Genomic DNA, 144179 nt, shown 5'->3' with positions numbered 1-144179 from the left:
TTTTAGATTTACCAAAATGTTGCAAAGATAGTAAAGAGAGTTCCCGTATATCTGTCACCCAGCTTCCTCTAATGTTAGCATCTTGCTTAACCACAGTACCTTGGTCAAAACTAAGAAGCTGACATCAGTGCAATACCATTAACTCAAGTCCACAGCTGATTCAGTGTCACCGGTTTCCCCACCGTCCTTCTTCTGTCCCAGGATCCCATCCAGGATACCACATTGCGTTCAATCACCGTGTCTCCTCAGTCTCCTTTGACCCATGTCAGTTTGTCAGTCTCTTCTTGTTTTTCTAATGACCTTGACAGTTTGAAAGGGTGATGGTCAGGTATTTTGTAGAATGGCTCTCAATTTGGGTTTATCTGATGTTTTCTCATGATTAGACTGAGGTTATGGCTTTGGGGAAAGAACTTTGAAAGTGAAGTGCCCTTCTCACTGCATCATATCGGGGGATACACGCTATCGACGTGACTTATCACTGTGATATTGACCTTGATCACCAGATTAAGGGGGTGTCTTCCTATAGACTTATTATTTGTATGTAGCGTTGTTATTTCTCTTTCTATATTCTGTTCTTTGGAAGCAAGTCACTAAGTCTAGCCCACACTCAAGAGGAGGGGAATTAAGCTCTACTTCCAGGAGAGGGGATGATCTACACAAATTATTTGAAATTCTTCTGTAAGGGAGATTTGTCCCTTCTCCCCGCTTTATTTAGTCAATGATTTACTTATATTAGTGTATTAGTTTCTTAGGGCTGCTGTAACAAATTACCACAAACCGAGTGGCTTAACAGAACAGAAATTTGTTCTTTCACAATTTAGGAGGGCAGATGTCTGAAACCAAGGTGTCAGCAGGGTTGATTCCTTCTGGAGGCTCTGAGGGAGAGCCCATCCCATGCCTCTCTCCCTGCCTCTGGTGCTTGCTGGCAATGCTTGATGTTCCTTGTCTTGCAAGTGCATCACTCCAATCTCTGCCTCCATTTTCATATCACCATCTTCTCCGCATGTATCTCTGTGTCCTCTCCTCTTCTTATAAGGACGCCAGTCATTGGATTTAGGGTCCACCCTAAATCCAGGATGATTTCATCTCAAGTTCCTTAACTAATTACTTCTGCAAAGATCTTATTTCCAAATAAGGTCATATTGTGACATGAATTTTGAGGGTACACAATTCAACCCAATACAATCAGTGATGTACATGAATATTTACTTTATTCTTTGTGTTTAAATCTATTTATTTGTTTGTTTGTTTCCTCAAATTGTTCCAGCTTTTGCCATTGAGAGCTCTTTGAGGTTAGCGTTGTATCCTTTTGACATGTCCCCATCCTTCTTTTTCTTTTCTTCTCTTTTATTTTCTTTCCTTTTTTCTGTCTCTGTCTCTGTGTGAGTGTGTGTGTGTGTGTTCTAGTACTTCCTTACTTCCTGACACTAAAAGATGCTCCAGGATCATCTTGTATTTTCCCTCTTTCAGCTCTGGAATCAGCCATTACTCCCTAGAGCCCTGATTCCTTTTGTTGGAGAATGTTATTTAGAAACAAGGGTCCAAGTACTGGGTGTGTTTCTTGTTGCTAGGGTGTCGCTGCTTCTGGGCCCTTTCTGCAGAAAGAGTTAGAAAATATAAGCATGCGTGCTAACCCCTGTATACGCACACACACATATATATATATATTTCTGTATCTATACCTGCGTACATGTAAGTGAGTTCTTACTGATAGCTCCAACTCTAGTCCAGCACCCTGGATTCTAGCCTTCTCCCCAGGTAAATTGTAACGTCTTTGTCTCTCAGCGAGAAATTTGGCTCCCATTATCCACAACTTATTTACTTATTTATTCAGCCCTAGTATACACATAAAGTAGTTTCAGAATTGCTAACTTGTACCTCTGTGAGAAACAAATTTTCCAACAAGAATACAGTGTTTTTGTACAGTTCTCTTTGTCTTTAGCCTCACAGTTTCCAATTAAAACACCATGTCCCAAAGTGACTTAGGTCAGCTTACTTTCTCCTTACTCTCCTTCAGTGAGCTTATGTCATACATTTGCAATACAGTTCGATTCATTTGTCAAAGTCTGGATTCCTTTCTAGGATCCCCCCATGTCAAAAAATGGTTGATTTTTTTTTAATAAACTTTATTTTTTGGAGCAGTTTTAGATTCACGGCAAAATTGAGCAGAACATATTTCCCACGCCCCCCACTGCCCCCACATTTGCACAGCCTCACCATTATCAACATCTCTCACCAGAGTGGTGTGTTTGTTACAATTGGTGACCCTACTTTGGCACATCATGATTACCCAAAGTCCATAGTTTACGTTAAGTTTCACTTTTGGTGTTCTACGTTCTGTGAGTTTGGACAAATGTATAATGACATTTATCCATCATTATAGTGTCATACAGAGTATTTTTACTGTCCTAAAAGCCCTCTGTGTTCTGCCTGTTCATCTTTTCTCCTCCTCCCCCAGCCTTGGCAACCACTGATCTTTTTACTGTCCCCGTAATTTTGCCTTTTCCAGAGCGTCATATAGTTGAAGTCATACAGTATGTAGCCTTCTCAGTTTGGCTAAGTTTCCTCTATGTCTTTTCATGTTTGATAGCTCATTTCTTCTTAGTGCTGAATGATATTCCATTGTCTGGGTGTACCAGACAATTTCTCCATTAACCTACTGAAGGGCATCTTGGTTGCTTCATAGTTTTGGCAATTAGGAATAAAGCTACTATTAACATTTGTGCACAGAGTTTAGTCTGGGCATAAGTTTTCGACTCTTTTGGGTAAATGCCAAACAGTGTGACTGCTGAATCATATGGTAGAGTATGTGTAGTTGTGCCAAGCTGCCTTCCAAAGTTGCTGTACCATTTTGCATTCCCACCGGCAACGAATGAGAGTTTCTATTGCTCCACCTCCTCATCAGCATTTGATGTTGTCAGTGTTTGGGATTTTGGCCATTCTAATGGTGTGTAGTGGTATCTCATTGTTCAAATTTAGATTACCCTGATGACATCTGATGTGGAACATCATTTCATGTGTTTATTTGCCATCTGAATGCCCTCTTTGGTGAGGTGTCTGTTTAGGTCTTTGGCTCATTTTTGAATCAAGTTGTTTGTTTTCTTATTGTTGAGTTTTAAGAGTTCTCTTTATATATTTTAGATAGTAGTCTTATCAAATGTGTCTTTTGCAAATATTTTCTTCCAGCCTGTGGTTTGTCTTTTCATTCTCTTGACAGTCTACCTCACAGAACAGAAATTTTTTATTTTAATGAAGTTCAGCTTATCAATTATTTCTTTTGTGGATTATGCCTATGGTGTTGTATCTAAAATGTAATCACCAAACCCAAGGTCATCTAGATTCTCTCTTGTATTATCTTCTAGGAGTTTTATAGTTTTGCATTTTACATTTAGCTTTGTAATACATTTTGAGTTTTGATTTTTTTTGAAAGGTGTAGGTCTGTGCCTAGATTCACTTTTTTTTGCATGTGGATGTCCTGTTGTTCCAACACCATTTATTGAAAAGACTCTTTTCTCCATCATGCAGTCACGTGCTGCCTAACGACATTTCTGTCAATGATGGACCACGTAGATGACAGTGGTCCCATAAGACTAGTATCATACGGCCTCTGTGTGTAGTGGGCTATACCATTTAGGTTTGTGTAAGTACTGTAGGGGAGGAAGAAATTTTCCTTACTCTTTTAAATTCTTCTGGCTGGTCTAAGAATTAAATTGACATTAGACAGATTAACAGAAGAAAAACAAACAAAAATTTAATAACATGTATTCATGGGAGAAACCCAGGAAAATTGAGTATATCACCAAAATGGCCAAAGCTCTCACCTTAAATATTATCATCAGTTAAAGACCAAAGAAGATGTTGGAGGTGAGGAGAGATGGGGACTTCAAAGGGAAGGAAGGCAATTCACAGGTAGGTGAAAAGGAGCAAATATTTGGAGAACAAGTCTTTGGTTGGCTACACAGAAACAGAAGAACACAAAGGGGAGCCCAACAAACAGGCTTTCCTAAGTTCCTCCCTGTCCACCACCCAGTTCATTTGATGCTAAGGTGATAGCTTGCTTCCTGAGTCAGGTTTTTTTTACCTGAATTCTTTTAGGCAGTTAAGGGGGGAGGTGACAAGAAAAACTTTCTGAGTCTTTTGTTTCTTAAAAATACTCAGCCTGAAATAATCCTCATGTTAAAGAGACACATTTTGGGGTGGCAAATTTTATTTCCCTTCAGTACACTCTATGATGCTCACACGACAAAATTGCCTAACAAGGCGCATCTCAGAACATATCCCCATTGTTAAGCGACACGTGACTGTATTGCCTTTGCTGCTTTGTCAAAGATCGATCGATTGTATTTACGTGGGCCTATTTCTGGGCTCTCTACTCTATTCCATTAATGTATTTGTCTATTCTTTTGCAAATAACACACTCTCTTGATTACCATAGCTTTATATGGTATACATACCATAGCTTTATATGGACTTGAAGTGGGGAGCTGTCTGTCCTCCAGCTATGTTCTTGTACTTCAATATTGTGTTGGCTATTCTGGGTCCTTGGACTCTCCGTATAAACTTTAGAATCAGTTTGTTGATATCCACAAAATAATTTGCTGCAATCTTTATTGAGATTGCATTGAATCTATAGATCAAGTTGGGAAAAATTGACATCTTGGCAATATTGAATCTTCCTATCTGTGAACATGAAATATCTTCCCATTTATTTAGTTCTTTGATTTCTTGCTACAGAGTTTTGTAGTTTTCCTCATACAGATCTTGTACATATTTTGTTAGATTTATACCTAAGTATTTCATTTTTGGGGAGGGTGCTAATGTAAATGGTATATTATTTTTAATTTCAAATTCCACTAGTTCATTGCTACTATATAGGAAAGGGATTGACTTTTGTATATTAACCTGTAACCTTTAGCCTTGCTATAATCGTTTATTGGTTCCAGGATTTTTTTGTAGATTCTTTTCTCCATTTTCTACATAGATGATCGTGTTATCTGCAAACAAAGATAGTTTTATTTGTTCCTTCCCAATCCATATACATTTATTTTCTTTTCTTGTTTTATTGCATTAGCTAGAACTTCTAGTATGATCTTGAAAAGAAGTGATGAGAAGAGACATCCTTGCCTTGTTCCCGATCTTTGTGGGAAGGCTTCAAGTTGCTCACCATTAAGTATGATATTAGCCATAAGTTTTTTGTAGATATTCTTTATCAAGTTAAGGGAGTTCTCCTCTATCCCTAGTTTACTGAGAATTTTTATCACAAATGAGCATTGGATTCTGTCAAATGTGGTTTCTGTATATATTGATATGATCATGTGAATTTTCTTCTTTAGCCTGTTGATGTGATGGATTACATTACTGGTTATAGAATGCTGAACCAGCCTTGCCTACCTGGGATAAATCCCACTTGGTCATAGTGAATAAATCTTATACATTGTTGGATTTGATTTGCTGATATTTCATTGAGGACTTTTGCATCTGTGTTTATGAGAGATATTGGTCTCTAGTTTTCTTTTCTTATAATATCTTTGTCTGGATTTGGTATTAAGATAATGCTGGCCTCATAGAATGAGTTAGGAAGTATTCCCTCTACTTGTATCTTCTGAAAGAGATTACAGAGAATTGGTATAATTTCTTCTTTAAATGTTTGCTGGAATTCACCAGTGAATCCATCTGGGCCTGATGCTTTCTATTTTAAAAGGTTATTAATTATTGATTCAATTTCTTTAATAGACATAAACCCATGCAGATTGTCCTTTTCTTGGTGTGAGTTTTGGCAGATTGTGTCTTTTAAGGAATTGGTCTATTTCATCTAGGTTATCAAATTTTGGGGCATAGAGTTTTTCATAATATTTCTTTATTATCCTTTAATGTCCACGGGATCTATAGCGATGTCTTCTCTTTAATTTCTGATGTTAGTAATTTGAGTCCTCTCTCTATTTTTATTAGTTAGCCAGGCTAGAGGCTTATCAATTTTATTAATCTTTTCGAAGAACCAACTTTTGGTTTTGTTGATTTTCTCTGTTGATTTCTTCTTTTCAGTTTCATTTATTTCTATTCTAATTTTTATTATTTCTTGTGTTTATTTTTGGATTTAATTTGCTCTCTTTTTCTGGTTTCCTAAAGTGGAAGCTTAGATTATTGATTTTAAATCTTGCTTCTTCTCTAATATATGCACTCAATGCTATAAATTTTCCTCTAAGCACTGTTTTCACTGCATCCCACAAATTTTGATAAGTTGTCTTCTCATCTTCATTTAGTTCAAAATATTTTTAACTTTCTCTTGAGATTTCTTCTTTGACCCATGTGTTATTTAGAAATATGTTGTTTAATCTCCACATATTTGGGAATTTTCAACCTATCTTTCTGTTATTGATTTCTAGTTTAATTCCATTGTGATCTGAGAGCAGACATTGTGTGATTTCTATTTTTTTAATTTTTAAGGTGTGTTTTATGGCCAAGAATGTGGTCTATCTTGGTGAATGTCCATGTGAACTTGAGAAGAGTGTATATTCAGTTGTTGTTGGATGAAGTAGTCTATAGATGTCCACTATATCCAGTTGATTCATGGTATTGTTGAGTTGAACTATGTCTTTACTGATTTTCTGTCTTCTAGATCTATCCATTTCTGATAGAGGGGTACTGAAGTCTCCAAGTCTGATAGTAAATTCATCTATTTCTCCGTGCATTCTATCAGTTTTTGCTTCGTGCATTTTGATGCTCTGTTGTTAGGCATAGACACATTAAGAACTGTTGCTTTCTTGGAGAATTGACCCCTTTATCATTATGTAATACCCCTCTTTACCCCAGATAACTTTCCTTGCTCTGAAGTCTGCTCTGTCTGAAATTAATATAGCTACTCCTGCTTTCTTTTGGTTAGTGTTAGCATGAAATATCTTTCCCCATCTATTTACTTTTAATCCATATGTGTTTTTATATTTAAGAGGGATTTCTTGTAGACAACATATATTTGCGTCTTGTTTTTTGATTTATTCTGACGATCTCTATCTTTTAATTGGTACAATTAGCCCATTGACATTCGACATGATTACTGATATAGTTGGATTAATATCTACCATATTTGTTACTGTTTTCTATTTGTTGCCCTTGTTCTTTGTCCCTATTTTTTCTTTTACTCTTTTTCTGCTTTTGTGGTTTAAATTGAGCATTTTATGTGATTCCATTTTCTCTCCATTCTTAGCATGTGTTATACAACTGTTTGACTTTTTTTAGTGGTTGCCCTAGAGTTTGCAATATACATTTACAACTAATCCCAATCCACTTTCAAATAATACTATACCTCTTCATAAGCAATGCAAGTACCTTATGATAATAAAATAATTCTAATTCTTCCCTCTCATTCCTTGTATATTTGCTATCATTCATTTCACTTATACATAATCTGACATATGCATAGATGTACATAAGCATACATAATCAAATATGTTGTTGCTCTTATTTTGTTGTTGTTATTATTTTGAACAAAGTTTTATTTTCGATAAATTAAGAATAAAAACAAATAAAACTTTTGATTTTACCTGCACATATTCCTTCTCTGATGCTCTTCCTTTCTTTACATAGATCTGAGTTTCTAACCCATGTAATTTTCCTTCTCTCTAAAGAACTTCTAACATTTCTTGCAAGGCAGGTCTACTGGCACCAAATCCCTTCAATTCTTGTTTCTCTGAGGAAGTCTTTATTTTTCCCTCACTTTTGAAGGATAATTTTGCAGGATACAGAATTCTAGGCTGGCAGGTTTTTTACGTCAACACTTTAAATATTTAATTCCACTCTCTTCTTGTTTGCATGGTTTCTGTGGAGAAGTTGGATGTAATTCTTATCTTTGCTCCTCCATAGGTAAAGTGTTTTGTTTTTTCCTCTGACTTCTTTCCAGTGTTTTTTCCTTTATCTTTGATTTTCTGTAGTTTGCATATGATATGCCTAGTTATTTTGGCATTTATCCTGCTTAATGTTCTCTGAGCATCCTGGGTCTATTATTTGATGTCTGACATTAATTTGGGGGAAATCCTTAGTCATTATTGTTTTGAATACTTCTTCTGTTTCTTTCTCTCTTTCTTTTCCTGCTTGTATTCTCACTACACGTATTTTATACCTTTTGTACTGTCCCGCAGTTCTTGGATATTCTGCTCTGTTTTTTCTTTTTTTTTCAGTCTTTTTTCTCTTTGCTTTTCAGTTTGGGAGGTTTATACTGAGATATCCTTAATCTCAGAGATTCTTGCCTCAGCCATGTCTAGTCTACTAATAAGCCCATCAAAGGCATTCTTCATTCCTGTTACAGTGTTTTTGATCTCTAGCATTTCTTTTTGGTTCTTTCTTAGAATTTCTATCTTTCTGCTTGCATTGCCCATCTGTTCTTGCATGCTGTCTCTTTTATCCATTTGAGCCCTTAGCATGTTAATCATAGTTGTTTTAATTCTCAGTATGATAATTCCAACATCCCTGCCATATCGCAGTCTGGTTGTGATACTTACTTTGTCTCTTCAAACTTTATTTTTTTTGCCTTTTAGTAAGTATACTTTTTTTCTTGATAGCAGGCATGAGGTACTGGGTGAGAGGAGCTGCAGTAAACAGGCTTTAGTGATGTGGTGAGCTGTGTGGACAGGGGAAGTCCTGTGCTCAGGACTCAATCTCTGAGTGAGGCTTTGCCTCAGGACTGTGAACGTCACCAGAGTTTCTCAGGTTTTTCCCCTCTTTGGGGGAGACAGGATGGCTAAAATGGGCTGGAGTTGGGTATTTCTCTCCCCCCACCTCAGGCTCTGATAAAACTCCAACAGGCTCTGGTTAAATAGTTTCACCCAAGGATAGATCTTGTAAGAACAGAATGCTCTGGTATATTTCAAAATGGTTCCTTTGACCCTCTCCCTGCTGGAAGCATGAGGGGATTTTTCTCCTTTATTCATTGTGAGAACCTGGTGGAGCACAAGAGGTAAAATTCACAAAAATGTGGGCACCCCCGATGACTGGGTTCCCCTGGAGTTTTCATCTCTCAGACTTGTCCACATGGGCCTCCAGCAATACATCAGCTACAGTTCAGCTTTTCCTAGCTGGGCACTGGTTCTCACAGAGGTTTCTGCTCGTGGATTTCTGCTCTGGTAGGTTATGATTCTCTGTATTCGCCGGTCTTTTGCTCAAATTTTGGGTGTAGCAATTTGCCCCATGACCTCATTTCTCTTATGGATCTAAGAAGAGTTGTTGGTTTTTTAGTTTTTTCAGCTTTTTACTCTCGTTAGGACAGAATGGTGACTTCCAAGCTTCTTTCATGCTGGACCAGAAACTGGAAATCTTGATTTTTTTTTTTTAAATTTGCATACAGTAAAGTTTACTCTTTGCGGTGTACAGGTCTAGAGGTTATGACAAATGCACACAGTTAGGTAACCACCACCCAAACACCATACAGAACAGTTTCATCACCCCCAAAATTCCCCTAGCACAACCATATTTTAGTCAATGAGATGCACTAATTATTTCCTAAAGAGCCTACTCTGAGTAGGTAACCTTCACAAAGAGCAGCTTCCCACCTACTACTGAAGACCTTGTCTGCTATGAGGTGCACAATAATTTCATTACTTACAGTACAACATGTGGGGTGGCACTTCAAGAGGAAGCAGAAAAGGAATGAAGTTATAGGAGGCCGAATAATATTTTATGGCAAAGTAGAGCTTTCTGAAAGCTGTTTATAACTCTAATGATTTATTAATTTAATGTAACAATAAAAAATATTAATTTTTGACTCGTATACTCATCTGGTGCTAGGCAATTTGAGAAAGACAGGAAACATACTGGGATGAGACGGGTGGGGTTGATAGGAGGCAGTTCTAGTTAAATGTGTTGGATTGAGCACATCAACATTTGTGGCCACCTTCCCAAACCCCGCTAATGTACTAGAACAGAATAAAAAAATATACTCTACAAGGATGAAAAGAGGGGCCCCTCACAGACAGAAATCTTCCACGAAATGGAGCTGTCCCTAGATACATCCACATGTCTAACTCCCTCCTTCCTTCAGATCTTTGCTCAAATGTCACCTTTTGTATGGCCCACCCTGTTCATTCTATTTAAGATTCCCACTTGACACACTCCCCGCCTTCTGATTACCTTTTCCTGCTCAAATATCATATAGAACGTACTTGTTTATTATGCCTGCTGACTGTTTTCTTCACTGACATATCCCAAGCACCTAGAATAATATTTATCACATCACAGGTACTCAATAAATTATTTGTCAAATGAATAAATGATGACTGTGGTCAATGGAAAGTTGGTGGGTAAATGGGAACTGACTTAGCAGAGCAGACAAATCCATAGATGCCTATGGTAGAGAGACTAATAGGAAACCTGTCCAGAAAACCCAGGAGCTGGAGGCACCAAGTACCTCTGGAGGTGGAGCTATAAACCAAGTGTTGTTAACAAATTATATGAGAATACTTTCCCCACTCAGGCAACCAGGCAACTGCTCCTTTCCCTTCCTTTTCCCCATTCTAGCAGAGGATCAGAGAGGAAGATCGCTCTCTTGGGAAATTAACTGGCTCAAGATAAAGATTCACAGACATTGACATTTGAAGATCAATAAGCAATGTCTAAAAGTGAAAAATCAAGAAATAGCAGGATAATTATTATAAGTTTATAGTACTGTATGACTTTAAATGATGCACACATATTACCTTGACTAAAATAAAATTAGACTGAAAAAAGAAACTACCTGGGGACACCTATTTTGTTTGGCATCATCAAACAATGAAGTTGATGTCCCAAATAACTGAAGTTTTTCTCTGAAAGCCATAACTTTTTTTCACTTTTTATTATGGAAATATTTAAATGTACATAAAAGTAAAAAGAACAGTATAGAGAATCCTCATTTACCCATCATCTAGTTTTAACAGTTATTTAAAAATTTTCCAATACTGTTTCATTTATTTAATTTGTCTATTTATTTATTTTACTAGAAAATTTTAAAACAAATTCCAGATGTACAGTTTCTCCCCAAAATGCTTCATATATATCTTAACAAATAAAAAAATTAGATCATTTGTCTTATAAAATTTCTCTTTGTATTTGTCTGATTCTTTTCTTGTGCTGTTATATAAAGTTTTTCTCTTTCTTTTTATTTGCTGTAAATTTGTAGAACTAGGATCCCAAGTAGATTCGAGTACATTGTGTTGCGTCAGGGGGCACATCACACCTAGCTGTCCCATTCTTAGTGATGTGAAATTTGATTGGTAGGTTCAGAGATTGTCGGCCCAACCCATCCATTAGGAAGTTCCCCATCAGCCTTCCACTTAATGGTTTCACCATCCATTGATATCACATTAGTTCATTTTACATTGCAAAATGCCATTCCTCTATATATATTAATTGGCATTTTTCTATAAAGTAGAACTTTCAACTATTTGGATATCCTGGGAAAAGCAGTATAAATGCTTAATACTTTCTCTTTATCAATTTTCAGAATAATGAATTGGCACCCTAGCAATTTCCAAAGGCATCCAATAAGAGTTGTTTGTTGCTTTGTTTTAAAGAATCATTATGGAGTCAGGTTTTAAAGTCAACTTTATTGAAGCATAATTTACTTAAAGCATACTGCACCCATTTTGACAAATGTATAACCTACCATGTAACCACCACTCCAATCAAGATACAGAACGTTTCTATCACCCCCCCAATGTTTTCTTGTGCCTCTTTCCAGTCAGTCATCCCCTCCATTTCCACCTCCAGGCAACCACAGATCTGCTTTCTTTCACTATTAAATAGTTTTGCCTGTTCTAGACTTCAGTCTAAATGGAATTATACAGTGTATGCTCTGTGTGGCTTCTTTCACATAGCATAATGTTTTTGAGATTCATCCATGTTGTTACACGTATCAATAGTTTGTTTCTTTTTTACTACTAAGTAGCATTTCTTTTTATCAATATACCACAATTTTTTTAATCTATTCATCTGTTGATGGACATTTTGGGTGTTTCTAATTTTTGGCTATTACAAATAGAGCTGCTATGAACATTGGTGTATGAGTCTTTGTGGAAAAATGCTTTCGTTTCTCTTGGGTAAATATCTAGTAGTAGAATTGCTGAGTTGTAGGGTAGGTGAATATTTACCTTTATAAGAAACTGCCAAACTGTTCCTCAGGTGATTGTACTCTTGCATTCCCACTAGCAATGTATGAGAGTTCCAGTTGTTCCACATCTTTGTCAACACTTGGTTTTGTCAGTCTTTTTAGCCATTCTAGGAGGTGTGAAATGATATCTCTTTGAGGTTTTAATTTGCACTTCCTGATGACAAATGAAGTTTTGAGCATCCTTTCATGGACTTATTGGCTATTCATTTATCATCTTTCGTGAAGTGTCTGTTCAAACCTTTTGCTCATTTTTTCACTGGGTTGTTTGTCTTATTATGGAGCTGTATGTGCTGGATATAATTAAGTCCCTTGTCTGATATATGGATTGCAAATTTGTTCTCAAAACTCATAGGTTTTTATATATTGGATGTAATTTAGTCCATTACAGTCATTATTCTTTTTAATGTTCAAAGTGTCCTATCCTTAAGACAAAGCTTTTTAAAAAAGAACACATATTTGAACCATTTTGTATGGAAATATGCCAGAAATGCATCCCTGTAGTTTTAAACAAAATCTACTGAGCCCACAGTTTAGTTTTTTTGATAAATCATGAGTGTCATAAATCATCAAAATCATGTATGATTTTGATAAATCATGACTCCTTTTGGGTCTGATGAGAGAGAATGCTGACCACCTCTTTAATAAATGATGCCATGTTGCCACTGGATATGATTCTAAGGAAATAAAATTGGTGTTGTAACAAACATGCCAGAACTTCTTAAACAAAATGTGACTTGTTCTTCACGAAACTTAAGAGACTATAAACCTACTCCGAAGAGTTTGATTGACGCAACTCAGCACACTTTTTAACTCCTCTTTGGATGGCCTTCAGATTCCATTTAAAAGTCTCACAAGAAAATCCACTTCTGCCCTTCAACTATATTTAAAAGCTCTTTAAATATGAGACTTGACTCTGGGCCAGGCACAGGACTAGATGCTTCCATTATCACACTTAATCTTACACAAATCATGGGAGATGGGCATAATTAGCTCTATTCTACAGATTATGAGACCGACATTAATAAAGATTAAGTTACATGCCTAAGGCCACACAGTCACCAAGTGTCAGACAGTGCACATAGACATGGTTCTCACTGCCCCCCAAGGCTGTGCTCATCATAATAGACCATCATGTCTCTCATCACTTTTACTGGTTTTAGAAAAATAAAATTCACTTGAGATGGCAGATTTCTGAAGTGTAGATTTTTATACACTGTGGACTCCAAGGTGTGTTTGGACGAGATTTTGAAACTGTTGTTAGCAGTGGCAGCCCCCAACATAAGTGACCAGTCTCCCAGAGTGAGTGCTTCGGGGAGGACAAGAACAAGTGTCTCTCAGTGCCACCACCTTATCATTTTCACACCCTCTTTTCCTCTTCCTTCCTTGTCTATTGCCTGTCAGTTTTCACTCCAGCGAATATTTTCAATCTAATGTTTCTATTCCCATTTTTGCAGGGAGAGGACTCGAGCAGCACCAGATCTTCAGACCTCTGTGATCCCTGTTAAACTGTTTATTCTGAAATAATTGTAGACTCACATATAGTTGTAAAATAACACAGAGAGAGGCTATGTACTTTTTACCCAGTTTCCCCTAGTGGTAACTCCTTTCAACATCATAGTACAATATCACAACCAGGATTCTGGCAATGATACAGTCAAGATACAGAACATTTCCACTGCCACAGGGATTCTTCGTGTTGCCCTTTTAGAGCCACACCCTCTTCCCTCCCTCAACCACCCATCGTTAATCCCTGGCAACCACTAATCTCTTCTACATTTCTATAATTTTGTCATTTCAAAATGTTATTATAAGTGGAATCATATGTACAGTATGTAACCCTTTCGGATTAGCTTTTTCACTCAACGTAATCCTCTGGAGATTGATCCAGGGGTTGTTACATTCACAGGAGTTTATTCGTTTTTATGGATGAGTGATATTCCACGGTATGGATGTACCACAGTGTGTTTAACCACTCACACAATGAAGGGCTCTGGGTTGTTTCCAGTTGGGAGCTGTTACAAATAACGCCTCTGTAAACATTCCCACACAGGTTTCTGTGTGAACGTAAGTTTTCATTTCTCGGGCGTAAATATCCAGGAGCGCAATTGCTGGGTCATGTAGCAGCGGCGTGTTCAGTTTGTTAGGAAAATGCCACACTGCCTTCCAGAGTGGCTGTGCCATTTCATGTGCCCACCAGCCGCGTATGAGGGATCCGCTTTCTCTGCATCTTCACCAGCATTTGGTGCTGTCACTTTACACATTATTGTGTAATAAACTTTTAATGTTAGAATCAGTTTAGGTAGACAGAAAAGTTGCAAAGATAGTACAGAGTTCCATGAAGGAAGTTGAGAAATGAGTGAGGAATTGAGTTCTTCACTCAGTTTCCCCTGTTGTTAACTTCTCAGATTTGTGTGGTATCCTTATCACAGCTGAAGGACCAACACTGACATGGTACTTTTAACTAAACTCCACAGTTTATCCAGATTCCACTAGTTTGTCCCCGTTTCCTTTTCCTGTTCAAGGACCCCATGCAGGGTCCCACATTACTTCTCTAGTCCTGTCTCCTTAGCTTTTTCTGGTCTCTAACAGTTTCTCAGACTTTCCCTGTTTTGGTTGACCTTAACAATTTTGAGGCGTGCTGGCCAAGCATTTTGTAGAATATCCCTCAATTTGGGTTTGTTTTGTTTTTCTCAGGTTAGACTGGGGTAATGGATTTTGGGGAGGATTACCACAAAGGTGAAGTGCCGTTCCCATCACATCATAGCAAAGCTACATGCAGTCAACACGACTGATGATGTTAACCTTGACCACTGGGTGAGGGCGTGTCTGCCAGGTTTCTCCGCTGCAGGTGACCTTCCTCCCTCCTCCTCCGTACTTCACTCTTTGAAAGCTAGTCCTTAGCACAGTCCGCACTCATAGGGTTGGGAGTTTAGCTCCACATCTTTGAGGAGGAAGTGCCTACATAAATTATGTGGGACTCTTCTATACTATTTTTTATTTTAGCCATTCTGATAGGTACATAATGATACCTCATTGTGATTTTAATTTGCATTTCCCTAATGGCTAATGACATTGAACACCTTTCCACATGCTTAGTTAACATCTATAATCGTCTTCAGTGAAACGTCTCATCCCGTCTTTTCCCCATTTTCTAATTGGATTGTTTTTGTTTTGGCTTCTTAAAAATTTTTTTATTTTTACTGTTGAGTTCAGAGAAATTGTTTTTATACATTCTAGATACTAGTCTTTTTTCAGATATGAAGTTTGCAAACATTTTCTCCCAGTCTATAGCTTATCTTTTCATCCTCTTAACAGGGTCTTTCACAGATCAAAAGTTTTTAATTTTGATGAAGTCGGATTTATCAATTTTCCTTTTTGTAGATCATACTTTTGGGGTCAAGTCTAAGAACTCTTTGTCTAACCCTAGATTGTGAAGATTTTCTCCTGTTTTTATCTAAAAGTTTTGTAAAAGACTTACATTTACGTCTGTGACCCATTTTGAGTTAATTTTTTGGATAAAGTGTGAGACTTAGGTCGAGGCTCATTTTTATGGCTGTGCTTCAGCACCTTTTGTTGAAAAGACTATCTTTCCTCCAAGTGAATGGCTTTTGCACCTTTGTCAAAAAGGATGGGACATACTTCAGGTCTAATTCTTGGTCCTCCACTCCGTCCCGTCGTTCTCTGTGTCTATCTTTCTGCCAATAACACAGTTTTGATTACTCTAGCTATATAATAAGTCTTAAAATTGGGTAGACTGATTCCTCCCATTTTATTCTTCTTTTTCAAAATGTTTTGATTATTCTAGTTCCTCTGTTTTTCCATATAAGTTTTAGAATAACCTGTGTCTATCTATCAAAAATTTTGCTGGGATTTTGACAGGAATTGTGTTACATATGCATATCGATTTGAGAAGAACTGACATCTTTACTGTGTAGAATCTTCTAATCCATAAACATGGTATGTCTCTCCATTTATTTTGATCTTTGATTTCTTTCATCAGCATTCTATAGTTTTCAGCATAGAATCCTGTACATATTTTGTTAGACTTACACCTAAGTATTTAATTTTTTTAGTAAGTATGAATGGTATTGTATTATTAATTTTGGTGTCCACATGTTCACTGCTATTATGTAGAAATACAATTGATTTCTCTGTATTTATCTCGTATCCTGCAACTTTGCTGGACTAACTCATTAGTTTAGAAATTTTGTGTTTCTTGGGATTTTCTCTGTAGACAGACCATCATGTCATCAGCAAATAGGGGCAGGTTTATTTCTTTCTTGGTAATCCACATGCCCTTTATTTCCTTTTCTTGCCTCATTGCACTGGCTCGAACTTCCAGTACTATGCTGAAGAACAGTGTTGAGAGTGAACATTCTTGCCTTGTTCCTGATCTTTGGGGGAAAGCATTCAGTCTTTCATCATTACTTATAATGTTAGCTGTAAGTGTTTTGTAGATACTTTTTATCAAGTTGAGGAAGTTTCATTCTCTTCTTTTTTTTTTTTTTCCCGAGAGTTTTTAACATGAATGGGTATTGAATTTTGTCAAATACTTTCCTACATTAGTCAATATGACCATGTCATTTTTTTCTTCTTTTGCCTGTTAATGAGGTGGATTGACTGATTTTCAAATATTGAACCAGCATTGCATCCCTAGAATAAACCCCACTTGGTCATGGAGTATATTTCCTTTTATGTATTGCTGAATTTCTGTTGCTAATATTTTGTTAAGGATTATGTGTTGGAATATTGGTCAATGGTTCTTCTCTTTTTTTGTAGTGTAGTTTGTCTAGTTTTCTGATCAGAGTAACACTAGCTTTATAAAATGGGTTGTGAAGCGTTTCTTCCTCTTTTATTTTCTGGAAGAGATCATGTAGAATTAGTGTTAATTCTTCTTTAAATGTTTTGTAGAATTCTCCAGTGAAAGCATCTGGCTCTGGAGATTTCTTTTTTGGGAGTTTAAAAGTTATGAATTCAATTATCTTAGTAGTTATGGGGCTATTCAAATTTTGAATTTCATACTGAGTTGTGGTGGTTTGTATTTTGAAGGAAGCTGTCCATTTCATCTAAGTTTTCAAACTGACACATGTAGAGTTGTTGGTAGTATTCCTTGATTATCCTTTTGATGTTTGTAGGATCTGTAGTGATATCCCCTGTTTTATTCCTGGTGCCTTGTTATAGCCTGGCAAGAATGGAAGTCTAGGCTCCTTACTTGGCCTTTCCTGGACTCGGGGGAGATGGGGCCACAGTTTTTCTGTGGCTTTGGCTGGAGTAGAGCAGTTGTTGTCTAAAAGTTTTCTGTATTATTAGACTGCCCCATTCCTCGTCCTGTGGCTAGAGGGAGTAGGTTTTGTTGGGGCTTTGTCTGTGTCCATTGGTGTCTCCAGGTTGCCAGCTTCTTCAGTTCCAAGTCTGGGATATATGAGGCAAATAATAATAATAATATTAATAATAACAATAATAATAATGATGACAACAACCTAGGAAGCTCACTACTGTGCTGTTCCTTGGGTCTGAGATCCTGAGCAGTCTGCCTTCTTCTCTCCACCTTTCAGAGTCTTCTTTTTGTTTGTTTTTTGTATAATGTCCAAGGCTTTTCACTGTACTTTTTGGGAGAACTAGAGAAAAGTACATCTCCTCCATCTTTCTGCAAGCAGAAGTCAAGACTTTTCACTTTTAAATAACCTGATTGATGTTTCATAGGGTCTCTTGCATTTAAGAAGATTACAGTTAAGTTGAGGGGACACAACACACATGAACTAGGGATGGGTATAAGACAAAGTTTAATTTAGGGCTAACTTGTGCAGTGTCAGAACATCAGGACAGTAAGGATTCAAAGAAGAAAGGGAACAGAATAAAGACAGAGCAAACATCTGTATGTTCATGTATATTATGAGAAGACATTTTGTTTGGATAGCCGAAGAGTACTCTTGCTTCAACACCTGGAAGTTTGAAAATTAACTGATCATTATATGAGCTATTTAGTTCTTTTTATTTGCATAGACAGGGCTTATTTCCATGATGTCACCACAGTACTCAATTCTATCAATTCATTTAGTAGGTTTGTTCAGAGATTAATATCCCAGTGAGTCATATTACATAAACGATGCCTTGCATGGTCCAGTATCCCTATGTGGACAGAGGCTCTAAGGATGCGATGCCAAACTCCAGATGTGTAAAGATATCTATTTTAAGAAAGAAAAATTCACCAGTCTTCCAGGTGTTTCCAAAGAGATATTAGATCTGCTCTGGACGTACAGAGGTCTAGGTTTTTCCATTTTTATTCAGATGTGTTGGCATTGTGTTAAATATGGCCTCAGTCTCACATAGCTTTGAGGGCTAGAGGGATGGGTGCACGGTTGGTGTAATGTGGGGTGTGGCTTTAATCAGGGTGTATGAAAGGGTGTGTGCCTGGCAGATGTGCTCCCCTGGGGCTCCTTGGCTTCATTTTTGCCTTTCTGCTGCCTCCATCTCTGCTGCTGAATGAAAAGGGTAGAAATTTTGAATACCTTCTGATCGTCAGGCGCCTCTCTGGATGTGTTCATTGTAAAAGTGCAAAATCTTCATCTGGAAATTTAGCCTTTCTGATTTACTGTTTCAAACTGCAAAATGGTAACTTTGAAACAAAATAATAATGCCTTGAAACCTTCCACCAGTCAAAAAATAGTCCTAGGAAGATTTAGGAAGATAGACACTTAGGTTGAGAAAGATACAGCTGTCCCAGAAATTGAAGCACATGCTTTCTCATGACTTTCTTCAGCTAATGCTACTCCTTAGGTCTCAACCTACCTACCTACCTATAAATCTTATGTTCTAGGAACTGTCTTGCAGGAATAAGAGAGACATTATTGGTAAAGTGTATTTAGCTCCTAATAATAATCATGTGGACCTACCATATAAAGATCATGGTATAGGATAAGATTGTATTCAGTTGGGAATTGCATTCAGTTATAACAGAAACTTTGAGGAAAAAAAGCAGCTTAAATAAATAGGTTTATTTTTCCTTACATAAAAGAGGTCCAGAGGTAGCTCACCTAAGGCCAGAATGGCAGTTCAATGATGTCATTAATATAACAGGCTCCTTGTTATCGCGTTAATATATTGCCTCTATCTTTAAGATAGCCTCCTGGTCACAAAATGGCTATTAGAACTCCAGCCACCACTTCTACATTCCAGACATTAAGAAAGTGAAGAGAAGAAGCAAAAGGCATATGTCAGCTCAGTTAGTCCCTGCTTTGTAGGACTCTCCTTAAGCCTCACCAAGAACTTCTGCTTATATCTCATTGGCCCAGACTTAGCCACATGGTTGCCCTATTTGCAGGGGGGGATAGGAAATGGCATGTGCTTTGCCTGAGCACCTGCGACTCCCCGCACTCAAACAGGGTTGTTAATAAGGAAGAAGGGAGAGAGGGCTATTTGGTAGACAATTACAACCGCTACAACAAAAATGCTACATATTAACTTATACCTTTTTGCTATAATTAGGGATTTCAAATATTCACAAATCTGAAAGTAAGTGTTCATATCCATGGTCAAATTATTTCATTCTAAGCAAGAATGTTCTCAAGTTCCCAGGACACCGGGAAAGTCCAGGGATTCAACTGGCTGAATTAAAGGGCTGAAAATATTGGTGCTTCTTCACAAGTTCCCGTTGGTCCTCTGAGATGGTTCAGCCCTAAATATAATTTCTAACAATATTAACCCATATACTTTATACAGTAGTTTACCGTACAAAGCACTTTCATATCCATGAGCCCACTTACTCCTCTTCGTACCCCAGTGAGATAGCGTGAATAGTATTATCCCCACTTTTCAGGTGAAGAAGATAAGTCAGATTTAATATAACTGGCCCATGTCACACTGTGGAAGGCGGGGACTCTGGATCTGCTGACTCCAAACCCCAAGCTCCTTCTTTTACATGCCTGTTCTTTAGTGTCATAAACACACATTTGTCTCTACAGTCTCATCTGATCCCCATAGTAACGCTGCGAGGACACGGAATGGTCCCTCTCATTGCCATTCTACGGCTGTGGAAACCGAGAGCTAACAGTGATGAAGCAGGGCGACTAGGACTGGAGCCCAGCCCAGCAATCCCGTAACAAGGCCCTTTGTATTGGGATGACCCCCTCAAAAGAACGCGTGTCCCTCGTGAGGAGGCTTGTCTCACATGTCCACACCCTGACTGTCGAGCTCCCAGGCACTCTGTATAGACAGGGGACCGAGGCCGGCTCAGCTCCGTGACAGTCTGGGGGGTGAGGGGTGCGGGTTGTTTCTCTACCCTCCCTGCCTCCTCCTCCCACAGGGCCCAGAGCCCCTCACACTCCCCGGTGGGACTGCAGAGTGCCCCCAGCAGCCTCAACGTAAATCACATGAAGGAGGAAAGAATGTTCCTGAGGGATCGGCCTGAGAAATGTTGTCTTTTCCCAGGAGATATATTTGACACCAGATAAAGGGGCGTGTGGAAAACAAACTTTCCAGTGTTGTGCTCGGTGTTATTGCTTGCTTTTCCCCTCTCTGCCCACCCCACACGCACACACACGCTCATGCATTCAAAGACGCTACACTGTAAAACTAACTCCGCGCCATGGGGATTTGCTTTCCAGAAGGCATTTCTCTCTGGACCCGCTGTCCTGGTTACCTTCTTGGTTCGGTATCCCCAGGCCCTGCTGCCCCTCCAAATGGACAAAAGCGCCAAACTTCTCTTACAAGTATTTTCAGGGAAGAACGTATCTTGAGATGAGCTTGCTTTGGAGACTTCTTGGTAATAGTGACCCAGATGCCTGAGAACTTGGTAAAAATCCTTAACTTCTGGCCCAATTGCCGCCAGTGCCAATGGCAGCAGATTTGGTTTGCTCCACCTCCTCCTGGCCCTGGTGGAATGAGCTCACCCAGCAGGACTCCCAGAGCCCCAGGATTCCAGCAGAGTTTGAGCAGAGGCCCCCTCTAGCCTGCCCCTTCCCACCCCAAAGATCTGTGCAAGTGTCAGAAGATAAACATGTTTCTAGAAGAGTTCAACACTATCCATGCTTAGTTGGGTCACTCAATAACCAACTTGAGTTTTCTGTGGCAAATAGGACAAGGAAGTCCATTTCTGCTTCTTCCAAGAAGCCCTCCTTGAATTGCCCAATCCACAGTGAAATCTCCTCTTTAAATTTGGAATACTTGTCGCCTGTGTCACTCCTACACGAGCTGCTTTGTTTTGTTAGTTAAGGTCTCCTGCCAGCATAGTGTTAGTCAAGTCTTCCCACACCTTCTGCCCTAATCCTTCAACTCCCCTGTAAGCTCCCTGCAGGCACCAGAGATGCCTCAGACCCCTCGCATCCTCCACGGTGCCCAACACAATGTTTCACCATCCTAGGCCTTGAAACTTTTGCGTGTTGATACATATTATCATAATTCAATAAACTACCATTTGCCTGGCAACGTGCTGACTATTTTGTATATATGCTTTTATTTTCATATTCTCAACATTCCAAGAAAGAGGTGTTATTATCCCCATTTCGAAAATGAGCCAAGTTAAGTTTCATGATAATTTGGTAATTTCCCAGCGTGGCACAGAACCAAGATTTGAGCCCAAATCGGTGAGGCAAGCTTTGTGGGAACATCCCCTGGAGCAGTCGGTCTACCTCCAGTGCTTGCTCTGCAGTGCCACACCTTCAGTGACTCCCTTCTGATGCCTCAGTTTCCCAGATCTGCAGTGGTCCCTCTGCTGAGCAGGTGGCACAAGGATAAGAATGACTGTTATCCGTAAGTCTCGCTGTAAGAAGAACGCTCAGCGAGCAGAGGGAAGTGTAAAGAGCCCCATCCTCGCTCAGTGACAGAGACCACCCTTCCCTCTGCCCCCTTTTCTACTTCCTCCAGGCAGTCCCTTCCACCTCCGAGCTGAGACAGCTGGTAAAATATAACTTCCTTCAATTAAAGAAAAGGGCCTCCGTTGATTCCTAACAAAGACCCAGAATGGTCATCCAAGAGGGCTTACAAAACACTCTCTGGATCCCTTATGTGCTGAGAAATCCAGACCAGCTGGATGACATTTTCCTCCCAAAGCTCGTAAAGCTACAGCGATTAAGAGGAAAGGGCTTGGCACCACGGGGTTGGGGTGGAGTTCAGCTCAGAGCTCTGGAGAAGCTGCCCAGGGCCCTGGGTGACCTCCTCCCTCTGCCCCCAGTGCCCCCTTGCCCCGGATGTCCGTGCCTGCCCTGCTTCCCGGTACAGTGCCAAAATGCTGTGGGTCAGTGCTCAGGGCCCTGTTTGGTTTCAGTTTCTTTTCCTGCAAAGGAGGCAGTAGAACTAGATGGGAAAACTTGGGGATGGAGAGACACAGATTTAAGCCCAGGCTGAGGAACGGTTTCTCCGGTTTCAGAGTCTCTGACTGCCTCAATTTCCTTATCTATCAAATAAGGAGAAAAGCCCAGCGTCTCTGACCTCACAGCACGTTGTGGGGCACAGTGAATGATAGGGTAATGGCGATGCTTCCTTGAATTCCCTGTGAACCCTTGCAAGCCAGCATGTACATCACTCGGAACAGCCCCCGTCCCACAGACTCCTGGGCTTCGTCCCCACTCCGTCCGTGGGAGTGTGCTTGGAACTGGAATTATAAAGTTACCCTGAGTAAACCATAATTAGGAAGATAAATCTGCTGTGAAGACATATACCATAGAATTTCAGTGCTGAAAGAAACTCTAAAGTTCATTTATTATAATGACACCAAAACTAAATGGAAATCACGTTCGGGTCATCTGTTGTTTGGGGTTTTCCATTCCTGTACAGAAGGACTCGGGAAGTGATCCGGCGGAGGCATCATCCTCTCTCTGAAGACCACTATCTACCTTCATCGGGATAATTAATATTGTCCCACAAAGACACCAGTGGAGTAGAAGGAAGGCAAGGATCGTTATCCTAATTTTTGCAGACTTGGAAACTGGGACCCAAAGACGGTAAGCAGCTTCACAGAGCGAACTGAAGGTGGAACTGGGTCACAACCCAGGTCTCTCTACCCCGATGTGGGCCACATGGTTAAAGCACAGTGAACTCGGGATTGTAACAGTCCCCATCTCTACATAAAACACAGGAGCTTCTTGTCACAAAGCGTAATTAGAACAGGAAAAGGGCCGCTAAAAATAGATCCTGGGATTTTATAGTAAATAGTCAGAAAACATGAAAAATTATACTACAGGTTATGAAAATATGCACTGAAGAAAATAAAATGTGGGTTGTAGTTGCTGCTACATGCGAAATCTTAGAATAAATAATTAATCAAGAATTGATTTGTTTGGGCATAATTTTTATTGCATAATGTTATGGTGGCACCATAAGCATCTTTCAATTAATTTTTGCCCTTCAAAGTGCAATTGTACAGAGAATTCCTTCATCAATTATCTCAAGGGCTCTTCCTTAATCCTTTGATACTAAAACCTTTCTCTTTGGAAGCCCAACACCCTCTTTGCCGGTTTCCCCCTTGGGCCCGTTCACTGGCTATCTCAGCCAGGTCCTCTCCCATTGGTGGCTCTACCTATGATTTGAGTAGTTCTCCAACATCACTTTAGTCAGTTTGATCAGATTCAATATCTTTTGCAAGGTTTACACTTTTATTTTGTCAAGATACACTTGTATTAAGAAGGAATATTTGAAGGACTAATTTTAAAAGAGATCAGTTCATTCATGAGTATTTTTGCTTGAGATGACTTTTTCGCCCTGGTGTATCCCATAACTTAATGGTAGGGACAATGAATTTTCAGTGACAAGGGCTGTTCCTCCACAAGCCTCCTTATTCCTAGCCAACCCCAGGGAGGTCCAGTCAGGTTGGATTATTTTTTAAGTGAGGCATCTGAGCTTGTACCTACAGTCCTCATCCATACGTGATCCTCTTTGGAGCCTGAATAATTGGGGTAGACTATGCAGGAGGAGATGGTCTCAGAACCCCTTCCTTTCTTTGTCTAGGACATGGTTCCCGGACTGAGAGTCTGTGTTCCCTTAGTACCGTTGCTATTTTCAATAGCCATCTCCTGTGGGCCATCAGGCAAGGCCAGGACTAGTGCCACACAGGTAGAGAGAGGGAGGTCAGAGTCTTGTAATTCCAGGCCAGATAGTGGTGCTTCCTCTCCACCACTTCATTCATTCATTCACTCAACAAATATTGATTGAGTGAGCTGAAAGAAAGCAGTTTCCCTCACAGGTCAGGTAGCACTTCATCCATTCACCTGTTCATTTATTCAAGTAGTTATCTACTCAAGAGACATTTATTGAATGGCTTATAAGCAATAGGCATAATTTTAAGTGGCATGAAGGTAGAAATGGGTATGACATAGTCATTATCTCCAAGGAACTTAAAATGAGGTTGAAGAGACAAGGTATATACATGAGACATTGATTAATAGTTACTATTAGTAGTTTCAAAGAGTTATATTTGGGAAATGTATTATTATTTATGTATGTCTCCTTTTATCTCTCACTCATTCTGCAAGGTGAATTGGGTTAGTATTACTACTATTTAATTTATAAATGAGAAAACTGAGGTTAAGAGTCATTAACTGGTACTTGGTAGAGCCAGGTTTCTCCTTATTGAGCCCAGTGCTCTTTCTAGAACATCCGTTTGTTAACCTTTATAAAAATGCCAGAGTTATTATTCAGCCATAAAACAGAATGAAGTATTGATACATGCTACAACGTGCATGAACCTCGAAAACGTTATGCCAAGTGAAAGAAGCCAGACACGAAAGGTCACATATTGTATGATTCCATGTGTGTAGAGTATCCAGAACAGGCAATTCCGTAGAAACACACAGTGGATTGGTGGTTGCCAGAAGCTGGGGCCAGGGAGGAATGGGAGTAACTGCTGAATGGTATGGGGTTTCTTTTGGGGTGATGAAAATGTTTTGGAACTAGGTAGAGGTGATGGTTGCATAACATCGTGAATGTTCTAAATGCCACTGCATTGTTCACTTGAAAATCCTGAAGTTTATGTTATGTGAATTTCACTTCAATTAAAAAAAAGAGTGTAAAAGATACCAGAGTTGAATAACTGCGGAAGAGACGACAGGAACCCGGGTACGATTAGGGCGGGGCCGAGGGCCCAGTACACTGTCACACTGATTTTGCTCTCCTAACTGGCTTCCTCCGTGCCTGAGGACTTGGAGGTCATGCGTGCCACAGTGCCTTTCCATGCGCTCAGAGTCCCCGTGCTTCTCCTTTGCAACACTCCCTGGCTGTGGGATGTCTGTCTGCCCCATTTGCCTCCACGCCTCAGGAGGGCAGGACCATCTTTTGCACACCCGCCACCACAGTGCCCGGTTCAGAGCGGGGCTCAGTAAACCACAACAGCTCCGGCTCGAGTCCTCTCCCCCCCTCACCTGCCGCTTTTTGAACCTCTCTGCGCCTCAGTTCCTGGGCTTCAGCTCTTCACTCAACTGTCCTCCTCGGCTCTGCAGACAGTGCGAACGGGAGGGGTACCCCCGGCTCAGGCTCGTCCCTGCTGAGGTCTTCTCTAATGTTGTTGTTGTTGCTCTAATAACAACACCTCTGGGTAGTCCAGCCCTGTCAGAGGACTCCATTTGTTCTGGGCAAATGATACCAATACGCTATTTTTGTGGAGCCAGTGGGAATTTCTTTCTCTTAGGGAATACTGCCACCTCTCATTGTATTCTACAAGGAAAGAAAGCACAGTGAGGATAAACTATTATTTTGATAAGCTCTAGAAGATTTTTTAAACCTCTTCAAAGAGCTGACAATGGAATGCTGTCAGGCCTTTTACATACTGGCCCCTTCGTGGGCACAAAGCTTTTTTCCGTTTTGTATTAGGATTTAATCTCCAAGCAGCAAGGCAGTCCCAACTTCCCTCATTTTATAGACCAGAAAACTGAGGTCCAAGACTAATGACTCTTTCAAGCCTCACAGTGAGTCAGTGACCGGGCGGAGATTAGACCGACGGTCTGTGCACTCAGCCCTCCTCTGGAATGAGCTGCCGAGTCAGGCTTCGAGGGTCGCTCCTGGCGGTCTTCAGCAGACGGGGACAGCCGCCATCTGGAATGGGTTAGTTTCACTCCTGCCTGGAGGCTGGAGGATGGACTAAATGACCCCTGCAGGTCCCTTTCTTCCCTAGGCCTCTCCAATTACCTTCTCTAATTTCCAGCAAACATGCTTTCTCTAGGGAAAAATGAATCCGGGGCTCTGGCTTCCCTCGGGAGTCTGTAAACGATTTCACTTTCCAGTTTGGGGAATATGAGCTCCATGAGAGAGAATGCTCAGCGGGCTGTCAGAAGGAAACATTTCAACAACAACATGCTATATATTTAGATTCTTCCTAGCAACTAATGCTCCTAGTGGGTGCAGCACAAACTGGGAGGCAAACTTGAGTCCTCTTGCTGGGGCCCCTGGCCTCCCTCCCCAGGGCTCTTAATTGGTCCACTTCTCTGCTTGATGCCTGAGCCTCCCCCGCAGATGTTGGGCCTAAGAATGCTGCCCCCTCCCTAGCTGGCATGGGTGCTTGAGGTTAACGAGGCTGCCGCCCGCCCGGAGAGAGAGCTTTATCCTTGGAGAGTTCAGAGTCTTCTACAGCTCCGAGAGTGTGGGCCACAAGTTTTTTTCCTGATTCTTACTTCTCTGAATTTCTATTTCCTGAACCCAACCTAGGACACATGGTCTGACAATGGATTTCTCTGATGCCTTTGGGTTTAAGATTAATGATGATAATGGCTTCTGTCTAATCTACTAAATATCTATATTGCGGAGCACTTGACGTGCATTATTTCATTTACTCCCATAGCAGCCACATAAGGAAATGAGGTTCAGAGACATTTAGTGAGTTGTCTCAGATCAGTCACCCAGCTGGTAAGTGGCAAAGTGAGGTTTGCAATCTTGTCCCGTCTGACTCCACAGCTCATGGTCTCCACCATAACACTCAACACACAGACGTAATTATGGGCTTTGCAAAGTCACATATCATTTTGACACCAAAACACTGGCATTTCCCAGACCTTTTTTTCTGTAAGTTTTTTATACTAAAAGTTTTTAATCATACAGAAAAGTCACAGAATAGGAAATGAACTCCCATCCCCCAGATTCAACCATCACCAACATTTGCCATACTTACTTCATCTATCCATTTCTTCTTTCTCTTTTTTTGCATAGTACTTTAAAGAAAATTCCTGACATTGTGTCATTTTGCCCCTAAATGCTTCCATATGTAGCTCTAAAAAGGGGAAGGAGGGATTTCTTACAGAATCACAAAACCAAATACTTAACACAGATAAAAATTTCTTAATATCGCCTAAGACCCATTTCAACTCTAATTTCTCCTTGTGTCTCAAAAAATGCCTTTTTACACTGGCTTGTTTAAATAAGGATCCAAACAAGATCCACGTACTGCATTTGGTTTTATGTCTCCTAAGTCTCTTAGTTTAGAATTTTATCCTCTTTTTTTCTTTTCTGTGTCATTGATTGTGAAAGAAACCGTGTCCATTGTCCTGCAGAATGTCTCACAGTCGAGATTTGTCAGATTGCTTCCTTGTGGTGTACTTAACTTGTTCTTCCATCTCCTGTATTTCCTGAAAAGGTCTAGATCTAAAGGTTTGATGAGGTTCATTTTTCAGCAAGAACACCACATAGATGGTGCAGTGTATTTCCTATTGCATCACTTCAGGAGGCACATAGTGTCTGGGTGTCCCAACTTTAGTGCTGAGAAATGTGTTAATGTGATTAGATGGTTCCCAGATATTTTGATGACCAATAGAGACAAAACATAGAATATTTAAATTCCACATTATCTTAGACTATCTGCTGTATTCTCTTGAGTGCCAGGTCTGAAGACTAATCCTAGTTACGTGGGAAAACCACAGTTTTTCCACTTCACTAGGGATGCAGCCTTTGGGGTCCTAAAGCCTCCTTTGTAGAGGAGAGAAGTCGCTCCTAAGGTGTGGGGTAAGAACTCTTGCCCGTTTCTAGACGTGAGCAACTTTTCCCTTGAATGCTATCCCGCGGGTGTGGTGCACATTCATGAGCTAATGATCCAGGAATTCGAAGGTGCCCGGCTGACTCTGGCACTAGAGTGGCATCCCAGAGACGGGAAGTATGAACCAAGTCATGAAAGAACCAGGCCAGATCCTGTGTGCTGAGGGAGCAGCTCAAGGAAGAGAGGAGATAAGAACATGGAGAAATGCTGATATTCTCAGAGACAGTAAGCAGGAGGAGGCAATAAGTTGGCAGAAGTTGGACTAAGGAAGAGGTGAATTAAAAAGACTCAGCAAGGAATTTAATTCAGAGTGAAGAACTCCAGCAAATCACAAGAAGAGTGCTTGGGACTTGAGGATTGTATGTGGAACCTGGCCAGAATATGCGTAGAATCATAGATCCTCAGACTGAAGGGCCCTTATAAATCATCTAGTCCAACACCGTCCTTTTGCAGATGAAGACACTGGGGCTCAGGAAAGAAGAGTCACTTCCTTAAGGTGACTCAGGGTTACGGTTGGGACGAGAGCCTGGCCCCCTGGTTCCCACCAAGTCCTTCCCGCTCCACCGCGCTGCACTGTCTTTCTTCCTTAAGGAGCAGTGGCTGGATGGGGAGAAGTCCGTCTGGCCTGAGGTGGAGGAGGTCTGAACTGAGAAGCCAGACTTCGTTTGTGGTAAACCAGCTCAAGCTGAACTTCTGTGACTACACTGTGTGCCTGTAATTTGCTTAAGTCCTTATAGATTCCGCCCTGTTATTTCTCTCACTGTGTGAACTAATTAGTACAGACGATGATGTGCTGTGGATGGGAGTAAGTATAGAAGGTGCAAGGTGGGGCTATATAGTTCCATGGTCTAGGTTTAAACAATGATACCCCTGCACACCCTCATCCATTGTCCCATTATAGCAATTAAGGCTGGAGGACACGGACCGACCCAGACATTCCACTAAATGGTGGTGTTTCTTGGTAGTGGTGCTCTACTTGAGGGCTGGGACCTTGAATCTGTCACCTATATCTTCCTAGCACTTAGCAGAGGAAGTAACACATAATAATAAATGGTACTTAATAAATAGGGCTAGTTGAATGAATGGATAATACCCAAAAAGGTACTTCATCTTAATCACATGCTTATCTTAATCCATACCTTCTCACTGATCTCGGCATTGTGTTCCAGAATGGTGGTCTTCAGATGTTGTTTGCTTACTCAACTCCCCCCACAACACATACAAAAGTTTACATCAAAAGTTTAAATATGTAGTTAAAATGCATGTAATTTCCAGAGTATTATAAATATTGGTATTTTAAAATAAAATTCTTAAATCACACTTTTACATGTATCCAATGGAAAATAGTTACCACAATTATTTGATATGCAACACCACACGTTTAAAAATTTTTGAATAGGGGCCGGCCCCGTGGCATAGTGGTTAAGTGCGTGTGCTCCGCTGCTGGCGGCCCGGGTTCGGATCCCGGCTGTGCACCGAGGCACTGCTTCTCAGGCCGTGCTGTGGCGATGTCCCATATAAAGTGGAGGAAGATAGGCACAGATGTTAGCCCAGGGCCAGTCTTCCTCAGCAAAAAGAGGAGGATTGGCATGGAAGTTAGCTCAGGGCTGATCTTCCTCACAAAAAAAAAAAAAAATTTTTTTTTTAATAAATTCTTCTTTATGGTTGGAAATTGTATATTGTTTCCTTTTCTCTTTGAAATTATATTTCTACTTCATGTCACCTATCGTAATTTTCTTCAACAAAAATACGTTCAGAAGCGTAATTTTTAAAAGTTCCTATAACTTATGTTCCAATTGTCAAAATTATTATTCTGTTAGGTTATAATAACAATTATTATAGCACACAACTAATCAAAACAATATAAAATATTACACATTTTTATAAGAAAATCTTAAACATAAAAAGTACCAATATAGGGGCCCGCCTGGTGGTGTAGTGGTTAAGATCATGCGCTCTGCTTTGGCAGCCTGGGCTTCGCAGTTTCAGATCCTGGGTGCAGACCCACATACTACTCATCAAGCCACGCTGTGGCAGCATCCCCTATACAAAATAGAGGAAGATTGCCTCAGATGTTAGCTCAGGGCTAATCTTCCTCACCAAAAAAAAAAAAAAAAGTACCAATATAGACCATACCTTGGGTCATAAAACAAACCTCAACAAATTTAAAAGAACTGACATAATAGAGTGTGTTTTCCAAACACAGTGAACTCAAACTAGAAAGAAATAACAGAAAAATAACAGGAAAATACCACAACACTTCTACATAATCCATGGGAAGACAGGAAGTCTCAAGGGAAATCCAAAAATACATTAAACCGAAAGAAAATCAAAATACAGCATATCAAAAGTTATGGGGCACAGCTAAGCAGTATTGAGAGGAAAAATATGTAGCACTAAGTGCTTACATTAGAAAAAGAAAAAGTCTCGTGAATAACCAAATCTCCCACCTCAAGAACCTAGAAAATGAAAAGCAAATAAACCCAAGGCAAGAAGAAGGAAGGAAATACTAAAGATAAGAGCAGAAATCAATGAAATTTAAAAAAAAGAAAAGCAATAGAGAAAGACTGTGAAATAAAGAGCTGTTTTTTTGGAATGATCAATAAAACTGACAAACCTCCAGCAAAACTGACAAAGGAAAAAAAAAGAGAGTGAGAAGACATAAATGACCAATATCAGGAATGAAATTAGTGATATCACTACAAAGCCTGAAGACATCAAAATGATAATAAAGGAATTCTACAAATAGCTCTACTCTCGTAATCTTGACAACTTAGATGAAATGGACCAATTCCTCAAAAAACACAAACTTACAAATAATTACAAAAAATTACAGCTCACCCAGTATGAAATAGATAATCTGAATAACCCGACAACAATCAAGAAAATTGAATTCGTAATTTTAAAACTCCCTCCCCCCCAAAAAATCTCCAGACCCAGTTGATTTCACTGGAGAATTCTACCAAACATTTAAGGAAGAATTAGCGCCAATTCTACACAATCTCTTCCAGAAAAGAGAATAGGAAGAAACACATTCCAATTCATTTTTTAAGCTAGTATCATCATGATTTCAAAACCAGACAAAGACAGAAGACAGAAAGAAAGAGAGAGAGAAAGAAAGAAAGAGAGAAAGAAAAAGAAAGAAAGGAAGGAAGGAAGGAAGGAAAAAAACTACAGACTAATAAATCTCATAGATATAGACAAAAATTCTTAATAAAATATTAGCAAATAGAATTCAACAACATATAAAAAGAATTATACACCATGACCAAATGGGGTTTATTCCAGTGATGCAAGGCTGGTTCAATATCTTAAAATCCATCAATGTAATCAGCCATATTAACAAGCTAAAGAAGAAAAATTATATGATCATATTAACCAGTGCAGAAAAAGCATTTGACAAAATTCAACATCCATTCATGTTAAAAACTCCGAAAACAAAACAAAACAAAACAAGAATAGAGTGGAAGTTCCTCAACTTGATGAAGGACATCTATAAAAAACCTACAGCTAACACTACACCTAAAAGTGAAAGACTAAATGCTCTCCCCCTAAGATTGGGAACAAGGCAAGGATGTCTGCATTCATGGCTCTTATTCAATATAGTACAGAAGTTCTTGCCAGGGCAAAAGGCAAGAGAAGGAAATAAAAAGCATATAGATCAGAAAAAATAAATAAAACTATTCCTATTTTCAGATGACATGATTGTCTATGAGGAAAATCCCAAGGAATCTACAAAACACACCTAGAACAAATAAGTGAATTTTACAAGGTCACAGAATGTGTGATAAATATACAAAAATCAATCAATTTTATTCCCATATACTGGCAATAAGCAAGTAGACACCAAAATAAAAAATATAATATCATGTTACAATTGCTCAAAAAACTGAAATACTTATGTATAAATCTAACAAAACATGTACAAGACTTGTACACCTAAAATTATTAATGCTTATGAAAGAAATCAATAAGATCTAAATGGAGAGACATGCTGTGTTTCTGTTTTGGAAGACTCAACATAGTAAATATGTCAATTCTTCCTAAATTGATATACATATACAGCACACTTATCAAAATCCCAGCAAGAGTTTTGGTAAATATTCACAAGATTATTTTAAAATTTATATGAAAAGGCAAAGGAACTAGAATAGCCAGAATAATTTTGAAAAAGAAATTGGGAAAAATCAGTCCACCTGATTTTGAGACATTTTATAGCTACAGTAAATCAATAATCGAGACTGTGTATTATTTGTGGAAGAACAGATGTAGAGATGCATGGAACATGGAACTTCTGTACTATATTGACCCACAAATGTGTCAAACTTCTTTTTGACAGAGGTACAAAAGCAACACAAGGGAGGCAAGAGAGCCTTTTCAGCAAATGGTGCGGAAGCAGTTGGATAGCCATAGACATAGAAAAAAAAAGAAAAGAGAAAATTCTCAACTTAAGTCTCACACCTTATACAAAAATTAATTCAAAATGGATCATGGACTTAAATGTAAATTGTAAATCTGTAAAATATTTAGAAAAAAACAAAACAAAACAAGAGAAAATCATTGGGATCTAGGGTTAAGCAAAGAGTTCTTAGACTTGACACTAAAAGTGTGATCTATACGAGGAAAATCTGATAAATTAGACTTCATCAAAATTTAAAACTTTTGCTCTGCAAAAGACCCCGTTAAGAGGATAAAAGTCAAGCCACAGACAGGAAGAAAATACTTGCAAACTGACAAAGTACTAGTATCTAGATTGTATAAAGAACCCTCAAAACTTAAGAGTAAAAAAGCAAACAATCCAATGAGAAAATGGACAAAAGACATTTCACCAAAGAAGGTAAACAGACAGCAATAAGTACATGAAAAGATATTCATTATCATTAGCCATTACGGAAATACAAATAAAATCATGAGATATCTTTACATACCCATCAGAATAGTTAAAATAAAATATATTTGAATCAATAAGGCAAAGATATCCTCTCTCACCATTCTAATTCAACATCATACTGGAAGTCCTAGCTTATACAATAAGACAAGAAAGGAAATAAAAAGTATACACATTAAGAAGGAAGAAATAGGGGCTGGCCCGGTGGTGCAAGCGGTTAAGTGCGTGCGCTCTGCTGCGGCGGCCCGGGGTTCGCTGGTTCGGATCCCGGGCGCGCACCAATGCACCGCTTGTTAAGCCATGCTGTGGCGGTGTCCCATATAAAGTAGAGGAAGATGGGCACAGATGTTAGCCCGGGGCCACTCTTCCTCAGCAAAAAAGAGGAGGAGTGGCATTGGATGTTAGCTCAGGGCTGGTCCTCCTCACGAAAAAAAAAAAAGAAGGAAGAAATAAAACTTTGTTTGCAGATGACGTGATTGTCTATGTAGAAAATCCCAAAGAATGAACAAAAAAACTCTTCCGGAATTAATAAATTATTATAGCAATTGCTTTCTTACACACTAGCAATGAATATTTGGAATGTAAAAATTAAAAACCCACCACCATTTACATTAGCACCCCCCAAAATGAAATACTTAGGTATAAATCTAACAAAATGTATGAGAGATCTATCTGAGGAAAACTACAAAACTCTGATAAGAAATCAAACAAGATCTAAATAAGTGGAGAGATACTCCATGTTCATAGATAGGAAGACAATACTGTTCAGATGTCAAAGTTCTTCCCAAATCGTCCATAGATTCAACACAATCCCACTCAAAATCCCAGCAAGTTATTTTGTGGATATCAACAAACTGATTCTAAAGTTTGTATAGAAAGGCAAAAGACCCAGGGTAGCCAACACAATACTGAAGAACAAAGTCAGAAGATGGACACTACTTGACTTCAAGACTTAACTAAAAAGCTACAGTAATCAAGACAGTGTGGTATTGGTGAAAGTAGAGACAAATAGATCAATGGAACAGAAGAGAGAGTTCAGAAATAGACCCACACAAATATAATTAACTGATCTGCGACAAAGGAGCAATGGCAATTCAATGGAGAAGTGAGAGTATTTTCAACAAATAGTGCTGACAGCATCGGGCATCCATACGCAAAAAAATTTAATCTAGACACAGACCTTCTACTTTTCACAAAAATTAACTCAAAATGGACCATGAACCTAAATGAAAAATGCAAAACTATAGAACTTCCAGAAGATAATGTGAAGAAAATCTACATGACATCAGATTTGGCCATCACTTTTAGATATAACACCATAAGCGCAATCCATGAAAGAAAAACTTGATAAGTTGCACTTAATTAATATTAAAAACCTCTATGAAAAATGCTCTTAAGAGAATGAAAAGATAAGTCAGAGACTGGGAGAAAATCTTTGCCAAACACACATCTGATAAAGGACTGTTATCTAGAATATACAAAGAACTCTTAAAACTCATCAATAAGAAAACAAACAAGCCAATTAAAAAGTGGGCAAAAGGTCTGACAGACACCTCACCAGAGAAGACATACAAATTGCAAATAGGTGTTTGAAAAAATGTTCAATATCGTATGTAGTTAGGGAATTGTAAATTTAAAAAAGAAAACAAGTACTACATATCTATTAGAAAGGTTAAAACCCAAAACACTGACACCAAAAACTGACCAAGAGAGAACAACAGCAACTCTCATTCATTGCTGGTGGGAATGAAAAATGGTACAGCTATTTTGTAAGACAATCTGGCAGCTTCTTGCAAAGCTAAACGCAGTTTTACCATACAATCCAGCAATAGTGCCCCTTGGTATTTACCCAAATGAGTTGAAAACTTATGTCCACAAAAAACTCTGTGCAGAAATGGTTAGAGCATCTTTATTCATAATTGCCAAATAATGAATGTTCTTCAATGGGTAAATGGATAAACAAACGATGGTCCATCGAGACAGTAGAATATTATTCAGCGCTAAAAGGAGATGAATTATCAAGCCATGAAAAGACACGGAGGAAATTTAAAAGCATATTGCTGAGTGAAAGAAGCCAATCTGAAAAGGCTATACACTGTATGATTCCAACTATATGGCATTCTGGAAAAGGCAAAACTATGGAGACAGTAAAAAGATCTGTGGTTGCCAGGGATTTGGGGGGAGGAAGGGATGGTGCACAGGGATTTTTAGGGCAATGAAACTATTTGTGTACTGTATTTTGATACTGTAACAGGGGATGCATGACATTATGCATTTGTGAAAACGCGTAGAACTGTACAACACAAAGAGGGAATCCTAACGTAGACTATGGACTTTAGTTAGTAATAATATACCAATATTTGTTCATCAGTTGTAGCAAATGTACCACATTAATGCAAGATGTTAATAAGAGGGGAAGCTGTGTGCTGGAGTGGGAGGAGGAGGATATGGAAACTTTCTGGAATCTTCAATTTTTCTGAAACCCTAAAACGGTTCTAAAAAATAATGTCTCAATTTTAAAAAACAGTTAAATCTCCCATAAAGAAGTCCAAAAAATTTACGTAGTTACCTCCCCTTCAAAGAGGTGAAGCTTAACACCTAACCCCTTGAGGGTGGTCTGCCCTTGGTAGCTTGCTTCGGAAGAGTGAAGTACGGAGGAGGAGGGAGGAAGGTCACCTGCAGCGGAGAAACCTGGCAGACACGCCCTCACCCAGTGGTCAAGATTAACATCATTAGTCGTGTTGACTGCATGTAGCTTTGCTATGATGTGATGGGAACGGCACTTCACCTTTGTGGTAATCCTCCCCAAAATCCATTACCCCAGTCTAACCTGAGAAAAACAAAACAAACCCAAATTGAGGGATATTCTACAAAATGCTTGGCCAGCACGCCTCAAAATTGTTAAGGTCAACCAAAACAGGGAAAGTCTGAGAAACTGTTACAGACCAGAAAAGGCCATGGAGACACGACAATAGAAGTAATGTAGGACCCTCACAGGAAAAGGACATGGAGACAAACTAGTGAAATCCAAATAAACTGTGGGGTTTAAAGTAACATGTCAGTGTTGCTCCCTCAGTTGTGATAAGGATACCACACAAATCTGAGAAGTTAACAACAGGGGAAACTTGAGTGAAGAACTCAATTCCTCACTCATTTCTCAACTTCCTTCATGGAACTCTGTACTATCTTTGCAACTTTTCTGTCTACCTAAACTGATTCTAACATTAAAAGTTTATTACACAATAATGTGTAAAAAAAGTGACAGCACCAAATGCTGGTGAAGATGCAGAGAAAGCGGATCCCTCATACACGGCTGGTGGGCACGTGAAATGACACAGCCACTCTGGAAGGCAGTGTGGCATTTTCCTAACAAACTGAACACGCCGCTGCTACATGACCCAGCAATTGCGCTCCTGGATATTTACGCCCGAGAAATGAAAACTTACGTTCACACAGAAACCTGTGTGGGAATGTTTACAGAGGCGTTATTTCTAACAGCTCCCAACTGGAAACAACCTAGAGCCCTTCACTGTTGAGTGGTTAAATACACTGTGGTGCATCCATACCATGGAATATTACTCAATAAGAAAAAGGAACAAACTACATACAATAACCTGAATAAATCCCCAGAGAATATTGCTGAGTGAAAAAGGCCAATCCCAAAAGGTTACAGAGCGTCTGATTCTATTATATAACATTCTTGAAGTGACAAAATTATAGAAATGGAGAAGAGATTAGTGGTTAAGGAGGGGCAGGATGGAAAGGAAGTCGGTGTGATTATAAAAGGGCAACATGAAGAATCCCCATGGTGATGGAAATACTCTATATCTTGACTGTATCAATATCCATGTCCTGGTTATGATATTGTACTCTAGTGTTGCAAGATGTTACCACTGGGTAAAGTGTACACAGGATATCTATGTATTATTTCTTGCATCTGCTTATGAATCTATTTCCTCAAAATAAGGTCAATTAAGAATTTTTTATTAGAAAATTCTCTCTTAATGAAATGGATAAGGCTTTTATTTTTAACTACTTTATGTATCCATACATGACATTACTTGTTATTAGAATTAGACAGGGGGCCGTATGCATTCTATTCCTGCCTTTCGTTTTTATGGAAGTAATGCTGGGAAACTTAGTTCACATAAATAAGTTTGGAAGGAGTTTTATTACAGCAATGTGATTTAACTCTCTGAACTCTTTTCAAGTTCTATGCCAAAAATAACATACTGCTCTATATCATCAAGAATTATTTTTAATAATCTATCAGCTGACAACTCTATTAGCTCCTCCTCTGATATCTTTGAAAGCAAAAAATTGGGAAACATCTGACTTGCAAATATCTATTATTCAGTCTTTGCAGTCATTAACTTTCTCTGTTTCTGAGAAATCACCTAAAATGCTTTACCAAGACTTATCAAATGATTACTAATTATCCTTGTTATTCTTTTTCTTGGAGGCACGTTCTAATTTGATATCCTTAGAAAGAGTTAGATAAATTGAAATGCTATTCATTTCAATGCACATTTGCCAAAATTTTTTTGTAAAATTATATTATCATGTGCTTTATTTTTATTGTTGTCAAACTTTTAAAAGTTGCAGATTTAACACATTCAATTTATGAATAACATCACAATTTAGCCTAATCATGGAAGGCAGACATCATTGTAAAATTAATCACCCAGAGTAGATTTATTTTCCATCCAAAAAGAAGACCCACTTGGTCTTTATTTTTCAATCCAAATCAACGTGTTACTATATGTCCCCATGACAAACGTTGTACTTTCTAATCCTAAGATAGATAGATAGATAGATAGATAGATAGATAGATAGATAGATAGATAGATAGAGGTTGATAGAGAAATAGAAAGGACCTTACTATGCATTTATCACTTGGATGAAATAAGGCACCACGACCTTTAATATTTTCTACCTTCACTCCCTTTACTTTATTTTCATGGCAACATGTGCTTTGACAATCATTAGGGGATGGATGGGGAGATACATTGAACAAAAATTATAACTTTTACTGCCTTACTATACAATATATCTGAATTCAAAATATCCCTTAAATGGGCCAAAGTGCCTTGTTTCTAATGCCATGCTTTGCCCTTAACAAAAATACGTACAAGACAGGGAGAGACACAAAGCTTCAGAGATTTATGTTGTCTTCGTTAATATTTTTAATTGTCCTTCGATGCCATGGAGGTTTTACACTTGGCCTAATGCACCATAGTAAGTTTGGGGATGGGTGAGAGTTAATAATTTTTTTCTTTTTTGTAAAGTGGGTAAAGGGCTATTGAGAAAGAGCATGCAAGACCCAAGAAACAGCCTGACCCCACGTGCTGGTGTATTGTCAAGCAGATCAGTTTTAGGGAAGGGTAGAAATGGAACCGAAATTCCATACATGAAATGTGCACAAGAATATGGCAAAAAGATTTACATTTCTTACTGGAAGGGAGGGAGGAGACTGCTAGAGTGGTTGAAAGAACTGGAAATATGGGACCTTGAAGATTGAGGAGATTTCAAGAGGAGTTGCATCCGTTTCAGAGATTCTGAAATGGGCACTAATGAGATTTGATAGAGTAAGTAAGGCTAGTGGACAAATACCTTTTAAAAACATCCATAGCTATCTCTCGGTAAATGAAAATGTTTTACCATCCTTTCCTATCCACAAGTAGGATTTTGTTTTTGAGCCAGACTCGTGTATTCAATGATAGGAGAGAGAGATGGGGGAGAAAGAGAAAGAGAGAGAGAAGGGAGAGAGAGAGAGGGAAGGAGAGAGAAAGAAAGAAAAGAAGAGAGAGTGAGAAGAAGGAAGGAAGGAAGGAAGAAGGAAAGAAGATAACTGATTTGTCATCTTCTTGGAATTTCAGCTCAATTTCTGGACTGCTGGAGGTCAAACTGGGTTAATTTATACTAAAGTGTTAATGGCTTACAGCAACCATACCCTCCAAAGATCCCTTCCAGCTCAAAGGCTCTGTGAAATGTTGTTTATCTTAAGGAATCGAAGTTTAAAAAGGAAGATTAGAGAAAAGGAATGGGGAAGATGACTGGTTCTCTTCACTCAGGCAGTCCAATCAGAAAACTCCATGCAGTAGCAATAACTTATCACGCACACCAATAGGGTCAATAGATACCATCTGCCAGTAGATGGCGGTCTTCATATTAACTGACTATTAACTGGAATCGCCCTCCTTTCTACCAGATGATATTTGTAGGGTAGTTTGGCTTAATGCACAGGTGGAATAGGAAGCTACCTGGAGAGCAGATGAGATGTCCACCTGCTCAAAGTTAACTCCTTCTCAGACCCTACCATTTATGTCTAAAATTCAAATTTATTTAATCCTTTTGTGTTGGGGGTGGGGGGGCAGATGGCAGGCAGGAAGGGGGACTGAGGTTAGTCATTAACACTTTAGCAGGAAATAATCTGGTATATTAACTCAGGAAAGAAAGGACCTTGAAAAAGTGTAACACAAGACTGTAAGTTGTAAAAAGAGGATCTGCACTGCTTTGGCGGTTGTTTAGGTTGGACATTCTGTATGTAAGCTGGAGTGGCATGTAGGCCTTGGGCACCTGAGTTATAGCCTTTAAAAAAAAACAAGAAAACAGGAAGTAGAAGAAAAGAAATGGTAGATTGAAATAGACTGATTTTGCCTGAGGTCAGACCTGAACTCCCCACATTGTTTCCTTCAGCTCCCATCTCACAACAGAGGACTGAAACCCCGAAGGTCTGCTGAATAGCTCCTAAAGCTCCTTACACCTTGGCTGGGTTCAGAGGCAAGATAATTCCTTGTCACTCTCTACTCTGATGTCCATGACCCTAGATCTGTTTGGACCAGCACCTCTTCGTCTCTAGGATGGCCTGAGAAGTGAGGGGACATAGACAAAGAGAAATTGCTCAGAAAAGGGCTGAGATGGTGAGAAGCTTGACTGCACAGTATCTGTCCCATGGTAAACCGGAGAAGAAAAGACTCGTGTTCAACAAGACACTGTCTTCAAAGACTCCAATGGCTGTCATGTGGGACGTGTCAGACACATTCTGTGTAAGCCCAAAGGTAGAAACAGATTTGTAGAGAAATCAATCACAATGCAATGTAAGGAAAACTTCACCTTCTGTGATGATGATTATGGTAATAATAATGACAATAACTCACACATATGAGCCATCACTTGGTGTCAGACGTTGCACATGCCTGATCTCATTTAAGAATTACAACATTCCTGCAAAGTTGGTATTATTATTGTCAACATTTACAGAGGAAGGAACAGAGGTTTAGAGGAGTTCAACAACATACTCAAGGTGAACCTGAGCAATTAACCACTGGCGAGGAGGCTGCCTCCTTAGACTGAGCAGCTGCCCTGAGAGTCAAGCTCCGCTACACAGAGGTGTGGAAGCAGACATGGGCGGCCTCTGGCAGAAATGCTGTAAAGGAGACTCATTGGATTCAATGATCTGAAATGTCCTCCCAACCCTTAGGGCATGTGGGTTCCTTCGATCATTCAACAAATATGTATGGAGTGCCAGGCAGTGTCCTTGGGAGTAGGAGGTCATGTTACCAAAAGGTGGGGGGTGGGGAGGGGAGGAGAAGAACTACTAAACAATTAAACAATTAGTTTTTTTTTATAACAAATTGTGGTAGGTACCATCTTAAAGAAGTGAAAGAGTGCTATGAGAAAATATAATGGGGCATATAATCTAGTCTGAGGGATCAAGGATGTGACATTTAAACTGAGACCTGAAAGCTGAGGAAGAGGTACTCAGGCAAAGAAGTAGGGGGAAGGGAGGGGAGAGTGTTCCAGGGGAGAGAAGAGCCTATGCAAAAGCCTGCCAGAAAGACCTTGGCTCTACTGAGGTTCAGAAAGGCCAGTGTGGTTGGAGTCAGCGAGTGGGAAAGGGTTGCTGAGCTGAAATAATGCTGGCGAAGGAAGCAGGAGGAACCATATCATGCCAGCAGTTATAAGCCATGTGGAGACTTCATTCTTAGAGCAAGAAGGGGGTTTTTGAAGGGTTTCAAGCAGAGGAGAGAAATGATGAGCTCTATGTTTTCAAAGACTACTGTGATTGCTATATGGACACTGGAATGGAGGAGATCGAGAGTAGATGCTAGGAGACCAGTGAGCAGGTTGGTATAGGAAGAGGAAATTGCCCTCTTTCCAAGTGGTTCATAAGGCACCACCCACCCACACCAGCTGGTGTGCATCTCTCTGAAGGGGAAGGAAAGCCAGAGGGGAAGATGGAAGGTGGGCTTGGGACCTGGCGTCGGTCTCCAGCAGCCTGACCCAGCAGCGGCTATCCTTTCTGGTCAACGCTGGCTGAGCGCTCAAATCTGCATTGAGCAATTCGGGAACAGGGTCGAACAGTGTGTGCTTGGGGGCTGTTGGGCACCCTTCCATAATCAAGGACAGCTGTAGTGAGCTGTAGCCCCGAGTGTCCACCTCCCGCACTGCCCGTAGCCATGAGTTCCTTCCCCACCACCCAAGAGGAAGGTGTGGGAAGCTGGAGCTGAAGACAAAGGATGCTAGGCAGCGCCTAGGGAGCCAAAGAGAAGGGAAGTTCATTCTTCAGAGAAAATCTCAAGTCAGATCGTTATTCTAAATGCACAAAAGAATTAAGAATGGATGCATATTTCATGCAGATCTGGCAAATTCTGGTACTGACAAGCCGTGTGGTGGGAAGAACAAAGGACTGAATTAGGAGAACTCCATCTATTCCTGGTTTCTCCCTCAACTTACTGCGTGGCCTTGGATAAGATTTTTGACCTTTCTGTCTCAGTTCCCTCACTTTCAAACAGAGTTAATGGTATTTGCAGAAAGTCGTCACTTTTACAGAATCTTGCAAGAACGCTGTAAACCTTGAGCTTAAAAGAAAAGTGTTCTGAAAGTTGAAATCTTGACAGAGAAGCGAGGCAGTGGTGTTGTTATGACTTATAATCAGATGGCAGGGCTGGGACAGAGCCAGGCCCTGCTCCAGCTGTCCGTAATCTCACTGAGTGCTTTGCACTGGAAATCAAGCCTTCATGTTCTATTACTTCTTTCAAGTCTCGTCCCACAGTGCCGACCCCCCGCAACAAAAGCTCCTTTCCACTGAGGGCCCCTCACCTGCCCCTGCTCCCACAAGCCCCCAGATTCTTAAGACCTTTGTATCTAAGACGCTGCAGAATATCTTCAATCAAGTTCAACAGCAGTTTTCCCTACTCTCTGCTAAAGCCAGTTAAGAAAGCTCTCCCATACAGCGGGTGGCTCCCGCGATGTTTGAACAGGAGAGGTCTTCAACAGTAAAAAGGAGGAAAGGGAGTGACACAGACAGTGAGTGCAGTGGAAGTTCTCGATGCATTTGTGTTCTCTAGAAATCATTGAAACCTGACCTCTTTGGTGGAAGCAGCACCCTCTCCCCTTCCCCTTCACACGGGCACATGCCCCTGTTTCATTTTCTTCAAACATTGACCATGTCTAAACCTTTTTATCCGTTTGTTCATTGTCTGTCTCTCCACTAAGAGGAAAGATCCTTAAGTTGAGAAACCATGTTCACCTTATTCAACACTCAATCTCTGGTACCGAGAACCATGCCTGACTCACAGCAGGTGCCCCATAAATATCTGATGGACTGACTGAATGAATGTTGTCTCTCTTTTTTTTTTATTGGTAAACTATCTGTTATCTGTCTCTGCCCAGCGGAATACAAAACCTGTAAGGGCAGGGACCTTGATTCTGTTGCTCGCCATGGTATCCTCAACACCTAGAACCCCAAGCACTTGAAAAGTATTTGCTGAGTGAATGAATGAATGAATGAATGCCAGAGATGCATACAGGCTGAGGCGTCCAGGAAGCATTCTTGAAGGAAAGGGAATCTGAGTGGTCTTGGAAGGATTAATAGAGTTTGAATATCATCATCATTTTAATTTCATTATTCTGTGAGATCTGACATTAATAATGATGAGGTAACATTTGCTGAGTCCTTGCTATGTGTGAGGCATCATTTGGGCACTTTATGACCATGTTTTATATTCCAGAGAACATATTTGTACTAGCTTGAACGTCAACCTGAAATAATTTTCTGCATTAAATATAATCAGTTTTGACACATTCTTGTCGTGGAAATCAACCATTGTTCCAGTGGTGCTCTGAACAGCTGCAGTCCAGAGGAAGCCAGAGGAAGCTCCTCCCGCCTGCTGTTTAAGCAGCTGGCGGGTTAACAGAGACCACCCCAGTCTCTGCAGCTATCAGCAGCTGCTTGAGCGGATGGAAATTTTGCTGCCCGTGGAGTCCAACAGATGAGAACAGAGGGAGTGGACTTGGCCACTGGTATGACCTGGGTATGTCAACCCTAACGTAGAGGAAGTTTTTTAATCCCTAAAGGTGAACCAGTTAGCATGTGCAGACGAGAAGTCTTCAAGAGTTGTAGCAAGACCTCTCTGTATTGTCCCTGCAGCCAGGTACTATGAGGGACCCCAATAGCTGGGGTGGAGGGGATCTACTGGCATGACTTCTTTATAACCCTCAGTTTCCAAACTTCTTCAGCCCCTTGCAAGGCTACAAAGCCAAACTCCTAGCTTTGTAGAATGTTGGAGCTGGAAGAAGCCATAGAGATGATTTAGACTGAGCCCTTCAGAGGAGGGAGGAGCCCAGGGGGACATCGTCTTGCCCCGGGCCACATAGCTAGCCTATGGTAGATGAAGAGGTAAGCCTCTTAACCCAATGGCCAGGGTTCGAGTGTCAGTTTTGTTCTAAATGGGGTTTTGCAGTATTTTTATCAGCAGTTCTCTTGTTTTTATTTTTTTCAAACTGTAATGATAAGTATGTTATTAATTAACAATACTTTCATTAATATTATCATCAATAGAGCAATTCTATGTCAGACTTAGTGCTCAAGGTTTTGTTTAACACTTTTATGATAATATGTTTTCATTTATTCAGAATAATGGAAGTTTCAGGTTGAAAAGAACCTCTACTGAGTGGAATACCTTGTAGAAAATATAATTTTTCCATGATTTAAAATGTAATTAATTACTGACAACACAAAAACCAAACCAAACACAATTAACTTTTTTGTGGGAGGTAGCATGGTGTAGTAGAACATTCTCAGGCTTTGGAGACAGATGACTTGTGTTCTAATCTAGATTCTAGATTCCACTGTCTTCTAAATGTGTGACCTCAGGCAAGTTGCTTAACCTTTCTGAGCTCAGGTCCCTCATCTTTAAATCAAGGATAACAAAACTGAATTGGCCACAAGAGCTTAGACCAGGGATGGGCCCCTGCAATCCTCTACAGAATGCCAGCTGCTGAAAGTTAGGCTGGTGACACTGGCCAATGGTAGTCTCTAGATTGGAGAGGCCTTAGCCCATTGGAGCCTCTGGCAGACATGTGACTGTGAGATACTCTGAGAGGACACAGAGAGTGAGGTGGTCCTGAAGCTCAGAGACATAGAGAGAGGGAGCCATGGAAGCCATTAGCAAACAGAAACATCATGGCACAGGAGAGAAGAGCAGAGAGAAGACCAGTCATCTGGTAGCAGCACTAATGAGAAATAGTTGAGGAGGTGCAGAGGCCTTCACAGAGAGAGAGATACAGTAATCCAGGCCGTGAGACAGGAAAAGCTACCAACAGGCAGACCATAAGGATGATGGGAAAGGAATGAAAGGAAGCAGTGACTAGCAGCAGGGAAGCAGTCAGCAGACACAGAAGAGGTGACTCTACAGAAGGGACAAGTTCCGAAGTTGTTCTGGTGTCCCTCCAGCTGCTGTGGCCTCCGTACCCTCCACAGGCGCCTGTGGCCCCACCATCTCAGCATGTTCTGGCAGCTGCTTTTTAAAACCAGTTCCGGGTATCTTGTAGAGATAAATAGAGAAAAAAGAAAACATGGCCTTTCCCCCCAGGGAGTGCTTAATCTCTCATTCTCATAAAAGTAGAACTAATAAAGAACACAAAGTAGAGCCTGGGAGCTCAACCCACATGCTTTGTAATTGAGCAGAAATGGACTTAATTCCTAGCTCTGCCGTTTGCTAACTATGTAACCTGGGAAGAATTTCTTGATCTCTCTCAGGATCCTCGTCTTTATCTGTCCAGAGGGCACAATGACAGTGCCTGTGCACAGGGCGGGCTCTGAGAATTAAATGAGATGGAGCGACTATCATCAGGGCTCCTTAAATCAATGGGCATTTCTCCTATCACAGCCGTATTCCCATCCTCCTCATTCCCATTCCTCCCATCCTGCTGTCCTGCTGGGATTCAGCTCTCCTTTGCTCTGGGAGAGGCGGGGGAAGCAGAGAAGGGAGAGAAGACCAGGAAAACAGGTAAAGAAAGCTGCCTCCAGTTATCACAGGGGAGGAGGACCCGGAGCCCAGCTTCATAAAGGAGAATCACACCAGTCCCTCCTGGGGTCCCCTGGCATGGGTCCTCCGTGAGCTGCACTTTCCCTCCCTAGCACTGCCTCTGTGCTAGAGAGAGGACCGAGGGACAGGGACGCTCCAGCTGCAGGCAAGTTCCTAGAAAGCCCAATGGAATGGGTGTCATTCCTTTGCTGTGAGTAATCGGCCCCAACAAAGCCCGCTGGTATTTCCGAGTCCATTCCCAGTGCCCAGAGCTGGGCCCAGCAGCACAGCAGCTGCAAGGAGTGGAATGCAGCTCGCCAGCACTTTGCCCTGGATTTAGCCTGCGGGAAAGACTCCTGGCCCGGAAGTGGGGAGGTACTCTGAAGGTCATCTCATCCATGCCCCTGCCTCCAGGCCCAAATGTTATAAGACATGGGTGTTTGGGGACCCCCTATAGCCTATTCAAGTGTGGGGACCAGGGGAGCCAGGTTGGGGACAGGAAAATGATATCCCTTTCTTCATCATCTCCTTGATCTTCCACAGAAGGGGCTGAAGGAGAGGGGGAAGAAATAAAGAACAGCTCAGCCCCCCATTGTGTCTCTGCCCACCCCCGTTTCTCCTCTCCTCCTTTGGTGTCCAGGCCAGGCCAGCCCTGCGTCTCTCCCCCTCTAGGCCGCTGACCACAAGTCTGCCACAGCCACCACTCCTGGAAGTTCAGAGCTCCAGAGCCATTCCTTCTCCTTCCAACAGTGATAGCAGGGGTTCCCCAACGGAGAGTGCCCACGGCCCAGGAGGCTGCACTAGGGAGCCGTGCCTTCTGCCTTAGCTCATGTCATTGTCACAGCAACTCTGCTGGGAGCTGGTATCACCCTATCTTTACCAACGGGGAAACTGAGGCACAATAAAATTAAATGACTTGCTCAAGATCCTGCCTGGACAAAGCCTCTGGAACCTCCAGACCGAAGTTCAAGGGACAGCAGCTTCAGTTACTCCCTGTTTCTCAACTTACTCCCATCCAAAGCCAACGAACGGCACCCTCTGAGGCCATAAGCCACAGCTCCCCACCCCGCAGCCCCAGCGGAAGAACTCTGGAGTGTCCTGTCCAAAGTGGTCTCCCAGCGTAGCTGTAAGGCAGGCACAACGCTGCCCTCCCGCCTGCAGCTCCCGGGCAGGAGCATTTCCTCTGCATGCACTGCCCGCCCGCGGTCATTTCTGAGCTTCCAGGCTGTGAGCAAGCGCCCTGGGGGGAGCTTTGGTGGAGGGCCCCTCAGACCCGGTGTCCTGTGAACACCCTGAGCATTTGGGATTTACCAGCTCAGGAAAGAAGACTCCTGTAAGCACACAGTTGCCTGTGGTCAGGGGTGATCTCAAACTGCTCCCAGTTCCCGGGCCGGCAGCCAGCTGCCTTGGATGGTCAGAAGGTGAAACTGGACGCTGGTGAATGGAGAGCGGAAGTTCAGCAAGGCTCAGTTAAGCCCATTCATGAAAAAGATCCCGTCTCACTTCCTTATTGCCAGGAGGTGTGTGTGTAGGGCTGTGCGTGTGCGTGTGTCACACACACCCCATTGCTTTCTGTCTCACTTCTTCCCCATTCCAATTATTATTGTTCTTTTTTCTTCCCCTCTCTCCACAAAATCTAAAGTTCATCCTCAGGAAACTGCCAAAGAATGTGTAGCTGGCCTGTGGTTTCCTGAAAAAAAGAAAGAAAGAAAGAGATAGATTCATACAAAGGGGCAATACTCTCTCCCTCCCTGAAAATCTTCTCTCTCACTCTCTCTCTCACGCACACAAGTATTCAATATGACGATTATGAGAGGATGAAAGTATGGTTTCCAGTCTGCCTTCCAGATCCCCGGGCCTGCTGTACCCCTCACCCACTGTGCTCCTTCCCAGGCCCCTGGATGGGGTGGGGGAGGCAGCCCTGGATGGGCGATCAGCCCGGTCAGAGGTGGAGCAGGAGGGCGGTCAAGTCTGACCCCTGGGGAGCTTTTCTGAGGTTTAACTCAAGGTTTGCCCTTTGGGGAGGAATTCACTTCTGTCCAGTTAGGTCCCATTGGGCCCTCAGTGGGCCACATGGTACCCTTGGCAGGCCACGCTTATCACTAGTGGCATAATTTCCCAGCTTTTAGAAGGCCACTGTGTGGCTGTGAAACCTGAGGCGAGTTAACCTCCCAGAGCCTCAGTCTCCTTATCTGTAAAATGGGGATGATAATGACAGTACCCTTCTCAGAGGGTTGTTGCAGGGATTAAGATAATATACACAAAGGGCTTACTCAGTACAGTGTGTAGTAATGGGAAATGTTGTGTTGTTGCTGTTGTTGAATACCTCCAAGACAGGGAACTCACTACATCTGGAGGCAATCTGTTTCATTTTCAGCAGCACCATCAAGACCTCACCAACTTGGCTGGGCTTTTGAGTCTCAGGAGGGATGGAGGCAGCTCTTGCCTTTAGAAATAGAAACTGGGATGAGGACCAAGAAAAAATACATGCCCAGCTCAGCTGGACCCACTTTCTGGTTCACTGGGGCCTCGCAGTCATTCGCATGAGAAAGAAGACGTATCTCAGGGAAGGGGATTAAACCAAAATCCCCGAAATGATTAATTGGTGCAGGAGATTTTAAGTCCCCAGCGGCTTTTAGTTGTTTCTCTCAGATTCTAGCCAAGAAGTGCTTACTGGGCACCCACAATGATTTCAGAGTAACCTGGGAGGAGGCGCACCTGGCCCCCAGCTGAGGCCCCCTCCGGGGTACTGCAGATGGAAGGGCACTTAGGGACTTTCCCCGCCTGTGAACGACAGCCCGGTGCTGCTGATGCCCCGTGAGGGCTCATTCTCGCTGAGCCTGCACATCTGTAAGGCACAGTCGCGACAATGATGACTCATAAAGTCCTCCCGATGGAGGAGCCAAGTCATCGGGACAGGTCTTGTTCTCCCCATTTTATAGACGGGAAAACTGATGCCCAGAGAGATCCGGGGGTGGAGTTTGAAGCTGCTGGAATTTTCCAGGCTGCTGCCCCTGCCCTCGCGGGTCATTTCTCAAGTGGTGCATATGACACAAAGAGCCACTCTTATCCTCTCCCGCCCCCAGTTGTTCTTCACTGAGCTGGGCAGAAGCTTCTAACCACCCTCACGTTCCCTCCCAAGGGGCTCCTCCAGGAAATGGGGTCCCACACGCCCGCCCATGGTTTGACTTGACCTTAGGTGTGGCCATGCAATCAACCTTCGTCGGGCGCTTCCTAGAACCTCAGGGGGCAAACACTCCGAGCCTCAGACCCCAGGTGGGGAAGAGGGGTTCCCAACTAAGAAATCTCTCTCCCTGCTTTCATTTCCTTCCCCCTCCCTTCCCACGTGTCCCCAAGCCATCCATCGGTAGTGAAAGAGAGGAAACATCTGGTCCGGGTTCAGCTTCTCCACCCTCGTGTCAGGCGGGCTTGTAGGAAGAGATGGTTGGAGCTCTCGCAACCTTGAAATAAACCAACGGTTCCGTTGCAGTGCTCCACCACCCGCTCGCTATCCTCTCCTCCGCCCCCCACCTGAACACTATCCACCCTCCCGGCAACAAGCCCACCACCACCAGCCACCACTCAACAGACAGCTGTCGCTGCCGCTTCCAGAAACCAGAGAGATCCACGGCCAAAGTGGGGGCCCCAGGGCATCTCTGCCAAGACAATGAAGATACTGATGATCACAGGGCCAGGGTGGGATGACACCAGACACACTTCCAAGGTCCCTAAATGTGGTCTTCCTCCAAACCTCTTCTTCGTTCCCCTCTCCCGCTCTAATCATAATGATCTGTCTTTTATGGAACATTCACTCTGCACCAGGCATTTACACAAATTATTTTATTTAATCGTCATAATGGCCCTGGAAGGAGGTGTTCTTCTTCTTCTTGATGATGATAGTAAAAGCACAGAGAGGTTAAGTAGCTTGGCCAAGGTCACACAGCTGTGAAGTGGCAGAGCTCAGATTCAAACCCTAGCAGACTCTGAAGCTTATGTTTTCAGCGTCTACATCAAGCTCTCTCTCTGAATACCCCCGATTCCTCTTTTTTCTCCCTCTAGACCTGCCAGTATTCAGGCACCAACCAGCATCTTGTAACAACTGGTGTTATTCAGCCGTCCTCTTCCCTGTCTGTTGGGAGCTCTTTGTTCATTTCAATCATTCACTCATATTCTCAATGTCGACCACGTGGTCAGGACGTACTACACATGGAGGAAGGATGAGGTATTTTACACGCCATCCCTGACTGCCACTAGACGTGTGGTCATTGGGAAGCACGATGGAGGGAGTGGCTCAGAGTGAGTATTCCCCAACCTCAGGGGAGAGGAGACCCCGGGTGAGCTTCGGCCTGGTCTCCCCTTCCTGCCTCCTTGTTCTTTCTGTGGCTTTGAAAAATAAATACACGCTAAGCACAGAGGGTGAGTGGTGTGATGTGTGATTGTTCAGAGAAAAGACCAGCCCCAGGGGCTGTTTGGTGAGCTGCGGCCTTGCTGCAGGGTGGGACTCTGGCAGGCCTTCGAATGATGGCTGGTGACTATCTTGAGCCAAACGAAGAATAGGAGCAAATGTTTGGGGCCAGTTAAGGGGGCAGTAAATCCAAGAGACACTGAGGAAGCCAGATTGTATGCAGCAGAAGTGGTGGTTTATAGGTAGAGAGGTTACAAAGGGATGTTGGGGCTTCATTGGGGAGGGCCCTGAGAGACTGATGAGGGACTAGCCTTGATCCTGTAGGCCATGGAGAGGTCACGACTCATAGTGTGTCATGAGGTCATATCTGGAAAAGCAGAGGGAGGAGGCGTGGGCTTGGTGGCTATCTTGTGGCTGCAGCGTTCCTGGGGCTGTTAGTGCCCCGGTTTCTGGATGTGGTAGAGAGCAGAGATGAAGAAGAGATGAAGAAATCTGGGTTTGAACCCCAGCTTCACTCTTACTAGCAGTGTGAGCCTGGGCAAGTGGTTTTAACCCCTCTGAGCCTTGGTTGTGTTATCTATAAAATGGGCACAGTAATACCTACTCCAAAGCGTTGTTGGAAGAAGTCCATGAAACACATGTGTGAAGAATTGAACACAGGGCCTCAGATTGGCAGCTATTTATTTCCTCCTGTCCTGGAGTCTGGGTGATAGTGCCAGTTCATTATTCGGTTGGGAAATGTGAAAATGTGATCTTACAGACTCTCTCTCCATTCTTAAGAGAACGCCTCCAGAAAAAGCCTCCGTGCTCGGCGATATCGTACCAGGGATGAGGTGGTCTTCTCTCCACTGACAGAAAACCCTCAGGCAGCATAACTGATCATCAGCCTTGTGCTAGGACCCTGCACGATGCTGACACACATGCACTCGCACGCACACACTCGCACACACAAAGATCCTCAATAAATAACTTACATGAGGAACGAATGAATCTCTTATAAATGCAGATAGAGAACATTTATCAAGAACTTACTATGGGTAGATGGTACATACATTGAACATTGGGATGCATCCTTTTCCCATCTACTCTGCCCCCCGGGAATTTGGAAACGAGGGGAACAAAGCTGCTGTCAGAGAATAAAACCATGAAATGTACACACAGTGCCTCAGAGCAGAGCTTGCAATTACCTTAAAGAGACAATGAATCTCTAGGCATCCAGCCTCCATTGGAACTTACTTGAATGGCTATCTACAGAAAAGATGGTCATTTCAAAGGGGGAGATAGGCCAGCCACAGAAACACAGAAAAAGGAGTCCTAGAGAAAATCCAGAGCACTGGCCTGGAGAAAGAATATCTTGGTCCTAAAGGCAGCTGTGTCTTTCTTGTAGAGATGGACATATCGGATTATCATCACATGATACCGTTACACACTTTCATTTTACAACTAACTCCTGTGTTTTCTTTCTGTGCTCACCAAGCAGCCACATGTCTGTAATCCGACTTCCCGAGTACTTTATCCTCAAGAACAGAATGATTGTTAGTGCCAGCAGTTCCATTCGGACATCCACGGCTGTCTGTTGCAGTGAGTCGGTCCTGTCCACCCTGGGCCCCTGCTGAGAGCCAGTGTTGGGGCAGTAGGATGGAGGGCCAGATGCAGACCAAAGTCACACACAATTAGCTGCTCCTCCCCGAAGCCCCCGCCTTCCCTGCCCCTTCCTATCGGGCTTTCAGACTGTACCTCTCTATTTCAGCACACATCAGAATATATCAAAGCCCTGCAAGTTTGGTAGGTATTTGCCTATTTTATAAGCAAGGAAATAAGGACTCTTAAAAAATCAGGATAGATGAAGTATAAGTTACATGCAGTAAAATTTACCCCTTTTAGGTTTAAGGTTCTATGAACTCTGACAAACCCGATCACATATCCACCACCACGATCCAGATGTAGAACATTTCCATCACCCCAAAAGTTCCTTGTGCCCTTTTGTGGACAATTGCCTCCCCACCACCTAGGTCTTGGCAACTGCTGATTTGTTTTCCAGCCCTATAGTTTTGCCTTTTCCGGAATGTCATATAAATGGAATCGTACAGGATGTAGCCTTTGAGCCTGGCTTCTTTCACTTGGCATAACACTTTTGAAATTCATTCCCGTTGTTATGCCCATCAATAGTTCATGGCTTTTTATCGCTGAGTAGTATTCCAGGATCACAGTTCATTTATGTATTTACCATTGGTCATTTGGGTTGTTTCCAGTTTTTGACAATTATGAATAAAGTCACTACAACATTTGTGCCCAAGTTTTTGTGTGAACATACCTTTTCTATTCTCTTAGGTAACAGCCTACAGGTGGGATTGCTTGGTCAGATGGCAAATATATGTTTAATTTTTTAAGAAACAGCCAAACCATCTCCTAAAGTTGCTGTACCCACTTTGCATTCCTACCAACAATGTATAAGAGTTCTAGTTGTTCCACGTCCTTATCAATGTTTCTTATTGTCAGTTTTTATGTTAAGCATTCTCATAGGTATACAGTGGCATCTTGTTGTGGTTGAATTTGCATATTCCTAATGATTTTGAACATCTTTTCATGTGGTTTTTTGCAATTTGTATCTCTCCTTTAGGAAAGTATATTTTGGAATCTTTTGCGCCTACTTTTTTATTGGGTTGTTCATTTTTTTTAATAAGCAATTCCTGTTTTTTTTGTGTGTGAGGAAGATCAGCCCTGAGCTAACATCCATGCTAATCCTCCTCGTTTTGCTGAGGAAGACTGGCTCTGAGCTAACATCTATTGCCAATCCTCCTCTTTTTTTTCCCCCAAAGCCCCAGTAGATAGTTGTATGTCATAGTTGCACATCCTTCTCGTTGCTGTATGTGGGATGCATGGCCGGAGAAGCGATGCATCGGTGCGCGCCCTGGATCCGAACCCGAGTCGCCAGTAGCGGAGTGCGCGCACTTAACCACTAAGTCGCGGGGCGGCCCCGGGTTGTTCGTTTTCTTATTATTGTGTTGTGAGCATTTTTCTATATTCTGATTACCAATACTTTATCAAATATATATTTTGCAAATATTTTCTCTCAGTCTGTGGCTTGTCTTTTTATTCTCCTCACAGTATCTTTCAAAGAACAGAAGTTTTTAGTTTTGATCAAGTCCCTTTTTGTCAATCTTTTCTTTATGGTTAATGCTTTTCATGTTCTCTCTGGGAAATCTTTGCAGAAGCTGAAGTCACAAAGACTGTGTCCTGTTTTCTTTTAGAAGTTTTAGGTTTTACGTTTAGCTCTAGGATTCATTTTGAGGTAGTTTTTATTTATGATATGGGGTATGAATCAAGGTTTGTTATTTTTTTTGACATACATGCTGAATGTTCCCATGCCATTTACCGAAAAGTCTATACTTTCTCACTGAATTGCCTTGGTACTTTTGTCAAAAATGAGCTGACAAAATATGAGTTGACTACATATGTGTGGGTCTGTATCTGGACTGTCTATTCTGTTCCATTGATCTATGTCTCTGTTTTATCTTAGGCCAATACCACAATGTCTTGAATGTTATAACTTTATAGTAATCCTTGAAATTATGATGTTGTTCATTGTTTGATATTTATATAAATGAACTCATACTGTATGTATTATTCATTTACTTTTTTCACTACAATAATTTTGAGATCCATCAATATTGATGTGTATACCTCTAGTCCCTTCATTTTCACCACTGTACAGTATTCCTTTGTGTGTCTATATCACAGTTTTTTATCATTTTACTCTTGGTTAACATACAGATTGTTTATAGGTTTCAGCTATCCCAAACTATGTTTCTATGACCTTTCTTGTACCTGTTGAATAGTGTACACGTGCCAGAGTTTCTCCAGGGTTTGAACCTGTGTATGGAATTGCTGAGTCCCTGAGCATATGAATCTTCATCTCTACTAGATCAGACCAAGCTGTTATCTAAAGTGATTGGACCAATTTTCACCCTGAGCAGCAGTGCACGAGAGTTTTCAGTGTTCCACATTATCTACAACATGAGGTATTATCAGACTTTTTAACTTAAAATTGTACCTTTTATGGTTTTAATTTGTACATCCCTGGATATTAGAGAGGTTGGACATTCTTTCTTATGCTCTTTGACCATTCAACTTTCCTTTTCTGTAAAATGCTTGTTTGTGTCTATTGCTCATTTTTCTATTAAGTTGTGTTTTTCTTAATAATTTGATGAATTCCTTATATATTCTGAATACTTATATTTTCTGAATACCTTTTTGGTTGCATAGGTATCTTTTCTCACAGTGTGCATTACCCTTTTTCCTTTTATTGGTGATATTTGATAACCAGAAATTCTTGATTTTAGCATAGTCAAAATTATCAGTCCATTCCTTTCTATCATTTTGCTTCTTGTGCTTTGTTTATAAAATCCTGCCATGTCCTGAATTCATAAAGATACTTGCTAACATTTTCTTCTAAAAGATTTAATGTTTTGACTTTCATATTTAAATTTTTAAATCATCTGAAATGTATGTGTATATATGGTGTAAAGTTCAGATACAATTTCATATGGATAACCAGTTATCCCAATACTACTTATTGTATAATCTATACTTACCCCACTGATTTTCAGTGGCAGTTCTGTCATACATCAAGTTTCTAAATAAGTATGAATTGGTTTCTGGACTTTATCCTGTTCCACTGATCTATTTGTCCATCCCTTCATCAGTACCAATTATCTTAATTACCATCACTTTTCGTAAGTCTTAATATCTAACAGGATAATTTCCTCACTTTGACTTCTTCAGGAGTTTCTCAGCTATTCTTGGTCTTTTGTGCTTCAAATACCTTTTGGAATCAGGTTGCCACATCCCACCAAAAGGAAAAGTCCCCACCTGTTGGGATTTTTATTGCAATTTCATTGAATCTAAAAATAAACCAAAATGAGAAGAATCTATACTGGTACACTATTATGTCTTCCTATCCAGAATCATGGCTGTCTCTTCATTTTATTTAAGTATTCTAAATGAAGTTTGATGACATTTTATATTTTTTCTCATAAAAGTCTTGCACATCTGCTAAATATATTTCTGGGTAACTTATTTTTGGTTGCCCTTGCATTATCTTCTTTAAAATTAAACTTTCTGGGTTTTGATGGTGCATAAAAACCAACTTTTGTATAGTGATCTTTTATCTGACAACTTTGATAAACTTTCCTATTCATGCTAGTAATTTGTCTGAAAAACGGTTTAGGTTATCTATGTAGACAGTCATATAATCTGCAAATATGACACTTTTGTTTCTTTCCTTTCTATTCTTTATAACTTTTTCTTTCATATTGTACTGGCTAGAACTTCCAGCAACATCGAATGAAAGCAATGAGAGCAAATAGCCTTAGCTTGTTACTGATCCCAAAGGAAAAATGTTAATATTTTACTTTGAGTATGTGATCACTATAATTCTGTGTGCACACACACGAGCTCACACATCCTCAAATGCATACTAAAAACCCTTATCAAGTCAAGGAAGTCACCTTTGATTCCCAGTTGGGCAAGGACTAGGGCTTTTTATCGTAAAGCAAATATTGAATGCTATCAAACACTTTCTGTCTCTGTTGAGATGATCATATGGCTTTTCTTCTTTTAATGAACTGTTACATAGTGAACCATATTTAGAAATTTTCTAATGCTGCAGCAGCTTTGCATTCATGGAATGAATCCAACTTGGCCAGAATTTATTATCTTTTTGCTCTGTGGCTAATGTCAATATGTTAATGTTGTGTTGAGGATTTTTTTGCGTCTATGTTCATTAATGAAATGGTTCTGTGATTCTTTTTCTCTGACGACTATGTCTGATCTTAGCATCAAGATTATATTGGCCTCATAGAATGTCTCAAGAAACGTTCCCTTTTCTTCTACTCTATAGAAGAATTAAAATTATATTAGAATTATCTTTTTCTTTAATGTTTGGCATACTCACTTATAAAATCATCTGGGATTGATATTTTCTATGTAGTGAGATTAACTACTCATTATCCAAATTTAATGGTTTTCCATTCCCTTTAAGTCCATTGGCAATTAGTATTTTTCTGGCAATTTGTCCTTTCCATTTAAGAAGTTTTCAAATTTATTGGCAATAAATGACTTATAATAGTCTCTCATATTTTTATTCCTGCTACATCAGTAGTATACTAGTTTCCAAGGACTGCTATAACAAAGTACCATAAAATGAGTGGCTTAAAATAACAGAAATTTATTGTCTCACAGTTCCAGAGGCTAGAAATCTATAATCAAGGTGTCAACAGTGTTGATTCCTTCTGAGGGCTCTGCAGGAGGATCGGTTCCATGCCTCTCTCCTAGTTGCTGATGATGGTTGGCAATCTTTGTGTTCTTTGGCTTGTGGACACATCACTCAATTTCTGCCTTCATCTGTACATGCTGTTCTACCTGTGTCTATGTCTGTGGCTTTTCCTTTCTTATAAGGACACCTGTCATACTGGATTAAAGCCTACTCTAATGATCCCAGCTTAACTTGATTACAGGCAGAAAGACCCTATTTCCTAATAAGGTTCCATTCACAGGTGCTAGGGGTTAACAATATCTTTGGGAGAGACACAATTCAACCCATAAAAAGTATTAAATCCTCTTTCTCATTTCTAACGTTGTTTGTGCCTTTTTTCCTTATTTCTTAGTCATTCTCTCTGGCAGTTCTCAATTTTTTTGTTAATCCTCTATATTTTATCTTTTTTTTGTTTTACTAAGTCTGCTCTTTATTAATTTATCCCTCTACTTTTCAAACAAGTTATTCTTTTATTCTAATTTCTTAATTTGAATGCTTACCTTGCTACTATTCAGATATCCTTCTTTCATAGCATATAAGCGTATAAACTATGTCTTTTCCTCTAACCATCTCTACCTACCTATAACCATTGTTTTAAATTTATTCTCTACATTTTATATAGAATGTTATCCTCATCAATCAGTATTAAGTATTTTCTAATTTCCATTACAATTTCTTCTTTGACCCTGGAGTTATTTAGAAGTGTGTCTTTAAATTTCCAAACATAGGATTATTTTTTTTAGCCACCTTTTTGCTTTTGACTTCTTACTTAATTTCTTTGTAGTCATGGTGTATAATCTATAAGATACTGATTCTTTGAAACTTCTTGAGACTTGGTTTATGGCATAACATGTAGACAATTTGCTTAAATGTTCTCAGTATGCTTGAAAAATGTCTCTTTTCCATTTCTTAGATATACGATTCTATATACATGCATTAGATCAAGCTTGTTAATTGCATTGCCCGACTATTCCATATTCTTCTATGTTTCTGTTGCTTGATCTATCAGATATTGAGAGAGAATATTAAAGCTTCCCACTATAATGTAGATTTGTCAGTTTCTCCTTGTGGTTCTTACAATTTGTTTTATATAGTTTGAAGCTATGTTACTGGTTACAAGTTTAAGACTGTTATATCTTTCTCGTGACTTGAACTTTTTACCATTATGTAATGTCTCTCTTTATGTCTCATAAAGTTTTTTTCCTTAGGCCGGCCCCTAAACTAGAATTTTAAATCCAGTCTAACCATATTTACCCTTTCTCAAAAGAATTTAGTCTAATAATTATTTCACTCCTTTAAATAGGAGAGTTTAGTTCATTTACATTTATAGTGATTACTGATATAGTTGGATTTAGTTCTACCATATTGTTGTTTGCTTCTTCTTCCTCTTTTTTGCCTTGTTTTGTTTAAAAAATTTTTATTCCATTTTTCCTTCTACTAGTTTTGAAGTTACACTCTTCCATTTCTATTCTTTAAGTGGTTATTTGACTTAAAATGAAAAGTTAATATTTTTACTCATATTTTGATCAATGCAAGGACCTTAGCATGTTTCAGCTCTAAACCTCGCTCCAGTTTAGTTAGCTATATCTCATTCCAACTTTTGTGCTTTTTTTGGCCTGTTTTGGTTCTATCTGTTTTTTAAACCTCACAAACTACTCATTATTATTATTGCTTTGTTCAGTGTTTAGATTTACCCATTTGTTTATCCCTTTCTTCAGTCACCATTCCTACTTGCATCTCAATTCTTCCTTCTGGAATCATTCTTTCTTCCCGAAATACATCCTAGTCTAGAAGTTTCTTTAGTGAGCATCTGTTGGTAGTAAACTCACTAGTTTTTGTTTGTTGAAAATATCTTTATTTTTATCCCCATTTTTGAAAGATTGCTTTGCTGGGTTTATATACATCTAGATCGAGAGCAATTTTCTCTCAGCACATGGAAGCTTTCTTAGCTTCCTTTGTTGCTGCTAAAAAGTCATCCTTTGTAGATAAACAGTCTTTCCCTCTAGCTATTAAGATCTTTTCTTTGTCTTTGGTGTTTTGTGGTTTTACTATGAATATGTCAAGATTTATTCTGCTTGGGATCCTTGTAGCTTCCTGACTCTGAAAAGCTATGTCATTTAGCAATTTATAAAGACTCTCAGTCATTCTCTCTTCTAATACTCCTTTTCTCTTCATCCTCTTTCTTTTCTTTCCATCCATAACTAAACCATATTAAAACTTTTCACTCTGCCTCCATGTCTCTTTACCTCTCTCATATTTTCCATCTTTATCTCTCCTCATCATATTCTATGTGATTTCTTTAGGTACATCTTTCAATTTACAAATTCTCTCCTTAGTTAAGTCTAACCTACTGTTTAATCCATCCATTGAATGTTAATTTCAATCATTTTTACATTTTTCTACAATTTCTATTTGGTTCTTTTTCAAATGTGTCTGGTCAATGCTGATAGACACTTGTTCCTCCATCATATTTTAAATACCCTCTTTATTTTTTAAGCATAGAAATTAATTTATATTACATATCTATCTGATCATTAAAATATTTGTAGTCTTTGCATGTCTGAATCTGCAATTTGTTTATTTTCAGCTCATGGATTTCTGATTTCCTTGTTTTGTTAAAAATAAAATTTGTACTTGTGAGCTCGTATTCATTCTTTAGAGGTAAATCTCTGAGGCCAAGGTTTAAAGTGTATTTCTTCAGAGAGTAGATTTCTGTTGGTTTTTGCCAGGTGTTTAGGGGAGCTATCATTTTAGCTGGAAGATTTTTGAATGTCAGGTCAAAACCCACATGGGAATGAGCATGCAATTACAGATTACAAGGGGAGACTTTTTCCTTTATTCTGTTCTATGTGATATGAGGGTAGACATCCTACTATTTTCTTCTAGGAGGTGAGTTTTTTTTTTTGGTTTGCCCACTGAAAGTGTCCCAGCTTTCTGAGTGGATTTGCAATTCAGACTTCTTACCTTGGATGGATCCTGGGCTTTGTCTTCTGCCCTCAGCACAAGGCCTGTTAGAACCTATGCTAGATCACCACTACAGCAAATGCAAGTACCACTACTTACTCAATCTTCTGTATTCTAGGTTATCCTCATTTCTGGCCTCTGAGGTCTTCCCTTGTTGTCCCACCTGCTAAGAAGTACATTTTAAAAGTATTGTTAAAATATTGTCCCCAAAATTAGTGGGCAAACATATGATGAGAAACACGATATTTGCATCTTCTCAACATATCTCATCACAAGATATTTATTCATTACAAAGAAAAAATTAGTGACTTTCTAGAGATGACTCCTGGAAAACACCACTTTAACCACGTGATCAAAGTCAACATCACCACTAATGAAACATCGTGGGGTCCCTCAGATGGGGCACTGAGAAAGGTACAACATCACCACCGTGGTCTTCTTCCCCCAAAAGGCATTAATTATGTGGAACATCAGTCAAATCCGAATTGAGGGTCTTTCTAAAAAAATTAGCCAATATTCTTTAAAGTGTCAGGGTCATGAAAGACAAAGAAAGACTGAAGAACCAAACTAGATTGAAGGATAATAGAAGAACCTTGACAACTAAATGCATTGTGTCATTCAGGACTGGAGCCTGGTCCAGAAAGGGGACATTGGTAGCACAATTGATAATATTTAAATAAGATCTACAAATTAATTAATAGTATTAGTTAATAGATCATTGTATATGATGTTAATTTCCTGACTTTAATCATTATACTGTGGTTACGTAAATTAACACACACAGAACAAGCTGAGCGAAGGATAAATGGAAATTCATTGTGTTATTTTTGCCAGTCTGAAATTATTTCTGTCAAGAACTGTGAAGGATCTAAGATTTTACCCTGCTTATAAGCTAACAACTTACCTACTATAATTTCATTAATGCTGGCAGAAGACATGATACTCTTGGGTCAGAGACAAAGAACTTCATTACTTTTGGCACATGGAGCAACATGACCTTCACAGTCACACTGGCTCCACCTGTCCCCCCACATCCCACGGGGGTGACATAGGTGGGCCCAGATAAATGCTACACAGGCAGTGAGTTTCTCACATGGCTTAGGAAACCCCAATCTCTTCTAAGAGGCTGCAAGCAAGCCTACCCACACTTTGCCCTGAACAGAGACATTGTCTTGATGATAATGCAGAACAAGCGCTCTTCTCCCAAGAGAGACATTCTATTATCCAAAGCTGTTCACCACACAAACATTCTTCAAAAGATAATCCAAAACAAAGGCTGCCCACACTTCTCTTCACAAAATGTGCAGAACATGAGAGACCCACAGAAAATTGTCTCCTAGCAATTTCAAAATGAAAGTTAAAAAAGAAAAAAACTAAAGAAAATAAAATAGAAGTTCTAGGAAAGCTGTTTTTACTTCTATGTTAAAAATGAGAAACTGAATCACAGAAAAGTTAAGGGACTTGCTTTATCATACTATTCATGAGAATAATCAGAACTAAAATGTCCAAGTCGCCCAAATCCCCAGCTCCATCCTTAGAGACTTCGCCCAAAAAGGCCCATCACCAAATCCTCTGTGCTTCCACATCATACAAATTGTCGGACCAAGCAGGATCCCCCGGCACATCGTCCCTAGTTCTTAAAGCTATATTCCCTCCATAATGCAACTATATAGTAATCATTTTCTTAATAGTCAAAGAAAAAATTAAAATTAAAAAAAGTCATCTTGCAAGTATAACTGTACCTGTGTAGATTTTAGTGTGTTGTGTTTAAAATTGAGACTATCCCAAAAAATCCAGATCAACACCACCCTGGAACCAAACTGATTAACCTAAATCTCTCCTGCTATATTTCCTGTTACTCTGTCTGATAGAAACTGTTTTCTATGTGATATGCCTTCCTACACTTGAAATCCTTAAAATGCCACTTCTGAAAAAAAACTTTGAAAACTTTTGTTAAAGGAAAAGCTTAAAATCATTGAGGGAAAGAAGGAACAGGGAGTAAAATGAGCTGTAGTTGACCATCCTCATTCTCGAAAGGCCAGGCCATGGGTCAAAAGCGCTGAGACCCCTGCATCTGAAAATGGGAGTTACACTCGGGCCTGCTGTGGATGCATTCCCAACTTCCTTCCACGGTAAAATCATTGAAAGAGGAACCTTGGAGCTGGAAAGTTGACCTCGAGTGTTTATGTGGCCTAGACCCTGTTCTCAAGCGGGAAAGATGTAGTGAGACCACTGTCTAAGGCAGTGCTTCTCAAATATTAGTAAGCATCAGTATCCCCTGGGGGGAGGGGGACACAGATTCTCGGGCAGAACCCAGATCTCTGGGTTCCCAGAGTTGCTGATTCAGCAGGTCTGGGGTGGGACCTGAGAATTTGCATTTCTAAGGATTTCCTCAATAATGCTGCTGCTGCTGCGTCAGGGGGCCATCTTCAGGGCATGAGTCCAGGCAGTAGCTTAGACTGGGGCATGAGCATCCTTATCTTCACAGACCCAGATCACAGCATGTGGCAGGTGCTCGCGAATGTCTGATGAGTGCCTGACATGGGAGCTCCTTTATTGTACCCCTCTTCGTCTCAGACCTCCTCATCTGGATAAGAGTCCACCATTTAAAGGAAGTATTAAAGGAAGACCTATGGGAGCCAAGTATTTCAGGTGCTCAGACCAAGAAAGGTGCCCAGATGCCCTGTTTCCAGGCTGTAGTTCAACTGTCCCACCGCCTTTTGGGCCCCTCCAGCGTTGAACAAAAGGAGAACTAAGTGAAGAGAAGCGAAGAAGAAACAGGAGGGCAACGGGAAGTGGCGAGACGTCGGCAATAGAAGCCTTAGAGGGAGAAAAGAGAGCCCGGCCTGGAAGCTGGGCAGAGGCCATGGCCACGGAGCCCGGGCAGAGTTGCAGAGTTGCAGAGTTAGGTCAAGTCTAAGAAGGAGGGAGGGATGGAAGAGTTAGGACCCAGATTTCAAGACCAGGAAGGAAGGCTGAGGCTGGCCAGCTCTGAGCTGGACCTCCACCCACAGCCCAGCCAGACCGCAGCACCCAGCCTACCTCTCCTGGTCCGTCCCTGCAGCTGGCAGCCCCGCTGTCATTGGCCCCTTCCCAGCTTGCAGCTGCTCCATGACACCTTCTCTTGGGGAAACAGCTGCCGCCTTTCCCTTCCTGGATCAAGCTGCTTGTCCCTCCCACCACCCTGCCACTTGTTCAGTCCTCTAAGGAGGCCATCCGGGTTGAGGTACACATACACATACACACAAACACACACACACACACACCCCTATAGTTGCACATATCAACAGAGTTCTCTCTCCTTCCTTCCCTCTCTTCCTTCCCTTCCCCTCCAATCACCCTCACCCCCACAATGGCTCCAGCTGAGCGGCCTGGGCCGGCTTCTCTCCTCTCCCCAGCACCTCCATTCCCAACACCTGAGCCTATGTGTTTCCATGGGGCTCTCCCCAGGATGGGGACCAAGATCGACTTAACACACACACCCCATCACCAGGACAGCAGTGGAGGACTGGGGGAGGGATGAGAACTCTGCAGACTGAAGTTGATTTGCTGCTCCTTAGAGGACCCAAAACTTGTTTTTAAAGAAAAAATGCAGAAAGTCCCCAACTCCTGATTGGTTAGAGGCTGGAGTCTGGAATGCCTCAGTTACCGTATATGCCCACATAGAAGATGCTGCTGCAAAAGAAATGTGTCCTATTTGCCAAGCCATGGTGGAGTAAAAATGGCACAACAGCACATGTATTCCCCCACTCAGATCCTGTCTCCCTTCTCGAGCTCCACTCGCACAGGCATGTCTATCGCCCCAGCCATCACAGTTTAGCGGGGGCCCCATCTGGGCTGGGAAGGAAGGTTGAAGTATGCAACTGACAAGAGGAAGAACCAGGAATTCTCTGATGATTTGCCTTGAGGCTCATCATTTAAACACACTGCTATTTTTCCTGGGGCTTCTCATAGGCAAGTATACACGGTATTTCATCTGAGGAATGTTCTATGCACAATCTCCTACCTTTTTGGATAGGGGAAGGGATTACAATGATCTTATAGCTGATCAATCCTCCAGTGCCTGGAGCACCCCTCCCCCACAACCTCCTGCCCCCAATCAGAAACTCTCCTCTCCTGCATCCTCCTCCTCCACCCAGTCAGCCACATTCTTCCACCCCCGCCCCTGGCCAGGAGGGCTAAGAGAGGAGCAAAGAGAGGGGGCAGGGAAGGAGAGGAAGTTTGTGTCTGAATGTGTGCTCCAGTTACATTCCAGAGGCAAACAGAAAGTAAAATAGAAAACATTAAAGTTAGGTCACCACTGTTTTGTATTATCCATGCCTCTGCGACTCTTCATTCATGCAGATAACCGCCAGTGGACAAGATTCCCATCAAAGTCAGAAATGGAGAGCCTCAGAGCCTGTCGTCGTCTGCCGTATTCAGTTTTCAGTAGACAACTCTAAGGATCACACAGGGTCAGTGACCTGACTGAGGTCACACAGCCAGTTCCTACAGATCTAGGACTAAAACTCAGGTCTCCTAAAACTTAGGTCAGGGCTCATTCCAAACTCATGCTTGGTTTTTATTCACAAGCATGTGAGTAGTTGTTGGCTGTCTCTCTTTCAGACAGCCCCGGGGGTTAGGTCAGTGGTTAGAGCGGTAGGATGGGCACTTTGGCTGGGGGGGCTGCCCTTCAGGAGAGGAGAATGGAGTTGCTAACTGCTCTGGTCCAGGCACAGACCCTAGGCCACGTGCAGGCCCCCTTGAGGACAGAGGCATCTCACAGTGACAGGCTCACAGTGACAGTTGGTTGCACAAACCCAGGGCAATTGAGGGGAACTGAAATTTGATCTTTTCTTTCTTTTTTTTTCCCCTTCCTCCAACACAGTATGAAAGAGCCAGTGAAAACCCCAGGCAGATGTACTGAGCAGCCTCTGGGTCATTGAGAAACACAGAGGAGGGCAGCTCCAATCCCTGCTTGGTGATTTGGGGAGCTGGAGAGCAAGTCCTGCAACAGCTTTGCCCCTTTGCTGTCACTGTCACAGTACCAGACACACGCAACTTTTCCCTGTCCCTTTGTGTGTGTGTCCACTCATATGAGAGCACGTGTGTGCATGGATTCACGTCCGTGTGTGTTGTGTCCACACGCATCCGAGTGTGTGTGTGCATGGATTCACACACGTGGGAGCTCTGGCCTGTTTCTGTGTGTTCTTGCACACACACTCGCTTCCTCTTCTGCCACTCGTTGCCACAATCCTCGGATGGGCCGGCACAAGGTTTCCATTAGTGAAGCACATTTTCGTGCTATGGATTTTGAACGAGGGGGAAAGAAAGCAGACTGTTGTCCATGATGGATGGGTTTTCTAGAGGACTTCCCAGGGTGGTCCTTAAGGGGGCCGGCATGGAGCCCTAAGGGACGCACAGCTTCACAACATTCCCTCGTTCGGCTGGACCTCCGTGTTGGGGGTCTGTCTGCTCTGCCGCCGGGGTCTCCCACTTCCATTCATCCCCGCACTTTCCTCCCCTCTCTTCCTCCCCTTCCCCCGCATCCCCAAGTTCAGATTACCTGAGTGCAAAAGTACTTTCTAAGTTCTCCTTTTAGAATCATAAGTAACGTGCCCTGTGTGCTTGCTCTTTGTTATGGATACGGCTACGCCTATGAGGAAGGGATGTTCTGGGGACCAGAGCTCATGAAATATCACCCGTTATTCCTGCATTTTCAATATACCTATATCCCTCTCACAGTGCTGAGGTTTTCTGAACTTTGTAAGCATGACTTTCCCCGGTCATCACCCTATCAACACGCAGCCTGAGTGAGAGGAGACGGATGTGCCAGAGACTCCTCTGGATTCTCAGCGTCCTGCTCGGTGCCTCGAACAGAGTCAGCATGAGTCAGATGAATGACGAATGAAAATAACTAGCAGCCTATGGAAATTTCATCTATAAATCACTTTCTCTCAGCTCAGGTAACCATCTTTTTAATAAGAAGGAAATGAGCCTCTGGGAACTTAAGTGGCGGAGTGGGGAAGCAAATCCAGTCCCCTGACTCGAGGTCCCTGCTATTTCCATCTTGCCAAAAGTTGGGGAAACCTACAACCGCTATCAGAGGAAGGGCCTCTGCCCTCAGAGCGCTTTCAGCCTGGCTGGGGAGTGAGAACCTATAGAGGAAATAATGCAGAACAATTCAGGGAAGTAGATGCTAATAACACAACACGGATGGCCCCTGCAAGCAGGAATGAATTAAGGCCCATTATCCCAATTCAACAGGAGAAAATGGAAGGGCCATAAAGAATTGGAGCAGTTCACCTAAGGTCAAATCACTGAGAACAAAGGCAAGTTAATCAAATCTTCAATCCAGTTGAAGGATTTTCACAGAGCTTTTGGGGACAGGTAGAATAGCAGACTACAGCCTCAGACCTCCCAGGAGGGCCTGAGGATCAGTGCCTCCATCCATAACTTTTTTTACTGCAACGTGGGAAAGTTTTTTCCACCACTGGAGCAGAAGATCCCAAAGTAAGTCACAGGATATAATCAAAAAGTTCATACTGTCCACGTCTTGGAAATTTACATATTAAAGGCTCTGAGAAGTCCTGCAGGCAAAGCCAAAAGTAAACAAACAAACAAACAAAAAACAAAATAAGAAAACTCTCCTCAAAAATTTGGGGAGAAAAACCCTTTGTTTCCCCACTGTTATTTGACGGAGGAACTCTTTTTTTCCGCATCTCAAAGAGTGCCTATTAATAACACCAGGAACTAAGTATTCTGAGGAACACACTTTGGGAAACAGTGTCCAGAGTCCCCCAACAATGCAACAAGGGGTTTTGGTAGGTTATGAGCTTCCTGGCCCTGGAGGTGGTGAGCAAAGCTGGATTCCTTCAATGGAGAAGGAAACCACTGCTTTGGACGGAGGATGGAAGGAGTTGGCTTCGCAGGCCTCCTCCTACTTGAGGTTCTCTGTGTGATCAGCAGAGTCAACGTCTCCCGTCCTGTCCTGTCCCTAGGATAAGCAAGAGTACTGTTCTTCTAGGGATCTGCTAGCATATGAGAAGGAATCCTTGTCTGGGATGGTTTTAGGGGCCATCCTACAAGCTGACTCTCCAAGAGTCTTCCCAGCTCTCAGATCCCCTAACTCACACATGAAAATGAATGCATATTTTCCTCTCCTTCTGGAAGGAATCTCAGGACCCCCAGCCCATCACACACATGCACCCACACCTGCCTACTGAGCACATTGCAGGTGTCCCCAGCGTGTGGCCAGAGATTGTGTGTGGCCAGAGATTGTGTCCCATTCACCCCTCTTATGCCCAGTGCCTAGCATGGAGCTTGGCATATAAACATAGGTGCAGGAGAAGTGTGAGCCAAATTGAATGCACGGCACTCAGGGTTTATTCTGACACTTTTTTTTCTCTTCTCCCCCACAGAGCTGAGTTTGGAGGGGTTGAGATTCTACTGTGAGAGTCAAGTACGCCTAAGCACGGTTCATGGTTCACTGTTCCCTTCCTCCCACCCTTGCCTCTACCCCAACCCTTCAATCGCTTACAGGCCCAACATGAAATGCCTACCCTAAAACCTCTGTTCCCCCAAGTTGACGTGGCAGCAATGCTCTCCCTTCTCCTTTCTCTCTTCACATTCTACTCTCTCCTCAGTTCCTCTCTCTCTTCTCATCTTCATCCTCTCCTTCCCACACTCCCATTCTTCCCTCTCCTCTCTTGCTCTCTTCCTTATCCTCTCCCACTGCTCTCTCCTTCTCCCCGCAACTAGGGCTGTTTCTATCTGCTGAGCTGTCTGTCCATTTTGCTCCAGCCAAGCAGCTGGCTCCAAGGAACCTCTGTTTGGCTGGGCCCTGGGCCAATCCCTTCCCTCCAGCTGTCTGATGGTGGATGATCTAAATAAGAAATGTGTGTGTACCCTTGTATCTTCAAGGGATGCCCTTCACCGGTCTTCTGGGTTAAAAAGCACCCTCAGAGAATATCTGCATTTGGATGGAGCAGCACGTCTGGCCAGTTTGGGCACATCTGACTACAGCCTGAGCCACCGTGGCCACTGGCTCTGCTGCCCAGAGACGATGCACATCGGCAAGGGTAGGTTTGGAGAGTGTCTTGGCTCTCTTTTAGGGAGAGGGCATCCTGCTCCACGTCACTGAGTTTGGTTCTAGGGAAAGACCCACGCTTGGCTTGGAAAATCCAAATGTGTGTTGGAGATGAAGTAGAGGGAAAGAAAGAGGACCCATGTCCTGCGTTCACACCCAGGCTCCTTCTGCAGCTGGAGCACAGGCGAGATCCTGGAAAAGAAGGAGCGGAGGGGCCTGCTTGTGGGGAGGCAGTGAAGGTTAGAGGGAAAAGGGCTTGACCTACTAAATACACAGGCAAAGGGGCCCTGCAGCCTGGGCCCCAGGTGAAGGAGCAGGAAACGGGACTGTCTCCGGGTCCTGACATGTGGTTGTAATGATTACAGACCCCTTAGGCTCCAAGGGACCTCAGAGGTCATCTCCTCCATCCTCCTGCTTCCGGGCAGGGCTGTATCTAAACTAGTCAAGATGTGCAGGCAGCTCTGTTCTTAAAGGTCCCTGGAGAAGGAAAAATGAGCTCCTTTTCACTGAGTATTAGGTTCAGGATCTTGGTGTTGACTTTTTCCGCATCATCCAGGAAGGTCACGATTTACAAAGGCTGCATCAGAAATTGCTCTGTGACTAAGCTGGATGTCTGGACTCCTGAGTCTTTGGTCAATAGCGCACTGTGATCCCAAGTTTCCCAGGCACAAAAGTTCTTGCTGCCCAGCCTAATCCCTCTAGCTGCTCTCAGGCTCTGTGCTCATCTATATGATATATGCAAAGTGGTTAGAATGGTGCTCGGCACATAGTGAGCATTATGTGAGTGTGAGACGTATTATAATTGCTGCTGTGGTTGCAGCTTTCAGTGGGAATGGAAATCAGTTGTTTATCAGTTTCCTTCTTTAGAATACCCACAGCCTGCAATGCTGTCCAAAAGGCAGAGAGGGCTTTGGGTGAGCATCACAGCTGGGATGTCTTCCCTGGCCTGCCTCTCGCCGCACCTCCACTTTGCCTCCCCAGCCAGCCTATCCCCTCCGTCTTCTGTGTGTTCCCATAACCACATGAGCTGACCTTTCTGAAGGGGCAGTGGCATGGTGCAGAGTAATGGCTAGGGCTCCCAATAGGGTAGCCATATAATTTATTATCCTATCCAGGATGCTTTTGAGAGTGAAAGGGGCTGCTGTAAATTACGCAGGACAACAGGCATAAACCAGAATTTTCCCAGGCAGAGTGGGACACCGAACACCCTAGCTCTTGGTTTGAATGAAGTCTCCACAACTTGTACCTTGGCTGATCCTGAGCAATTTAACTGTTTTGAGCTTAGGTTTCTTAGGGGTTAAACCCACTAAGGTAAAATCTCTACTTCTTAGGGCACGAGATCTTGGTCTTTGAGGCACATGAGAGTTATTCCAGATGTTTGTCAAAAATGAAGATGCCTAGGGCCGGCCCGGTGGCTCAGTGGTTAAGTTCACACGCTCTGCTTTGGCAGTCCAGGGTTCACAGGTTCAGATCCCAGGTGCGCACTAACACACCGCTTGTCAAGCCATGCTGTGGCAGTGGCCCATATAAAGTAGAGGAAGATGGGCACGTATGTTAGCCCAGCACTGATCTTCCTCAGCAAAAAGAGGAAGGTTGGCATCAGATGTTAGCTCAGGGTTAGTCTTCCTCCCCCTAAAAAAAAGGAAAAAAAATGAAGACGCCCAACCCAACCCTCATAAAGTCTGACCCAGTGGCCCAGAGGTGTGGCCTAGGAATCTGCATTCTGATAGGTGGTCCATGACTCAACCTTTCAGAAGCCTTGTCTTTGAGTCATGGTAAGGACCATGAAAATAACAGGAGTAAAACACCTGGCACAGAGCGGGCCACCACGAATGGCAGCTCTCCTCACTCTGTGCCTCCTCATTTCCTGCTTCCTCTCTTTCTACCAGCGAGCCCCTTAGGGGCAAGGGTTGTGTCTTATTCATCTTTGAAGACGCAGTGCCAGCCTGGTACACACTGGGTGCTAAACGATGGCTCAGAGCGTCCTTCTAGAGCCCCATTTGTGAAGTGGAGAGGTAAAGCGACTTGCCACCATCACCCAAATGTGGTGGTGGAGTTGACACCTGGCCTACCCTGTGAGAACCGGCTGCATGTCCCAGTCCAGGGCGCCACCCCGCAGGAAGCCGTACTCTGGCTGCCCATCTTCCCCAGCCCACCCTCAAGCTCAAGTCGAACAACCTGTCCAGGGTGGAGCACAGGTCTGCTGAGAAATCTGGTTGAGAGATCTGACCGTTAAAAGGGTTACATCCTGAAATGACAGAGTGAAAACTGAAAGTAAAAACTCCAATACCCACTTCCCCCAGCAATTGCTGAGTTCAGCGAAGCCGCTCCTGTCTTCGAGGCCTCACTCTGGCCTCGCCCTTCCCGGCCCAAACCCTGCCCCTCACTGAACGCGGTGCCGCCACACCCACCCCACCCCCCTACGCCCAAGAACTTCGTTCCTCCCTCCCCCTGCCCACGCAGAAGTCCGAGGCTGGGGTGTGGCGGAGGAGACACACCCAGCCTTCTTATCAACACCCACGCCTTTTTATGTTTTGACTCCATTTACTAAATAAGAACCAGTTCTTCCATTTAAAAATGCATCAGACATACATAATGGCCAAAGCTTCTGAGCTGCGAATTAGGCGGTTTCAACACTGAGTCAGTACCATTCAAGTAAAAAACACACAAACATAACATCTAAAAATAAAAAAAAAAAACATACATGCTAATACATGTATTAGCAAGTAAACAAAAGCAATATACATTCTCAGAGCAAAAACTGGAACGCTACAGAAATAAAAGACATCGTTCCAATAACGGCATCCTCCAAAAACCACCTCCTTTAATAGTTCGAGGATTTTTCACACTATATTGTAGTTAGTCTGTGCAGTAGGATTGCTATTGAATGCACAGTGTTACCTGAGGCTCCCAGAGGTTGAGTAAACTTGCCCAAGATCACCCAGCTGAGAGGTGGTGGAGCCAGTTGGTGGTGTGGAGAGAGAGACAGAGACAGAGAGACGGAGAGAGAGAGAGAGAGAGTGCACCAACAACCTGCCTCTAGTGAGGGTGGCGGCTGGGGTCCACCTCCGTGAGGAGTGTAGGGATTGCCCAGTCTGTTGAGTGCTCTTCTAGGAGACAAAAGTGGCCTCAGCAAATGCACAGACTAGTGGACAGACTATGGCCTGATGGGTGGAATTGAATACATAAAGCCGGATGTAATTTAGGGATCACTGTGCCCCACTTCTTGATTTTATAGATATGGAAACTGAGACCCAGAGGACCAGTGTGAAATAGACCAGTGATCTTCCATCTGGGGTATAGGAAGACTTCCCAAGAGATATATGAGCCTGGACAGTCTAAAGGAGCCAATTTCCTGACCCTCCACTTCTGTGGTGCTCATTCCCGTCTGGACCTGCCTGCCATCTCCTCTCACAGCTGCCCTTCTCCCATTGTACACAAGAAGGGTGCACTTGTCCCCCATCCTGCGTCTTTCTATGTCCCAGGCGTAAACACCCTGGGGCACCAAAGAAGGGACTAAACAAAACCTTGGCATCAGGGGAAGCCTTCTTACTCAAGGTTCTTGTCTCATACATGTTTATTTTAAGATCGAAGCTCCATGTTAGAAATGGGAGTGCTTTTGTCGGTCATGGGATATATTAAATTCAGGTATATTATAGAGCTGGGGCAGAAATGATGACAATTTTTATTTAACAACCTCACCTCTTCTTTCCTCCTACAATAGTAAAAAAACAAAAGCCTTGCCCTGAAAGAGAAGCCAGTAAGAGCAAAGCTGACAGGGTATCAGTATGAACTACTGAAGGGATCGTCACCTGTGCCGTTCACCAGAGAAACTCATAGCAAGTTCATGCCTTTTCTTACAATCTACCTTAAAATCAGAATTCAGAAAAGAAGTGATTGTCCCAGCGACATGTACCAACATCTACCTGTCCAACTGGCTCACGCTCTGTCATCTCTCCGTGATTTTAGCTCTTAGCTCACTGTCACTCTCTCCAGCCACTACTCCTGTCTCTTAAGTCTTGAAGATTTAACATGTAGTAAACGTGGTTCCTTGAACACCTCTTTTCCAATGATCTCGTCCCTACTCTACCCCAGCCTCCTACCTCCATGCTCACACATTAGGCCTTGTTATTACCAATCATTGCAATCCCACCATAATCTCAATTTCTTGCATTCCAGTCTTTAATTCTACTCCTCTCTTTCCAGTTTACTCCCTCTAGAACCTCAACTCCAATCGGACCCCACCAGATCCTCCTATCCGCTGATTGTACCTCCTTTTCACTGGCCTCACTCGCTCTCCCCTCCTTACCTGCCTTGAATTCCATGGCCAGTCACCATCACTCCCTTGCATACGGCCTGGATTTCTTGCCCCTCTTTTGCTTTATCACAGCAAGATATGAGCTGAGAGGCATAGACAGCTGGCTGAGGTATCAAGAGACCACGCGGGTGGGTGTATGGAATGTGTAAGCAATCTTTGATACTTCTCAGAAACACTGGAACTCCCTACAGCCCCAGGGAACAGGGGACTCCAGCTGGTGTTACCGGAACACAAAAGCAAAGAGTGCTCCTTGTAGGCTGAGGAATGTGAGGAGCCTCGGGTTATGTGAGGATTCATGAGGAAGCCGAAATCCCTGGAAGACACCCAGCACTTGTGCTGAGAGGTTCCTCTTGGGCATGATCCTCTGCAGGTCAGGCCTCCTGGGAACTCACAACGTAGCTCATCATTGCTCAGGACACAGCTCACAGCTGCTTCTTACTTCTTGTACTCACACTTTCCAAGAGAAAGGATCCAATTGGGCCACAGTGTCACCATCCCATTTGGAAGACCCCTATGGGACAGAGTCTTTGCAAGCCACCTCAAAGGAGCCAGACCTCTGGCTGGGGCACCAATCATTGGCCAGTCTTCTGTGACCTGGAAAGCAGAACTCACGGTGCAGAGCACGACCGCTGGCTGCAGAAGGAGCTGTCCGTGCCAAGTGCGCAGCGGTCCTTAGAGCGTCACAGATCACACTGGCTCACATACAGTTTTGAGACCCAGTCCTTCGTTTCACCTTTCACTCATCCAGGAACCCCAGACATCTACCTTCACAGGGGATTTCTCTGGCAGTCCCTGGGCTTTCAGAGACTGACTCGCTGTGTCTTGGTCAGACACAAAAAACTTAGCACTTCCACTACTGTAACCACACTCTGAGTTCATTTGCAAAGCCTATGAGGGACTTTAGTGAAAAACATGTTCTGTTTCTAACTTCAAACTTTATTGTAGTAGAAAGCACATTATTCTTCAAAGCAGATGGATGTGGATTCAAACCCTAGTTTTATCTCTTACTAGCTGTGAGACCCTGGGAAGCTCTCTGAACCTCAGTGTTCTCATCTATGTAATGGGGATAGTGATGTTTACCTCTCTAAATCTTAGTGAGGTTTAACGACTTGTTCTTAGCACCCTGCCTGGCCAGTTGGTACCAGCACATGTTATTTTATCCCAACCCACTCATACTCATGCAGATATACAAATGAATCCTCATAGAACATTCTGGTGCTGCCTTCTGCAGCTGAAAAGCTTGAGAACTTCTATTGTCATTTGTCCTAGCGTCAGAAGACTTGGGTTCAAGTCTCAGCATTGTACTAAGTGGTGTGTGACCCTCCAGACCTCCATGTCCTTCTCTATAATACTGGGGACCCAGTGGTTAGATGACCTTTCATATCCTTGCAGCCTAGCATCCTAGGATTCCAATATTCTCATTAATCCAACACTCTTCCTTTACAGTTGAAAAAGCCACCTATGTAGCTCCAAGAGCTGGGTCCATCCAAAGTGGAAAAAGGAATTAGGAGGGGCCACAGGAAGGAAACGCAAATGACCACAGTGGGCCAGAAGTGAGAGAGGGAATCCCTGAGCTGTTTTGAAGTAATGAAGCCTCGCGGAACTGCTTCTCCACCCCGTCCTGGGCTGTTGTCCCCCAGCCTTCAATCAGACACCTGCCACCAAGGGATGGACGGGCAGGGGGAGCAGAGAGTTCCAGGCCTCTCTCCTGACCTGACCCCACAAACTGATACAGAATGGGCTTCACTCAAGGGAAACATGACCCAAAGAAGTCAGGACAGAGGCTGTCAGACCCAAATTCTAGATCCTGCCCTGCCATCCGGAGGTGTGACCTTCACCACGTCAGCCCCTGATTCCAGAGCTGTCCCTGCCCACCACTGGGCTATGGGAGGAGGAAACGCTGTCTGAAGGAGAATGTCCCCTTGTAAGCGCTCATGCCCTGCACAGAGGGTACCTGTGCCTGCTGAGACTGTCTCCCTGACTTGTCTGTGAGCTCCTCTGAGCCCCGGAGCTGAAATCCTGTGTGTCTGATGAGCAGTTGGTCCCTACTCCTGAGGCCATGTTACACCGCAGGGGCTCTGCTCAGCTATTTAGCTCTCATTCTCTCATTATTCTCACTCATAACGTTATGGGACGATGATCTTCATTTTCTAGATGAGGAACTAAAACTGGAAGTTAGGTCGCTTGTTGAAAGACTGATGGTTACTAATTGGCTGAGCCAGGATGTTTTTGTAAGTTCATTTCGAAAATTCACTTTGTTCAGAATTTGTGTTACAAAAGTTCATGCAATGAAAGCGTCCCTCCGGTCCCTGTCCCCCAGCACAGCCCCCTTCCCTCGAGGTGGCCAGGATAAATCCAGTTTCTTCTATATTGTTCCAGAGGTATTCTCTGCATATACATTCTAACGAGTATTAATATTCTCTTGTATACTCTTTTATCCCAAATGGTAACATACTATTGTTCTGCACTTTGCTTTTAAACATAATAAATATATTTTTTTAGCAAGGTGCTTTTTGTTTTGTTTTTTTTTTGTTTGTTTGCTTGCTTTTTGAGGAAGATCGGCCCTGTGCTGACATCTGTTGCCAATCTTCCTTTTTCCTTTTTTCTCCCCAAAGCCCCAGTACATAGTTGTATATCCAAGTTGTAGGTCCTTCTAGTTGCTCTATGTGGGACGCCGCCTCAGCATGGCTTGATGAGTGTTGAGTGTGTCCGCAGCCAGGATCGGAACCAGGCTGCTGAAACAGAACTCTTGAACTTAATCGCAATGCTACCAGGCCGCCCCGAAACGTAATAAATATTTTGAAGGCCCTCTCCCTCCCCCTCTCCCTCCCCCTCCGACTTTGCACCTGGATTTGTAGAGTTCTGTGCTCTCAGCAAAGCCCATCCCTGCATGGCTGCCTGAGGTTACAGTGGGGATGAAAGGGCACAGGACATGAAGCTGGAAGAGACTTTAGAGACCATGCAGGCGGCCTCCTCCATCTACAGGTGAGACGCCAAAACCCAGGGCGGGTGACCTGATCAGACCACAAGCCCAGGAGCCTCCAAGAACAGGACCCGTGATGCACGTCTACTGCAAGGGGTGGCGCAGGCCTGGAGGTGGTGGCAGAGGCGTGGCCATCAGCCCCGAGTCCTGCAGATGAGCGCCATGGGCCGCAGCACACTGGGGGAAACCCCGGGCCTGACAGCAGTCTCTTTGAACCAGAGAGAAATCTGGGTACGTGCTCTTCTCCTGCACGACATGCCCGCAGTGCATGACACCCTGCATAGAGGCAGCATTTCAGGTTCAGAAGCGCTCTTTCCCTGAGCTTCTTTGCCAGCCTCTTCCCTCTCCCCTGGCCTGGCCTCCATGCAGGTAAAGGGACCATAATGTCAATCTTGGGAGCCAGGAGGGAGTCCCAGAGAGCTGGCTGAGTGATCAAGGGGCTCTGTGGGAGATCTGGAGGCCCCTTCACCCTCTGGGCCTCCCTCCTCCAAATTTCCCCCATTTACATTGTGAAAAATAGGAAGTTATGCTTGAAGAGAACTTCCACAGCATGCAATTCAAACAAGATTTAAAGTAACCCTTCTTCCTGGAGTAGAGAGAACTACGTTTAGGGGACCACATTGTATAAATTTCACCACGAGGTCGGAAGGTTGAAGTACAAGGTTCCCCCTCTGGAACCCTTGAAGGAGTCCAGGATCTGAGGAGTAGACTAGCTACCATTTTTCCGGGATAGTTTAGGGACCATTTTACTTGGAGGTCAGGGATGGCCTAAAATTCAGTGGTTCCCAGACTTTCGCACTTGATAGACCCACAAAAATTCACAAAAAATGTTGAGGACCAGTAAAAACATGATGACTTTGTATTTTGCCAAATAAGAATATGTAGTTAGATAGATATAGGTATAGAAATACCAGTTGCTATGACTATTGTTTCACAAAGAAAGGACATTTTAATAACAAAAAGTAAGACAATCTCAGAATAAAAACACTCCTTCAAGGAATATTTTCTACTTCCCTACATAGTCTTTATTTTCCCTCAGACAAGCAAAAATTTCTTTGAGGACCTTCAGAGGTCCATCACAGACCCTCATTTAGGAGCTAATGAACCTGATGATGTTAAGGGGGCACTCTCAACCTGTTGGTTGAAACCGGGCATTTGCCTTCTGTTTCCTTCAATTATTCTTCAGTCCTTCCCTCTTGCCTCCCTTCCCACCCTCCTTCCTTCCTCTCTTCTTTCCTCCCTCCCTCCCTTCTTTCCATCCTTCCTTCCTTCCTTCTTTCTCTCCCTCTCATCCTTTACAAATATTTATTGAGCGTGTACCATGCTCTACTCACCTTTATGACATCTTTTCTTCTACGACACGTGTATCTGTAATACCAAAGAGCTCGCCCACAACTGATAAACAGGGAGACTACGTGGTTATAAAGTGCAAGTTGGGTTGGTTCAATGGAATTTTCAGCGAGGAGAGCTGGAACAGCAGAAGCAGAACGATAACCTTCAGCAAGAAAGGGAAAAGCCCTCAACCTGCCTTCTGCTGAGGCAAGAGCCCTTTCAGCTCTATTTTAAGAAAATTTAAAATGCATGCCCGCACCTGGGGTTGGTCCCCAGAGAGACTCATCCCAGGAAGCAGGTTGCACTTCCTCCTGTGCCCACCTGGCTCGGAGTTCCCTTCCATCTGCACAGCCCATCACCTGCGGGCAGCAGTATCACTCTAGAGTTTTGTGCAGCTTTTAGCATTCCGGGAGGCAACCTTGCGATGTAGAGCTCCGGGCCGGGGCTGTCCAGGTTTTCTCCCGAGACAGTAGTTACTGCTTTTTGTAGGTTCTGTTGCCAAGCAGCAGAAATTTTGAAGGTCTGCCGAACCCTGTTGTTTTTAGCCTGTTATTTTTAGGTGTGATTTTTCAGAATGCAAGGTTTTTCAGGAAATGCCCATATTATGCTATAGCACAAAAACCTGTACTAAACAGATGCTAATTACCCTTAACCAAACTGTAGTCTGATCATACCCACAGGATACTAGGCTGCAGTTAAAATACGAAACATAGAGCTTTGTGGAAAAAGCCCCACTGCCGAGTAAGTGAAAAAAATCAAGTTGCAGAATAATACATACAGTGTGATGTTCTTCATGGGGGGTGGGGAATAACCTTCAAAACAACACCTTTACTTCATAGGGGTCCTTATATTCCACATATCCCTAAGTTAACGGGACACCTGGTAACCACTTTTGTCTCATAGTGGGTTGGGGAGGAGGGCACCGGCCACATTGCCTTACATCTGGCTCAGTGGGGCTCTGCTCTGGCCCCCTCTGGACCTTTCCCTCAGGCCAAGGAGTCCTCGGTTTTACCACACTCCTTCTTCTAGACCACATTCTGGAACTTGGGGCCCCAGAATTCTCTTCCTAAGAATCCTGAGGCCACTTCCAGACCTCTGTGGCCCCCTTTTCTGGATCCATTCTTCCGACAGCTGCTGCTTTCTTTCACACCGTTAGGCCAAGGGAGCGAGGGATGGCGAGAGAATGAGGGAGGGCGAGAGGCCTCCACTGGCCCTTCTACCCTGCCCACAAATGTCGGAGGCAGGCCTGAGCACCGGGACATAGAGTAGATTCTATCTGTAAGGTTCAAGTTTTACAGAGAGAATTATTTTTGCATTGCTTATGTACTTAACAGTTAATTAAAACATAATAAAAATAATTTAAATACCCCCTTTTCATCCAGAGATTGGAATTAACAGAGTCTTTAACAGTAAATCTTGATTATGGCTCATGGGGCCCAGGTGGGGAGGAGAAAGAGCAAAATGAAGACCAAGGGGAACAGAGCTCTGATTAAGTGATTATTCTACTCAATGACTTCCTAATTTTAAAGAAAAAAAAGCATATTTTGATGGCTGTAAAGGGCCATGGGGGTGAGGTGGAATTCCCCAGAAGCAGAGGCCATGGCGATGAGTGGACTTTCCCCAACACTTGCACCCACTGCCTCGCATCCAGCACGTGACCTGTGAGAGGAGGACCCAGGAAGAGGCCCTGAGCAGCCCTGGATGGCAGCCATCGGGCAGACAGGTCAGAGCCGTCTGTCAGAGGGGCCACAGACCAGGGGATTTCCTGGGGGTAGAGTCCTGGGCAAGGCCCTGGGCTATTCTGAGGTGTCCCCCAGCTCCCCTCACCCGATTCCAGGAAGCCTGCCTGGATTATCAGAAGACTGCTGTCTTGTCTTCAGCTGCGTTCAACAACACTGGGGCTCGGGGAAGGCCACCTGGTACTGGGTACTGAGCCTAAAGAGCCCAGAACCAGGAAGCAGAAGGCCAGCCAACTGGGGGGGTGGGGGGGGAGCGATGGGGGGGGTGGACTTTGGGCAATCTACTTGACCGTGGGCACTGCTGGCCACGCTCCCACATGTAAAATTGGGGTAATATTTCATCTCAGGGTAACTTCAAAAGGCTGTGGAGAAGATTATAGAAGATAATGAATGTGAAAGCAACTCGTAAACTACAAAGTGCCATGAAAATATAGGGGCTCATTCCAGCGGCTCATTTCCTTCCAGATGCAGCTCAAATGTCACCTCCTCCAGGAAGCCTTCTCTGGCTCCTTAGTCTGGCTTAGGGGTTTCTGTACGTGGCCCTCTATAGCTCACCGTGTCAACTTCAGTTTTAGTACTTGATATATCCTATTATATCAACGTAATTGGAGGACAAGATCTTATTTGTTTTTCCATCCCCAGGTTCTGTCACCATGTTCGACACATAGTAGGTGCTCCATAATTGCCTTGAAAGAAATGTGTAAGTGAATGAATGATTCACTGCCTCCATCCCTTCACTCGAATTGATGTGGGGTCCCCATGGGCTCATCTTTGTCACAAGCCCAGGTGTGTTAAACAATTATATGATACTTAATCTGGACTCACTGTGTTTCTTTCTGAGCCCCCGTATATGTTCTTCACATGTACCCCCAAGATCTAGACTCTAACCCCCTAGATGTCAGGTGCCTTGTCTGGTAATAAATAAATAGTAAAAAAATTGGATGATAATGTTAATTCAACTGTCATTAAAAAGACAAAGTGCTCAGTAGGGGAAAGTAAATCCCCTTGAACTTAAACCCACACATGCACACACATGTGCACACACATGCACAAACATGCACGCATGCTCAGAGCCAGCCAGGGCCCTGTGAAGTCTAAGGCACAAGAGTTGACCCTCAAGGCTCAGAGTTCAGGCTGGACTCTTCTTCTGCGACAGGCCCTGGCAGACTTTTGTCTCTGTGGGAGACGGAAGTATTTCAAGGCTTTGGGGGAAAGGGTCAGCCAGTGTGCTGTGGGCCCCCATCAAACCCAAGGTAAAGAACCTCCCAGATTCTGGCTGGGCGCAGCCATCAGTCCTTAGGGGCAACTAAGAAGTGGAAGGGCGCTGAGGCCGGAGGAGGGGAAGGCTCTGTAGTGGAGGGGTGGTTTGGGCAAGCAGAGAGAGCCTGGAGGTGACAAGAGATTTCAAGGAGGCCAGCCCAGAGCTTGCTGAGGAAGAGAGGTACAGCAGTGAGTAAAGGCTGGACAGGCAGAGCAGGGCTAGGGGAGAACCTTGGAGCACTTTGGGGGTGATTCTCTTTCAAAAGAGCATCTGGAGTCTGGAGCGGGGCCTCTGCAGAGGGAAGGCAGTGCTGAGAGGGAGGAATCTTGCAGAGAGCTGAATGATTCTTGGAGGAGAGACACGAGACAAATGCTGAGAGGGATTCCTGCCACCCCTTCCAGCAGGGCCACCGCTAAACAGTAGGAGGTGTTTGGGGGTTGCTGTCCTCGCCTCACTGTCCCCGCAGGCTGAGAGCAGAGCTTCTTTGTGACGTCCCCCTTCACCTGGACACCCATGTCGACAGGGTGACTTAGATCCCGCTTTGCACACCTTACCCGGTGCCTTAACAGGCAGTTATTAGATGCACAGCAGACGAGACCGGGTGATGCTGGGCTGTGCTCCTAACGCTCCGTGTGTTCAAGACTGCTCGGTGTCTTCCCTGCACAACGTGGGTGACACCAGTCCTGCCTAATCACAGGGCTATCTCGAAAATTACATGGAGACGATGAGCTTGGGCTCAAGGAGTCCGAAGAGGTCTGGGCGATGTGGGGTCACCTGCAGCAGCCCAGGCTTGGTGGCGCTGGCATTGGGGTCTGTTGCCTCCCATAACCCCCCTGACCGGGGCCTGGAGAGGGGCGGTCCAGCCATGTGCACAACTGAATCCCTCCCCAAATCCAGTCCTCAATCCCCCCCAAGATTTCTGATGTCGTGAAAAGGACTGGGATGTGTAGAAGGGATTTCACAGAGGAAACACGGTGGGGTGAGCAGGAACTTGGAGTCAGCTACACCTGTGGTCAAATCCTGGCTCTCCTATTTATCAGCTGTGTGATCTAGACAAATTACTCTGCCTCTCTGTGCCTCAGTTTTTTCGGTGTAAAGAGGAGGTAAACGGTACCTGGTTCCTAGAGCTGAAGAAAGAATTACAACAACCAGTGTCCATAAAGCCCCTGGCACACAGCGGGCACTCAGTAGATACGAGTTGCTCACTAAGCTCATAGGTTTTCTCTGGCATCTCAGCCCCTATCTGAATCACAGATTCCTCCCTGCGGAGAGATAGCCCAGCTCAGAATGATGGGCAATAGGAAGAATATCCTCAGGTCCCGCAGGCCAAAAACCCCTGGGTCTTAAACACCCCAAAATGTCTCAAAAGTCCACAACCAAGAAAGCCATAGAGTTTCTACCCCTCTACCGGCTTTATAATCCCCCCTCCTTCCTCTACCACAGCCTCCCCTGTCACAGGCCACCGTATCTGGGAGGACGAGAGGAAGCAGAGAGTGCATCTGTCTCCTAGCCCCAGGCTGAGGCCCTGCTCCACGTCTGCCCAGCATCTCTGGCCACATTTTCCGCTTCCTGTGGCTCCCAGTCCCCTCTATCGCTCTCTTCCTTGTGTGTCCTTGACGCCTATGAGGGTGCACGGGGTAGTATGCAGGGCTGACGCCCGTGCTCACAACTAGGCACGGTGTGCAGAAGGGGCTGCCTTAGGCAAACATCCCTGAGCTGGAGGAACTTGAGATGTAGGGTGAATCCAGTGAGTCAGAGACGGCTGGAGGAAAGAATACGTGGAACACAACACACACACATACACACGTGCATGGGCATACAAACGCACATGTGGACATGTGCGTGCACACACATGCAAGAACCGCCCATCACTTGTGTGGCTTCTATAACACATAATTCAAAAGAAAAAGCAGGGTGAAAGAACGATTGCTGTATGCAACAGCATGGGTGAGTCTCACAAACAAAAGTGCAGTCAGGGGCTGGCCCAGTCGCGCAAGTGGTCAAGTGCGCGCGCTCCGCTGCAGCGGCCCGGGGTTCGCCGGTTCAGAACCCCGGGCGCGCACCAATGCACCGCTTGGCAGGCCATGCTGTGGTGGCGTCCCATATAAAGTGGAGGAAGATGGGCATGGTTGTTAGCCCAGGGCCAGTCTTCCTCAGCAAAAAGAGGAGGATTGGCAGATGTTAGCACAGGGCTCATCTCCTCACACACAAAAAAAGTGAAGTCAGAGCAGAAGACAATACATGCTGTATGATTCAATTTACGCTGAGTCCAAGACGGGCACAAGGAATCCGCATTGTTAGAAGTCAGAATAGTCGTCCCTAGCACCCCCAACAGTGACTGGAAGGGGGCATGAGGGCAGCTGAGGGGGGTGCTGGCAGCATTCTGCCTTGATCTGGTGCTGGATACCTGGAAGTTTGCACTTTGTAAAAATTCACTGCACTTATAAACTGTACACTTATTATATTAAGTACATATATAAAGACATGTGTTATATTTAAAGCTCTACAGTTATAATTTGGACAATTTTCTGTATCTATATATTATACTTCCTCAAAAATTAGTTGTATTAAGGAAATGGAAAGACAAGCCACAGACTGGAAGAAAATCTTTGCAAAACACATATCTGATAAAGGACTGGTATCTAAAAATATACAAAGAACTCTTAAAACAAGAATAAGAAAGCAAAAAACCCAATTAAAAATTGGATAAAAGATTTGAACCGACAATTCGTCAAAGAAGATATACAGCTTGCAAATAAGGATATGAAAAAATGCTCACATCATAGGTCATTAGGGAAATGCAAATGAAAACAACAACAAGATACCACTGCACACCTATTAGAATGACTAAAAACCAAAGCACTGACAACATAAAATACTGGTGAGGATGTAAAGCAACAGGAACTCTCATTCATTGCTGGTGGGAATGGAAAATGGTACAGCCACTTTAGAAGACAGTTAGGCAGTATCTTAGAAAACTTAATACTCATACCTTATGACCCAGCAATCCCGCTCCTTGATATTTACCCAAGTGAGTTGAGAACTTATGTCCACACAAAAACCTGCACACAAATGTTTATAGCAGCTTTATTCGTCATTGCCAAAACTTAGAAGCAACCAAGATGTCCTTCAATGGGTAAACAGGTAAACAAATGGTGGTACATACAGACAATGGGACGTTATTCAGTGACAAAAAGAAATATTATCAAGCCGTGAAAAGACACAGAGGAACCTTAAAAGTACAGTATATTGTTAATGAAAGAAGCCAATATGTAAAGGCTACACACTCTGTGGTTCTAACTATGAGTTCTGGAAAAGGCAAAACTATGGAGACCGTCAAAAGATCCGTGGTTGCCAGGGATTAGGAGGAGGGATGAACAGGTGGGGCCCAGGGGATTTTTAGGGCAGGGCGAGGGTTCTGGATGATCCTGTAATGGCAGATACATGTCATTGCACATTTGTCAAAACCCACAGAATGTACCACACGAAGAGTGGACCCTACTGTAAACTATGGACTCTAGTTAATAATAACATATCAATACTGGCTCATCAATTATAAGAAATCCACCACACGAATGCAAGACGTTAACAATAGGGGAAACTGGAGGCGGCGGTGAGGGATTTGTGGGAACTTTCTGTACTTTCCCCTCAATTTTTCTGTTAACCTAAAATTGCTCAAAAAAAAGTCTATTAATCAAAAAAAAAAAAAAAAAGCAGTTGTATCACCTTGGGTAGTGCTTAAGCTTTCTAGAACTTCGTTTCAGTTTTCTCATCTATGAAATGAGAGAGTTTAACAAGGTGAGTCTGAGTGTCCCTGTAGAGGCCAATAAAGCTATTCTCCCTGCCTCCCATGACTCCCCCAAAGGCATTAGGATTGCGGTGCAGCTCTGTCCCCACACAGTCTCTCCGGCAGTTTGAACAAATGTTATTGAATGCCTACTATGATCCCAGCATTGTAGTGGGCGTTAGAGAGAGAATACCTGGGTCTGACTAGGGATGTTCAGGGCTAAAGCGGAGAAGACACAGCAACCGGGTTGGTTGGACATAAATGAGTCACAGCCACTCCACAGGTCAGGAGGCAAGATGTCCCTAAGTGCTCTCATCTAAGTGCATACACAATGTGAGGAGCTTTGATGAAGGAGAATAGTGTTTGTAGAGGAGAAGGGATCTGAACTGAGGCCTAGAGAGCAAGCAGGAGCACTGTCGACACGCAGGACAGAAGGAGGAGGGCAGGATATTTCAGGCAGAGGGGACAGCTTATGCGAATGCCGCAGTTCTTAGGAACTGCAGGGCCTGTGAGGCCTCTTGGGCCTTCCCGTCATACGCCAGGGCACCCACACCCGCCCAGCCAAACTCAACCCAGAACCAAGCCAGCTCCCTCCGGTCTCAGTTCCCTCACCAGGCAGCTGAGTGCTGCTGAAGCAAATCACACAAGACAGAGACTGGTGTCACTTCAGATTCATGATCTCCAACCTCAGTGGCCCTCAGTGGCTACTCCTAAATTACTTTTCGTTTCTCAGTTTTCTTTACCCCTTTCCCCATGACAGCCTTTTCAAACCTCCTCAAACCTATCTCGCTACCTCCCCACACATTCTCAGCAGATGGCAACCTTCCCAGACTCTTCTGCAGCCTCACCGACCCCCTTCCCCCTTCCATCCCATCACACTGGAAGCTGCGACCCCACTTCTGTCACACATGGATTCCTCTATCCCTGGCCTGGTTCCATTGCCTCTAGTGTCTTCAGCACAAGTGATGCCTCCATCTTCTTAAAACACCCTCCTCTCTTGGCAACTGAAACAGCATTCCCTCCCGCCTCCGTTGGCCTCTCTTCCCGTTACCTTCGCTGGCTTCCTCCCTTTACCCATCCCTCAGATGTTGCTAGCCCTCAGCCTTCTATCCTCCTCTGTTACTTTTCTCCCTACACTCTATGCTTGGGTGACGTCAGCAGCTTCCCTGGGTTCACTTATCCATATGCCGAAGATTCCCCAATATAAATATCTAGAGCTCACATCTCTCCTCTGGGAGAGGAGACTATCTGACTCCCTCCTGGACATCCTCAGTCAGGTATCCCACAGGAACCTCCTGAGGGGCCTTTCCTACATAAACCCCCATTTCTGAGAATCCACTCCCACCTCCCCCCACGGAAGGGATTCATCTAGATAACCTTACTTGTACCACAGACCTCTGACTGTCATCGCATTCCACCTCTGCCCACCCAGGCACAGGCATGAAAATACCACATCACAGCTGATTGGAGCAGACATAGAAATCTGATTCTCTCTTTTGAAAAACTGAGTTTAGAGACACAGTGACTGAAATCATAAGATGTGAGACCCTTGTTCTTAGCAGAGTTGCTGGCACGACATGAGCACTCAGAAACTGCTAGCCATCTCTGTTTCGTCTTCTTCCCCCACTGAAACCATATTCCTTCTCCAGTTGCAGAAGCCAGAGCTTGGGAGTTGTGTAGTTGCTTCTTTCCCCCTCACTCTGCATATCCAGTCAATCAGTAAGACAGCCTCCCGGCTGGTCCGTTGCCTCCAAGCTGTGTCCCAGTCATTCTCCACATGGAGCCACAGTCTTCCTTCCACGATGGAAACGGCCCGGGTTGTTCTCTCACAGTGCACACCCTCTGTCCTGACACAGCAGACCTTTTATGGCTCAGCCCTGATGCCTCCCCAGCTTCACTTGCCATCCCTCTCCTCACCCTGGACCCTGAAGCCAGTCGTGCAGTTTCCCAAATTCTCTGCTCTCTCTCACCTGTGCACTTGTGCACTTGCCCTTGTTTTTCCTATCTGGAACATTCTTTCTCCACCCCTTTTTGGCTGTATAATTCTTGATTATCCTTCAGTTGTGTCCTTAACTGTCTCTTCCTTGGGGAGCCTCTCCCAATGTTGCAGTCTGGATTAGTTACCCTCCAAAGGACCCACACGGCACCCTACATTCACTCCATCCCGTCACACACCACACTCTGTTAGAGTTCCCTCTGACCTGGTCTGACTCCAGCCTTGACTGGAGGCCACTTGAGGATCCACCACTATGGATGTGGCCCTAGCTTAGGACCTGGCACATAAAAGTTGTTGAATGAATTAATGAATTTGTTAGTGCCTTATAAGTATTTATCATGGTTACGTGCACTGACTATTCAAAAATTAAAAATAATATCCCAGCATAAAAGAACTTGCAAGTAGACCAACAAGTAAGTGTGATAAAGTGCTACAAATGCTATGAGAAAGCATGCTATGAGAAGGTGGCGATCAGGTGCAAAGGAGGAGGTGACCCATTCTACCTTCTCAAGTGATGTTGGAGAGACTGTTTTTCTTTATTTTTTAACTTTTTATTTTAAAATAAGTTCAGACTTAACGAAAGTTGCAGAGTCCCCTTCTGCCCTTCATCCATTGTTCTCAGCTGTTAACAACTTAACCACAGTACAATCATCATAACCAGGAAATTTATGTTGATACAATTCTATTATCTAATCTATGGACCTTATTCAAACTTTGCCCATTTGTTTTACTAATGTTTTTTTCAGGCCCAGTGTCCAATCCTGGATCCCACATTTCATTTAGTTGCATTTAGGTGGCATGTCTCCTTAATCTCCTTTAACCTGGTACAATTCCTTAATTTTGTTTTCTTTTTTAAATTTGATGACCTTGACACTTTTGAAGAGTATTGGCTGGTTATTTTGTAGAATGTCCCTCTGTTTGGATTTGCCTGATGTTTCCTCATGAGAGATGGAGGTTATATACTTTTGGCACAAGCACCACAAATGTGATGCTGTGTTCTTCTTAGTGCATCATATCAGGAGCTACGTGACATCAATATTTCTCATTAGTGGTGATATTAATTTTGACCACTTGGTTGAAGTGGTGTCTGCTAGGTTTCTCCACCATAAAGTTACTGTTTTCCCTTTGTAGTTAATAAATATCTTGTGAGGAGATACTTTGGGATGATACAAATATCCTGTTTTTCATATTTTCACCTTCTACTTTTAGCATCCACTAATGATTCATACCTGCCACAATTATTAATGTGGTGCTGCCAAATTGAGGTGTTCTACTCTCATTTCTTCTACATTTATTAATCCAAATTCTACTGCGAGAAAGAGCTGTTCTATTTTTTTATTTGTGTATTTATTTATTCAATTATTTATTTATATCAGTATGTACTCATGAACATTTATTTTATTCTCTTCCACTGGTTATAATCTATTCCTATCATTATTTATTTTATTACTCAAATTATCTCAACTTTGGCCACTGGGATAGAGTTGATTCTTTTCTAAAAATTATAATAAATCTTATTATTAAAATAGATAAACAAAGTACATCAAAATACATGCTATCAACAAAGCAAATAAAGAAACCAACTTTCAGCTGCCATTATGTAATTTTCTGCTGTTCTCGATCATTTAGGAGAAGTAATTCTTGAGAGATGAGTAGGTGCTTCCCAGACAAAATAGAGTGCATGAAACGTAGGGGAAGTAGCCGCAGCAAAGGCATTGACGTGTGAAGCAGCCTGGGTGCCACAGCATGACGAACTTTTCAGAGTGTCTGTAGCAAATGGGTGTGACGTGAGAGAGAGCCAGGCAAGATGTAAATCTGGAGAGGGGAGCAGGGTCCCAGTGGGAGGTGGGGTGGGGACGATGACTAGATGTCTGACTCACCCTGCAGGTGAGGAGAAGCCACTGAAGGGTCTAAAGTAGAGGAATAACATGTTTAGTTTTGTGATTTTAAAAAATTATTTCTGGCTCCATGAGAAGGAGAGATACAGGAGGGGTGCAAGGCAGTCAGCTGGAAGATAAGGGCAAGAATTGAGATTTGAGACAATGAGGGCCTGATCCGAGGAGGCAGCAGTGGGATAGAGAGAGGAGGCGGATCTGAGAGATGTCAGGGAGGTAGACTTTGCAGTGTTTCATGACCGAATGTGGAGATAAGAGAGAGGGAAAAAGAAAAGAGTCTAAGATGATTCCCATTTTTCTAACTTGGGTAGCTGGACAGTAGTGTCCTTGATGAAGAGGAGGGAAAGGTGAGCTTGGTTTTGGACATGCTTTTCCTTCTCTCTAGAACTCATCCTCCACCCACTTTTCACTGGCTAATTCTTGTTCATCTCTGCACATCCTGTTGAGCTTGAGGGGCCTATGGGACATTGAGATGGAGATGTCCAGTAGGAAGTTGGAAATCTGGATCTGGTGCTCACAGGAGAGGTCAGGACTGCAGATGTAGGTTTGCGAGTCACAAAGGTGGACAGAATCGCTCAGTAGAGAGGAGTGTAGAGGGAGAACATAAGAGGCCCAGGCACCAGCCCGGGAGCAGCAAGGTTCCCAGTGGAAAGATGGGGGAGTAAAAGGAGCCAGAACTGGAAGAGAAAAACTAGGTGGGGTTTCCAGAAGCAAGGAAAGCTGAATGCCTTGGAGAAGTTAAATGGGAGGAAGATTGACTCTCTTGGATTTGGCCATGAGGAGGCCATTGGAGACATTATCCAGAGCAGTCTCAGTGATGTGCAGAGGGAGAGTCTGAAGTCTGGTTACAGTGGATGAGCAGTAAATGGGAGAGGAGCATTGGAGGCAATGCCCTTGAGAAGAGTAGCTATGGAGGAAGGAGAAAGATGGGGCAGCGCTAGGTGAAGGGAGGCAGCTTATCTCATTCATTCCTCACATACACAAAACTGAACTCATGCTCTTTGGAGCTCCTTTCCCCTCACAAAGCAGAGAGATCATCAATTCTGCTGTTCCTCCAAAATTCCTCCTAACTCTGTAAACGGAAGGTTGTTTATGCCAGAAACTGGGAGTTTTCCTCAAAACATCCCTCTCTCTTGGCCCCACATTCCATCCATTGCCAAGTCCTGAGGATTTCACTGCTAAGTATCTCTCCAGTCTGTTCACTCCTTCCTCTCTCCACTGCCATCTTCTATTTCAAGTCACCCTCATCTCCCCTAGACCATGAAATGGCCTCAGAGCGGGGCTTTCCACTTCCAGGTTGTGCTCAGCAACCAGAGTAGCTATTTTAAACCTTAACATCTAATCACATCACTCTCAGCTTAAGACATCCTCATGCTTTCCCACCACTCCTGGAGGAGAGTCAAAATCCATAAGAGCTCAGAAAGCCCCTGCCTGCCTTCCCAGCGTCATCGTGTCTCACTGGCTCCCCTTCTCCCTGCGCTGCAGCCACACTGACCCACCCGCCCACCACAGGGCCTTCCTCTTACCTAGGGTGCGCTTCTCCTTCCGTCCATTTCATCTCTTTCTGGACTCAGCAAAAGAGGTTAGGTGCTGCTGCACTGTGTCCTCGCAGAGCCAGGCACAGACTGAGTCTGCTTTCCCCAGTATACTTCAGGTCCCATGGGACGGTGACCACGACTGTCTACTCCAGCACTCCCCCCAGTCCTGGCACAATAGGGACCCAATAAGTACTTGTTGAATGAATCATGTTGAGCAATAGCTCCATGAAATAGGTAAAATTATTCCAATTTTTAAAACTTTTTATTTGAAAATAATTTCACACTTATAGAAAAGTTGCAAGAATTAAAACGGTAGAAAGAACACATATATACTATTTATCCAGATTCACTATTAACATTTTACCCCATTTACGTTATCTTTTGCTCTCTCTCTAACAATCTTTATTATATGTAATTGCACATTCTATATAACTTTTTTCTGAACCGGTTGAGGGTAGGTTACATACCTCATGGTCCTTTATCCCTAAATACTTCACTGTGTATTGCCTAAGAACAGGGATGTTGTCTTATATAACTACAGAACAGTTATTAACTACAGTAAATTTAACATTGATACAATTCTTTTATCTAATCTACTGTTTGAATTCCAATTTTGGCAGTTGACCCAATAAAGCCCTTTATAGTATTTCTTTCCTCCTTTAACAAAGGTTCCCGTCTAGGATCAGGTATTGCTTTTTGTTGTCATGTCTCTTTACCCTCCTTTAATCTGGAACAGCACTTACAAATAGAAATATAATACGAATGTAAGCCACACTTTTAAATTTTTAAATGTTCTAGTAGCAACATTAAAAAAGTAGAAAGAGACAGGTGAAATTAATTTTAATAATATATTTTTCTTTACCCCAATATCTCAAACATGTTATCATTTCAACATGTAATCAATATAACAATTATTAATTAAATATTTCACATTTTTTTTACTAAGTCTTTGGAATCCAGCCTGGACTCTACTCTTCAGCACATCTCAGTCTCATCAGCCGTATTTCAAGTATTCAATAGCCACGCGTGCCTCGTGGCTACCATGTTGGACTATGTAGATTCGGAACACTTCCATAGCCTTTCTTTCCCTTTTTATGATTTTTTTTTTTTAAGAATACTGTCCTCTCCCCTCTTTTGTAAATCAACCATCCCTCACTTCGTGTTTTCTGATCCTTCTTCTTGATTAGATTCACAGTCAGAATATTGCATAAAAGCCCCATCCTTCTCATGATATCATATCTGGAGGCACACAGTGGCCATCTGTCACTGGTGATGCTAATTCTGATCACCTGATCAAGGTGTTGTCTGATTTCGCCTCTGTATAATTATTTTATTTTCCTGTAATTTTTAAAGTGAAAAATCTGATTTGCTCAAAGTTGTACAAATGGTAAGTGGCAGAACTGGGATTTGAACCCATGCCTCTCTCTCCACCACAGGTGCTCTGTCACCGAGATAATGTTACTGAGTGCTGGCCTGAGCCATGGGGCATGATAATGATTTCTTAGATTTAGTGTCATGAAAAGAAGAGGTCTTTTTCCTTCTATGGCTCACTGTGAGGGAACAGAGCCAAACCAAGATGTGTAGGCACTGCCTAATAACTCAGTGCCCCTTCAAAACAGCATTCTTTAAATATTTGCTCAATACTCTTTGACCCAGCAGGGAAGCTTCCAGAAGTCTGAACTACAAATGTACTCACACACATAAAGATTAACATTTGCACAATCCATTGCAGTATTGTTTGTAGGAGCAAAAGGTTAGAAACTAAATGTCCATCAATAGGGAACTGGTTAAATAAATTGTAGTATATCCATCCAGTAAAATATCATACAGTTGATGAAAAGAATGAGGTGGCTCTGTTTGTACAGATGAAGACCCATATCTAAGACATAATTGTTAAGGCAAAAAGAGCAAAGTGCACAACGTTGTGTACTGTGTGCCACTATTTGTGTGTGGGGGCAGGTGGGGAGAGGTCCCTACCAGTCAGCTAAAATAACAGTTAACACCTACTGAGCACCCACCTCATGTCAGGCACAGTTCAAAGTGTTTCACATTTAACCCTTACAACAACAGTACAGGCAGATATATAACTTTCTCCATATTCCACATACAATTTCGCATGGGAAATAGAAATAAGAATGATTTTTTTCTGCCTCTAATACAGAATGGCTTTGGAATTAATTTAATTAAAGAACTATTCTGACACATTTCAAAGCACACTGGGAGAGAAAAAAATCACACACAGACACACACACACACACACACACTGTTTACACATAGGGTACCTCTAAAAGGTAGACAAGAAACCGTTTATAAATGTTGCCTTAGACAGGATTTGAGGGACCCTGACAAATTATAGCCCCTCATCCCTAGTTCAGTACCAACTGAAAGACAGGCAGAAGAAGATCAAAGTACCATCTAATAAAGCTCTTGGAGAATTGGCTTTAGATGTTTTGTGCAAGGGGGCTTGTGAATGTCCCCTCTCAGTTTGGCTGACTTGTCTCCACACAAGCCCTGAGTCCCTGAGCGTTGCAGCCATCCCCCACCCCCTGCAGGGTCTGCTCAGGCAAAACAGGAGGAGCAGAGCAGAATCAGTATTCTCTGCTGGCAAGCCAAGACAGAAGAGAGGGAAGAACCGAGCGCCATGCCTAGGTCCTCACGCTCCACTCTCCCGTTCCACCATGCTCGAGTCCCTAATCAGTTAAGTCCCTCCCACATGGGGGTGAGGGATGGAGACGGACAAGAGTGCTACACTAATGGAGGTCCCTCCACATGGAAATACAAAGGGTTGGGAAAATATGTTCCCAGCTAACTTTTCCAACTCTTTGCTCCCTGAACTCACTGAACTTACCCATTGACCTCATGGATGTTAGGGGTATGCATGTCCCCCTGGGTCTGGGAAGTCTTGCTCCCACCACCAGGAGGAATTTGCCACAGTACCAGTCACTGCTCCTTTGGGTGTCTTCCTAAAACCACGGGTGGGCGAAGCAGGTTTGGTTGCCAGAAGGTCAGAAACAAAACAGAACAAGACATTTAAATTTACTCCAAGGCCACTCAATACCTAAGCTAGAAAATAATTCCCTATTCCAACACCCATCACAAATTATGAACTGCCATGTAGCACAATATAGCTCATCAGGGTTACTGTGAAAGTAAATGACAATATAAAAATACTCCAACGATAAAATGCCAATGGGGAGAAGCCCCAAATTTAAATGTAAATTCATTCCCATAGTGCCTTTCTCTGGGCCACATTAAAGTCCAACATTTAAATCCTTTTACAGGGTAAAGTTAAAAGAAATGAAAATCTGAAATCAAATAAACTCCAAAATCTTTAAAAGTTTTAAAATTAAACTGAAGTTTGAATAAATTGAAGCCCCTCCCAATTTCTGATTCTGCTCAGTCTCAGCTGGAGGGGCTCTGAGTGTCTGGGTGGAGTTGGGGCTCCTTCAGCTGCCACAGCCTGGGCTATCTCTAGTGGGAATGAGTGTCCTTCCTTCAGCACCTCAGAAGTGATGGTGACCGAGTTTCTCGTCTTAAAAGCACCCAAAGAGCTATCATGTCGAACCCAACAGATTAATGCTGTGCCAGCCGCATATACAGCTGGGGAGCTCTTGGAGCAGTCGTCACAAACAAAAGTATATTCCCCGGGCTCTGTAGGGGGTGCTGCAAAGACCGTGGGAGAGCCCCAGAGGGTGTGAGGAATTGACCAAGAAATGCATGTCAGGCAATGTTAGCCTGGGGTCTGGAGTCCGCTTAAATTCAATAGGGCCAAATCTCCCCTGGAGAGGTCCCTACTGCCACTATGCAAGAGCCATAGGGGCTGGGGGGCACTATGGAGACAGAAGCATTTGAGGATTTATTGCCTTCGTGCTAAATTGAGCAATTGCAATACCGGCAGCTCCAGTCATCAGGTCTTCTTACTTGAAGTACCTTTCTTTCCCAACTAGAATAGTCAAAACCTCTTAATGTCCATTTCCTTTTGGGCTCCAGTGCCCCTGCAGCATGAGCACCTCCACACCCTCTTGTGGGCAGACATTTTGGGGAGCAACCCCGGTCGCAGTGCCCATTGCTTCCTGCTGTGGAGTGGCTGAGACCTGTGCCGCCTGTCTCCTAAGGAAGATTTTCCCCTCATCCCCCATTTGTTCCTACTGGAGGATCACTGGTGGAATCCTGAACTAAAGCTGTACTGATGCTTCTGCTCTGCATGTGCTTCTCAAGACACTCTCGACAGATTTGTTCAACTTGTCAGCCCTCTGAATATCATTTCTTTCTGTCATTTAAGATACGCAGTGGTGAGATACTGCACTAGTGCTTTTCTGTCTCGACTACCCCCACTTCTTCCAGGAAGGCTCAGCTTTGCATCGCTTTAAACTGTTTTTTAGTTGGCCCTTTTATTTCATATCAAGCCAGCCCTTTCTTTTGTTTTCCAATAATTGTTTTCTGAATATAATCCTTCAGGTTTTTTCTTATGGGATTTCCCATAATGAGAGAGATGAAATCATTAATACCAGGTCTGTTAAAAGCAACCACTGTTTAGACAAATCTTGCCCACCTTCCCCTCACTGAATTGGAAAATCCCACCCACAAGTCTTCTCCCATCAATCCAGCATTTACTCCAGCCTGGACTTGTTCTGTGTTTGTCCTGCCTGGCTGCACTTTAATATATCTCATCTTTCCCGTGCTTTCTTTTAGAGACCAAATTCCATGAATTTCTCAGGTATTCCTTTAGGCATAGGCATTTCTTGGGTCACAACAAAGTTCATGTAATGATTTTTTGAGGATTTTGCACTGATCTTTCTGGTCTTTCATTGTAAGTCTGTTCAAATTTTTGTAACCACTTTGGATATCTGTCCCATCCTTCAAGGGGAGGTTGCCAATTATTCTTACAATTCACGCCCGCCCTGTAGCCCTTCCCTCGGCAGATCTGAGGACAGACACTTCTCAAATTTTCCTGGATCCTGGCTGCCCCTGCAAAAGTCATTCCAGTCTGCTTTTTGTAAAATTTTGCTTCTCTTCTTCTGTTGGACTTTACTGGAATTCAAACACTGTTTCTGTTACAGACTTATATCTAACACATGTCCATCATTTCACTTTCCCCTTCTAAGAACAATTAACCTTGCATTTTCAATAATATAGATCTATTTCTCTACCACAAACTTAGAAGATAGTATTCTCTTTGATAAAGGACCTCATTTTTTTTCTCAGTAAAATCTACTATCTTTCTGTCGGAGAAGCCACAATTTGGATCTCTGACATTTAGAACCATAGTCAGAGTTTGTATAAGTCACAAACCTGAAACCACTTTGAAATCACAGGATGGGGGTTTCTCTTGAACTTGTGGGCAAGTTACAGGAATTAAAAGTTAGTTCCTCTGTAGTCTCTCTCTTGGTTCTGAAGAAAATTTAAAGAAATACAAAAAAAAAAAAAACAAAACAAAACAGAATTTTGGGGTAGTTTATCTTATACTGCCTAAAGACACCTGCCACTAACACTCTAAAACTCAAAACTCACTTCTATTCTGCAAAATTTGTGGAACCTCAGTTTAAAGTCCTGGCCTCCTGGCTTAAAGACCTTGCTGAGGAACACAGTAAAATTGTTCTGCTCCCTAACACCTAAAAAGCCTCATGAAATGCTCTCATTTCTCTTTAATCAAACCCTTGCTTCCTTCTTAATCCTCCCTAATTCCTCCTCTTAATCAAATATTTGCTGCTTCTGCCTCCTAAGTCCATCTGAAAGCCACCCCACTTGCTCAGGGCCAGTCTGCCTCTACACTTGTGTAAAATAACCACTTGTTTGAGGATTGTAGCCTTTAGCTGCAGTGACCCACCAAGGGGAGGGTCCTGCATGGCCCATGCTTACTAAAGCCTAACTCCACTCGCCCAGGCCACACCTGTTAAAAGCCAATTGCGTTATAAAGCAATAAGAATGAGCGATATACAGCTATCCAGGACAATACGGATGATCTCATAAACACAAGGCTGAGTGACACAGAGAAGTTCATACTGTATGATTGTATTTCCATAAAGTACAAAAGCAAACAAAAGCCATCTTTATGCTGTTAGAAGTCAGGATGGTAGTTGGCAGGTAGTAACTGGCATGGGGAGGTTTATGGGCTGCTGGTAATGTTCTGTTTCTTGATCCAGGCGCTGGTTACACAAAAGTGTGCAGTTTGTAAAAATTTATCACACTGTCCACCTATGATATGTGCACTTCAATAAAAAGTTAATTTTTTTAAAAAGCCGACATCACAGCCATCAAGACCAGCTATAGGACATCATGTAAGCACTACTGCCAATTGCCAAGGTCAACCCTCAGTGTCCCAACTGCAAAAGCCTAACACCTCGCCTCCGGGCCAAGACCAAAGCCACGATCTACACACCATGTGCTCACAAATGACAGCCATTATCCATTTTTCAGCATTCTCTGTTTCTTAATGAAATGTTAAGGTTTGGAGGAGGACAGTGGGTTGAATTGTGTCCTCTAAAATGATATGTCCATATCTTAATCCTAAATATCTCTGAATGTGATCTTATTTGTATATAGGGTCTTTGTAGATGTACTTTATAGTTAAGGATCTCAAGATGAGATCACCCTAGATTTGCAGTAGGCCCTAAATCGATAAGAAAAAAGAGAGAGACATTTGAGACACGGACACAGAGGAAGAGACACGGAAGAGAAGGCCATGTGGAGATGGAGGCAGAGATTGGAGTGACGCTGCCACAAGCCAAGGAACGCCAGGAGCCACCAGAAGAAATGGGAAGAAGCAAGCAAGGATTCTCCCTGAGCCTGCAGAGGGAGTGCAGCCCTGCCAGCGCTTCGACTTCAGAATTCTCAACTCCAGAACTGTGAAAGAATAAATTTCTGCTGTCTTAAGCCAATCAGTTTGTGGTAATTTGTTATGGTAGCCTTAGGAAACTAGTACAGGGGGCCAAATAAAGAACGTACCTTTTTTTCCTGCCCTACTTCTAAACTGAGAGATAAACATCAAACTCCAACAATTGGATATCAAAATTCTTCCTTGATTGCTGATAAACCCATATTGGATGACATGATTTAAATCATGCCAAATTAGCCTACTAATAACTGCTTAAGAATTGAATTTACTCCTTTAGGCTATAGACCTCCCTGGCAGGGGCTAGAATCTGCTCTCAAATGCTTACTGTTTGGCCAAGAACGTGTAAGATCACATTTTACCCAAAAGATGTTCAATATTTGTTTAGAGATGCTAGGTTCTTCCTGGGGGAATGCTGTAAAGATGCCGTCTATCAGAGAAAGACAAATACTGTATGATACCACTTATACGTGGAATTTGAAAAAAGAAAACTCATAGAAATGGAGCAGAGTGGTGGTTACCAGAGGCTGGTGGATAGGAGAAATGGGTTGATATGGGTCAAAGGGCACAAACTTCCAGTTATAAGGTGAATAAGTTCTGGGAATCTAATGTAATCTAATAATACTGTATTATACACTTGAATGTTGCTAAGAGAGTAAATCTTAAATGTTCTCACCACAAAAAAGAAATGGTAACTATGTGACATGATAGAAGTGTTAGCTAACGCTATGGAGGTAATTATTTGCAATATATAAGTGTATCAAATCAACATGATGTACACCTTAAACTTACACAATCTTATATGTCAATTATATCTCAATAAAGCTGGAAAAAAATGATGCTGTCCGTTGCCCTGAGCAGTTCGGCTCTGGCCCCGTCCTGGCACACCCCAATTGGGAAGAGCTGAGTAGTTGACAGCATCCACCCTCCTTCAAGGCAGATTATGGGCTACTAGTTGCTACTTGAGTATGTCCCTTGGAGTTTCACCTACACAAATATCCACCAAGTAGCTTGTCACAGTATTCTAACCCGGCTGTCCCTCGGAGGTGTTATTGCTAAAAACTAAATTTCTGTTTTGTTATATGTCATTGATGTTTTAATAACCCTTACAGAACGTTGTCCCTCACAGCTGCTTGCCTGGCCTGCCTCCCATCCTGCCGTACTGTGGAAACCAGTGGAGAGGTATTCTCCTCAAGGTTATACAATCTAACTATCCATCTGTAGGAAAGAGAACAGGCTGGACGTAACCTCCTGTCTGAAGACTTACCTGTGACAACAATCTCCACTTCTAATATTATCAAAGCAACCAGACCCAGAAAACAGATGTAACAAACAGCAGGTAAGGTCACCCTTGGCTAAACCCCGCCTGGGGGTCTATCACCCTCCCCAGTGGGTGTTCTTGCTGCCAGTCATGTCACTCCACCCATCCTAGACAGCACGTCACATATCCCAAAATCGCTTCTCCCTCTCTTTACTGCATCCCATTTCTTTTCTCAGCTAATTGTCTGGGCAACAGTTCAGCAGTTCAGCTGCACCTCTGAGGTACAGGATTAGTAACACCATGTATTATCGTTCTCAGGGATATGAACATTTCAGAAGAAGGCAACAGATGATAGTAAGGCCTGAAATCAAAGGAATGAAAGTTTAATGCTGCGATTTTAGCCAGCTAGAGTGAGCTGAGCAGGAAGATCTTCTCATGTCCCTTAAATTATGTTGTGTGGGTGACCACCAACTCTGCCATGCTTAAAACTGGGGCTATTCAGTGCACATGTTGCTGTAAGACATGGAGGTCACCATAGGCCACCACTTTCCACTACAGGAACACATGATAGAAAGTAGCAAAGATAAGAAATTAGACTAGAAAGGCAGGCAGAGTCCCAGCACACCATAATAGGGAGTTTATACTTTATTCTATGGGTGCTAGGGAGCCATGAAGGGCTTTATCCAAGGGAGTGACCTGGTCAGATTTGCTCTTTAGCCAAACCACTCCACAGCAATGTGGAGGATGGATATGATGGAGCCAGAGAGCTCAGTTGGAAGGTTGTGCTGTGGTCCATTTGAGAGATGATGAGGCTCTGAACTAAAGCAAAGGTAGTACAGATGGACAGGAGGGTAAGGACTGGAGAATACTGGGGAGATAACATAGACAGCCGCAGGTGACTAATGGGATGGGGTGGAGAGAGATGGAGTGCAGCTTGTTGCCCTCCTGCCCCCACACAGCACTCCTCATAAAGAGGAGCACCAGGCACGGGGAAGACAAGGCATCAGGGCAAAGGCAGTGGGCTGCGTGGAATTCAGCCATTCTACTGCTTTGGTCCTTTAGGGGACACATAGGCTCTTCATGAGGTTTGTGAACATGGATACTTTGAAGGACTCCTCCAGACCCTCAGCTTCCTCACATAAGTCTTGCTAAAACTGTTCCATTGAGGACGGTGGTGCCCGCCATCAAACAAAATGTCCGGTTGGGTCCCTTTTCCTACCTTTCTGTCCACCGTTACCTGTTTCCCATTTCACGAAATAAAGGCACATCTCTCACCATCCTGGAATCTCATGATGGTGTATTGCTGCTGTGCATTAAAACCTCAGGAGCATCAAAACGGAGGCACAGTTTGAAAAACTGGTGTCAGTGAAGTCTTTAATTAAGACTCCAGGATGGGGCCTCCCTTTCTGTTTTGTATATATTTCTGCTAAGGACAAAACTTGGCCTTAAAAATTTGGCCGGTGATGGGATGTTCTCAATTCAGATATACTGTAGAATGGGACTGGAAAGACAACAATTTTCATTGAACGACCTCTTCCATCCCCCTTTTGCCAAAGGCTGCACAGCGTCTGAGGGACAGTCCCGTGAGAGCGCAGCCTAGAGAGCCTCAGTGGGGACATGAGAGGTGTTGCCTCCACACTCATCCAGTGACAAACTCACAGCGAGTCTCCTGTCATTTCTTCCTATGGCTCTCTCTCTATCTAAAAATTAGAATTCGGAAGTGACAAGGTTGTTAGAAGGATTCCTATTAACACATTTCTTGAACTGAAAAATGAAGACAGCTCCTTCTGACAGAAGCTGTCTGATCTTGCTGATGGGTTATCCATTAAATATCTTCCACAAATTGAATTAGATAAATTTGCACCACCAAGGTTCTAATGAGAGTATATTTAAAGCAGGCGACAAAATAAAAGCATTTTAACACGAAAGTGTATTGGCAAAGATATATTGAAATTAACAAATATTTCTACTTTCTAAAGCTTTATGAATCCATTTAGTTAAACAAACTGTCTTTAAGTGAAATAATAATAGGTATAATGAATAGTCATTTAATATGTCTGGGTAAAGCCTTCTTAGTTGAATTCCCAGAAAATGAAAAGAATGACACTATCATCTGAGTAACAAATCCATTCATAAGTCAAATGGCTTTTATTTCTTTGTTCCTAACAAATTGAGGGAGGACATAAATTATCAGTTGATAAATCGTGAACTGACAAAAAATAGTTTTAATGATATATCACTCCGTGATTTTTTTTAGCAAATAACTTGGAAGTAGTTCAAAAAATTGAGTGGCATTGCCATAATAAAACCTCTTCCCTTGTCATCTACTTTTTATGTGAACAAAATGTCCATAAAAATGAAAAACCAGAATAGAATTGACGTTGAATCACCTAAGTAATATTCATCCACAGATACAATGGCTAATTGAGAATACATTTCCAATCAAATTTTACCCTATATTTAATAATTATAAAAATATGCATGTTGTATAAAGTCATAGGAAAAATTTTATTTCAATTTATATGCATACTTTTGTGACAGAGAAACATAACAGGATGATCAATAAAACATTTTCAGCCATAAAAATAATCATGCCCAGATAAAATTCTGTGGAGTTCAAGGAGAAAAAGGAACCATGTAAAACTTTCAACTCTTAAAAGCTTATAACTCTATTTTTTAAATGAATAATGATTTGGATCAGGTAGTTAGATTCTATTTGATACATTTTAAAGTATGGCAAAAATTACACTGTCTTCAATTATTTAAAGTTATGATGAGAAATTCTAGATGCTTTGTGGGTCATTTTCAAAATTATGTTCCAAATTATCTTAGGGGGTTGCCAAGGCCATGCTTCCATGCTTCGGTCCCACAGCCCTCCCGAGGCAGCGCCTCCCCAGGGCTGTCCTTCTGTGTCTGCGTGGGGCGACTTCCGGACTCCCGGCGTCAAGTCCCATGTTGGTCCCCAGGCTGTGAGACGGAACTGTTGGTCCCCAGGCTGTGAGACAGAACGCGCTCCCCATTCCCCTCAGTTTCTCTCTCTTTCCCTAACTTTCACATCCTTTTCGAGAGAATGTTTTCATCTTCCACGTCATAGCCATCTAATTTGTCACCATGTCCCCTCGCCGGGGGACACAGATTGCAGCTGCTTTTTTGCTGGGAATGAGCTGGAGCCCAGAGCCTGCCCCTGCCCCTGCGCTCCTCGCCCTTCCCTGCCTCCCCTCCTCGCGTTCCCTCCACTTCCCCGCGCTCCCCACCCCCACCGCGGCCCCCTTCACGCCCTCCCTGCCCCCGCTTCCTCCAGCCGAGCTGCCTCCCCGCCCTGTGTCCCCTTCCCCGGCGCCCGGGGACAGCTGACGGTGGGCCCGAGCCCCACGTCGCTGTTATGTAATTCCAGCCCTGGCCAAGCCGGGCCGGCCCTCCCTGCTCCGCACACATTCTGCCTCCTCTCGCCTTTCATCCCGCGGAGGAGCCGGGAGGGAGAGGATGTGACCTCATCTGCGAGGCATCTGAGCCCAGGGGTGCCCCAGGGCTCCCACCCAGGCCGCGCCGTGCCCGGCTCCCGCGCCCCCCTCTCCATCCAGAGCCGCGCAACGACAGCCAGCAGGGCTAGGCTGGGAAGGAATGGACGTTGTATTTCTGAGGAAGGGGCAGACAGGAGAGGAAATGGACTTGGCTAGACATTCACTTCATGTAAAACATTCCCCAAACTGGAATCCCCTACACAGAGCCACACACATCCACTCCCACACGCACAGCTCGTGCACACGCCGGCACAGACACACACACACCCCTCCCACACACACCCTCCCCGCCCCCCCCAACACACACCCCTCACACTCACTCCAGCCCCAATACCCTCAGAAGGCATGAATTAAGGCCAAAGGCGTCTTCTCCTCCATTTCTTCGTCGTCGCAGCGCTATCTGTAGGAACACGGGAAACCTTGTGAATCCCGGAGTTGCCGTGGAAAGATCGGACCAGCAGACCTGGGAACCCCATCTTTAGAGCTCCAGGTCTGCTCTGGGGCTGGCAGAACCACAGCTCATTGCTGTACCCCTGTCTTTTCTCCTGCCCCAAATGAAAACGGTCTCCACTTCAAATGGTGCCTGAATTTCCTGCATTGGAGCTTAATTCCTTTGGGGAACTGGACAAGGAGCAGATGGAGGAAGGGTGAGGCTCAGCAAGGGCAGAGGGGAACTGTCCCTTTCTCTTTCCAAATCATTCCCCAACCCCCAGCTCTGGGCTAGACTGGGACCATGCAGGCCGGGTGCCAGCCCCTAAGCTCCATTTGCGGGGCGCTGGGTGTGCTGCTCCTTCCCTGCTCCTTCTCCGAACCCTGTGAAGGCTGGGCTCCTGTCTGAGCCACTGAGAGAATGCCCCTGCCCTCTGGGATCTCCGCCTGTAAGGAGTCTGCAGAGACAGCGGTACTCTGTCCTAGGTGTGCTTTGTGCATGTTAAAGTCACCCCATCCCCAATTCATAGAAAATAATGAATATCGCCAAATTTGCTGTTCCTTCATCTCAAATTCTCTCCATCCCTCCTCTCTGTACACACCCATGCCCACCACTGGTGCCACCATTCACCTAGGGGACCCCTCACCCTCAGGTCTCTATCAAGGAGGCCCCCTCCACCCACGCTATCTAAAGCTGCCCTCCCCAGGGTCTGCTGTACTACCCCACTCATTTCCCTCCAAGCACTTGTCAGTATTTGACGTGATCTTGTTTACGTATCTGTTTACTTGTTTATTATCTGAGCACTACCCATCGCCCCTCCCACCCATCCCCACGAATATGAGCTCCACAAATGAGACCTTGCCAGTCTCACTCACCATTTGTACAGCCCCAGAATGGGCCTGGCACCCAGTAGGCGTGCCTACTGTTGAATAAATTGAATAAGTGAATTTTTGTTGAATAAGTGAATGAAGGAAGAAATGCTAGGTGTTGGTGATGCCTGGTGCCCTCTGCATCCTTCTATGTGAAAGCTTTTCCAATTAAATTATCAGTTATAATGTATAAACATATATTAACATATAACGTATATGTTATGTATAATATATAAGTACATATACATATAATATATAAACATATAACACATATTGTCAGGGTCTGCCTTCTGTACCAGACTGTGCGCTCCTCGTGGGTGTTCCCGCTTCCGAGCTCTCTCTAGAACTCAGCTTCTAGCCTAGCGCTTGATAGAAAGTAAATATTCAAGAGTTTATTAACTTGTTGTTTGCTATGTGACGATGAGCAAAGCATTTTGTTTTGAACAGGAGGAAGATGATAAACCTTACATTTGTGCAGCTCTTGAAAGACTGTGAAGTTCCTCCACATCCGTTTCATTCCCTCAGCTCTAGAAAGTAAGCACAGGGTACCTTATCCCCACTTTATAGATGAGCGTACTAAGTTTACAAAAGATTGAGTGATTTCTCCAGGGCAAGAATTACTAAGAAAGGAGCACTCAAATCTCCAGCAATAACCACGGAATTGCCTGTTTCCTCTTTCAGTTCAATCCGATTTTGTTTCATGTATTTTGAAACCCTGTTACCACCAGTCCTGAACACTGTAGAATTAGGGTGGACTCATGCCACCTCCCCTCATGGCTTTTCCTCCAAGCTTTGTATTATGCTGGGTTTGCCTATCCCACAGGATTCAGTTCATACGTCATTTCTCTTCATAACTTTTCCTGGTTCCTTCAGCAGAAATCATCACTTTTGCGACCATGTTTCTATTGTACCTTGCACACACACCTTTATCACTGCTCTTAACACTTTGACTCTAGTTAATGGCATTTGTGCCTGTCTCCCCCACCGGATCATAGACTCCTCTCAAGATGAAGGCTGTGCATTCTTTGTTTACACGTCTCCTATTCCTAGCCCAGCACCTGTACTTTGGTCCCTTTTAGGTACACGACAGCTGCTCAGTGCCTAGGTTCTCCACCTCAAAAGGAGCATAAGGACAGCCCTCAGAAATACAGGACAAACCAAGGCCTGGAAAGCTATTTTCAGCCTGACTTGGGGAAGCACATCACATTGTCAGGTTGGATTTGTCAGCCTTCTGCTCAAGGACATGGCATGGTGACAAATATTGGTGGACAGGCTCACGCTCTACTTTTAGTCCCCCTTTACTGCCTCAGAGCCCACCTCCTCTCTTTTCCTGGGCAATACTAGGTCCCGCAGCATGGGAAAGAGTCGTTGCTGTTATGTTATGGGAGCGTGTAAATAGGACCCTAGGGCTCAAGGAAGATCTCCATGGGGAAATGATGATTAAAATGAGGCCCAAGGAAGAGGAGGAGTTGACTAGGCAAAGAGAAGTGAGTGGGAGTATTGCAGACAGAGAAAACAGCATAAACATGGTCTCAATGTTAACTTAGTATTCAGCCTTAATGACATGGAGGCAAGAGGCAGTGGAAGACTGTGAAAACTACAGAGCTCCTGCCCCATCAAGAGGGACAACCAGCTTTCAGCTCCAACATATTGTGGCCATGCAAGAATGGTGGGAGGAGGGGGGCTAATGTTTATTCCAATTTTTCAAAAGAATTTGGAAGCCTGGATTTTTATGAGAAATGCTCTGATTTTAAATGTTCACTCAACTTAAAAAAATATACTGTATATGCCAAATAAAACACACCTGTGGATTTTAATGGGCCAATGGGTAGCCAATTTGGGAGCACTGGTCTAGAATGCATATAAAGTAGCCAGCAATGAGCAAAAGGAGAGGCTGGAGCATAAAAAGGCTGCAGGGCCTGTGAAGGAGACCAAATGGCAATGAAAGCCATTGAAGGACTTTAAATATGATCAGGTTTCTGTTTTAGGAGGCCCACTCTGGTTGCAATATGCAGAATCAATGGGAAGGAATCAGCAGTGTAAGGAGGAAGACCAGTTAAAAATAATTATTGGGATAACAAGGGTGAGAGATGTAGTGGCCTGGTCTCAGGTGGTGGCACTGGAGAAGGATAGACAGCGATGCATTTGAGAGATATTCTGGATTTAGAATCACAGGATTTTCTGTCTGATTGTCTTTGAAAGGTGAGAAAAAAAGAACAGTCAAGAATGATGTGCAGGTTTCTGGCTTAGACAACTGAGTGGGTTTTAGTGTCCTTTAGGCAAGAGAGAAAACACAAAAGGAGGAACAGGTTGGGGGAAGGATGAGCTCCATTTTGATCACATTGAATTTATGGTTCTAGAGACACCTCCAAATGGAAATTTCTAGTGGACAGTTGGATTTCAATGAAAGAAATTTGTGTTAAAAATATAGATTTTGGAATAATCAGCTGGTCATACTAAAGCCATGAGGGAGGCTGAGATCCCCAAGGGAGAGTGTGTAGGGTGAGGGCAGAAAAGGGCCCAGGACAGAGCCCATTTTAGGGTGAGTAGAAGTGAAGAAGTTGCAAGTAGATCAAAGAAAAGTCAGAAAAGAGGAAAGAAAACCAGTACAGTGTTGGAGTGCGGTTTCACGGAATCCAGGGAGAGATGTGTTTCCCGGAGCAAGTGGACAGCTGTGTCAGATGTTGCAGAGATGTCACATAAGATGAGAACTGGAAAGTGTCCACTGAATTAGTAACATGGAGGTCAGTGGTGATCTTGGGGACCACAGTTTCACTGAAGTGAGTGGGATGAACTCCAGCTTACGGGGCACTGAGGAGTATATGAGACTTGAGAAAAAGGATACGAGTTTAGACAGCTCTTTCAAAAAGGTTGGCTGTGAAGGGAGAGAGAAAGATAAGACTAGAGGAGGGTGTGAGATCAGGAGAAGGTTTTTATATACAGGAGAGAGTTGAACATATTTTAATCTTTACGAGAAGTCTTTAGAGAGGGAGAAAGATGTTGAAGAAACAAGAGAGAAAACAAGTCATCAGTCACCCCAAGGTCACTAAGAAGATCGGAAAGATAGAACCCCAAGCAAATGGGGAGAGATCACTTTGGACCCAGAGACCCCCGGACAGAAGAGGGAGGGCGAATGCAAGTAGGTTGTGAGCTTGGTGTCTATAGCGAGTTCCACCTGAGGGCTTCTCTTTGTTCCCTCTGAAGTCAGAGTGATATCATCAGTAGAGAGTAGCGGTGGAAGTGGAGGCATTCTGAGAGTTGAGGGGAAGTGAATAATCTTTGGGGACTTCTGGAGAGAAAGTGAATGACTTGCCCTAGTTCCCACAAGTGGTAAATTTGGGATTTTCTGTGTTCTAGTAATTCCTCTTCTCGCCTTCAAAGGGAAATTAGATTTCTAAGCGATAGTCTACAGGATATGTAGCACTTCCTGCACCTTCTAGAAAATACTCTAGACTGGAGGCCCGAGTAGAATCCCAGCCCTACCACTTACTAACCTGGATAAAAGGTAAAAATACCACTGCATGAGGGGCCAGTGATGAGGCTAATGCAAAATGAAAGGCGAGGTCTACATTTGGACACTTATGCACCTGACCACGTAGTTACTTAACAACTTCCACACCATCTTCACCTCTAATGCCTTAGCCAGAATACTCAGCCGCCGTCTCTTCCTCTTAGTCCCAATCTCCCACATTTTGCCCTAAACTCTTGTATTCAATCTCCAGGACGCTACCACTGCCACATACCCAATATAAGCAGTTCCCTATTTTCCGTGCCCAAATCTTTCCTTTCCAGGATTTGGCTCCATTCTGGTACTCATCTCCTCTGGCCAACATTACAAAGAGAATAAGGAGACATTCTCCTCAGGCCTCTGCCTTTTAAACCCATTCAGGCAACAAGGTCTAGGGGCCAACACAAATCAGACAACATTCGGACCACAGCCATGCTACACGCAGAGTGATCCCAGGGAAGATACTTCTCTCTGATCTTCCGCATTTAGATTCACACGAATACCTTGTTCTTCGGAGGGCTGGTGGGAATCTGCTGGGAAGGTCACATCGTTCTCCAGCTCACAAAAGGGCAACGCCTCCGAGATTCCAGCTAAATGAGTGCCTGGACCTGCAGCTCTCTGCCTTTCGGTGATCTTGACCCCTCTATCTCTTGCTAAAGTGAATGCTCATTTCCTTTCATCTTGTCTCTGGGCCCAGAGAAGTTTCTCTTTGGCCTCACCAGAACCTACCCTGAGCATGAAGGGTTGTCTCACACCTCAGCCTTCTTTGCCCATGGTTCCTTTACATTTTGTTTTGGTCCATTAACAGCAATAATACTACCATGAAACAAGATCGGAAAACTTGGATTTTCCAGAATTTCTTTTAGGAAGGAAACTGTATCTTGGGCAAGTGCTTGAGCCTGAATGTGGGCAGAACCCTTTGGCACAGGTCAAAGGAAGGATTTGCTATTGTCCCTCACTCAGGGCAGGTGAGGGGAAAGGAGAGAAGGGATGCAGTTTCCCTTAGCCCGCAGTCCTCATTAAAAATACCTCACCCCCAAGATATTTGGGTCTGATGCGATATTTTTGTGGAAAATACTGAAGGGGCACAGGCACTAGATTGTTAAGGCAAACAGAAATATGACCAATATCAAGATTCTGGGGAAGTTTATTAGTCATCTGTTGCATAACAAATTACCCTTAAACCTAGCGGCTTAAAACAACACGTTTTTATTATCTCAGCACTTCTGTGGGTCAGGATCTGGGCATGGCTTAGCTGAGTCCTCAGTCTCAAAGTCTCTTCCCAGGCTGCAGTCAAGGTGTCGTCCAAAGCCAGGGTCTCGTCTGCAGGCTTGACTGGAGGAGCCCTCTTCCAAATTCACATGATCGTTGCTGGCTGCAATGATCCTCTCTGTTGGTCAGAGGCTGCCCTCAGCTCCTTGCCCCATGGGCCTCCCCAACATGGCACCTCGCTTCTTCAGTACACACAAACCACGAGGCAGTGGGGTCTACTAGCCAGACAGAGGTCACAGTCTTTTGTAACCTAATCACAGAAGTGACATCCCTTCAATTTTGCCATATTCTATCAATTAAAAGCAAGTCACCAGGTCCAGCCCAGGCGCAAGGGGAAGGAGTTATACAAGGGCATGAATATCAAGAGGCGGCGATCATGGGGGCCACTTAGAAGTCTGCCTACCACAAATACGCTCTGGATTTTCACAGGGCTGTGGAAGAGGGGTTCCTGCCAGGTTTAATCGTATCTTAGAAAGGCAAAGTGGACCCAACTGACGTTTGTCTTTTAAAGAGCCACAACTAATTGACATGATTAAATGCCAGTCACTATGCTAAGCCATATAGATGCATTTCTCTTTTAATGTGTGACATAATGTTACAAGTATTTTCACTATCTAGATTTAAGATGGGGAATCTAAGTCTTAGGTAGAGTAATCTGCCCAGTGTCACAAAGCCAGCAAGTGGCAGAGCCAGGATACAAACACAGGCTCGTGTGCGTCCAGACCTAGGCTGTTAAAGCTGTATTTGTCCCTCCTCCACTCAGACAGTTCTGTATTTTAGACTCTGTTACTCAAAGTGCCTCATCTCTGGATATCAAAATCTGGATCAGTTAAGAATGAGTTTGGTTTTAATAACCAAGAACCTGATAAACCAGGGTTTAAATAAGAAAGGCTTAAATAAAAATTCTGAAGACAGGCAGTCCAGGGCTGTTTCAGTGGCTCCACGATTTCTACCAAGTCCCAAGCTCCTTCCATCCTTTAGTTCTTCCGGCTTCATTGTGGGTGAAGGACTGCTGCACCTCGGGGGTCTCAGCCGTATTCTAAGCAGGAAAAAGACAGGGCCAAATTCTTCTCCTTCCATGACTTTGTCTTTTTACCTAGAAAGAATTCTTCCCCAAGCAAATTTGCCCTTATATCTTATCAGTTAGAAACGGTTTATCCAGCTCTCCCTAGTTGCAAAATTTGCTAGAATGGCTAGAATTTTGGCTTTCCAACTTCTGTTAAAGAAGAGAAAAGAAAACAGAAGTACAAATGGATTGGGGCTAGCCAATTCATACTGTCTGCCCCACAGTATACATATTCTGTCGGCTCCAGAGCTCCCTCTTCCCATGTTAAGGATAAAGAAATAAGTGCAATTAAACGTCTCACCTCCCCTCCCTTCTCCATCTCAAGATTTTTATTACTTATATTTTTATTTCTACATTGTAAAATTAATAGCATTTACATTCTGTTCTGAAACTATAACTCACACAGCTTTTAAACTGTCATTCTGCATTTAAATCCTCTTAACGTGGCTTTTCTATTTATCTTTTTGTCACCAAGTATTAGGTTAAACCATATGAAATGGCCAATAATAGACCATTTTTACCCTAGAAAAATGCCAATTTAATATGCTCAATCTAATAGATATTCAAGAGGATTTTGTAGGTGGTATGTTTTCAAAATTATTGTATGTTTAAAAAATGCCTGTCAGTGCCTTCACATAAAATGATAGCTCTTGTGTATAAAATTCTTGTGTGACACTTTTCCTTGAGGTTTTGTAGACCTTGCTTCACTTTCTTTTAACATTAGAATGTTGTTGAAGTCTCAAGCCAGCCTGATAGTATTCTCCAATAGCATTATTGTTTGAATGCCCATAGATTGTATATTGTTTTTATCATTTTTTTATTTTAAAAAATTCTTAATCCTAGAATTCCAGTAACTTTACTGAGAGATTCATATAAGTTTTGACAGTTCATTATCAAACATTTTCCTGGAACACAATTACAATCAGCACATTCATGTCTTTTAAGAAATGTTTTAATCTGTGATCTATTTAGTACTTTTCTCTCTCACTTCCAACATTCTTTTCCTTAAAGAAACTAACTGTGCATTGGTTGGACTGTCCTTATCTTCCATATCTGCCATTTTCTCTCATATTCTTAAAATATTTCTTCTTTTCTGTTTTATTTTAGTTAATTTTTTAAAGCTCATCCTCCATGTCGCTGACTGTTTTCAGCACTATTTTATTTTCATTCCTTCTATAATTCTAAGACAAAATTAATATACAGACCATATAGGATATAAAGTGTTCCAAGGCTCTTGTAATTATACAGGAAGAGAATAAAAATATAAACTGACCCCAGATTTTTATAAGTATAAATATTAAAATTTCTAGAGTACTCATCTAGAATACTAATATACTGTCAAACTTCCAAACTAATCGAGGTGGAAATGAATCGAAAAAGGTATCAATGCAATCCATGTAAAAGAAAGTCAGCAAAGAAAAGAAAAATAAATACAGAACAGGCAGGAAAAGTAGCAACATAAAAGAAGATGGTAGAGAAAAAATATTAAAATATATTCATACTTATAATTAATGTAAATGATAATATTGATTGTTATAGTGAGTGAAAATTGACCAAAAAATCCAAGAATATGCTTATTACTAAACACAAACCAAAAGCATAAAAATGAAAAGTTGAAAGTAAAGGGCTGGAAATAGAATGGAATAATAAAAGCTATTTGATAAATCAAAAATAAAGTGGGAGAGGAGGAACAAAAAAACAAATGTGACAAATAAAAAACAAATAGCAAGATAGTAGACTTAAATGCAATTGTATCAGCAATTATATTAAATATAAGTGGACCGAAAACACCACTTAATTTCAAACTGGATAAAAAACATAACCCGACCACGTGCTGTTTACAAGAGACATATTTTAAATATATGAATGCAGATAGCTTGAAACTAAACTGATGGGAAAAGATATAGCGTGCAAAATTTAGCCATAAGAAAGCTAGTGTATATAGTATATATACACATCATATATATATGCACGTATATATATACTATATGTACTATATATGCTATATACTATATACACCATGTATACACTATATATGGTCTATATGCCAGCTTTCTTATGGTTAAATTTTGCATGCTATATCTTTTCCCATCTGTTTAATTTCATATATATATAGGTTGGTTATATTAACATCAGACAAACTAAATTTCAAGACAAGGACTAGTCCCAGAGATAAAGAGGGGCATTTAAAAATTATTAAAAGATAAATTCCTCAGGAAGACATAAGAATCCAAAACATATATGCATCTAATAAATAGAGCTCCAAAATACATGAAGCAGAAATGGACAGAACTAATGGGAGAGGGGAAAAAGTAATTGATAGAATAAACAGACAAAAAATCAATAAGGCTATAGAAGATTTGAACCACAGTATTATTCAACTTGGTCCAATTGATATTTCTAGAACACTACACTCAATGACTTCAGGATATTCATTCTTCCAAGTGCACAAGGAATATTTACCACAACAGACTATATGCTGAGCTATAAGGCAAATATTAATAAAATCTAAAGAACTGAAATCATATAGAGTATGATCTCAGGCCACAATAGAATTAAACTAAAAATTAACAACAAAAAATAACTAGAAATTCCTCATAGCTAGAATAACTAGAAAATCCTCAAATGTTTGGAAATGAAGCAATACATTTCTAAATAATTCAAGAACCAAAAAAGAAATCACAAAAAAAATGAGAAAAGATTTCGATTTGAATAGTAATGTGAAAATAACATAAAAATTTTGGATGCATCTAAACCAGCACTTAGAGAGAAATTTATAACTTTAAATGCATCCATTTCAAGAAACTAGAAAAGGAAATGCAAACCAAAGGCAATAGAAGGAAGGAAATAATATATATGAGAACATAAATTAATGAATCAGAAAACAGATATATAATAGATATAGAACAAAGATGAACAAAATTGATAAAGTCATATCAAGACTGATCAAGAAGAGAAGGGAAAAAAACTACAAATTGTCAATATCAGGACTGAAAAGGGGCTATTATTGCAAACTACAGCTATTAAATAAAAGTAGAAGGATATTATGCTGATAACTTTATGCCAATAAATTCAACAACTTAAATGAGTAACGTGATTTGTTGAGAAACACAGTTTACTGGAACTGGCACAAGAAAAAATGGAAAATAGGAATAGGTTTAGATCTGTAGAAGAAGTATCTGTAAGCCTTCCCATAAGGAAAACTCCAGGCTCAGATACTTTTACAGTGAATTCTGCCAAACATCTAAAACATAATATTAATCATATTCAAATTTATTTGGTAAAAACAGAATGCTTCTGGCTAATTTTATGAAGCCAAAATAACCTGATACTAAAACCTGACAAGGACTTTACAAAAAAAGAAAACTCAAGCCAATCTCTCTCATGAACATAGACACAAAAAAACTTCATAAAAGCATCAGCTAATCAAATTCAGCAAGATATGAATAGGACAATATGTCATGTCTGAGTGGGATTTATCACAGGAAGGCAAGATTAGATTAACATTTGAAAAACAGCATAAATCACCACATTAACAGAAAAAAGGAGAAAGCAATGTGATCATACTAATAGAGTAAAAAATTTAAAAACATTTGAAGAAATTCAGTATCTGCTCACATTCTCAGAAAATTGAGAATAAAAGAGAACTTCCTAAATGATAAAATATTTTCTAAAACCTTATAGTAACATCATACTTAATAGTCAAATATTGAACATTTTCCTCTAAGAACAAGGCAAGGATGTACACTCTTACCACTTCTATTTAACATTATACTGGAGGTCATAGTAAGTGCAATAAGGCAAGAAAAAGAAAGAAAATGCATAAATATTAGAAAAGAAAAAGTAAAATTTTCTTTATCTATGATAGCGTACATAGAAAATCTAAAGGAATTTAAAAACAACTGCTATAACTAATAAGTGAATTTAGCAACATGCACAATATGCACCAATCAATTGTAATTCTATATGCTATATTTCTGTGTTTTCTATGTACTAGCAATGAACAATTGGAAAATAAAACTAAAAAGCGATATCATTTACCATAGCACTAAAAAAAATTGAATTCCTGGGAACAAATCTAATAAAATATGCGAAAGAGCTTTATACTGATAATTTTAAAATATTTCTGAGGAAAAAAATAAAAGAAGACCTAAATAGAGATATGCCCTGTTGATGGATTGGAACGCTCACTATTGTTAAAATATCAGTTTATCCCAAACTGATCTGTAGATCTCCAGATTCAGTGCAATCCAAATCAAAATCTCAGTGGCTTTTTCGAAGAAATTGACATGCTCATTTTAATGTATGCATATGCATTGACAAGACAATCTTGAGGAAGAAAGAAAAACTGGAGAACTTACACTGCCATATTTCAAGACTTAATATAAAGCTATAGAAATTAAGACAGTGCAGTATTGTCATAACAAATAGTGGAATACAATAGAGGATCTAGAAAGGAAACCACACATATACAATCACTTGATTTTTGACAAGGATGCCAACACGGTTCACTGGGGCAAGAAAGAACTTTTCAATAAATGGTGCTAGAACAACTGAATATCCATATGAAAAAAAATTAAGCAGAACCCCAATTGCCATATGCAAAAGTTAATTTAAGATGAATTATAAAACAACACATGATAGCTAAAACTCTAAAGCTTCAAGAAGACTGTATAGGAAAATATCTTCATGACTTTGGAATAGAAAAACGTTTTGTAAACAGGATGCAAAAAGTACAAAGTATAAACTTCTAAAAATGATAAATTGGACTTTATCAAAATCTAAAACTTGTGCTCATCAAAAGACATCTAAAAAGTGAAAAGGCAAGGCACAGACTGGGAGAAAATGTTCACAATACATATATCTGAGAAAGAACAAATATCCAAAACATATTAAAAACTCCTACAAAATAATAGGAAAAAGGCAAAAATACAATTTTTTTAAACGGACAAAAGAATTGAACAGGAACATCATAAAAGATGATATCACCACAGTGACCAATAAGCATTTGAAAAGGAGCTCAATATGCCATAAGAAACTCCTTATCTTTGTAAAATTAAGATCATCACTAAAATTCTGATCACCTATTCAAAAATAGACACTATCAAAAACTACAGAGTAGGGGAAGACATTTGAATAATATAACCTAAAAATATTAGTATCCAAAATTCAAAAAATTTTCCGTATGAGTATGAAAAACATAAACATCTTCCCCCTAAAATTACCAAAATTAATTTACAAAAATTTCACAGAAAATGAGGTACAAATGCTCCATACAGATATAAAACTATCTTCAACCTAATCAGGGAAATGCAAATTAAAATCACAACACCTATTTCATACTCACCAGATTAGCGAATATCACAAATTCTGCCAGTTGCAAGGGTTAGTGGGAATGGAGAGCAATGGGAACTACCACTCACTGCTGACGGGAATTTGAATGGTCATAATCACTATGAGAAACTAGTTGGCTCTTGCACACGTGCACCAGGAGACTTCTACAAAAACGTTTATGGCGTCATTGTCCATAGGAGAAAAAAATGTAAACAAACCAAATGTCCATCAAGAGTAGAGTAGATAAATTACGTGAGGTATATTCATACACAGGAATACTCTATGGGAGTAAAAATCTATGAACTAGAGCCATGTGCATCAGCATGGAAAAAATCTTAAAAATACGACATTGGGCAAAAGAAGCAAGTCACAGGAGACTGCGTACACTAGGGTTCTACTTATCTGAAGTAAAAAAACAGACAATAATTTAAATGATTTATAGTACTGCTTAGGAAGTAAAATCTCTAAAGAAAGGAACAAAAATAATTAGTATAAAATTTGCACTGGGCGAGGAGAGAGGGGAAATGCAGCTGGTGAATGGCATGTCGGCACTTATCTGAGCGGTGATAATGTTCTTGCCCTGGATCGTGAGTACATAGCAGTTTACTATTTTTCTTAAAATTGTATAAATGCTTTTTTTTACATTCCTTTGTATGTTTTCTACAGTTCACAACTTAAAAAAGAAGTTGATGATTTTCATTATTCACCTTTGACTTTCTGAGTTCTACACTGTACCTCATAATCCACAGTCTACAGTTTCTGAAAAGTTGGTTGTAAACTAATTTTTTTTAAAAGGACTATCATCAGGGCCAGCCCGGTGGCGCAAGCAGTTGAGTGCGTGTGCTCTGCTGCGGCAGCCCGGGGTTCGCCGGTTCAGAGCCCCGGGGTGAACTGATGCACCGCTTGTCAAGCCATGCTGTGGCGGCGTCCCATATAAAGTGGAGGAAGATGGGCACGGATGTTAGCCCAGGGCCAGTCTTCCTCAGCAAAAAAAGAGGAGGATTGGCAGATGTTAGCACAGGGCTGATCTTCTTCACACAAAAAAAATAAAATAAAAATAAAAGGACTATCATCTTCCATTGCTTTGTGACACTGTTTCAAAACACAAAAAATATCCTAATTTTAGACTGATCCTCAGTGAGTGTGATGGTTAGTTTTATGTGTCAACTTGGCTAAACTGTAGTATCCAACTGTTTAATGAAACACCAGTCTAGGTGTTGCTGTGAAGGTATTTTATAGATGTGGTTAACATCTACGATCAGTTGACTTTAAATAAAGGAGATTACGATTGTTAATGTGAGTGGGCCCACAGCTAACATCCAATCAGTTGAAGGCCGTAAGGGCAAAAACTGAGGTTTCCTGGAGAAGATGAAATACTGCCTTAAGACTGCAGCATCAACTCCTGCCTCAGTCTCCAGCCTGCTGGCCTGCCCTATGGATTTCAGACTTGCCTGCCTCCATAATCATGTAAGTCAATTCCTTAAAATAAATTGTTTCTGTTTTCTGGAGAACCGTGACTGATCTAGATTCTGGTACCAGGAAGTGGGGTGCTGCTGTAACAAATACCTAAAAATGTGGACATAGCTTGGAAATTGGGTAATGGGAAGAGGCTGGAAGAATTTTGAGGTGCATAATAGAAAAAGCTTAGATTATCTTGAAGAGACAATTGGGGGAAATATAGATGTTACACATAGTTCTGGTGTGAACTCAGAAGCAAAGAGAATGGTAGACAAAGCTTCCATCATCTTAGAAAATATATCATCATTAAAAGAATGTTAACAGAAATATTAAAGATGCTTCTGGTGAGGCCTTAGAAAAAAATGAAGAGCATGTTATTGGGCAATGGAAGAAATATGCCCTTTGTTACAAGTGGCAGAAAACTTGGCTGACATTGTATTATACTGCCAGGTGGAAAGTAGAACTTGTAAGTAATGACCTTGGATATGTAGCTGAGATTTCCAAGCGTAGTATTGAAGGTCTGGTTTCTCCTTGCTGCTTATAGCAAAAAGTGAGAGAAGAGATATAAACAGAAGAAGGAACTGTTAAGAAAAAAGGAACTAGAACTTGAATATTTGGAAAAGTCTCAGCTATCCATATTGCAAAAGGTGAGAGAGCATGCTCTGTAGAGAACACTAAGGGTGTGGCCAGACAACTCTTCACTGTGTGATTTATGGATTCAATCAACCATCTCAGCAGAAGCCAGGAATAGAGATGAGGTTATTTCGGAAGGATCTGTGGAAAACCCTCGTATCTAATGGTGTGGATCATCTTAACATTCACAGAAGACTAACAAAGTTTTCAAGAATTTTATATCAGCTGAAACACTGCCAGCCTGGACAGAAAGGGACAGAGACAGGATGAAATGAAGGAAGAATGACCCTTGAAAAGGAGCTCAGTGTCCTATAAGGCATAGGATACTGGTATAGGATAGAGCCGATGATGCAGAGGCCAGAGATGGCGGAGCTGGAGGCCTAGAGGCTGGGGCCCATTGGGGCCTCCACAAGTCTAGCGGGCAGACAGGATTGAGCCACAAAGGATTATTCTCAGGCCTTGAAACCTAATGGAATTTTCCCTGCTGTGTTTCAAACTTGCTTGAGACAAGTGAACACTTTATTGCTTTCATTTTCTCCCTTTCAGGGTGGGAATATTTATCCTATGCCTGTCCCAACATTATATTTTGGAAGCAGAAAACTTGTTCCCTCGTTTCACATGTCCATAGATGGAGAGGAATTTTGACCCAGGGTGGATCATACCCAGAGTCTCATTCATACCCGATTTAGATGGTGATATTTGTGACATTTTGAGCTAATGATATTTAGGTGAATTTTAGACTTAAGGTAGATGCTGGGATGAGTTGAGACTTTTGGAGATGTTGAGATGGGGTGTCCATGTTGCACATGGGACAGGCATGAGTTTTTTGGGGGGTAAAGGAAGGACTGTATTGGGTGAAATAATGTCCCCCCAAAATTCATGTCCACCCAAAATCTGTTAATGTGATCTTATTTAGAAATAAGGCCTTTGCAGATGTAATCAAGTTAAGATGAGGTCATACTGGATTATGGTGGGCCCTAAATCCAATGACAGATTTTCATAAGTAGTGTCTTTATAAGATCTTTATAAGGAGATAGAGATTTGGAGACAGACACACACAGAGACAGAGACACAGCAAAAAGGCCATATGGTGACAGAGGCAGCTGCGATCCAAGAATGCCAAGGATTACCAGCAACCACCAGAAACTAGGAAGAGGCAAGGAAGGATTCTCCCTTAGAGCCCTCAGGGGGAGCATGGCCCTGCTGACACTGTGATTTTAGACTTCTAGCCTGAAGAACTGTTAGAGAATACATTTTTGTTGTTTTACACCACCAAGTTTATGGTAATTTGTTAAAGCAATCCCAGGAAACTAGTACAGTGGGCAATGGCTCCCTAAGAATGGAAAGTGGTTGTTTCTAGGGAGTAGGAAATAGGATGAAGAATGGAGCAGGGGAGTTCTCTTTCTTATAATAAATCTTGTTTAAGCTATTTGCTCCTTTAAATTGTTTGCACCTATATCTTCGATTTTTAGAAAGGAAAGCCTTCAAATTATATTACATATAGACCAGGTAAACATGACAACATTTAAATAAAAATAAACAAACCAATCGCACTTATGAATACCAAAGCAAAGGGTTGATTCCAGAATTGTAAGGATGATTGAACATTGAACAATATTTAACATAATTCTCCATTTTAATAGATAAAAAGATATCATTCTCCACAGATGCTGAAAAAAATTAAACATCTTTTTGTTTCCATAAAATGCCCATGAAAATAAGAATAGGGGGCCGGGCCTGGTGGCGTAGGAGTTAAGTTCAAGTGCTCCGCTTCAGCAGCCCAGGGTTCACCAGTTCGGATCCTGGGCACAGACCTACCCACTGCTCATCAAGCTATGCTGACGTGGCATCCCACATAGAGCAACTAGAAGGATGTACAACCAGGACATAGAACTACCTACTGGACTTTGGGGAGAAAAAAGGAAAAAAGGAGAAAGATTGGCAACAGCAGTTAGCTAAGGGCCAGTCATCCCCCACTAAAAAAAAAGAAAGAAAAGAAGAATAGTTGAGTACTTTCTTAACTTGAGAGCATACACCTATCATAACCTAAATGCCAGTATCCTCCTAAATACAAATATATGAGGAAGAATCCCATTAAACTCAGGAACAGGACTAGGATGTCCGCTATCATCAGGTAACAGAAAATATAATTAAAGAAGAAGTAGAAATCAGACGTAAAAATCGGAAAGGTAGGGGCTGGCCAGGTGGCGTAGCGGTTAAGTTCATGTGTTCCGCTTTGGTGGCCTGGGGGTTCACTGGTTTGGATCCTGGGAGCAGACCTACTCACGGCTCATCAAGCCATGCTGAGGCAGTGTCCCACATAGAAGAACTAGAAGGACCTACAACTAGGATATACAACTTTGTCCTCAGGCTTTGAGGAGGGAAAGAAAAAGAAAAGAAAAGAAAAAAGAGGAAGATTGGCAACAGATGTTAGCTCAGGGCCAATCTTCCTCAAAAAAAGAATTGGAGGGGCAGCCCCATGGCTTAGCGGTTAAGTGTGTGTGCTCGCTACTGGTAGCCCAGGTTCGGATCCCGGGCGCGCACCGACACACTGCTTGTCCAGCCATGCTGAGGCCGCGTACCACATACATCAACTAGAAGGATGTGCAACTATGACGTACAACTATCTACTGGGGTTTGGGGAGAAAAAGAGAAAAAAAGGAGGAGGATTGGCAATAGATATTAGCTCAGGGCTGGTCTTCCTCACCAAAAAAAAAAAAAAATTGGAAAGGTAGATATCAATTATCATTAAATGTAAATGATATTATTGTACACTTCAAAGATCAGCAAACTTTCACTTTAAAGGCCAGATAATAAAAGGTCTGTGCTGCATTTTTTAGTTCTTCTTCCTTTTTTTTTTAACAATTCTTTTTCTTTTTTTCTTTTACTGAGAAAGATTTGTCCTGAGCTAACATCTGTGCCAAATTTCCTCCATTTTGTATGTGAGACACCACCACAGCATGGCTGCCGCCAAGTGGTATAGGTTCATGTCCAGGAACCCAGCCCGTGAACCCAGGCTGCAGAAGCAGATCACACGAACTTAACCACTAGGCAATGGGGCTGAACCCTTAACAATTCTTTTAAAATGTGAAAAAAAATTCTTAGTTCTCAGCTGTACAAAAACAGTCCACGGCTGAGCTGATGCCAGAAGCTGTAGTTTGCAGATCCCTGGTACACCTGGAAAAAAAGAGAATCAAATAAAAATATTACAGACTCAAACAGAATTCAATAAATTCCATTTATATATATGGAAATCAAGCCATACTCATATCTACAAAAATAGCCGGTAAGAGAACAGAAAGAAAGAAAGACTCTATTTAGAATAGCAAGAAAAAAACAAAATTTCTGAGAATAAACTTAACAAGAAATGTGGAGGTCCTATAATTTTAAATTTTAATGCTACTGAAGGACACAAAAGAAGATTTAACAATGCGAAGGCACAGCACGTCCTTGAGTTCTCAGCATTATCAAGTTGTCAAGATAGTTCATCTGTAAATTTAATGTCATGCCAATAAAAATACCAAAAGGATATTTTTTTGGAACTAGACTAATTGGTTCTAAGTTTCATATGAAAAGATTACCAAGAATAGCCATAAAAATTTTGGAAAAATTAGAGTAACAAGGAAGATTAAAACTATCATATAAAAAAACCTATTCTAAGTCCTCAAAAATCAAAACAACACGAATAGAAACAAAGATCACTAACACCAAAAACAAAATTGAGAAATAGATTTAGGTATATATGAGAATTTTGCATATTAAATAAACTATGTTGCTCAACTGGATAACCATGTGAAGAAAAATAAAGGTGATCTCTACCTCACAACTAACACCAAAATAGATTCTGGTAGGTGAAAGATTTAAATGAAATCATAAATTACTAGAAGGAAACATGAGAATTATTTTATAACCTCATGTGAGAGAAAGTATGACACACACATGTCCGGAAGCATAAAAGAAAAGAGTGAGGAGGAAGTGAAGATGGCGGTGTAGGCAGACTCTGAACTCACCTCCTCCTGCGGACACAGCCAATTTACAACTCCTCTTGGAAAAATTACCCCTGAGAGAGAACTGAAAATGGGATATGAAGACCTACTGCAACAAACAACAATCATAATTGAGGTGGAAGAGGCAGAAACTCCCTTCTGGAGAGAAAAAATGCCACCTTCACAAGCCGCAGCGCTTCACAGCCGCCCAGGAGCAGCACAAAGGTCCATAGCCGTCCCTGGAGGAGGGGGCCCTGAGCCAGGGAGCACTCCCACTGTAGGCATTTTGTGGACCCAGCACAATGGAGAGGAGTGGCATAATACCTGACTTTGCCTGCTACTAAAGCATTGGGGAGTACCCCAGAAAAGCTGGTTCACAAAGAAATTAAAACAGGCTCTTAAAGGGCCCACACACAAACTCACCCACTTCAGAAAGCAACCTAAAATCAGCAGAAAGAAAAGTGCACAAGGGCTGGCCCAGTGGCACAGTGGTTAAGTGTGCGCGCTCCGCTGTGGTGGCCCGGGGTCCACCGGTTCGGATCCTGGGTGCACACCGACGCACCACTTGTCAAACCATGCTGTGGTGGCGTCCCATATAAAGTAGAGGAAGATGGGCATGGATGTTAGCCCAGGGCCAGTCTTCCTCAGCGAAAAGAGGAGGATTGGCAAATGTTAGCTCAGGGCTGATCTTCCTCACAAAAAAAAAAAAAAAAAGAAAGGTACACAGTCCTTTGGGGAAAAGAGACTCACCTGATAGGCTCTGAGTGCATTTTGGTGAGAGGTGAGACCTCTCCAGGGACTGGGACATTGGCGGCGGCCATTGTGGTGACCTGGTGTAGGCGTGGTGACACAGATGCCGGCAGACACCATTGGAGTTCTCCCTGGGGGCCTGCTAGGCCAGGGTCTGCCCCACCCACTAGAGCACCAATTTGGCTTAGCTAAGCCAAGGCAAGCAGCCCACCATAGGGACTGACCCCACCCCACAACAAGCCCTCTGGCAACTTGTGGGCCTGCTAAGGGAGCTGCCTGGATTCTCCACAGCCTGTTGACTGGGTCTGCCTCTGTAGGGCAGGGTGTGTGCAACAGGACAGGGTGTGTGCAAGGAGTGGGTGGAAAGTGTGGGGTGGTGGTGGAGAGTGTGGGGTTCCCACCTTGGAGAAACTGGGTCAACTTCAGGAGGTTGGGGCACGCGCATGGGGCAGGACTGTGTTGATGGTGTGTGTGGACCTGTAGGCAGTGGGGCTTGTCAGCTGCAGAAGACATGTGCTTCTAAAAGAGTGACATGGGGGTTTGCCCCACCTTCCAAAGCCTGAAACAATTGGGTGCTCCCGTGCCTGAGGCCAGCCCCACCCAGCTGCAATCCTTAGAGAGTTGACAAGAGACCTAAAGGCTAGAGGCTTATAGCAATTGTAACCCCTAAGCCTAACAACCTGCCACGCTGGGGACCTACTAACTTAATAGAAATACAGCAACAGGAATGTGCTATTAGACCTTGTAGCCAACTGTGCTGGGACACCCCACACCCGGTAAAGAGACTGAAGGGCCCACAACAACTACATGCAGCTGAGCATTACAACAGCTGGCCAGGGGCATAGTTCAGCCTCCCTGGGCACCTATGGGAAAAACAACCCTGCCACAACAGAAGGACACACATAGCCCACACAGGGGTCACTCCTGGAACATTTGCAACTGGAGAGGAGAGGGAAGCACACTCCCAGGCCTCCTAAGGCATCACTTATATAAGGTCACCTCTCCAAGAGCAGGAGACATAGCTGACCTACCTAGTACATAGACACAAGCGCAGGGAAAGAGGCAAAATGAGGAGGCAAAGGAATACGTTCCAAGTAAGGGAACAGGAGAAAACCCCAGAAAAGGAACTAAGCGAAACAGAAATGAGCAATCTACCCGACAGAGAGTTCAAACAAAGAGTGTTAAGGATGTTCACTGATCTTGGGAGAAGAATGGATGAACTCAGTGAGAAAGTCAACAAAGAAATGGACGATATAAAAAAGAACCAATCAGAAATGAAGAATACAATACTGGAAATGAAAAATTCACTAGAGGGACTCAAAAGCAGAATAGAGGATACAGAAGAACAGATCTGCAAGCTTGACGAAAGACTAGAAGAAATCACCCAAGCTGAACAGATGAAAGAAAGAAGAATTAAAAAGAGTGAAGACAGTCTAAGGGACCTCTGGGACAACATCAAACGCACTAACATCCATGTTATAGGTGTCCCAGAAGAAGAGCGAGACAAAGGGGCAGAGAATCTATTTGAAGAAATAATTGCTGAAAACTTCCCTAACCTAAGGAAGAAAACAGACATCCAGGTACAGGAAGCACAGAGAGCATGAAACAAGATAAACCCAAAGAGGCCCACACCAAGACAGATCATAATTAAAATGTCCAGAATTAAAGATAAAGAGAGAACCCTAAAAGCTGCAAGAGAAAGACAAGTTACATACAAAGGAAACCCCATAAGGCTATCAGCTGACTTTTCAGCAGAAACTTTACAGGCTAGAAGAGAGTGGCATGATATATTTAAAGTGGTAAAAGGAAAAAACTTACAGCCAAGAATACTCTACCCGGCAAGGTTATCATTCAAAATGGAAGGAGAGATAAAAAATTTCCCAGACAAGCAAAAACTAAACGAGTTTGTCACCAAGAAACCAATACTACAAGAAATGCTAAGGGGACTTATTTAAGGGGAAAAGAGAGGACCACAAATAGGAAAAATTATCTATTTCCATGATAAGAGGGTAATGGATACAAATGCACAAAAAAGAGGTTAAATATGGTATCAAAAACATAAAATGTGGGAGAAGGAGAGTTAAAGATTAGAGTTTTCAGACAGAGGTCAAATTAACGAGATTATCAACTTAATATAGACAGCTATATACGTAGGTTACTACACATGAACCCCATGGTAATCACAAACCAGGAACCTATAATAAACACACAAAAAACTAAGACAAAGGAACCCAAACATAATACTAAAGAAAGCCATCAAACCACAAGTGAAGAGAGCAAGACAAGAGGAAAGGAACAGAGAAGAACTAATAAAACACCAAGGAAAAAAAGTTAAAAAATGGCAGTAAGTACATACTTATCAATTGCTACTTTAAACGTTAATAGACTAAATGCTCCAATTAAAAGGCATAGGGTGGCTGATTGGATAAAAAAACAAGACCCATATATATATGCTGCATACAAGAGACATATTTCAGACCTTAATACACTCACAAACTGAAAGTAAAGGGACGGAAAAAGATACTGCATGCTAATGGCAATGAAAAGAAAGCTGGGGTAGCAATACTCATATCAGAAAAAATAGACTTTAAAACAAAAACTGTAGAAAGAGACAAGGACACTATATAATGATCAAGGGAACAATCCAGCAAGAGGACATAACACTTGTAAATATCTACGCACCCAATGTAGGTGCACCTATATATATAAAGCAATTATTAACAGACATAAAAACAGAAATAGTAACACAATAATAGTAGGGGACTTTAACACTCCTCTTACACCAACGGATAGATCATCCCAAGAGAAGATCAACAAGGAAACATTGGCCTTAAATGACACACTAGAAGAGATGGACCTAGTAGATATATACAGAACATTCCATTCAAAAACTGAAGAATACAAATTCTTTTCAAATGCACATGGAAGATTCTCCAGGATTGATCACATATTAGGCCACAAAACAAGTCTCCATAAATTTAAAGATTGAAATAATACCAAGCATCTTTTCTGACCACAATGGTATGAAACTAGAAATCAACTATACGAAGAAAATCAGAAAAGCCACAAATATGTGAAGATTAAACAAAATGCTACTGAGCAATGATTGGGTCAACAAAAAAATCAAAGGAGAAACCAAAAAATACTTGGAGACAAATGAAAATGAAAATACGACATGCCAGAATTTATGGGATACGGCAAAAGCGGTTCTAAGAGGGAAGTTTATAGCAATACAAGCCTATTTCAACAAACAAGAAAAATCTCAAATAAACAACCTAACAATGCATCTAAAGGAATTGGAAAAAGAAGGACAAACAAAGCCCAAAATCAGCAGAAGAAGGGAAATAATAAAAATCAGAGCAGAAATAAATGAAATAGAGACTAAAAAAACAATAGAAAAAATTAATAAAACCAAGAGCTGGTTCTTTGAAAAGATAAACAAAATTGACAAACCTTTAGCAAGACTCACCAAGAAAAAAAGAGAGAAGGCTCAAATAAGTAAAATCAGAAATGAAAGAGGAGAAATTACAACAGACACCTCAGAAATACAAAAGATTATAAGAGAATACTATGAAAAGCTATATTCCAACCAATTTGACAATCTGGAAGAAATGGATACATTCTTAGAATCATACAACCTTCCAAAACTGAACCAAAAAGAAATAGAGAATTTGAATAAACCAATCACCAGTAAGGAGATCAAAACTGTAATCAAAAACCTCCCCCAAAATAAAAGTCCAGGACCAGATGGCTTCCCTGGTGAATTCTACCAAACATTCAAAGAAGACTTAATACCTATCCTTCTCAAACTCTTCCAAACAGTTGAGGAGGGAGGGAAGCTCCCTAACTCATTCTACGAAGCTGACATTACCCTGATACCAAAACCAGACAAGGACAACACAAAAAAAGAAAATTACAGGCCAATATCACTGATGAACATCGATGCAGAAATCCTCAACAAAATACTGGCAAATCGCATACAACAATATATTAAAAAGATTATACACCATGATCAGGTGGGATTTACTTCAGGGATGCAGGGATGGTTCAACATTCTCAAAGCAATCAACGTGATACACCACATTAATAAAATGAAGGATAAAAATCACATGATCATCTCAATAGATGCAGAGAAAGCATTTGACAAGATACAGCATCCATTTATGACAAAAATTCTGAATAAAATGGGTATAGAAGGAAAGTACCTCAACATAATAAAGGCTATATAGGACAAACCCACAGCTGATATCATCCTCAATGGTGAAAAACTGAAAGCTATCCCTCTAAGAACAGGAGCCAGACAAGGATGCCCACTCTCACCACTCCTATTTAACATAGTATTGGAAGTCCTAGCCAGAGCAATCAAGAAATCAAGAAAAAGAAATAAAAGGGATCCAAATTGGAAAGGAAGAAGTGAAACTGTCACTATTTGCAGATGACATGATTTTATATATAGAAAACCCTAAAGAATCCACCAGAAAACTTTTAGAAGTAATAAACCAATACGGTAAAGTTTCAGGATACAAAATCAACATACAAAAATCAGTTGCATTTCTATACACTAACAACAAAGAAGCAGAAAGAGAAATTAAGAATACAATCCCATTTACAATTGCAACAAAAAGAATAAAATACCTAGGAATAAACTTAACCAAAGAGGTGAAAGAGCTGTACACTGAAAACTATAAAACATTGCTGAAAGAAATTGAAGAAGACACAAAGAAATGGAAAGATATTCCGTGCTCTTGGATTGGAAGAATTAACATAATTAAGATGTCCATACTTCCTAAAGCAATCTATAGATTCAATGCAATTCCTATCAAAGTTCCAACAACATTTTTCACAGAAATAGAACAAAGAATCCTAAAATTTATATGGAACAACAAAAGACCCCGAATAGCTAAAGGAATCCTGAGAAAAAAGAACAAAGCTGGAGGGATCACACTCCCTGATTTCAAAATATACTACAGAGCTATAGTAACCAAAACAGCATGGTACTGGCACAAAAAGAGACACACATATCAATGGAATAGAATCGAAAGCCCAGAAATAAACCCACACATCTATGGACAGCTAATCTTCCACAAAGGAGCCAAGAACATACAATGGAGAAAGGAAAGTCTCTTCAACAAATGGTGTTGGGAAAACTGGACAGCCACATGCAAAAAAATGAAAATGGACCATTACCTTACACCATACACAAAAATTAACTCAAAATGGGATTAAAGACTTGAATGTAAGACCTGAAACAACAAAACTTCTAGGAGAAAGCATAGGCAGTATGCTCTTCGACATTGGTCTTAGCAACATATTTTCAAGCACCACGTCTGACCAGGAAGGAGAAACGATAGAAAAAATAAACAAATGGGACTACAGCAAACTAAAAAGCTTCTGCACAGCAAAGGAAACCATCAACAAAATGAAAAGACAACCTAACAATTGGGAGAAGATATTTGCAAACCATACATTGATAAGGGGTTAATCTCAAAAATATATAAAGAACTCATGCATCTCAACAAGAAAAAAACTAACAATCCAATTTAAAAATGGGCAAAAGACCTGAACAGACATTACTCTGAAGAAGATATACAGATGGCCAACAGACACATGAAAAGATGTTCAGCATCATTAATTATCAGGGAAATGCAAATCAAAACTACAATGAGATATCACCTCACGCCTGTCAGAATGGCTATAATTAACAAGACAGGAAACAACAAGTGTTGGAGAGGATGTGGAGAGCAGGGAACTCTCATACACTGCTGGTGGGAGTGCAAACTGGTACAGCCACTGTGGAAAACAGTATGGAGATTCCTCAAAAAATTAAGGATAGAACTTCCATATGATCCAGTTATTCCACTGCTGGGTATTTATCCAAAGAACATGAAAACACCAATGCGTAAAGATGCATGCACCCCTGTGTTCATTGCAGTGTTATTCACAATAGCCAAGACATGGAAGCAACCTAAGTGCCCATCAAGGGACGAATGGATAAAGAAGATGTGGTATTTATACACAATGGAATACTACTCGGCCGTAAGAAACGATGAAATCCAGCTGTTTGTGACAACATGGATGGACATTGAGGGTATTATGCAAAGTGAAATAAGTCAGAGGGAGAAGGTCAAATACCGTATGATCTCACTTATTAAGTAGCAGATAATAACAACAAACAAACACGTAGAGACAGAGATTGGATTGGTGGTTACCAGAGGGGAAGGGGGGAGGAAGGATTGTGAAAGAGATAATTAGGCACATGTGTGTGGTGATGGGTTGTAATTAGGATTTGGGTGGTGAACATGAGAACATGATGTAATCCATGCAGAAATAGAAGTATAATGATGTACACCTGAAATTTATACAATGTTATAAACCAATGTTACCACAATAAACCAAAAAAAAAAAAAAGAAAATGTACAATTTAAAATTCTTGCCAAAGTGTGTGGATAAAAAAATACAGTCACATGCAGCCTAATGATGTTTCAGTCAATGATGGGCAGCATATACGGCAGGGGTCCCATAAGAGTAGTACCATGTAGCCTAGGTGTGCAGTAGGCTATACCATCTAGGTTTGTGTAAATGTGCTCTACAATGTTCACACAGCGACAAAATCGCCTAACGACGCCATTTCTCAGACCGTATCCCCATTGTTAAGTGATGCATGACTGTATATGTTTATAAATATGCTACATATTTTGTAGTAAAGATTATAAATTATAAAAAAATAAAAGAGCAATGAATTTTAACCTGTAAAAACTTTTTACAACTCTGTGAAACAAACACAAAAGAACAATAATAATACCTAAGTAAAACCAAAAAGTAAACAACAAATTGGGAAAAATATTTGTAACTCATATAATAGGCAAGTATTATATTCCTTAGTATATAAAGAACTAAAAGAGAATAAAAGAAAACCCAACAATCTAATGGAAAATTAGACAAAGAACAGGAATAGAAAGTTCACAGAAAAAGAAACCCAAATAGCTCTTGTATATATGAAAGTTCAACCTCACTCATAATAAAAGAAATGCAAATTTAAGCTAAGATAAAATATCGTCTTTTTACCTGTAAGTTGGTAAAGTTTTTTTTTAAGTTTGATAACCTGCTGTACTCATGAGAATGTGGGAAAACAGGGAGACATTCACATATGTTGAAGGGACTGCAAATGGATGCATCTTCTATGCAGTGACAATTGCCAATCTCTACCAAAATTAAAAATTCCCATACCCTTTGAGTTAACAATTTCATCTCTAGGCATCTACCCTACAAATGTGCCTGCACATATGAAAAATTACTGTCAGGAACATTCATCGTTGATAACAACAAAGCAACGACTTTAAGTTGGAAACAGCATAAATGCTTTATCATTGGTATAAATTTTGATACATCCATATAACAGAATACTATGCATTATCTACTAATGTGTGTCACAGTTGTTTGTCCTGATGCAGAAAAAATTGCTAAAATACATTGTCAAATGAAAAAAGCAAGGTATAGAACATCATATATAATATGCTACCGCTTGTATAATATAAAATATATTGTGTATGGGGGGGTGTGTATCAAGAAGCTGGTAACTGTGGTTGCTTCTAAAGAAAGGAATCAGGTAGATGGAGGACAGGGATGGAAGAGGGGACTTTCCTTTCACTATATATCTATTTTGTGTGTACTATAAAAATATAGAATCTATTTAAAAAATAAATAAAGTAATATATACTCATTGTAGAAAACAACAACATTAAGGAAGAAAAATAATAATCTCAACATCAAAGATAACAACATTTTGATGATTACCTTCTAGTCTTTTTTTTCTGAGCATATTTATTTTTTTTAGTGGCGGGTGTGTTAAGATTACATGACATATGATTTTCGTTTCTTTAATATTATATAATGAACATTTTCCATTTCAAAATGTATTCTTCTAATACAGATTTCTAACTTTTTGCTGATTCAGAACTGGGATTACATTGATACTTTCATTTCTTCTTACATTATGTCGGCAGTGTCTTCTCGGGAAGAAATACTTCTGCATGTAACACAAGTTAGCGGCCCTCAGCATCTTCTGACCCAAGTTTATTGAAGGAAGGAGCTGAATAATCTCAAGAGCCCTCCTTATAAAGCGTAATATCTGGTAGGGAAAGAGAAATAGAAGTTACCGTATATTTCCTAATAGAAGCCACCAGGTGGTGGAGCAGAAGGAAAACCTTAGCAATTACTCAGGAGGGCGTACAAACCTCCCAGGACCCTGCCAGGGGCAAGCAGGGGCCTCAGCAGGCTCAGGGAACCAGAGCCGAGGCCACTGAGAATGCAACCCAAGTCCTTTGTGCCACAGAGTCAGATTTGCTACCAGCGAGGGCCCTTGTAACCCAAGGAATAGATTTAACGTACAGTTTTGAGCACCCCCTAAATGACAGTAACCTAGTAGCCACTAGGAATCAAAGATGAATAAGATACAGGCTCTTGCCTCAGTGGGCTTCTACTCTGGTAGAAAAGCTTCCCATGGGACCAATTACAAGGTAGTGAGGTGCACACTACACGAAAGTGTGCAGAAGGTGGTAGGGAGTTGGAGGAGCCGGAAGACATAACTGGGGGCATCAAAGAGGCTGGAGCGGAACATGTCTCTACAGCGTTAGAAGATGTGTACCACGTACCGGGGCAGTCAGTGTACTAGATGGGGGATGGCTTCCACTTCTGGATATTTGGCTTGCACCTTGAAATGTGACTGCACCACGCTTCTTGGGGTTTTCTCAAAAGCGGAGTCTCATACAAATGTTCATTTGGAAATGTGATCCCAGGGAGCAGGGAACTGAAAGCAGAAGGGAAAGTCTACACAAGAATGCTTTCTCCTGTTGGCCACCACTAAGGGCGACTGATGCTAGATCCCACAAGAATTCTCTGAGGAGCTTATGAAATGCATCTCAGAAGCACAGCTCTAGAGAACAAAACGATAACACATTTATCCTCCAACTCATCAGCCCATCGCTCGAGGTGGCCCCACAAGTTGTGCTTGTGTGAGTGGATTCCCCAGGAAGCCCGGCCCTGGGGTAGGAAACAGGGGGTGGAGGCTGGCTGAGTGCAGTGCTGCTAGGGGGACCGCGACAAAGCTGGGCAAAGCCTGTGCAGGCCTGGTTGCTCCACAGAGGCTGGACTTAAGAGGCAGGGCCAAGAGGATTTGAAATGGCACTCAAGAGGGTTCCATAAACCATGGAAGGGGAACAGGGGCAAAGGCCCCAGATGGGAAGGACACGTTAACACCTGGTTTGCCTCAGCATCCTTTGGAGAACATGGTACTCTAGAGGCCAGAACAGACCTGAGTTGGGAACAAACTGTGAAGAGTTCTGAATCCAAGTTAGGTTCTAGTGGAAATGAGGATAAAATCATCCCTACCTCATAGGGCTTCCATGTAAGGTGCCTGGTACATCAGAGTAAATGTTGGTTTACCCTCTTGATAAACCAAGTGGAGGATTTCACCATTCTTAAGGGAGAATTCAGGCTGAGACAAACGATTGAATTTACTTGGCTTTTACCCAATTGTAGTTCTTTCAAAGATGGAGATAGCAATCTTTTAAATTTTATAACATGTATATAACATATATATATATAGCTCAGGGCTTAGATATAGTAAATGCTTAAGGGGGGACTAATGTTTCACTCAGTGTCTATTAAGTGCCAAAGACTGTGCTAAATACTTTATATATGTTATTTCACTTAATTGTATCAATAATCCTGTGACATAGGCACTCTTGTTATCACTGTCTCGAAAGATAAGGACACTAGGATTTCGACACATTAAAGAATGCCTCTAGGATCACACAGCTAGCACAACAGAGCAGAATTTAAACCAACATCTATCTAATTCCAAAGCCCAAATATGTTCTTTCCCCTCCCCGTGTTGTTTGTTGTATAGGTTTCCTAGGACTGACCCAACAAAGTATCACAAACTGGGTAGCTTAAGGTAACAAAATTTATTATCTCATAGCTCTAGAGACTGGAAGTCCAAAGTCAATGTGTCGGCAGGGCCATGCTCCCTCTGCAGCTCATAGGAGAGAATCTTTCCTTCCTCTTCTCAGCTTCTGGTGGTGGCTAGCAGTCCTCAGCGTTCCTTGTCTTGCAGCTGCTGTCATTCTGTTTCTGTCTCTGTCATCACACGGAGTTCTCCCCTTGTGTGTCTGTGTCTCTTCTCTTCCTATAAGGACACCAGTGATATTGGATTAAGGGCCCACCCTACTCCAGTATGACCTCGCCTTAAGTAATTACATCTGCAATGATCCTAATCTCCAAATTAGGTCATTTACTGAGTACTGGGGTTTAGGCACAATTCAATCCACAACACTCAGTACACATTTGGTGAATGGATTAACCAAAGAATGAATAAATGAATGGGAATGGAGTGACTTGACTCCAAATAGGAGGTGAAGCCAATTAATAATCCTCCCACTGGTGTGCAACTTTTTACTTTACATCCAATTTCATATTGATTGTTTTCATTCATTCTCAGTGAATATTGCTGAAAAGTGAATCATTTCCACTTTTACCTGGTGAGAGAAGGCAACCTTCTCCACTCCTCTTCAGGTACATGTTTTAATTCATACCCAAGATCATATATCTCAATTCATTTAATCTTCACTACAACCCTGTGGAGTATGATGTAGTATTATACCCATTTCATGGATGGGGAAACTGAGGTACAGAAAGGTTATGTGGCAAGCCCTGTTAACAAATGACAAAACCAGGGCTACAGTCCATAATTTTGGCCCCAGAGGCATTTTTTCTTCTGATAAAAAAATTATCTATTTTTTTCATTACACATATAATATATGAAGTTGTATTCACCATAAAAAAATTCAAATAACACAATTACATAAACCAAAATCTTACAGACCCCCTTCACCATCCCCTGGTGGTGAAGGAGGGTACTATACTTGCAGCCTTCTATCTCCTTCCTGGTTTTCGTCTCTACATTTACTGTCCAATACATATATTTATGCCTATTTTTAGGGCTTGTTTCTTATTGACTTAAAGGGGATCATACTCTTCAGGCTGTTCTAGTACTAGCGTTTTCCACTTAACAACACCCTGGAGATATTTTTCATGTGTCAGCAGAGCTGATGTTCGCCCTGAGTATACCAGTCCAGCAACAGGGCCAGCTTCTGTCTCCACCGGTCAGGCCTCTCTTCCAACTGGTCAGCTCCCACGCACAAGCAGGGGCTGCACATGTAAATATTGCCCCATGTATCCATACACACGGGTTTGTCTTATTCATTTGAACTGCTGCGTAACGTTCCATAGTATGGAGCTGCCATTTTTATGTAATTGTATACTACTAGTGTACATTTAGGTTCTCCCAGTTTTTCAGTATTTCAAACAATGTTGCCCCCAACATCCTGTACCTGCCTTTTGTGAACATGTATGAAAATGTGAAATACTCTCTCCACAGCCACCTGCAAGATAGAGACACCTGTGGTCTCCTCCTGCCCTACAGTGGAACTCCTGGAAGGGCACCCCTGAGAATCCGGAGTCACTATAGGCTTATGACTAGGACCATGGCTGGCCACCATGGCTCACTTAGGATCATCTGGGGAGATTCTGAATAAACACCGATGCCTGGGCCTCACCCCCAGGAGATCTGATTTAAGAATCAGGGTGGGTCCTGGGCACCAGGATTTTTTTTTTCATCTTCTGTAGGCGATTCAAATGTATAGTCAAGGTTAATAACCATCGACAAAGGACCTCTAAATCTTTTATAAAGGACCTACCAAAAGATTTGAAACCTGAAAAGGAAAAAGTATTAGCAAAAGAAAGGCAAGGAGGAAGGAAAAAGGAAAGGAGGAGGGAAGTAAAGACAATATTCCTCACATCCAGGGTGCTGAGCTGGCCCCTCCACAGCCCACAGGTGCCCCCACAGGTCGACCTGTATCTTTCCAGGGCTGCATCGTCACCTGCAGATGTCTACAAATTCACTCCCTCCACCACAAGGTCCAACTAAACCAGTGCTGCCCAACCTGCATGAGGATAAGAACCCCTAACTAACATCAAGGAGACTTGGAAGACAGTGAAATGATTCTGTGTGATACTGTAATGGTGGATTCATGACATTGTACATTAAGCAAAACTCACAGAACTGTACACCCCAATGAGTGAGCCCTAATGTAAACTATGGACTTTAGTTAACACTAACGTATCGATATTGTCTCCTCAATTACAACACGTATCACATCAATGCAAGATGTTAATGACGGGGGAAGCTGAAGAGGCTAGAGGGATATATAGGAACTCTCTGAACTTTCTGCTCAATTTTCCTGTAAACCTAGAACTGCCCTAAAACATAAAGTCTATTAATTAAGAAAAAAGACTCCCCATCATGGGTCCCTCCCTTCGCCTCCCTCCATCACCCCAAGAGAGTAGTTGAAGCTTTAAGATATTTTGAGTGAGAAATTACAGAAGGACCAAGGCCACTGTAAACTCCTTAAAGCTTTGTAAATAAGTGACTAGTTGATCATGCCAACAGCATGGGCATACATGAAAGAGAATAATGCTCCTTCCATGTGCAAGTCCTCTCATTCCTTCAGTCTAGGGACAGGGCTGCTGACCCTCCAGCCTCACTGGTATCTCTACAGGCGTTCCTCTAAGTCCTCCCAGGCCATGCAAGGGTTAAGGACCTCAGGTGGTATGAACCCTACACACTACCCTATTCCCTCACTCTGCAATTCCTGGCCAAGGCTCCTTTTTCAGCTGAGGTTAATCTGATTAGAGTTAAGGTGCTAATAACTTGAATGAATGCCATTAAACAGTACCAGATAAAATCTACATTTAAACAGGGGCTCCCTAAGGGCCAGAGGTTGGAATGTCAAGCATCTGGGTAGGGCCAGAGGAGTGAGGCTTGGGGAGGGTCTTTTTCCCTGAGCTTTGGGTAGCCTCCCACTATCTCTCTAATAATCCTTTTCATTTGCACAGTATTTTATAGTTTGTAAAGCAATTTAATACCGATTTTCCAGCACTTTTAAGTGTCAGTACTGTGCAAGTGCTTTATATACATGATCTCATTTAATTTTCATAGCATCCCAATGAGGTAGGTATCATTGTCTCCATTTTGCAAAGGAAGTCCTTGAGGTTGGATGAGCCAAGAAACTTTGCCAGTGTGTGACAGAAGCGAAATCGACACCTAGTTTGAATCCTACTTCAATCCCTTCTCTTGCTAATCCGTTTCTCCCTATTAGTGGAAGTTACACGTGGTAGAATTTCTATCATTCCTTGGTGACAGCAATGGGGGGGACCTGGTGTGCATGCAGCCTTCCCTCTGCCAAACCAGACCTTCCTCCACTCCTCACCTCCCTGCTAGTCCTCCCTCTCCTCCTGCCCCCGCATAGCTAGCTAATGTCATCAACCCTGGCTGGAGAAATCCCCATCTTTCCTGACCCAACTCTGCTTTCAAGCCAACTTTGAAACAGGCACCTTTGGTCCTCAAGCATCTGCAGATGGAGCCATAGCAGGCCAGGTGGTGGGATCATCACAGTAAACAGATCAAGACCTTGAGAGTAATTCACTGGTTCCTGCCCACTCATTGAGTGTCTGGGAAAGTACCGGGTCTGGGATATCAAATATAACTAGGATGAGGTCCCCACCCTCAGAAAGCTCCCAGTCCACTAGGGGAGTAGAAAAGAAGGGTGGGAAAGAAAGGGGAGAATTGGGGTTAGGGGCTAGTGGACAGGCACTTTATTTGGAAAAACCCCACAAAGATTTTTTATATTGCCTCCCCTGTATTGAGAATCACTTTCACAGGCTCTTCACCCTCTTACAACCACAATCCAAGGGTTCATCTAACCCAGTCAGCTTCCATAGATGTGGTCACTAGACTTAGGGGACAGGATAAAGCAATGTACATGAGTGATTTCAAACCCACCCCTCCCCTTATTCATTCATTTATTCAACAAATGTATTTTGGGTGTCCACTTTGTGCCTGGCCCTGTTCTAAGCCCTGGGGAGTACAGGAGGGAAACAAGACAGATAGAACCCCTGCCTTCAAGGAACGCACTTTCCAGTCAGGCCACCAGATCATAAGTTGATAATTAGGTAGACATATAATACCATAGCAAGTGATAGGAAGAAAAAGAGCAGCTTACAGTACAGGTAAGAAGTCTCATATTAGAATAACAATTTGATATATAGAGCTGGTGTCTCACAGATGTGCCAGCCACATCAGTTCTATCTGAAAAGCACAGCCCTGTCATTTGAAAATAAGTTAACTTGTAAATACAGATCACAGAAGAAATGAAGGTGCCACCTGCGGAGACAAGATAATACTGATACTGAACATCTTAATCTCAAGTTTGTGTGCCTAATGCGCAGCAAGCTGAACACTGAGACATCGGTGGTTGGAGATGGAGAAAGGTTTATTTGAATTGGCCAAAACAAGAAGGTGGGAGTATAGGTTCGCTCAAATCTGCCTACCCAAGAGCAGAAAGCAGGGGGTTTTATAGAGCCAAGGGGCTTGGCAGGAGGAGCTTCAGAGAAACAAAGGGGTCACTCCCGATAAGCCCCTGGGCAATCTGACTTCTGGGCGTCAACATCTGCTGGGGGCCCTGGCCATCAGGCCAACCGGCCCTCCGGCCCTCCGGTGATTGCGATTGGTGATCACAATGTCCCCAAAGCATTTTCTTCCTTCTGCAAGACAAGCTCACAAATCCTTGAGACCCCTGAGTCACCCCTCAGGTTAAACAGGAAAACAGCAAATTGCTATTGAATATCTACAGGAGCCCTCAGGTTCCCGGCTTCAGTGCTACAAGAAACAGGATCTGAGACTCAGCCATGGTACGGGGTACTGTTTAGGAGCTTGACATCAGACAGCCCTGGTTCAAATCCTGCTTCTGCCGTTTGCTACCTTGTAACTGTGGGAAATTTACTTGATCTTTGAAATTTTCAGTTTCCTCACTTGAAAAATGGGGAGAGTAATAGCTATTTTAAAGATTGTAGTGAAGTTTAAAAATAGACAATATTTGTAAAGTACTTGGAACAATGTCTGGCACTTAATAAGCACAGTAAGTGATAACTACTATTATTAATTTTTGTTACCAAGAGCTGAGATGTTCCAAATACTTCTTATTTTAATCATCATGAGTAAAAAGCATAATAACTTTTATTTGAAACACTATTTTTAAAGTACTCTTACATATGTTATCTTATTAAATCTTCATAACAAATCTGAGAGTTGGGTATTATTTGGGGACATTTTCCTGGGAGCAACATTATCCATTTTTCATATAAGAAATTTATAACTAAATGACATACTGAAAGGAGTACATGGTAAATGATAAAGCCAGAACTTAACCAAGACAATCTGAGTCCAAATCCTGAATTCTTTTCTCTGTTAAAATAAAATGAGGATGATGGTTGGTGGGAGCAATTCAAAGAATCCACTGGCCAGATCTGGATCCCATGGCCCTGCTTTAACTCCTGGGAAAGCGAGTGTCCAGCACTGTCGTTCCCATTATGGCAGGCAGGTTCTAATAGTTCCAGCAAGGAGGAAGGAAGAAAAAAGATGCTGGGCAGGCAGGAACGGTGTCCACACGTGTCCGGGTAAGTCAAGGTATTATCAAAGAACAGAAACTACCAGTGATCCTTGAACCTGTCTTCTCTTCTGACTCCTCCATTTTCAGTTGTCTTCCAAATGCTATAATTTTGCTTTCTGAATGTCTCTCAGAGCTGTTCACTCTCCTCAACTGTTGTCATCCCCATCCAAGCAACTATCACTTCTCCCCTGCCGGGCTGCAAAACTCAGATACTGGTCTCCTGGCATGCACTCCCTTCTCCTCTGTGCTGCTAGAATGATCCCTCCAAAAGCAATCATGCCTCTCTCTGCTTTTAACTCTTCAGTGGCTTCCTACTGCTCCCAGGAAAGTGTCCAAAGTCTCTAATATGACTACCCATGCGCGCGTGGTACAGGCTGAGCCACACCACTCCATCTCATTCCCTACCACTCTTGTGCTTCAGATCCTGCATCCTACCTACACTGGCCTTCCTCCAGTTCCTAGAATACATCCTGCTTCCTCTCCCTGTGGGGCCTCTGTCTAGCTAATCCCTCCTCCAGACACAGCTCTTCCCCCTCTAGCACCTCTTCACTTACCTCCCACTCACCCTTGGTACTTACCACCCTCTCCACATACACCCTCCGCATCTGGGTCAGGTTTCCATGTTAAATGCTGTATCAATTATGAATTGCTTTCATCTCTAAGTGATAAAGACCCCCCCAAAGAGTAGCTTAAACAAGATGGATTGGGGACACCAGGCTTGGGGGAAGGGGTTCTTTTCTGTCACGAAACAAGCAGCCGAGAGGTAGGCAGCCAAGGCTGGCAGCAGGCCTACCACATGTCCTGGTGCAGAGCCCTCTTCCTCAGGGTCACCAAAGGGCTTCCCGGGGCTCTGGCTATCACAACACCCACCCCTTATTAAAGAGACTTCCCAGAAGTCCCACCCAAGAACTTTGACTCTATCATATTGCCCCTAAATTCGCTAAAAAGCCATCCCTATCTTCAAGAGAAGCTAGGAAATGTAGTAATCTAGCTGGGCCCACTATTCCCTCTAACAGAACAAGGATTCAATGAGTAAAGATGAGGGGAGACTGGATATTTAGGAGGCAGTCAGCAACCTCTGCTTCCTACACTTTTGTAGAACAGTTCCCTCTCCTTCATAGCACTTCCCCAAGTTTGAAGTTACACATTCATTAGCTTGAGTGTTTCAATATTGTATTAATATCTGCTTTCCTACTGGGCTGCAAATTCCATAAGAGTAGAGATTGTGTTTGGTTTTATTCATAACTGAATTGCCAATGCCTAGCACAGCGCCTGGCACACAGCAGGTGCCCTATAGATATCTGTGAAATGAATGAACGAATGAATGAATGAACTAATGAAGAACAAGCATTAAACTATATGGAGGCATTTTCTTCCTCAAGGCATTTCTAGCATGCAATTCCCAGTGACTTTGTAGGGATAAGGATAAAGTAACAACTTAATTCTTACATATTCAGGGATCTGCAGGAAATGGAAAGAACCTGAGACAAGAAGTGAATTATGGCTTCTCTAGGAGCTGCCTGCAGAGATAGAACATCGATGGCCCCAGACCATAATTCGTTCAAGCAGGAGACTAACTCCTCCCTGGCCAGTCCTGGAGGGCTCCTTCGTCGTTGGCTCACTGTGTAGTGTTGAGCAGTCTAACAGAAGAGGCTAGGCCCATGAGCTCTTGTTACAGCATTAACATCCAAGCCTCGACTGCAAAATGGCAGATTAACTCCCCTGAGAGGCACATATCGTCCAGAAGCCTCCGGCATACTGGAATCTATACAAGAAAAAGTCAATCAGTAACTCTCCAAAACTACACTTTTCATAAACACAAACCACGGGAAGTAAGTCATAGAATGTCTGTCCTATAAGAAGCTTTAGTAATGACTTTGTCAGCTCCTGCATCTTACGTACCAGGACACTGAGGCTCGGGAAAACGAGGTGCTTCTCCCAGAGCACATGGTAAGTTAGAGCCAGAAAGAGGCCTAGAACTCGATACCCCACTCCTCACACACTCAGGCTCCTCAGAGGGCCAGAATGTGGAGGGCCCACAGTGAGAGCTGGGACTCCTTCCCCACATCTCTGCCCTCTTCTCTCCAAAGATGTTTAAACAAAAAGGAAAAAAGCTACAAGACAAAAGTGTCCATCTTCCCTTGGGCAGTTCCCTTGCAACCCTCAATTTTCATCCCCATAAACTCTCTAATGAAAGATCTGACTCAATGGTCAGAGCCAAATACAGCTAGATCTGTAGCTCTGGGCTTGCTTAGCCACCTGTATCAATAGACAAAGCAGTTTCTCCAGGCAGTTGGTGGGCACTGAATTGTAAGCAGTGGCTCCACAATTCCTGCTCTCAAGAAAACTTAGATTCTCTTAGAGTGCACAGGATGCGTATCAGAAAGAAATGACCAGTAAGTGGAGGTGCTGACCTGACCTTGGTCCAGAGGAGAGCCAGTTTGCCCTTCACTCTACCCTCACTTTTAAGCAGGATGCAGTGGAGACTCCTACAGTAGGAATCAAATGATTGCTGTTTAGTGTTTTCATCTGAAATTCTAAGTTCAGGGGTCTTGACGTAATTCTCTACTTAGTAATCTCATTATTGTTCAAGAAATGTTTTTTACAAGTCAATATTGATTGACTGCCTAAATGAATTAATTAATAGCACATATGTAATAACAACCTATTGAGGAATGTTGCAAATAACTTCAATCAAGATTGCTATAATTATCATTGAGGGTATAATGCAAAGTGAAATAAGTCAGAGGGAGAAGGTCAAATACCGTATGATTTCCTTCATTAAGTAGTAGATAATAACAACAATAAACAAACACATAGGGACAGAGATTGGATTGGTGGTTACCAGAGGGGAAGGGGGGAGGGAGGAGGGTGAAAGGGATAATTCGGTACATGTGTGTGGTGATGGGTTGTAATTAGTATTTTGGTGGTGAACATGATGTAGTCCATGCAGAAATAGAAGTACAATGATGTACACCTGAAATTTTTACAATGTTATAAACCAATGTTACTGCAATAAACAAAAAATTAAAAAAAAAATTGCTATAATTATCATTTATTTAGTATGTACTATGTTCTAGGCACTTTAACATACATTATCTTTAATCCTCACAACAAACATGCAAAGAAACTATTGAAAGAAGAAATCATTTGTCCAAAGGCACACAGCTTTTTAAGTAGTGAAGATAGGATCTGAACTCAGTTCTGGCTGACTCCAAAGTCTTTGTGCTTCCACTGCCACACTACCTTTCAACTATGCAGAATACGCTTGTCCATGCAAATGTGGGTCCGCCCTGTTCTTTCTGCTTTGTGAGTCAAATGAAATGTGCATTTTTGTTTTTCAGGCTAGCTTGTGTTGTTCTATTTTCTGGACCAGTAGGCAAGCAGGTATTTGCAAGAGTGAATAGTAGGGGTAGGACAGGTGTGGGAAGAATCCTCCCTCCCTCAAGTAGATGGGAAACAGGCAGTGGGCATTCAGAATATTTCCACCAGGGAGGTATCCTCAGAGTGGTAGAACTGCTTAAAAGAAACCGGCCGAAACAAAAGGGATTTCTCATCGCCTTCACAGATGATGTTCTGTTAGCACTCCCTAACACAGGGAACAGAGGTTGATCTTTCACGTGACAGGTTGTTTAGACAATGCCTGGCCTCTCTGGTGAAAAGTGTCCTGGGGTTAAATCTCCTAAAAGGACTCTCCCATCATCTCATACCCCTTGAATCAATAGAGGGGGACACATAGATTGGTGCCAGTGTAGAACAGGGGATGCACAGAAGAGGAGGGGGGGGAGGGGAGGGGTGCAAGATTCCACTCTGAACCTAATGCATAGTTATCCATCAACCTCTGTCTCTTCCGACTCCGGGTTGTTTACAAAACCCTCACTCTACTATGCACTGGGCTGCCTTAAATAGCCCTTGCTCCTTCTTTAAGAAGGAGGCATTGCTTTTGTTATAGCAAAATCAAAAACCTTAACTTAGCCCCCAGGCAGGACACACCCAAAAGTTGGCCTTGGGGTGATGGGGCTGCTTCCCAAGTGAATTCAAAACCCATGAAGTGTGGCTACTTTCTATTAATATCCTCAAAGACATTCTCTCTCCCCATCTCTCTCTTTCCTCCTCTACTGTTTATGTGAGTTTATCTATTATATGCAGGGGGTGGGGGAAATGTGAGTGCTGAGCCACCTACTGGGGTGAGTGCCACTGATTCAAAATATACAGGGGTGAATGACGAAGGTAGGCAAGAAAAGCAGATTCTAAGTCATTTCACAATGATCTGTGTATCCCATGAAAGCCTAGGGCCTGGTTAGAGAATGTCTTAGGGAGAAAATATACTTCTCTCATCCCATGTGCTCATTCTTGAGTGACAGAAGATGGGGGGACTGCACTAGATAGCGACCAAGACTGAGGGCCATGCAATGCAGCATAGGTGCCCCCTTCCTCAAATTCCACACCAAGGTGCCAAGGCACAAGTAAGCCAACTGGTCAACCCCAAGTCAGAAGATGGGCATTTCACCTAATCTGGGCATAAATGCTCCCCTCTGCCCTCAGCACAGGCCTCTAGCCCACTAATTCTCATATCACCCTCTACAAAATGAACATGTGCTCAGGGAATGCAAATTTGTTTTAGTATGACCTGAAGAAAGCAGCTGAAGATAGGTTCGCTTCCCACCTCCACAAGGGAAAAACAAAACACCCTTAGATATTCCAAAGCCATTAATATCCCTGTATCCCCTGATCAGGGGCATAAGCGCATCCTGAGTGACAGTGAACTTTTGGAAACTGGAGCATTTTGCATCTGTATATTTACAGGAGCTGAGTTGTAAACCCTTCTGTGCATGCACTGTGACCCCATCTCGCCCAGCACATCTCGGCTCTGGTAGCTGCTGTGGGTGTGGGCAACTGAGCGCTGGTGGTGGAGGCGGTCCTGGGCTCTTCCCTTCCGTGCTGGCTCCCCAGGCGAGCTCCTGCGGTGGGTGGGGAAGCTGGCCCGGCTTGAGATTCAGTCAAGCATCTCTCATGGATTTACTTTCCACAGGAGCTTGAGCTGGCAGAACCCCCAAAATATTTTGCCCCCAGCGTGTTCTCCCTTGATTTTCATACCTTTCTGGCTTTCAAGGGTAATACAATTCGAAGGTGTCTGATTCATTGAAAATAGCTCAGTGAAGTCTGGTTTGTGGGAGCTATTCGATGACTAAGATGCCTTTCTTTTCCTCCTGGTCTTCTGAGCCCATCCAATCCAAACCCCAACCCTGGCCAGAAGCTAGAGAGGAACAACACAAATTAGAGAGGGGAGTGGAGCCCAGGCACGGTGTGGAAGGGTATTTGATCCTCCAAAATAGTCCATGATTCTTTATCCCCATTTCACAGACAAGAACACTGAGGCTCAGATAGGGGCCTTACAGTCTACAAGTGAGAGAAGAGAGCTTTAAATAGGATCTGCCTGACTCCAGAGACTGCCTTTTCCACTGTACCACATCATATCCCAGGAAAGCAGGCTGCTCAGCCCCAAGGAGCCAGCCTTGGCTTATGCTTCACTTGGCTTCTCTCCTGTTTCCTCATTCTGAAGCCCTCTATTAGCAGGAATCTAGAAGGATCATCTCACAGTTCCCAGCAAAACAGTTCTGATTTATATTATACTATTGGCCTTGAAAGCTTGCCATGTCCTTAGCCACTGATCCTGGTGCCTTGGGAAGTAAGTGGTGTACATACCATGTACAATAGTGCCATGAACATTCGATCGGGCCTCAGGCCAGCCCTAATTGCGTCTACCTCTCAGGGAGCATGTCGTGCCAGGCCTCAGGTTCCCTGCCTGTAACACAAGGACAAGGGACTGCTGATCTCCAAGACCCCTTTCCTACTTTGACAATCTGCAAGTGTGAGTCGATGCCATCGTCTTGGTGCCCAAAGACAATGCTGCTCCAGAGGGCCTCTGACGACAGGGCTGCAATTATAGCCAGAGAGATTTAGACTAAGGAGAAGGGCCCCCTGACATGTTGCTAAACACGGCGGTAATTAGGAAGCGTTTACAGAATCTCTTCCCAGGAAATATGCACCCATTGCCCTAGCTAGGAAGAGTCTTTTTAGCCTGGAAAGACACAGCTGAGAATGGAGGGGAGCCTCGTGGAAAGAGGTGGAGCAGATGCGGAGTTCTAGCTGGGAAATTAAATCTGACCTGCCTCCTTTACAGAGTTGCCAGCACCAAATAAGATCACATCTCTGAAAGCACTTTGTCAGCTGTTTGGTGCCAAGGCAAGGACAAGGGATTTTTATTGTGTACAGGAGCTGGGGTTCTCTCTTGAGGCCTTAAGGATAAATAAAGGCAGTACTAGTTGATACAGAGGGGAGCGACCCACCCAGCTGACAGGAGGACAGGCCAAGAAGCACAAGAGACTCCAAACAAAGCTGGAAGACAGTTAGGAACATCAAAGGCTTTGCAGTTAAAATCAAGGCATCCCACCGTGGCTTAACACAACCAAAACTTATCACTGTCGTCTCCATCATCACCCAGCACTCTTCACAAGTGCGGTTTTCATTTCTCATTTGATCCTCACCACTCCTTATGGGGGCAGTTCAGGGAGGTATTATTCCAACCTACAGATGAGGAAATCGAGATTCAGAGGGGTTACACAAATTGTCCGAGGTCACATAGCCAGCAAACGGCACAGCCGCCTCTTCTAACTCTGGAGAGAGGCCAATATCCTTTCTACCATAACTCGGCTCACTCGTGGGATTCATTCCCTCATTCATTTATTCCACAGACATATAGTAAGCATCTTCAAAACAAAAGGAACAGTAAACTGGAGCATATTTTCTTTCCAATCTCATTGTGAGATTGGGACATTTTCAATTAAATAATAACGTCCTGTCATTCCTCTGCTCTAAAACCACTCGATGTCATCTCGTTGTCTTTAACACTTCTTACCACGTCCTTAAGGTCATAATGATTTGGCCCGTCTCTCTGACCTCGTCTCCTGCTTCTTCCCGCCGCTCTCTCTATGTTCTAAGTACACGGACCTTTTAAGTCCTTAACCACCCAAGTTTCTTCCTGTCTCAGGGCCTTTGTATGTGCCGTTTCCCCAGTACACACACATCTGCACCATTCTCATAATTCACGTCTGAGCTCAAAAGCTGTGTCCTCAGAAAGGATTTTCCTGACATCACACACCCTTGACACACACAGGCACTTGCTATCACAGAACCTTTATTTTCTTTATGGCACTTACCATTATCTAAAATTTCCTTATTTATTTTTATTTGTTTGCTGTCTGTTTCCCCCCCCCCCCTCAGGAATGTAAACTCCAGGAGAGAAGGGGCCTTATCTCTCTTATTCCGTCCCATGTTTTAACACACGGCAAGCACTCAATAAATATTTATTGAATAAAATCATTAATTACAGGTCAAAATATTTACTACATTGCATTCAATGGCACTGAGTATATCATGCAGTAATTGTTATAAGCTGTAGATGAGAAAAGAAAACCCTTCTTTAGGTTCCATTGAAATCTAATCGCCTATAGGGAAAAAGTTTCAGTACAGTAGTCAGCTTCACACACAGGATAAACCTAGATCAGAATGCTCCCTTCATCCTTTGTTTTACTTGTTTGTTTGTTTACTGTAGCCTCAATACATGAGCACAGTTTCTTCAGCTTCCAAGCTTACCCTGCGGCCTCCAGTCCCTGAAAGATGCTGAATATGGGAAAAGTGTCAGGCAGTTGTGGGCTGTGGACGGCGACCGCTTCAGGGCAACCATGAAATAAAGAATACCGACAGGTCACAGCAGGGGCACGTGTCCACCAGAGCTCAGACTTCTACCCTAGCCTCAGAACTAGACCTACAAGAAACAAAGCGGGCTTGCTGCTAGTTCAAGAGTCTCCTCTGTCAGCAATCTTGTTTGTCACGGTTGGCATCTATTCCTCAGTTACTTTCATTCTTATTTCTCCCTCTTCCCTCATCTCACTTGCTCTTATGAAAGGACCTGAAAAACTCATTCATGTTAAGGTGTAAAAGACTGATAACTTCCCAGGTATCCCTGCAGACTAAGAGAGAAGAAAGCCGCACTAAGGGATAAAGCTACCGTGGAATTTTAAGCATCCAGCTTTGAGCAGGGAACTATAGCAGCTGGTTAAGAGGGTTCTGCCCTACTCCTTCTTGCTCCAACTCTTAAGTGTCTTGGAAGAAAGACCTCACAGGCCCTCTCATCATGTTGCTAAACATGGAGTAAAAGAGCCTCACTGCAAGGTTAAGAACAGTAAATCATCACATGGCCTAAAGATAAATCTGGAGGGAATCTTCAAGAAATAAGACTGGGTCTTCTTTACATCCACCATTTTTGTGGGAAATTTCCACTGGCAGGTGTATCTTAAAGGCAGTTGGCTGCAGAATTCTTAACTCTTGTCTTGACTCAGTGACATGGACTGTAATCAGAGAGAATGAGAGTGGGTTTAAGAAACTTTAAGAAACACAACTACTCATTTACAATGCACCTCTTTGCAGATGCAGGTGTGGGGACAGGACTAGCACCATCTTCCTTGCTAGAGTCTGAACTATGTAATATTAATATGACTCTGAGAACAATATAGTAAATACAGCTTCTATTTATTGAACAGTGCTTTACTTAATGCTCATAACCATCCTATGAAACAGACATTGCTACTCTCATTTTTTCAAGAGAACAAAAAACTAAGGCTCATCAAATTAAACGAACCCGCCCAAGTCTATATAGCTGGGAAATGGCAGAGACAGGATTCTTTCTAATTCTGAAGATCTTGATCTTTCCTTTAGTTTCCTTCTTCACATTTGTAAATCATACTAACCTATTGAAGAATGAGCTTGTAACTTCCAATAAAATGTACGTGATTATATCTTTAATCTCTTGAATTAGAAGTGAATGTTCAAACTAAGTTTTGAATCATTTCCTTGAGTTTTTTGGATTGGTCCACATGATATTCATTTCTTAAAATAAATATTTCCTGTGGGGCCAGCCCCGTGACATAGTGGTTGAGTTCGCGTGCTCCACTTCAGTGGCCTGGGGTTCACAGGTTCAGATCCCGGGAGTGGACCTACGCACTGCTTATCAAGCCATGATGTGACAGGCATCCCATGTATAAAGTAGAGGAAGGTGGGCACAGATATTAGCTCAGGGCCAATCTTCCTCAGCAAAAAGAGGAGGATTGACAAAGGATGTTAGCTCAGGGCTAATCTTCCTCACTAAATGAATGAATGAATGAATGAATGAGTACTGAGCAGATACTACTGTTGAAGGGGACAGAGATAAAGCAGTAAACAGAACAGCCTGACAGCCTTGTCTTCGAGGAGCTTCCGTTCTAGCCGGGGGGCTGAGGGAACTGTAGACTGTGTCAGACAGTGGGATGTGCTGTGGAGGGAAAGAAAACAGGGGTAGAATACGGAGTGCCAGGGTCGGCTCGCAATTTTAAATAGTCTGCTCAGAGGAGGCCGCAGGAGAAGAAGGTGTTGGAGTGAAGAGCAGACGGAAGTGGAGGTGGGGGAGCAAAGCAGGAGGCTGCTGGGGAAAGAAGCTCTTTCCAGGAGTGGGGACAACAAGGACAAAGTTTCTGAGGTGGAGTGTGTCATTTTTGTTCCATTAATTACAAAAATAAATTAATTTTATGAAAAATATCAGTCTAATAAGCTGTTTGGTAGATGCCAAAAAAGAGGGGGAAAATCCTTAAATTAATCTCTTGAGACAGAGTCCAGAGGAGTGGCTCCGCTGGAGAGGCTGGGTTCCGCAGGGAGGGGCGAGGAGCCTGCTGGGGTGCTGGGACGTTTGCTCCCTCCATCTGGGTGGGGTTCAAC

This window comes from Ceratotherium simum, chromosome 17, assembly GCF_057802395.1.
Source record: "Ceratotherium simum simum isolate JZ-2026a chromosome 17, ASM5780239v1, whole genome shotgun sequence".
Lineage (NCBI taxonomy): Eukaryota > Metazoa > Chordata > Mammalia > Perissodactyla > Rhinocerotidae > Ceratotherium > Ceratotherium simum.
This window is presented reverse-complemented; position numbering follows the sequence as displayed.